The sequence below is a fragment of the Macrosteles quadrilineatus genome, unplaced genomic scaffold, assembly GCF_028750875.1.
Source record: "Macrosteles quadrilineatus isolate MER2022 unplaced genomic scaffold, UCM_ALF_1.0 Scaffold_1__1_contigs__length_201487025, whole genome shotgun sequence".
NCBI lineage: Eukaryota > Metazoa > Arthropoda > Insecta > Hemiptera > Cicadellidae > Macrosteles > Macrosteles quadrilineatus.
The window spans coordinates 188,996,146-189,140,324 of record NW_026542594.1 but is presented as its reverse complement, the minus strand read 5'-3'; the positions used below and the strand labels follow the sequence as shown (position 1 = coordinate 189,140,324).

Below are 144,179 nucleotides of genomic sequence, written 5' to 3'. Positions count from 1 at the left end.
ATTCTTTTAAGCTGTATGGTTTTCAATTGTAAGCAAAGGTATAAAAACTAACTCACCGTTTGCAAATTATGTACCAAATTGTTGTGAAACTTAAATTTTACTTCGGAAGACATACCTGTACTTAAAGCCTTCCTCAAAATGTGAACATCCAATTTAAAACTGAATTATCACTATTTAAATTTTCAATTCTTACAAACTAGGCTTACAAAAGGTAACTATGAAACCAAAGTGTCTTATAATAAAACATCAGACGAGAACATTAGTGCATTCATACAAAACAACACGGTTTCTTATTCTGTTAGGAATGCTAAGTGTTCGTTTGACTTCACATTACGTATTTTAAGAGGATCCGTTTCACATTCTGGTTGAGCTGTTTTAATGAATCGATTAAACTTTCCTTACGTTATGGCGTATCAGATTGCAAAATATTTCAAAAATAAAACCTGCACTTGGCACAATTTACGTACATTATTTATTATTGAATAGCAATTCAGAGCGTCTTTAATGATTAATAGTCAGACCTCGTTCATATAAGCATGCAGACTATCAATGTGAAATGTAATATATCACTTGGTATGGATAGAAATTTAATATGCGAAGTAGTGGGTTTCAAAAGTATAACTACCGACTGACGCACACTCCCCCCCCTCAGTATCCCCCCCAGTACCCCCCCCCCCTTCAGAACCCTCACCCCTCAATACCGTCACCCCTAAGTACCCTCACCCCCACGACTTTCAGTACCCTCCCCCCTTAGTACCCTCACCCCTCAGTACCCACTCCCTTCAGTTCCCTCACCCCTCAGTACCCACGCCCTTCAGAACCCTCACCCCTCAATACCGTCACCCCTAAGTACCCTCACCCCCACGACTTTCAGTACCCTCCCCCCTTAGTACCCTCACCCCTCAGTACCCACTCCCTTCAGTTCCCTCACCCCTCAGTACCCACGCCCTTCAGAACCCTCACCCCTCAATACCGTCACCCCTAAGTACCCTCACCCCCACGCCCTTCAGTACCCTTACCCCTTAGTACCCTCACCCCTCAGTACCCACGCCCTTCAGTACCCACGCCCTTCAGTACCCTCACCCCTCAGTACCCTCACCCCTCAGTACCCACGCCCTTCAGTACCCACGCCCTTCAGTACCCTTACCCCTTAGTACCCTCACCCCTCAGTACCCACGCCCTTCAGTACCCACGCCCTTCAGTACCCTCACCCCTCAGTACCCACGCCCTTCAGTACCTTCACGCCTCAGGGTAACTTTTATAAAACCCATTGATTTGTTTGTATATATAATTTTACTTATAGTACCTCTATTTGTATAGTAAAAAAACTTGTCACTTCCGTAACTTACAAAATATAAATGCCGTGCTCTATAATTAAACATATTAAATGTGAAGTATCAAAAAATATTTATTTATTTGGCATCTAAAGAATATGAGGATGTCAAGAACCATTCCGAATAGGCTGAGTTAAACAAATGCCTGTTTAACTTAGGATTTCATCTAGTTTAATATTCTGAACATTTCTGCCATGTGCGTCCTCCCTCAGTGCTTTAGAGTTCTCATGTTAACATACAAAGCATCGCCTACCATTGCTTTTACAAAATATTACACTAGTAATGTATGTTTTAGCATATTAAGTAAACATTTTACCTGCTTCAAAACGACTTACGAGCAGTTTACACAACATAGTATTATATTTACTTATATATTATTCTATCTTTGTGACTTTTACACAGTTATTTGGACAGTGTTGTTTTCGTGGCAAAAGCATTATGGTTTCGTAAAAATTTGATTATAAAATATATTATTACTTACGCCATACTAGTTGGTAAATATTGTACTGTAAACTCTTTTAAACCACTATGATACTATTTTCAACAAAATTAAAAGTCTAATGACGAGTTAAAGTAGTAAATGTTGTTTGTTATAAAACTGAAAAATTCCTAAACTAAACATTGAAAGGAGTCTTACTAAAAAAGGTTTATACTATATAATATATTATTTATTGGATATACAGAATTTATAAAGCTATACAGTATAAGTAATCGTTGATAAAATAGAAATTAATTGAACCTGAAAATTCACTTCAATAACATATCACAGATTTAATATAAACAGCTCTTTTTAAAACTTATTTTCCATTTAATCCTTATTGTGTCATTGTATTTCTCCCTAAATACCCAAGTTCTCAAAGCAGGCGGTTGTGGTCTGGGCCTTAACAAGGATTTCGCATTAGAAGGTGTCAAAAGGCTGAAAAGATATCTTTTACAAAGTCTTATAAGAATGCAATAATACAATTTTCCATAGAAATTCCGTAAAAAATGTCTTATAGTCTTATGTATTATATTGATCCTACAATATTTGTATAGCCTTTAACAATATACCCTTGAAACTTATTTTCAACAGTTAATTAGTTTTGAATATATTTTTTGGCACTCGAATTATTAGAACTGGCATTGGTTTGAGCAAAATTAATGAACTAAGATTTATCATCAGACCTGTCAACTAAAACAGAAAGTATAAAATAAATGATATACATTTTTTTATAAATATATGTTTCTGTTCAGTTGTACTTCTATTTTTGCTAAGACAATTCAAAGAACTAACCAGATTCCTTAGTAATATATTGACAGTACATAAAACATGTTCAAGAAGTGTAACTAAATTTATTTTATCCGTTAAAAACTCCCAAGTTGATTTGGTGATATCTTTAGGTTTCCCCTACTGAAATACAAACAGAAGGTGAATATATTCATAAGGAAACGTGGGGTGTTTTTTATTGGGAGGACTTGAATATTTGAATTTCCTTCGTAACAAAATTTATATTTCTTCTTGGCGTTATATTCTTAAAATATAAAGTCTAAATGAATAAGGCCGAAAATGTTTTTCAAGATGTACTACCCATTTTTATTCTAAACCTCAGAGTATTCAATTTCTAATAGGTTATGTAAAACTAGCATTTTATAATAATACCATAATGAAATGTATAGCACAATTTATAGATAAAAAGCATGAAGACATGAATATTCTTACAATATGAATCAAGATAAAAAATTGTCCACTTGTTGAAGAAATTTCATAGGGCAATTTCATTAGATTAAATACAAGTGATATTAAAATATAGATTGCATGGATTCAGTCATTTGTTTTTGAGACAATTAGTTTGAGGTGGAGGTTACAATATACATGTTAAGCATTGAGGAAAACTATAAGTAAAATAAATGTCTTCAACTTTATCAACACAAACACAGACGTAATTTCCAAATCCATCACAGCGTTCGCTGCTTAAATCTAATCTAGTTTCATCAACATCAACATTTACAACGCATTCTGTGACGTTGTCTCTCAGAAATTAGCTGAAATTATATCTCTCTCAGAAATAAGATAATGTATAGGAAATACTGATCGTAGTTCTATTTCATCATAATCACTATGTTTATTTACACTATATTGCATTATATTACATTTGACAGTATATTGTATAATGTGTCAATACATATGTCAGTACATGTTCAAGTCAATGTAGTATAGTTGAACGTGTCAATGTCAATGTATAATGTGTCAATTATAGTAGAGAGGGGGGGTGGATTAATCAGTTTCGTACTACTCAGATAGTATGTGTCATATTTTTTGTTTCATTCTTCGCTACGATTTCATACTATAATTATTCGTCGACCCCCATTGCAACATTGTCAACACAGTCTTGTAATATTTAAATGAAATAATGGCACTACTTGAAGAAATTATTACCGGTTCATGTATTACCTATTCAATATATTTATTGAGGATCCTAGCGGTAGAACCTTTGGCCATTCACAGAAATAGACGTTCCATTCCCATTTTATAATGTTGTGGGTTTTAAAATAAATTTGACGTAGTAAAAGGGAGATTACGCTGATGTGAATACTAATTTCCGCCATGGAAACTTGTTAACCAATACAATTATGAGATGACCTGTTGTTAGCTATAATATCTTTTATATAACATCAACTATCTCATTAACAAATATTGAGGTGGAAAGTATAATTTTGGACACTAGCTTAGTCTGTGACTGACTAAAACAAATATGTTCTTTTTTAATAAAACTTTTCAGTGTGGTACACAAAAGTTAATGGTATAAGCCATAGAAAAAGAAACCTCATAACAATATACTAACAACTGTTGCAAATAAATATTGAAATTAGACTAAAATTATTGCGATGACAAAGATATTAACTAGGTTTTAGTAAGTAGAATAACAGGAAGACTGATTTACAGAACTGTTTGTGGTTAAAGTTTTATTTATGATTCAGCAGCCCTTACTAATGTAAGTTTAAACTCGTGACTGGTTGTATTCGCACGTAAACAACTCAACTGACTTCTTAATTTGTATTGTTTTCGATATATAATGTCTGGAATTATTTCTATGCTGAATTAATCGTCTTAAAGTAATATTTACCGTCGAACTTAAAAATGTAAATCTACTTTTTTGTGTATAGTATTTTACTTAAATTTGTTCTCAATTTTTCAACATGTAACATTGTAACCTCCACCTCAAACTAATTGACTCAAAAACGAATTACTGAATCCATTCAATATATTTTAATATCAGTTATATTTAACTTAAAGAAATGGCCCTATGATGGCTATGAACGGTATGTGTTTGTTTTAAGATTCATTGTTTTACCTGACAAAATTCCTTCAACTTTATACAACCAAACTATTTATTAACTTGCAACTCATCGTCCTTATTTATAATTATTTTTTACAGCAAAAAATATTTTATTGTAAACATATTTTATTGTATCATTTTTTAAGGACTTGCCAATTAACGGGACCTTTTAGGTTTCAGGTATAAAATGAATGGAATATGTTTAATATTTTAGATATATTTTCTATTCAAATATAAAATAGAATTAATTTTCCACTTATTCAAAACTGCATTCATCTACATGATAAAACCTTGAAGTATAGCATGTTTTTTAAACAAATACACAACATAACAAGCCGTTAGTCTATATAACCCTTGATGTTAGGGAAAAGCGCAAGGTTAGAGGGACATTAATTACGTCCAATGAACTCTTCTCATGCGGGAAACTATCAAAATTAAATATTCATCGTGTTGCAGTAGAAAAAAATCTCCTTTCGTAACTCTCTTGTAGTTAACAATGTGAGGGATGTATGGCTTTTAATTCAATCTTTATTTCGCTTAATTATTGTAACCCTAAAAGCAATACAACTCAATATTTTGTTAAGTTTTATGGTATGTGGTATAATGAGGTATCTTTAATGTATCATACACTTTATGATGTGTTATGTTCAAAGTACGGTACTGTTTTCGTTTCACTCTATTGTATATTGGAATATATTTTATTTTACAATCTCATACGGAGGGTTGGAATGTAGTATGTATGAGAGGGTTAATTCGTATATTAAAATTGTAGTAGGTATTCGTATATTTGAGTTTAATCTGCTTATAAAATCGTAACCTGCTGATGTACTCTAGTATCAAGCGGAAAGCTAAAAACTGTACAATGTAATATAATGTATAATGTGTGATCGACGATTTTTAGGAATGAACCATAACTGGTGCAAGTGTTTAGATTTGATTCCGATTCCATCTGTTGTACCAATAAAAGAATTTCAGTACTAGAACATCCCTATTTTTTAATGTTTTACCCTGTTTTAATTTTCTCAACGTAACTACCCAAAAACTTTGAGAAAATCAAATAAATTTTACTTAAGTTAAAATTTACGAAAAAAGAATGAAATAGTAACAAAATAATAGGAAATGTTGATCAAATTAATGTGCCATTTAACGGTAGAGTAACTAAAAACCACCTAAAAAAGTGGTAAAGTCTTTTATGATCTTATGCTACAAGGATTGTGCTTATAAAATACCCAACCATCATCTAACCTAGTTTTTTGAGGAATAACACAACCTTTTTATTATTAATTTTAAAACTTTTATCGTTTAATCTTGTAATATAAAATAACTGAAATGTAATTTTGAGTAGTTAAAACGTAAAATAGGCATTTACTCAGCAAAACAATATTCATGTCTACATCACGGTTCATTTAAGGCAAGAGTATACTTGAGTATCAGTGATGTTTTCGAAGTTTTTTAATTAAATCTTAAGCCTACAGCGTTAACGGGTCAAGTGGATTTAGAATTTCTTTTGGGAAACTTCCATTTAGGAGTTTTCATTTTCCTCTATGAATTTGAGTCGGAACATGTAAGTGAATATCTCTTCTTTGAGTAACATAGTCAAATATTAATATCAAAAGTAGGTTATTTTTGTTTATTAGGTCATTTAACAACACGTTTAATTTGCTATGTTAAAGAGAGAGAATAACTTACAAGCAAGACAGGAAAGCAGCTGAAAATATTTAATTAGAATAACTCAACAAATATCTGGCTAAAGTGGAGAACACTTCGAAATATGAGAATCCTGTCTTTGTAGCCAACGACGAGCTACAAGCTTTGTACTACGACAAAATGACCCTATAAAATTGGGTTAAACAAATTTATTAGATAACAAAAAGTTATATATCATTATAATAATTATGTTTATGCAGTACAATTTTCATAAAATGTATCGACACCTAGGTAGTCATAGAAAACATCTAGCTAAAAGTGTTCGTCTTTAGTTGATTCTAGTCTATAATTAATAGTTAATTTGCCAAGCGTACATTCTGTATCCATTAATATTATTGGCGATAACTTTATTAATACAAATGTTTACTGTACTTTTGTTTTCTCATTATAACTGATCAATAAACGGTAATAGATTTAAATGTGAAGCAATTGGACGAACACAAAAGAGTGTCATGCTATACTTATTCTCGGTGTCAGATTTGTAAGAATTTCCTAGTATCAATGTGACTATTTATTTTTGTAGTGATCATTGTGTATAAATTGAAAACATGATCAGCTGACAATTTTCTTTAAATTGCTTTCCTTCTCCGGTTTCTAATTTCCCCCAGGACAGTATAAAGACTATCAAGGAAACTTGTGTATGTTTTAGGTCTTAGTGATGGAGGTTAGATTACTAATTTGATTTGTATTGTCACTTAAGCCTTTATATTTCCCACGGGTACTAAGAGACACAATTACTATGAGATGTTGGTGTACATTGGTAATGATATAGGTTACTATACTCAGTATACCAGAGAGAGGACCATTCGTTGTGATCAGACCTAATGTAGACAAATGACAAGGTCCATTGTTTAGCCTTTAGCCTTACGTTCCACTTACACTTAGTTACATTACTTAAACAGTAATGCAAACAATTTATAAATAACTGTTTCGTTCAAGTGTAGTTTTATGAATTACTTTTTTGTAAAGTAATGAAATTATATTTTTAATTTTACTTTAGGTGCAAGAAAATATTTCGTCTATCAAAAACTTGTTATGTTTTTCTGATTTACAAAATTGCACTAGTCACTTTCAATGTATTTACAGGGAACCTGTATCTACTCTTTATTCTAACTTCTTCTACAAACCTCCAATTAAAATTAAATAAGTTTATTTCGTAATTTTAACTGTCATATTCTGGTACTTATTTATGTAGCAGAAGAATTGGCATGTGTTTATTTTTTATTATATATACATGTATATTTTGTTTTAATGGATATGATTTTAAAATTGCTTTTATTGAGGTTTCTGACATTTTATACCACTGAAAACCTTATTATAATATAGTTTACGACGATTTTAAAACCGTAAGAAACAAGCAAACTTAACAGTTCGTTCCTAAAGCAAAATACTGGATTTTCATTACGTCATTATTATCAACTTATTCACAGAACAAAAAATACTTTTAGAGTCCTGATAGGGTTTTATGTGGATGAAAATTACAAACATACTTTTTCCGTGTTCTTTTCAGAAGTAAACAAAGATTTTAAAAGTTTTCTGTAGCAGACATTTCGTGTTGAATGAATCTCGCGTGATTATGAGCCGAATCAAAGCAGTCTCAACTCTGCTTTTTGTAGCTTTTCATTGCTTTTACGCTAATAACTCAGTAACTGTACTTTCTTAGTTTATGGCCTTTAGTTCTTTGAAACAATATTTGTATTGTATAGTTCCATTGACCTACATACTACTTTCGTTACTAATTGAGTGTATAGTGGATATGGAATACTGTAAATATATTTACATAATTAAACATAACATAGCTCACGTAAGTATTTCCTTGTGATTAGCAGGACCTTAGCTAAAATATTTCGCATAGTAGTGGGGCGTGTTATCTTATAAATAATAACTTGTCAAAAAGAATAGTATTAATTTTCCGTTTATATATTACATTTTTTTCCAAATAGCCTAATAAAAATATATTTGAATGTAAAAATCAAAATATTTCATACGTTGGGTGAAACATATTTTTATTTTATATAGGCCTGCATGAAGGTTTTAAGTAAAAAAGATATATATCAACATACTTATTTGTTACAATTTGCAGCGGTTGAAAAGATATTATCTCTGCGTCTAAACTTAAAAAAATTAAGACAAACCATTATATTTTCAACTTTTACCAACAGTATTTCCTAACGTGATGAAAAAATGGGTGATTCGTATTTGGATAAACACTACATTCATTCAAAGTTTTCTGAACTTTTTAATCATTCAAATCACAAATGCACACCCAGTAGCCCTAGCAGAACGAGTAGTTTTCCCCTCTTTATTTTCAGCGTTTAAAAGATATCTAGGGCGCATGCATTAAGATATGAATATTTATACAGAAAACTGTTTCTTATTCCCTCAGTTAAGTGACGCCATAAGTATTCCAAAATGACCCATTTCACGATCTGTTTGATACGTTGTTGCAGCCAGGAGATTAAGTGTTTTCTTTAAAACAAATATGCAGCATAGAAAAGCTATAATTACCATTGTAAGTCCTTTTGTGGTAGCAAACATATGCATTTTATTGGTTTATTCTGGTCATAAGACACATGAGTACTGTATCAATTCATCATAGTATTGCCTTGATTTTCTATTTAATATAGTCTTCTTAATTTAAATAATTTTTGAAAAATATTATTATTTTTATTCTTTTTTGTTTTTGGTGCTATAGTTGTGTTACGGTTATTGAGTTTGAGAACAGTAAGTACATTTCTGTTACGTTCTTTGATTCAAATGGGTTGAGTATATTTTTTATGCATTTCAATTACTAAATTTCTATAACCTAAGAATTTTGATATTAGACTAATAAAAATCCTAGTAGGCAAAATGACAGTCATGTTTCAAAACTAAACATAACAATGGAAGGGTTACACGAACAAACCTTTTATGAATGAACTTGGGGTACAGCTTTTTAATTTTTATAGACTTAAATGTGCATGTAAATTCCGTAGGAAAGGCCACACCAACGGATTATAACAGCTGTTTCTAGCACCTCGTAGATGACACATGTTGTACTAATTCTTGGACAACCTAATCACAGATGATCTGGACATCTGGTAACTACAGAGTTGTACAATTAACTACAAACTTGACTGGTGATCTGAAGTTAGCAAGTTTGTTGGCGACATCTGTACCATACTGAACTTTCAATGAATAATTGTTGACTTCTGCTTGGAACTAACTGCATAATGTAAATCTTTTATGTCTTGTATGAAAATGAAGACAAGTAATTAGCAAATTTAAAATCATTTTTTTCATTTTGAGAGTCGATCAGTGGTGTAAACTTGTTTTGATCAATAAGTATGAGTGTTTGGTCATTGTTACGTATATTGATTTGGTTTGAACTATGAATGATAAATTGTAAACGATTAAACAATTAAAAGTTTGCATAACTGTTCGGTAAAATGCCCTAGTAGGACGAAAATGTAACGTTAATTGTTTATTTTGTAAATTTGTATTATAGGTTTTTTTGTAAATTAATTACTTTGTTAATTTCTTGGACCAAATTTTATACATCCTACTTTTCACATTGCATTCCAATCTTTTCTTTAGTACATTTCATTATAATTTTGATGTTTACCAGGGTTATAAAGAGGTCAATAATACAGTCAAGTAGTGCTCTCTGATTTAGAGACCTGTTTGTAGCCAGGAGTTAATTTATAGCGTCTGCAGCCCTTAGTATTCGAACTTTAAAATCGTTACTATACGTCTTTGCACACTTACCACCTCAATAAGAATCCTTCCTGTAAATGATTTGAACGAGGTATGCTTACATAATGACTAATCATTATGTCAGTGGTCGAAAATCATTAACAATTTATTCACTTTAATTTCATGAAGAAATTGTTCGAACTTAAGTGATAACGATTGATAATATTGATTGTGTATTATATACATGATGATGACATTGGAAAAAGATGGATTCGTTCCTCTTAAATTCTAAGAAACTCCCTCCCTAATAAAGAGAAGTTTTATCTGAAAAAAGAACTGCTCTAGAGCCTCTTGCAACATGTTAGGATCAACGGTAGTAAATCAAATCAACTTCTAACTAAACTTCTTCGACCTGAACAAATTAAATTTGCTTTTAGAAGTGTACAGCTCTTACTTAGACTTTACTCCCATTAGGTCAGATCCATAATGGATGGATGATTTCAATTGGTATACAGACTGTCCCAAAAGTCCCGGACCGGTTTAATATTTTCTAAACGACAACATATAAATGAATAAGATTTTGCACATCAACACCACACCTAAAAATCTACTTTTTTAAGGAAATATCAATTGTCTGTCATATCATGGGGACGTCCCGCAATGAGTCAGAAGGAAATCTTAAATAGAAGCATATGTTGACATGTACATCAAATTAAAGGTCTTTACTAGCAGAATATAATGCCACAAATTTGAACTACAACGGATATTAGAGTAAAAAGTGGCAGCCGTTCAAAGATTACTTGAATCCGCCATTTTGAATCTTTAAACGACTGCCATTTTTTACTCAGGCATTCTTTTGAGCTTGAATTTACGGCATTGTAATCTACTATTGAAGACCTTTAATTTGATATGCATATCGACCTATGCTTACGTTAACAATTTTCTTCCGATTCCTAGGGCTGTGCCACCCGAGGAGTAAGCGTATAATAGCAATGTAAATAAAATGAATCTTTGAACCACTGTCATTCTTGACTCGATTGTCCGTTTGAGTTCAAACTTGCGGAATTATATTCTGCTAGTAAAGACCTTTAATTTGATGTACATTTAAACCTATGCTTCAATTTAAGATTTCCTTCTGACTCCTTGTGGGACGTCTCCATCATGTGACAGACAATTGATATTTCCTTAAAAAAGTAGATTTTTAGGTGTGGTGTTGATGTACCAAATCTTATTGATTTATCTGTTGTCGTTTAGAAAATATTAAACCTGTCCGGGACTTTTGGGACAGTCTGTATATGTAACAAAAAAATTCAAAAAATAGGTTTCAACATAAAATAAAATAATTTTCAAAATGCCTTTATTGTTTTATTCTCTTAACTATTGACACGATTTAATATTCTCTCAGATGCAATCAACTGCACTGCTGCACTCACTTTATGTCTCTTCATTTATAGTTTCTAAGTAATAAAACTTGTAATTGCTTAATACTACAAAACTTGCTTTATTACTCACTTACTTTGGACTTTGTAAACTAAATGTAACACAATCTTTGAAATTGTAAATATATCTTGCACAGTGGGGTTTTTATGAGTGTACATGTTTTATGCTTCCATTCGTAACTTTATGTGTGAATTCCGTATTTCTTTTAAAATCGACATACTATAAAACATGTCTTGCTGCTTTTTTTGCGTATAGTGCTGGACCACTAGTTAATGTTACAATTCTCTTTACAAAAATCCTCATTTTTATGAGTTTGTTTTTTTTTATTTTTTTAGAATGAACACGATACATTTTCATGAAGAAAGAACACTTACATTTTTACTTCAAGGATTAACCATTCCGGATGGAGTACTTAAAGGTATCCTAAATTTCAAAAACTATTACACCTTGTAAATTATAATTTTGAAAACTACACCGACTACAAAGCGACTAATTTAGTCTCATCATCTATGAGAATGGTAAATCACGTCCCGCCAAATGCAATCAGACAATCGTGTGGTATAAATGTATCAAAGCCAAATCAACTACATCGTGTTCAATGTTGATGATATTGTTACATTGTTACATTAGTTATGTATGATTCATGCATTGATCATGTATGTTGTCAGTGAAATGCATGGATTGGGATTTGAATGATTACGCAACGGTCGTTTTAATATCTTGTTAAAATATTTTACTTAAAATTGGTGTGTTTACATCTGTTTAAAGTCAATTTTTTTGATTATTGATCAAAGTTATTGATTAACAGGTTTATTTACAGGGTGTCTCGTAGGTCCCTGGACCTTTGTTGAATTCGTTTCTTGTGCAGTATACAGCTGTTTTCCCCTAGTTCCATCATACTAGTTAGTCATCTGATTGTTAAATTCAGTTTAAACAGAAGAGTAAATAATCAAATAAATTTTTCAAAATTTTAATGCAAAAATAAATGGGAATTTTGAGAACTTTTTGAATTTAAACTCAAATGTAATTAATCGCGAGTAAAATAGTCTGTAACTGTAAATTAAATCAAATGCGCCTTCGCAGATTCAAAACCTGAGATTCTGCTTGTTTCAAATTGTACTGTACATGAGTTTTAGTAACCGTAAAAAGGTCGTTATTCAGTTTTTAAGATCCCCATCCGTCGAAGGAACACACTGCACAAATAAATAAAATAACATTTCACATATTTAACGTGTTTCATTATTCCACTCACCCTACAAAATGTTCACCTGAATTAGAACTGTTAATCATATCAGAACGAATAGATTCAATTAAACACCCACTTCCCCGGGGAATTCGAGCAAACAAAGATGGTACATTTCACCGATAGTTGAAGAGATTCATCACCAATCAGACCCACATTAGTAACATGGACGAATTGAGTGTTAAATACTGGCGACCAATTTAACACATCGGGATTAATTAGGGAGAAATGTAATTATACTGTTACAACACTGCGTTTGAAATATTCTTGAACATACGTACCTAAATTAAATTGTAGCGTGGTCTCATTTGGACAAATTATAAAAGTTAATGGAATTGTTGTTAATCTAATTACAGTGGGAGGTTAATTGAATACCTAACATTACTCGGTTAATTTTGTAATAAAACTCCAAATAATATTACAGTACCTATATTAAACTAGCAGCTGCAACGGTGTCAGTATGCAAAAGAGACAATGTTGGCTCTTTGAAAATGCCTTAAAAATCAGCATTACATGTGAATGTTTGGTTAAAAGAGTTAAAATACATCTACCAGAGTACCTCACGTTTTTTTCACACTTCTTACAGGGTAGTTTACAAATTAAGAAAACTATAGTACAGTAATATATTAGAGAAACTTTTGTCACCATAAGTTGCGACCATGCGTTGTACATCATATGTCACATGTATATGACTAAATCATGTAAATGTTTACTCTATTGTAAAATATTCTAAGTGGACGTATTATTGAGTCGTGTTGACATATTTATGGCATATCTATGTTAAACATAATAAGAAGCACAAAGTTAATCAAATCTTTAATGCTACGCAGTTTGAGCTACATTCAGTTATACATTCTTTTGCAACAAACTGGAGTTGTAGCTAATTATTTAACTTGACTACCAATGGTAAATAGTAAAATTAATTTCACAGGTACAATCCCAAACAAATCCAGACTTGGAGGGATTAATATTACTGCTCTATTACTGCTATAAAACCATTATCACCGAAAGATATTTATAACCGGTTCACTCTAATTACAATTATAAGAGTTTTACTACTGAAGGTGGTGTCTTTTGATGTAATTTTTTATCTTTTCAAGCGGATTATGTAAATTTTTATTAAATGTTTTTAAAAAATACTGAAAAAAATCATTGCCGTTTTATAGATTTTATTGTTTAATTGGTTCAAAATACGGTACAAAAGTAGATGTACAATGTATGACATAGGGTGTACGATTTGTAGGCTTTTACCTATCAGTCATGTTTTCAGTTGCACCTGACACCGATGCCATCCGTTGTTCAAACAACTCTCGTTTCCGAACACCCCTAGTTATCACGAATGCAATCTAAACGTACTCATTAAATGTTAAGTAAAACTAAATAAATGTTTAACCTTTCCGAAGCTCTGTTCAAGCTACCCACCCTAAACCGATGTGAATTAGCAAACATTATCCCCCAGTTAAGAGCTACAAAGATATAAATATGGAATCCATAAATTTAAATCTAGACATAAAAAAGGGTTAATCTATGGAATAGTAAAAATAACTATGTACATTTTGTTGAAATAAGGATAATGTAAAAAGGGAACACGTGTCGATGCATCTCTTTGACGTTACTAACAATAACAGTTTTCGTCGAACTTTTATTCTAAAAATGTATTTTGTTCTTTTCACACACGAGCCCTCAAACAAAAGTAAAAAAATGTAATAACTAAGGAAAAGGGAAAAAGATTACAGTCAAATATCCTATATAAAAAATTTAAGTTACATAAATGATTTTTCCTAACACTAAGAACATTTTTATGAATCTTGTGTTGACCTAGAGGATTAAAAAAAACATTATTCACATTATTTCGCATGTGGGTCTCGCTCGCTACTCGAATACACTACGATAATACTCTAATACGCTACAGAATACACTATGATAGTTTGGTGGTAGGTTAGTTGCGACATTTATGACCCTAGGGCCATAAATAGGTTATAATGATCAGTACCATTTCTTGAGGTCTATTGATCAAGCAGTTTTGTCACAACTAAACTACTGGGTCATGGCCTAAAAACCACCCTAAGATAACCAACAGGTCAAAACGTAGCAACTAACCAACCCCGCTAGTTTTGGTCCACCCTGGGGGTCCATTCCCAGTACCCGCCATGTCTGACGAGCCTTCCCCTATCCGCCACCTGGGGAGGCGCCCGATAGGAGACTAGCAACTCCACACGGGAAAAATATGGTGAGACGGGCGGAGTCATTTTTACAACCAAGATCAATTGATATTTGAGTAAAATAATTCACAAAGCACAAGTAAACGGGATTATGATAAAAAATTAGATTCAATCGTTCCATTTGTGAAATTATTTGTCTTTTTTAATTTACAATTGGGTAACGGCACCGGTATTTAAAATAGCCAATTGCTCAACAAGTTGCGCGCTGTGTATTATTTAACATAAGACTATTGAAGGACTTACGAAAATTTCAGATATACTACATAAATAGGCCTATTATTACTTCTTTGACAGTTGAGAATAGAATTTACATTTACAGCCGAAATAGTTTGCTGCTGTAATAGTTTTGCTGCTTTCCAGGCAACTAGTATAGAAGTACTCCTAATGATGAAATGACTTTATAAATATAAACTCCGTATTGTTCAGTAAAATAAGAATAATATATTATTATTTATTATTTGTACTATAAACCTTTTCCGAACAATTGTCGTTATAAAAGCTTTTAACCCAAAGGAAACCCGTAATATGTTATACTACCAACCTGGTACTAGATGTACATCTTTTGACTCCGGCCGCCTCTACTACTTAAGCTATCATAACCTAATCCCTATGAAGGTGCAGCTATAGATTTGTTGTATTAAAACTATTAAAGTCCTCTCTTAGAAAATATTTACCCTGTAATTAAATATTCCCACAAATGCTAAGGTGAGTAATATCTCTATAGCCACGCCTGTATCTACATTTAGACTAAAGGTTTAATTGAAGGCCCAGTATTTAAACAATGCAATTATTTGAAATTCTGTAAAACTTTTGAAAAATTATAATTTTTAAAATATAGTCTTAAGAAGTACCTTACCAAAAAGTTATAAACTTTAAGCAATTGTATTCAAGTGGGAATCAAACGCATTGAGTTACCTAACATAAATCTAAAAACATAAATACTACTTATTGGGCCATTCAAATATTAAATGCTAGTATAATACAGCTATCACAATTACAAAGGCCATGCTACCAGCCTATACAAATAATGAGCTAAATATTAATGATAACTTAGAACTAAACTATCCGAATAACAATTCAAACAATACCTACCAATTTAGTAGTGATGCAGAAGTCACAGTAGGTTGATGGTTCAATATCAACTAAACTTTGCAACTATAAACTCTTTTCATGTCAAAAATCCCGGTTAAGAGGTTAAAAGGGTATAATTAAATTATATCTGCACAACATATATCATTTTTAAATTTATTCTAAGAAAAAATACGTCAATTTCAAAATATTATCTCAAGTGTTATGGAAATGTAATTAATAATTAAGCCCAATTCATAGACTTCTGTATGTTGGCAGATATATTTCCTTGTATCCAGGCTAAATTAAAACACATAGATCTAAGGTAAACAAAATTAATCGAGTGCTTCCTACCTTTGGTTGGCTTCAGCTGAAACTTGACCGACATGTTGTGAACAAACGATTTTAGATATAGATAATTGTTTAAGTTTGTTTTGCTAATAAATAATTAATTTGTGCGATTAAGCTTTTAATTTAAGTGATAACTAATCAGAAGTTGATTCCCTTGGGGCTTGATGGTGGTTGTTCTCAACACATTGTCAATAACAAATAAACAATACAATAACATAGAAACACATATCACAACAAAAATATACAGCATAAAATAGGTTCATAGATAAAAAGTACAAAAGTATTGCATAGAACTACATACTGACAAAAGAGAAGCAAAGTTCGACGAATAATATTTAAAATTAAACGTTATGACGTCAGCATTGATTTACAGAACGCCGATATATAAAACCCTCCGACGTTTTGTTGTAAAAGATACAGAATCGCGTTGTATATGGTCTTCTGCCACTTGATTATTTGGTTAACAGTCCAACAACTTTCCAACTTTCCAACGCGTCTACACGGGTGAAATAGTACCAACTTTCCTTTAACGAGTTAAATTAATAATCGAAATTTACGTTTGTATAAGGTGATTTAAGTCGTCACGACGTTTTCGTATATTAAACCTACCCGAAGCCTGGATACAAGAAATGTCTAAAACACCATTCACTAAACACTAAAGCATGCATCTTGAGGCGAGAAGATCCGTTGCGAGGCGAATTCTTGATTTTACAAGCCTAACTATTACTAACCTATGTATACTCTTGACTAAGTTAATAAGTTAGATAAATAATAAAGTATTATTATAACGTAAAGTAGATAACAAATTCTGAAACCTAAACTTTATTTCTGTCTAAACGTTAAGTCCTAATCAATAATCAGTTCTGAAAAACACCTTTCTCTAGCTAATAATATTAATTTACAAAACATATCGTCTGTGTTCTTTGAATATCAATTGGGGAACCTTATGTATTTGGTGTAAGAAGAATCGATAAATTTAATAAAAAAAATAAAAAATACCAAAGTAAAAGTTATTTGACAGACTCAATTTCTCATTTCAGTAATAAAGGAACTAAATACCCTTTTACAGCAGACCTGGAACAGTATGGTGATAAAAAAATCCACAGTTTCTTTTCCAGTTGATTAAACAATGTTATTTTGCTCGATTAGTTCTGTTAATTACAATACTTTATTATAAACTAAATTAAATCACCTCATAATCTTTTCTATGGGAACTTGACAACATATTTTATGAATCAATTATTTTTAACAAATAATTAGTTGCCTACGACACAACATACATACAGCCCGCCTAGTCTCAGGTATGACGTAACAATCAGCTGTGACAGTCCGGCCGCAACTGTCCCAGCATCTTGCTTCGTCAGCTGAGATGAGTGTTCGAACAAGAGCACGACAAAGTCAATATTTTACACTACCCAACTGTGTAAAATTAAAATGTTGGAATCAAGTTGCTAATTCATTACCGTATAACTGATATTGTAATTAATTTCAATCAAGTAAAACACAGATCTAGCTTTGATATTAAAATTATTTTAAATTTAGCATATAAGTACGAACGTTTTGCCAGCTAAGCTTACGTGACAAACATAATTGTGCAGATCTGCTGAAAATGGGTTTTAATATTTTTAAATATTGATTTGACTTTTGACGAAACAGTTTCTCTACACCTGACTCTGAATCCTGCTTGATTTATTTCTCTTAATTAACTTGAATTGTTTAAATACCCTACAAAACAATTTTATATTTTATGTCACCTATATGAATCCAGGCTAACAAAAATCTGTAATCTTACAATGTTGAGTTATCTTTGAACTAGCGAAATATAAATATGACAACATTTACGAAATAATACTTTTGCCCTATTTTCTGACACCTAGAAATAATTAAAAGTCCTGACTATACCCTTCTGTTTAGGTAGCCTATTGTTTATGCTCTAGCCCCCCTCTTTTTAAAGTCCAACGATGCGAAGGTCCAAATCTACAAGGCATGCACACACAAAGTCTTACCTTTGGTACGACTGCAACCACTAACCTGCAAACAATATTGTTTTTATTATAGATGCGTTAGGATAAGCTTTATACCTCTACAGTTGTCTATTAATAGAATTTAGTATACAATGATGCTCCATGTCATATTAAATTTTAAAACAAAACAGTATTTTTCAACATGTTGGCTGGGTTTTAAACAAAGAGTACTTTTATTTTTTTTTTATTTAATCTTGAATAAGCCTATTAATATTTAGGAAATATAGTGATCTGAGTTTACGTAAAAGTAGTTAATAGGATATTCATTATTTGCTTAGTAACATAATAAACAAGTATCTTTGTTTAAACAACAAACATATACCTGATTAGTCCACTATAGTGTAATTAAGTACTTCATTTGCCATTAAATAATAGTCAATCACAATAGATCCTGTAAAAAATGTTAATTGTGTTCTTCAATAATTCAATAAACCCTAAGGCTAAATCACAGTTTATAAGATCTATTAGAAGTTAATTGATAGTTACCTTTTTAAATGTGTATAAAATTTGGACTGTATTCACTTCAAAATTCCATAATCCTACTTATAAATTGGTTAATTGAAGGTTTAGTAACAATTTATTGTTAAACCTAATGTATTGTAAATAGGGAGTTAGGCGTTTACGGAAATATTTTAAGGGAAAAATCCCACCTGACGAATATGCTTAGTCTGCAGGTTAGCTGCAGCGGGGGTATTTTTCTGTTTTAGAAAACCCAGCCTGACAAGAGAAATTTGCTTAGATGGTAGGTTTGCTGCGGTGGGGTAATCTTTAATCGGTAGGTTACTAAACTCTAAATACAAACAAGTCAATAATGACGTTGAAAAGAGCGAACCTTTAAGCTAGGTTATTCCTTCATTTTTTCAACTTAAACCAATACTTTAAATTAATCCTTAAACTAAACTGATTTGACCAAATACGAAACTGGTTTTTGGTATGCATAATTAAGAATCAACTAGGATATTACCAGACAGTAACAATTAATTGGAAAATTGCACAACCAACTTAGATTTTTACTAAGTTTCTGTAAAAAGTAAGCTTTGTGAAAGTTGAAAATACTAACCAGAATTAATACTGCAATGAAACGTCAGAACAAAGATGCATGTCGTCACAGGTCACTTCAAGTTCACTTGACACTAACACTGAACACTAAATGTACTAAAACACACGCACGAACACTACGCGATGGATATACGTACACTCACTACAAGGACACGACCGAAACTACTCGAAGAAACATGAAAATACAGTAAATGATTCAACAACAATGGGCCAATAAGAAACTAGCATGCGAGTAGATCAGCTGATCAGCTGATCAGCTGTTCACTAAATTGGTTTTTGGTTAGTTTAATAGCCAGCTTTTAAATACACTACATCATGATGAATACAATTAGCTATTGTATTATAATTAAATAAAATATTATATTACGTGTTGTAATATTTAATACATAATTTAATATAGATATAGTGTATAATACTATATTAATCTATATAATATAATAACATATAAATAACGCACCAGAAAACCAATGTTTCAATTACTATTCAATTAATTGAGGAAATTATCTACAGTTTTAAGTAATATTATTTTAACTCATATTAACTATACCCTAAGTAATATTTTTATCATGTTACCCTGTTGTGTGCTTACTATAATTGCATTGTGAGTATTATTGAATTACTTTACTCGCATGGGCTTGAAGATATTTTAACTTTAATTATGTAGTTTTATGTATACGCAAAATTATATCAAAATACAATATATTATTATTTGTTTACCTTACCAATCTATACGAAATACGCCCGACCAATTACGTTCGACCTTGTCTATATCTACCTACCTTTGTCTATATTCATGACTGTTTACGTTTGACCTATCCGATCTTTTCCTATCTCCTTCAAGTGTTTACGTTCGACCTTGCCGATCTTTTCCGATCTCCCTCGACTGTTTACGTTTGACCTTACCGATAATTTCCTATCTCCCTCGACTGTTTACGTTTGACCTTACCGATCTTTTCCTATCTCCCTCGACTGTTTACGTTTGACCTTGCCGATCTTTTCCGATCTCCCTCGACTGTTTACGTTTGACCTTACCGATAATTTCCTATCTCCCTCGACTGTTTACGTTTAATATTACCGATCTTTTCCTATCTCGCTCGACTGTTTACGTTTAACCTTACCGATCTTTTCCTATCTCCCTCAACTGTTTAAGTTTGACCTTATCGATCTTTTCCTATCTCCCTCGACTGTTTAAGTTTGACCTTATCGATCTTTTCCTATCTCCCTCGACTGTTTACTTTAACCTTACCGATCTTTTCCTATCTCACTCGACTGTTTACGTTTAACCTTACCGATCTTTTCCTATCTCCATCGACTGTTTACGTTTAACCTTACCGATCTTTTCCTATCTCCCTCAACTGTTTAAGTTTGACCTTACCGATCTTTTCCTATCTCCCTCGACTGTTTAAGTTTGACCTTATCGATCTTTTCCTATCTCCCTCAACTGTTTAAGTTTGACCTTATCGATCTTTTCCGATCTCTCTCGACTGTTTACGTTTGACCTTACCGATCTTTTCCTATCTCACTCGACTGTTTACGTTTAACCTTACCGATCTTTTCCTATCTCCATCGACTGTTTACGTTTAACCTTACCGATCTTTTCCTATCTCCCTCAACTGTTTAAGTTTGACCTTACCGATCTTTTCCTATCTCCCTCGACTGTTTAAGTTTGACCTTATCGATCTTTTCCTATCTCCCTCAACTGTTTAAGTTTGACCTTATCGATCTTTTCCGATCTCTCTCGACTGTTTACGTTTAACCTTACCGATCTTTTCCTATCTCCCTCAACTGTTTAAGTTTGACCTTATCGATCTTTTCCTATCTCCCTCGACTGTTTAAGTTTGACCTTATCGATCTTTTCCTATCTCCCTCAACTGTTTAAGTTTGACCTTACCGATCTTTTCCGATCTCCCTTTACTGTTTACGTTTGACCTTGGCGATCTTTTCCGATCTCCCTTTACTGTTTACTTTTGACCTTACCGATCTTTTCCGATCTCTCTTGACTGTTTACGTTTGACCTTACCGATCTTTTCCGATCTCCCTTGACTGTTTACGTTTGACCTTACCGATCTTTTCCGATCTCCCTCTAGTGTTTACGTTCGACCTTGCCTATCTCTACCGATCATGCAAGACTGGTCACGTTTGACATCACCGATCTTTACCGATCTCCCTCGAGTGTTTAAGTTTGACCTTACCGATCTTTTCCTATCTCCCTCGACTGTTTACGTTCGACCTTGCCTATCTCTACCGATCATACAAGACTGGTTACGTTAGACTTTGCCGATCTTTTCCTATCTCCCTCGACTGTTTACGTTCGTTTGCCAATCTTTTCAGATCCCTCTACACTGCTTACGTTCAACATTTACGATCTGTTCCGATTTTTCTGGACTGTTTACACTCGACCTTACTGACATTTTCAGAGAACGCTCGACTGCTAACGTTCGACTTGCTGATTTCCGATCTCGCTCGGCTAGATTACGCTCAGACCTCTAAAAGAAGGACAAGGATTTCATTTATTTTTTTACGTTATCACTAGTTTTGTATTACAATTCCCTTGTCTTAAGTCGTACTATTCAGGTTTTCAGGAAATATTGTAGCTTAAAATTGCCAATTCTTTATTCTTTTACACACTTTGTAAGTTTATACTTCATGTTAAAATCTAAGGGCTGTTCATAAAGGTTTCACTAATCGAACTATTTACATTTTTGCCTCAGATCTCCAAATAATATAACCCTACTTTAGATACAACAGAAAAATTAATCTATAAGGAAAACTCTGTGCCCAGGCAGCCCTTTGACAGTTCTATTTAGATCTGAATGAAAGGATTCTGCAGAGTACGTTGCTATTGTTACTAATAAACTCTTATCGCAAGAACTTTACATTCTTCCTCTTTCTTAGCAAATTACCCTCCTAGTGGATAAGCAACAATAGGTCTTATAGTAAGACCTGGACCTGGAACTGATTCACATTTTTCGTTTTGGTTCGTATGGAAATTCATGTATATAAATGTTTACATATGTATCCATTAGCACAATAACTCGAGTTAAAAAACATGTAATTGTATTAGCTGCGGCGGGTATTTTTTTTTTTATCGTGTGATTAAAGATCAAGTGTCGTAATAGTTGTAAGCATATAAGTTATATATATTATATACAGTATTTCGTTGTATAACTACGTTATAAATTGACATAAAAAGGATTCATTTGAATAGTTTTCGAACTATGAGAGAACTTATCAACAAATGAAACAAAACTAAAGGCCAATGTTATTACTAGACACCAAAACATGATGAGTCTGGTTTGTATTCTGTGTCAAAGTTATAAACGACATTGTTGTCCACCGTTGGCACCACGATAAACTACAGTCAAATAATTAATTATCTTGTGTGGAATGTGTGGTCTCTTTCAGATTGTTACATTTTAGTTGACCTGCGGAGTGGATATAGTTGAAAGCTATTGCAAATTACGACAATTTCGATAGAAAAAGTTCTCTTTAGAATGCCGATTAGCCTTCTATATATCAATAATAAGCACAATATTAATTTTATATCGGAAAATGTAGAAAATGTTAATATAGAAAGGGATCACTACACAGTGTATGATGTGGCCTCATTTTGATAAGATACTATTTGTTAGGTTTAGCCACCATATTGATGGTGAATATCAATTTACAATGAAAGGAATCACCACCCAAAATCTGTTTTGGGAAATATTTTAGCTTATTCTTGACCCACAATGTATAAATAGTTTACTCAAGGCCTATAAATAAGTTTTTTACTCTTAAGGTTTGGCGTTGTATTTAGGCTAGTTAACAACAAATGACCTTAAAATCTGATGTATCCGAGAAAATGTACCTAACTAATTTAAGTAAGTTTTTTCTATTTATTATTTTAATTCGATAATAACTTTCAATTCCTACGAAAATCCTTCTTAACCTTGGCAAACCTAATCATCATACTATTATTATATTTCAAAGACAATATTTTAATACCTATGATCCAAAAACTGTTAAATATTTGGCTGAGATTTAAACTCAAAAAGATTTCTGTTCCTGTATTAAATATAATTATAAATATAGTTTTCAACACAATTTTGTAAACTCACAAACACGATTTCTTCTCTGATTTGTCCAACAATTAATTCCAAGAGTGTTAAAAGTGTAACACATTTAATGCACAATACCCAGCATGCATTGCGGCACAACGGTATTAGCGGATTTAGATACTGTAGTGACAATCGCAGCAATTCATCATTGTCTGTATTGTACTTGTATTGGGACAATATCAACGGTGTATTGGCAAATACGCAATTATAACCAGCCATCAGTGGGTTCAAAAACAAAATACACGAATGTTTATCAATCGTTTTATCTACACTAATATTATTTTTGTGTGTGAAACAGAAAGCCAAACACAAATTTGATCACGTTTATTATACGTTTTAATCAATCCCACTAGCCTTTATATGTCACCTGGAATTTTGTACACGGAAAACGGTTTATACATCATGTTAGATACAAAGCCAGATTATTTACTTTAAGCAATCAATTTTTACATAAAAAACATATTAGCGAATTTTCCTATAGGAAAGTAGCTATTACCGTAGGTCTCAAGGTAATACCTAAGCCCGGGACCGATTTACTTTTTCATTTTGATGTCCCCAGAGGCTAAAAACACCATTCGTTCAATTTTTTATATATCTATATATAGAGATATATATATATATATATGTGTGTGTCCATCCGCACGATAACTTGAGTAATTTTTGTCCGATTGTGATAAAATGTGGTTTGAAGGTGTATGGCGGGATAAACTTGAATGAGTTCGCGAACCAGCTTGATCGGACTATGAGAACGGGGGTTTGTGGGGGGTTTATACATTAATTTCTTACTAAACCACAGTACCTTTTAATATTTTACATTAAAAACACTTTTTTATCCTCCCTGTTGCAGCAAACCTAAGTACTCATTAAACTAATTCTGTTTAAATAGGGAATAAATGTGATATTTTTAAGGAGACATTTTAGTTTAAATCCAATCAGGCAGATGGAAATTCGCTAAGTCTGCAGGTTTGCTGCGGCGGGGGTATTTTTAACTTTCAGATAAATCTTCTTTTTTTACTTTAGCTATCGACTTTTTGTTAAATCAAAAGTATAAGGTTACATGCGTATAGATTTTAATAATATGTGTAAGTAATTCTTTGCACTAGATTTTTCTAACTAAAGTTGCTAGAGATATTACAAAACCTGAGGCAACTAATAAACAGCATGTAGCACTGTCTAAAGCAACGTTTAGTTTCCATTTGAACATTTGTTAAAAATAATAATTGTATGGCTTTTCATAAAGGCGCAGTAACTTCGTTCTATAGCTAAGAAATCTATCCGCTATTTAGTTGAAAGGTTGACTAAAGATATCAAGCTATTGTTGGCTCCGAACCAACGGGAATGGCTGGATTTGAACCTGTACCCCCCAGGAAAGAAAGCTAGGGCTCTAACGTTTAGACCAAGATCCGCAGCCAGTTGAGGTACGTTACGCTATTTTTGGCAAATTCAATATTCAACGCTCTAAAACTTTTATATCCATTAGTTGCGCTTCAGGGCACTGAACTTCCGATCTCTGTACTGACATTTGCTTTTAGAACTTATAAAATGTGAATATACCCCTTGAAGATTTAGTAAAAAGCTGTTCAATGTTCGTGTTAAAGTTTTTAAAAGCCTCGACTACACAACTTATTTTCTGCGAAAAAAACTAACTTAAATTTGGAAGTTTACTAGATATATTATAATAATCTCGTGTTTTAGGTGTTTTATTTTTTTTTTACTACAACAGATATTATGGTAACCAAACTACTATAGTATTTATTCTTTATCAGTAATGTATAAAATGTATAATTCATTTCAAAATCGTTGAGTCAAGTTTGGTCCTTAACGCTCTTTCATTAGCAATTAGTACAATTATTATGTTAAGTATTCCAATATACAATGCATATTATCAGTATCTCATTGACTTGGATCCAGCAATTTACACCCCAAGGTGTCGTTTAACAAGGCTTAAAAATCTTCCCAAATTCAGTTTGTGCCCTTTATTTTTTAGACTGATAACAGCCAGGCCTACGCACAGGCACCTGCCCATGTAGGTCTCATAAGTACGGCAAATTTCAACTTACAAATGTTGTACTGTATCGTTGTATAACTACTCTCTGTTTTAGTTTAAGTTTCTTTGGATGAATAAGCGTTTTTCATTTCATTTCATTTCCCTATTTGGACTAGGTGTCATCAGTTGTTTGAAAAACAATAGTTGTGTGAGTCACTGATTTCGTTAATGTTTAAAATTCTGTCCCCAACCTAATTTTTTGTTGCTGGTCAAGTTGTCGTTGATGGGCCATGACAGTTGCTATAGGTCATAATAAGCCATTCATTAGTTTGACTTGGTAAAAAGAGTGTGTATATTCGATTGAATTTAATAATTTATAATCAACACAATCTGTCGGTAGGTCACATTAACTACGACAATTTCGATATGAAAACTGGCAAATAACTTTAACATGGGGGTACAAAGTTTTATTATAGGCCTACTGTAGGCTAAATAAATGTTTATAACACATGCTGTATAATTGTAAATAAACTTAATGTACTCCATAATGGTTGATAATCCCGTTTGATTGTTTTGTTAAAGTAATAACATTCGTATTCATCAATAATTAACAAGTCCATCCAAAGTTGTAAATTATTCTCTTTGACTTTCAGTTATAAAAGTGTAATTATTACCACAGAGCCATGCAATATCGATTACTTATATTGCAAAATACTAAATTGATGTACAAGATAAAATTAATCTTATTATAATGGGAAAAAGATTTTTTTTAATAAAGCATTCTTTATCAAAGTGTTTACTATGCTTTGCAGGCCAAATGTGTACTTTTAAATGTTTTGCTTTGGTTTTTTTCAATAATCAATCTGATTGACTGAAATAGGTAATATAAGGGAGTATGTTTTATCCATGGTAATATCTATTAAGTTTCACAAAAGTGTTGATACATTTTTAAAATGTTGTAATATAACTTGTTCTGTGTTGTACTGAATCAAACAGTAAATAATATATTTTTCTTTATAACACTTCAGCGTACTACAATTGGTCAAGAGTACAAGTCATAATGCTGTGAAATGTGTTTGTGTGTGAATCTGGTATTAAAATAAAGTAAGTATATTAAAATTATTTATAAATGCACACCTCTGAACAATTGGTCCTTTTGGCTTTGTCTACTTACATGTATCATTTTAAAAGTCTTTTAAATGGATTTTGAATTTCTTTAATACCAATAAGAGTCTGTTATAATAGTTCAAAAGGCGTTTCAAATTCATTTAAAAGTTTTGAAAAGTATTTAAATGCCTTTTAAAAGTATTTTAATGTCTTTTAAACGCCTTTATAAATAAATGTCTTTGTATTAAATGTCTCTTTGTTCATTTTTTCAACTCTTAAACTTAGGTTATGTAGATGTTGATTAGATTCAACAGCATTTGTAGGATGTCAAATCAACAACTACAACGCTATCTTGCACATTGATTGAACATGCCTTGATTGAATTCAGAGTTTATCCGCGATTCCAAATAGATCCGTGATATTGTCGTTTAGTGATTAATCAACTAGGGAAATTGAGTTATATTCAATGTTTAACCTAACATAAAATAAGGAAATCTTTAACAGATAGCGTATTACGGTTGTCATTAGAATTAAATTTGGTGAAGGAGTTGTTATGTAATAAAACATTTGAACTATTGTGTCAGATAACAATTATATTGATATTGTACAGTAGTACTGGTGATACACACATCAACCAATAGCCATGTCTATTTGTTTTTCTGTCTCACTCTACAGTCATGGACACCTGCAAACTGTACTGTAACTATTCTTGGGATCTACAATAATAACAGTGAGCTCTGTAATAATAGTGAGCTACAATAATAAAGATGTATTTGTTTTAAGTGGTTGAGTTTTGACGGTTTTAGCGAATTTCCCATATAGGGAATAAGACCAATATTAGGTTTAATAGAAGACCTTACTCGTTAAAATTTAACTAAAACACACCTAATTCCCTGTCCTGAAGCAGCAAACCTAAGTACTATTTCAACCAAATGCTATCTGAATAGGGAAATTATCTGGCATATTTCATGAATTATTTCAGTTGAAATCCAATCAGGAAATTAGAAATTCGCTTAGTCTGCAGTTTTGCTATGGTGGGAATATTGCATTGCTTATATTTTAACTACAAATTTACGAATGTGAACCAGAGTTCCGGGACACCAAGTCTCAAGAGAATTTCGTCTATTCAAGCAGTTAGTAGACATGAGCTGGTGTTTAGACTAGTCATCAATATATAATTAATTACTTGAATGAGAAGATCTTACCAAGACGGATTACCTGGGACGGATTTATAATCCCTACCCTACTTAATATTTACTATTAGTAGTTAAATTAATCTAAGTAATATTGAAGTTACGTTTTAAATTTGAATTTTTACATTTTCTATAGATTGTCTATTCTATCTCTTCTCTGTGTCAGGGACGAGTAATACTAGATTTTTAGAGTGAGTAAAAGATTTTTAGAGTAGGTAAATTCAAATATCCACTAGCGTCTAGACTGCCAGTGCAAGTCCGAGGATCGGACTCAGATCAGGATCGTGGATCAGATCAGTGGATCACCCCCCACCACCGCACCATGTCGTACGCTTCCGAATCATACCGGCGCATCAGCATAGCTTATCTAACTGTTCGCGGAAAATTGTTATCTGTATCACTGTCGCTGTCAAAACGTATAATTTTTAGATTAAATTTGAATTAAATACTAGGTTTACTAATCGAAAAATAGCTCTGTTCTAAAAATAAAATTATAAATGTCTCAAATTCAATTTTACAATCTTTTAATTATAAAATTAAACTGTCATAACCTAACCAAACCAACCAAACTTGCTGATATGAAAAAAATTGTTGACAAAAAGTTAGTGCTCCCGGTGGGATTCGAACCCGGCACCTTCAGATTATCAGACCGACACGCTATCCACTTCACCACAAAGGCTCACGTCACGCCATCGGCACTGAGCGGTGGTGGGGGGTTTTTCGATCTGATCCACGATCCTACCGATCCTAGGAGTTGCACTGGCAGTCTAGATGCTTATCAAATATCCTAGCAACAGATCGATTGTTTAATTTACTGCTTGGTTAAGGATAATTCAGATACAAAGAGTTTATTGATATCGCAACCCTGCAGACCAAGCTAAATAAATTGCCACCCATTAAATAGAGCTTATGCAAACATGTTGCTTTACATTTGCGATTTGTTAGGAGATTCAAAACAAATGCGATACCGATAATTTTTTATTCATTAAGTATTGTGTGTTTAACCCCATGGAAATATTAACCCCATTGGGTCTGATCGTTTGTGACGAGGTTGTTAATTTATTACATTTGTATGAAACTATATTTAACCTAAATATAGTGAACTAAATTTATTTTATCGTATTAGTTTTAAATAAACCTGAAACGGTCTCAAAATCTATGGTAAAGCAAATATTTTCCCATTTGATGAAAGTGTTTAGTCATATGACACTGTGAAACAGATACATTAGTTAATGAGGTTTGATAAAAACATTTATGCTAACGTAAACTTGGGAAAATGCAAATATGCACTAAATAAAGTTCAAATGTAGTGTGATTTTCACTAATTAATTACAAACCTTTAACATTAGCTTTGATTAGATTGATAGCAAAGCAGAAACGTATACAAGTGAAAAGTGAATAAAATTATATGTATTTATATAATCGTACAAATGACAATGATCATTAACTTGGTATTAAAATGCATTGTTAAGTAAAAAATATTTAAAAAAGGGAACAAATAAAATAAATATAATTAATGTTAAAACTACTGGTATAAAAATTAAATATATCCTTTATGAAAACGACAAGAGTTTAAAGCCTTTTTAAATTTATTCTAAATGTCATTTAAAAGTGTTGAAAATGTATTTAAATGCCTTTTAAAAGTATTTTAATGTCTTTTAAACGCCTTTATAAATAAATGTATTTGTCTTTAATGTCTCTTTGTTTACTTTTTTCAACTCTTAAACTTAGGTTATGTAGATGTTGATTAGATTCAACGGCATTTGTAGGATGTCAAATCAACAACTACAACGCTATCTTGTACATTGATTGAACATGCCTTGATTGAATTCAGAGTTTATCTACGGTTCCCAATAGATCCGCGTGATATTTCCGTTTAGTGATTAATCAACTGGGGAAATTGAGTTATATTCAATGTTTAACCTAACATAAAATAATGAAATCTTTAATAGATAGCGTATTGCGGTTGTCTTTAGAATTAAATTTGGTGAAGGAGTTGTTAAGTGATAAAATATTTGAACTATTGTGTCAGACAACAATTATATTGCTATTGTACGCACATCAACCAATAACTATGCCTAAGAATATTTTATATTTTAGCGCAACAATAAACTAAGATCCAGACGGCAGTGAGCAAACAGCTGATCGTTGGAATTTTGTTTCTCTGTCTCATTCTACAGTCAAGAACACCTGCGAACTGTAACTGTTCTTGGGATGGCTTAGTGAGCTACAACATTTAAAACACTGTTTCAACAGTTATATTTTGACTGTTTTATCGTGTATATTTTTAGCGAATTTCCTATATAGATAGTAAGGCCAATATTAGGTCTCATTGTAAGACCTGTCTCATTTAAATTTAACTAAAACACACCTAACTTATTTTCCTGTAGCAACAAACCTAAGTATTTGTCTAACCTAAATATATTTAAATAGGGAATTTTTCTGGCATATTTAATTAATCATTTCAGTTGAAATCCAATCAGGAAATTAGAAATTCGCTTAGTCTGCAGTTTTACTTGTGGAACATTCAATTTCATATAATTATTTGAATTACAACTCTACAAATGTGAACCAGAGTTCCGGAACACCAAGTCTCAAGAGAATTTTGTCTATTCAAGCAGTTTGTAGTTAACCTGAGCTGGTGTTTAGACTAGTCATCAATATAATTAATTACTTGAATGAGAAGATCTTACCAAGACGGATTACCGGGGACGGATTTATAATCTCTACATAATATTTTTTTAATATTCGTAGTTAAACTATACTAAGTAATATTAAATTTACGTTTTAACTTTGAATTTTTACATTTTCTATAGATTGTCTATTCTATTTTTCCCCTGTGTTAAGGACGAGGAATACTTAAATGCTAGATTGCGTAAAGATGGTGTTTTTAAAATATTTTTAGAGTGGGTAAATTCAAATATCCTAGCAACAGATCGATTGTTTAGTTTACTGCTTAGTTAAGGATAATTCAGAAACAAAGAGTTTATTGATATCGCACCTCTGCATACCAAGCTAAATAAATTGTCACCCATTAAATAGAGCTTATGCAAACATGCTTTACATTTGTGATTTGTTGGGAGATTCAAAACAAATGCGATACCAATGTTTTTTGTATTAATTAAGTATTATGTGTTTAACCCCATGGAAATATTAACCCCATTGGGTCTGATCGTGTGTGATGAGGTTGTTAATTTATTCCATTTGTATGAAACTAAATTTATTAAACTAAATATAGTGTACTAAAATACAAGAATAGTTATTTGTGCAACTAGTGAGAAAAGTGAGCAATTGACTCACTCGAGAGAAATCCTTACTCACGAGCCGTAGGCGTGTGAGGAATGGTTTCTCGAGTGAGGCAATTGTACTTTGAACTCGAGTTGCACATTATACTTTTCCTACAGTTACCATAAAAAAAAAAATTGGTGAAGAAACATAACCTATTTTTACACAGAAGTGAACTTTTAATATAACATTTAATGTGAAGTGACAAATACAACAGGACAACAGCTGACCAGCTGATTTACAGCCAGTGCTGCCAACGTATTTCGCGCGCATACGACGTTGCCTGCATGTTACGCGCTCACTATTTCGTGCCTTCACGTTGCAAATCTGGAGTGAGACAAAGTAATTAGGCTGATGAGCGAATTGGCCACTTTGCTTTCTAAAATCAGTGAGAGAACATGTACATTGTTAGGTAACTGTAGGAAAAGTTATTTTATTTCAAGTTATTTTATCGTAATTAGTTTCAAATAAACCTGAAACGGTCTCAAAAACGATGGTAAAGCAAATATTATCCCATTTAATAAAAGTGTTTTTGTCAAACGACACTGTGGAACAGATAACATTAGTTAATGAGGTTTGATAAAAGTAAATGCTAACGTAAACTTTGGAAAATGCAAATATGCAAATGAAGTTCAAATGTGGTGTGATTTTCACTAATTAATTACAAACCAACATTAGCTTTGATTAGATTGATAGCATTTCAGAAACTTATACAGTAGAACCTTGATAACAAGACTCTCAAGGGGATTGTAAAATAAGACTTGTTATCAAGGTTGACTTCTTATCGAGGTTTGTAATAACATGTGATTAGGGGTAAAATAATTTTAAGGGTATTTGAAAATGACACTTAAGGGTGACCTAAGGGGGGTTTTTTTTAAGGGTGACTTGTTATTAAGGGTCTCCTTATCAAGGTTCCACTGTACTAATTAAAAGTGAATAAAATTATATGTATTTATATAATCGTATAAATTTCAATGATCATTACCTTGGTATCAAAATGCATTACTCAGTAAGACAAATTTCAAAAAGGGTACAAATAAAATAAATATAGTTAATGCTAAAAACTACTGATATAAAAATGAAAAACATTTATTAATCGATTTTTTTAAAGATTAATGGATTATCGAAACACAAAACCCACAATCTAAAATCCATTAGGCTTTTTTACGAAAATGTGAAAATACGAGTAACAGATGTTTCGGATAAAAAGTAATACATTCAATGACTTTGACTTTTAAATTACCCAGTAAGGTTTTACGGGACCCGGCCTCCCTAAATGCTGTGTGAATGAATAAAAAATATTATTCCATCTCCGGCGTTTTGCTTGAACAAATAAACGCTTTGTATTTTGCAACAGTACAAAAAAACCATCCTATCTCTGAAAAAATATTTACTAAAAAAATGTAGAAATTCTACAAGAAATACATGTGTTTTTCTACGACGGATTTTTGGTAATATATTTTAAGATGAAGCTACAGTTACTTCTGGGTAAAGTTTTCTGAAAGCATTTACAATGGTTAAATTTAAACAACTAAAGTTCAAAAATGACTTTGTAACTCACGATTAAATGACCAGTGAGAATAAGTCGGAAAGAAATTAAAATTACTAATAAACGGAAGTAATTTAAGTTTAAAATTATTTGTAAACTTAAAATACCTAATTTATATTTAAATTCCATGAATTCCTTTACAATTTGCCTTTGTACGTCAGTTATTTTTCTATACTAAAGTAGTTATGATAGAAACTACAAGTTTATTTTATAAAAATATTTATTGAGATTGCTAGACCTACACGTTTCGTAAAGTGTACAATTATTAGAAAATATATAGCTTATTTGAAATTTATTTGAAAGAAAACTGCATTTATGTATTAAACCTGATTTTATACCACAATAACCTACTTATAAGTGGCTCTGGGGGGGATTTAAAGCAATATTTTCTGGGTAGTACCCTGTATATCTGATGCAGGTGGAATATATGTTTTAATAAACAGTCCAAAGAAGCTAGAAACACTTGAAATTCTACGACCAAAGACTTGTGAGATGTTTAAAATGAACCCAAAGTGTATTTTTGTACCCAATCTTCTAATGATAAACTATATTTGGTACATAATTCACATGAAACTTATATCTTAAAAATATTTTTATAAAAAAGTAGTTCAACTTAACTGTAGAATATGATATAATTCAAACATTCAGAAATCTCCTTGCTATTTTAAGTAAATATTTTACGAACTTTTCTACCTAAGTTTTTTATATTAACCTTTTACGTCATTTTCCCATCCCAACACGATTAACAACTGAAGTTATTTCCATTTGAAATATAAAGTTTGTCATTGTTAAATAAGACAAGTTTCTCAAAGTTGTCAACGTTTTACATGTTGAAATGATCATGCAGTTTGACTGCATTTTTTCTTGTTATTTATGTAACCGTAATACAGTATATTGCAATAAGTTTGATTTAAAAACCAACAAACTAAACAAACCAAAGAAAGTCGGAATAAATCGATTTACTCCTAAAATATTACATTTTGAAACTTTCGAGTTGAAATCAATTTTCTTTACATTCATCTTTGAAACTAAGTTTATAGCTCTGTTTTGTAGTGTTAACATTGTTTCAATAGAGACAGTTGTAGATATTCCAAGAAAGAAATTATTGATATCCCAGTTAATTTTTGTCCGAGCCTAGATATAGAAATCTCCAAATAAAATTAACAAAAAATGTGATCATGCAACTTTTTGGTAAAATAACTGTTCTCGTGCAATTTACCATAAAATATTTTAAATAGAAGCCATTTTAAAATGGTTTAAGAGCTTTTTTTCCTTATTTTACACAAAGGTTGCGGTCAATAAGATGGACAATTTTGCAGAAGTTCAAAGCTGTATGTCAAACCATAAAAGGAGTGAGGGTTTTTGTCAAAAAACATATGCAAACGAACATACGCTAAACGAAACTAGATAGGATATATTTTTATACAAACTGTTTTCTTATTTTTTAATCACTGCGGGAACACCAGTATATGATATTACGTTGGCTGTTCACATCTATATATAAAGCCAAAAGTACCCATGAACTTTTGAGAAAACCACAAGTCACACCCCCCTAAACCATATACTTAAAATGTTCGTCATGACGAGAAACCTTGCGCAAAATTATCCATTATTTCATAAATTGTCCTTTAAGGTCGTAATTGCTTCCCAAAGGGAACTTACCATATACCTAATGTTACAAATATTTCAGCTGTTCTTATTTGTTTGTATTGCTGTATTCTGTTTTGTTCATTTCAGCTTAACTTGACCAATCAATTAATACCTAATTTATGAAGTCAAACTGGTTGAAGCACGTGGGTAACATCTAGTGTTTATTAAACGCAGAATCATATTTAGCTCCCTACAAGTATTAGTCTGTCCAAATCATTGGAGAGAAGTTTATAGACCAAGTGAATATTTGAATAGGATTTCCTTGCCACTAAGAACTAACCTTGCCTGAATGAGTGTGAAACCCCCTTACTCTGTCCTATGGGAAATTAGAAACCTGAAGCGAAACAGTCTATGTATAACATCAACAGCTATGGTTAATTATCTTCACCTTAAGACATTTCTGATTCTCACAGTAATAGTAAGTGTTTAATTGTGGTATTGTGTTGTATTGATGTTATTTCATCGTGAGTAATATCAACCGTGTAGTTTTACATTTGGGCGCATCGCTTGCTAAAATTATTTAAGTTGAGTTATAAAGCAACAAGGTTTGAGAGAGCTAACTGTTGATTGTTATAACAGTACCCAGGCTGTGGAGTAAAGTTCACTTATCTTATAATTCATTATTCACAAAGAGTAACTGTGCATTGAATGTTGTCCGTTAGAAACTGCTTTAAACGCCAAATCCTCTAGTGGTTGGATCAGTAAGGCATTATTCGGGCCTGTAAACGTATCATAAAATATTTCTCCTGGCGGACGATGTTTAATTTGTATTAACATCATTAACTGTGTATTTCCATATTCCCAAATAATAAGCGGTACATCTACATTGGTTACCAATAAGTTCAAATTAACAAGGATATGCCCTATTTTGTATTCAGAGCTATGGCCATTTGTTGCAATCAGTTCTAATACAACAGATTCCAAGGGTTGTTTCATTGACCTTATGTCTCCGTTAAGTCATTTGTACTTAGCGCCTAGCAATAATTCCATAAATCTTACTTTAGTTCATTTGTAAACTCTGTAAAACTATTTTAAGTTATTTTTTTCTTCTCGTATGCTTTTTGAAAATTTAAGCATAGTTTATGTATTTTAACGATTTAGTAGAGGCTGTTTAATGTTTAAAACCGTAAAACCCTCCTACTAACAAAGTTGAATATCGATGGAATTGCACAATAAATATCGTTCAGTAGGATCATTTAGACAAATATAAAATATTGCTTTGTTACCATGAAAGAGGTTGGCTTCCTCCTTTAACCTTGGATATTCATGTACACATGGATCTCAGTCATGTACGTAAAACTGCATTGATAGCCTATAATTTCAATAGCTTCACTAGGAGCGAACCCACGACCTCGTTGCTGTAGTTCCACAGATAGTCACTATATCGATGAGCCACCTAATCTCATATAAAACCTCCTAAAATCTGTTTTACTTTTTTTTCCTATACATAGTATAGTAGGAAATGTAGTTTTCGTCAAAATTTTCAAATTTTATTGGAAATATCCGTTTTGAGTGGCCGTGAACTCCAAAAAAAATCGTCGAAGTGGTGCCTGTGGATGTGTACATAATTACAGACTACACCTGTAGTCCGATTTTGGTGAAATTTGCTATGTGAGTATTAATCTGCTGTATCACTCCAGGTGTTTTTATTATCCATGAAAAATCTTTTAAGATTGTTTCCCATAAAAACTTAAAAAGTATTTTAAAAAAGCTGCTGCAACGGTTTTAGTTACAATTTAGTCATTTAGTTAATGGTATAGTCCTTTTATCTCTTGACCAAAGTGCACAACTACTATTGATTAAAAGTTACGGTTAAAAAGTTATTACAACTTTTGCGAGTTTTCCCATGAAATATCATAGTTATTCCTACCACTAACGAAAGGGTTCTTGACAAGCTAATTGGAGGAACAATGTTTCAGACTGTTGATATTGTTTAATCTGAAATTTACCTAAGTAGCTTGTAACTAGAACCAAGAGAAAGTATAACTTATTACAAACATAATGCATTGTATTAACCAATTTCTCCTACGTTATAAATCGTTTAATAACGCAAGATATTTGGAAATCACATAACTTGCAAACAATCAAACAGGCAGCCAGAGGAAAATAAATACAAACTGTGTTTATTTGTTTGAGTCTGGCGTAGTGGTTGGAATAATGTTGTTTCTGCATTCACACAAGCGTTAGGAAAGTCAGGCCTAAAACCCGCCCAAAGTGATGAAAAAATTTGAAATTATGAATGTATTTTTATGTCTTTAAAACTTTAGTTCAGTTTGCCAGGACTTTAATTTATTAACCCTCTTACGTTTTACAAGTATATAATTAACCGCTTCACTAATATTTAGTCAGTGAAAATATTAACTAACTGAGGAAATTATTGCAAGTTAATTGTTTGATGAAAGTACACAAACATGTAGACTTGTGGATCAAAATAGTCATTCGTTCTCCTTTCATAGCTTAGATACTTTGGATGTAAGTTTTTTTATTATTATATTAAACTAACTCTTGCACAAATTTGAATTTTAATTGTTTGAGCCATAGAAATTATGAAAACTAGCTGTAGGATAAAATAAATAATGAAAACTGTGCATGAATTTCACTAAATAACAACATTAATTTTTAATTAATTATATAATATTAATAAATTGAATTAACAGGTTGTAGCAAATTGTTTTACTCTATTACATATTGCAAATACTTAATCCATACATAATTAATTCGCTAGTTTACCCAGCAATGCTTCGCAACAGCATTATTTTGGTAAAATGAATTCCACAAACGGTGGTTTAATGAGTGGTTTATAATTGTATGAATCTTTATTTCTCAACATTTCACAGAACAACGAGGTTTTTAATTTATAAAATTCCAGAGATAAATCGTATTCAATAAATTATTTGTACACTAATTGATTCGTGGATTTTAATCTGTCAAATCATCAGCCTCTGCTTGTTATTTTGTCTGATGGTTGTTATTGATCTTTGAAATAAAACAGCACGATTTATAAAATCACTTACATTTCTGTTTAAATCATTTTGATTTGTATATTATGGTACATACTCGTAAAGATAAAATGTTAACACAGATTTACTATGTTATTTGACTTGCACCAAATGGATTAAGATAGTATTATTTAGGGTATCAACTTTTGATTAAACAATTGATAGGAAAACTCATATCTTTTAACTACTTAAAAACTATCACAACATAAGTTTTTTTTACTGAATAAAGTTTTAAAGGAAAGATTGTGTTCCAAAAAGCTAGTTAATGAAACAGCTGTTACGGAAGTAAAGTTTTCTTTTAGCCTCCTTTATTTTATTCACTCGAGTGAGTCTATATAAAATTACGTCAGGTTCCTAACAATCAAGCCATGGATTTTTGTTCACTAGAAAACACTTTTTGAATCGTAAGGTTTCTAGAGTCCAGGTCTAATCGCTAATTCTATAAATTACTACGTTGAGACGTTTGTCCAACTTATGTTTTGATCGAATTATGCAAGTTTATTTTTCATAATTTTATTTTAAGAGCATTTTTAACTGACAGAATATAGAAATATAGTCATATATTTTAAGGGAGTTGTATTTATGGTAATTGTAGTATCGTGATATTCAAATGCAAGGTGTGCAAATTGAAAAGAAACCTCCAAAGTTAGTCAATTATTTTCTACATTTGCAATTTTCAGTCCACAAATAAAACTGTCGACATCAATCGATTGTAACGGATTCAATGTTGTTTATATTGGAGACAATTTAAATCCTTTTGAGTTTTGAGTGGATATATTCGTTTTGGGTCCCCCTGGACCCAAAAAAATGGTTTTCGAAGTGATGTCTGTGTGTGTGTGTGTGTGTGTGTGTGTGAGTGGGTGTGTGTGTGTGTTTGTATTCACCGAATAGTGGCATCCTTCACAGGCACACGGCCGTACTGTGGCACCTTCAAAAATTGTGGCACCTTTTTCAGGGTGCCACAGCTAATTCGATCATTTTTGAGGTTTTCCAGCATTATTACGTCGTTTAAACATCACATGCCACAATTGAGTATTTTTGAACTCGTTGATGTGAGTTTAAGTAGCGCAGGTACACACCGAATTGTGGAACACGAAACCATACAGGTAGCTAGCGCGCCTCGCGCCGTCCGCCGGAACTATAACTTTCCTAATGCTACGTTGCCAATTCTCGCGCCAGCCTACACTCGAAATAGTGGCACCATGCCACAATTCAGTATATATCAACAGTGTGTGGACAGGATGCCACTTAATGAGCTGTAGAGCTTGAGCAGTGTGTAGAACAGTGCAACAAGCAACTAATAAACTAATAATACTATACTGCCACGTACTATAAAACAATTTAAGTACCATAAATAATATACTTTTGCTCCGAGTGGTGAACAATGTTTTACATTACAAATAATTTGTGTAGTAAATAATAATTTAAATTTATTTACGCAACCATTAAAAAATTGATTTTTGTTTACAAATTGGTACAATATAAATTGGTAACGTAGTTATTTTGTATCAATTGAATTTGTACACTGAAACGATAACAATGTTTGAGGTTAGAACGCTATATAAGTTGTCCTAGACTGCTTTTTTTATCTTACAAACTATTTCGTGCTGATACATCTATTTTTTTTAACATTTTAGTCATGTTGACAAAATATTTTGCAATTACATTTCTGAATCAGTCAGTAAAGGTAGATTTCAATGCATCACTGCTGAAAGTTATGTTTTGCTTCTCACTCTCAGAGTATTCCAAAGACATCTAATGTTTCAATCCATGTTCAAATGTTATATGAGGTAAACATATAACCGAATCAATTTAAAGTACTTAAATTAAAATACATATTATTATCAACACGCATAATCTAGTTCAGATTATAATATCATCTCACAATCATATTTGTAAAACCTACTGTGGTGTTTTAACCAGTCCCCACTAACAAAAGCATAAAATGAAAGGTCCTAAAGAGGTTAACATTGAGTCATAACAAAAGTAGTTTAAAAGTTGTAACCGTGATACTGTAAATAATTTGATATTGTTAGATATTATACGATCGTTTTACAATTTTGTCAATCTATCTGTTACTTTCATACAAATGTATTTTTATTATTCAATGTTTTGTTTTGTAGAACCTTTAGTATTCTCAACTTTATTAATAACTAGTAGAATACCCGACCTTCGTACGGGGTTGGCATATAAGTAGAACATGATCATTGCAGTGATGGGAGAGGAAACGGTCTAAGAAAATATGGTCTTTTAATTTATACGGTATCCTATAGTGTGGCACACATATACCTATAATAAAAGAATGTGTTTAATGGTATGCACTGTAAACGAAAACCTATCACAATAGTTCCAAACATGTTAATAGGGCAATTTTCTAACATATTTTAGTGAAATTATAATCAGGCAAACGGGAATTGGCTCAGTCTATAGGTTTGCTGGGGCAGGGGGATTAAATTACTGTTTACAAACAAATAAATCAAAAGAATATACCCCATAACTCAGGATAAGGGCCTAGGTTGATAGGGCAATATAGAATGTTGATTATTTCCTATATCCATTGAATGATTTATTTTAAAATGAATTATTATAAAAATAAATAAATAATATTACAACATTTCACAAATATTATAACAGACTCAGTATAGTTAGATCATAAACAAATGAAGTAATTGTAACTGAAACAATCCTATAATAATTAAATTACATTAACATATGGTTTGACAGCTCCTTTAGGTAATGTTAAATAAATTCAGGCTAGTGACATCATTATTTTAAATTTATAATCCTTACCCTCTCTGTTCTAATATTCGTGCAGTATTTAATAAGGTTTGAACCAGCTGTGTTGAATTGAGAAATCAAAATCAATTTGACAGTTAGTTCTGCTTGTTTACATTTTTAAACTTACTAGGTTTGTTCTTTGTTACCATGGATACCATCAATCAATATTTACTTTTAAATCTCTCATCTCAGATTTTTGAATGCCCACGGGGCAAAGCCCTAGGTGAATATCGAAGCGGTAATAGTTCTATATGTATCCTAGGAGCTGTAGCTTCATTTGTGTGCAATTTGAGCATAGTCGGATCAGTATTTTTTGAGATTAGCTCATACAAACACACACATAGACACCCCCTCTTCTTTATAATAGTATAGAATAGAATAGAATAGAATATAGAATAGAATAGATAGATAGATAAACCTATTTCAACGTACAATATCAGTTTTAGGAAATTCCTAGTAAGGTTGTTAGAAGTATATTGGCATCCGTGAAGTTTGTGTAATGTTTTTTAAAATCACTGTGGGATATATTTAACTTCACTTATTATTTATTTAATATGTTTCTACTTCTTGAAATTCTCAGTTAACTGGGAGGCGGAGCAAACAGTTTGTTCTAAAATGAACTTGAAAATTTTAAACAATCTTTTTCTGTTGGTTTATTTAAAGTATATAATGTTCTACTATGAATGCAAATTTTTAATATAGTCTAAATTTCCAGTCCCACCCTCAAAAACTATGATATTTAACAGTTGAATCTTTATAACGTATAAACACATTATTTTTAATCGGTCATCAAACTGATTCTTGAATTAGTAGTTGCAAGAGTACGCAAAACCGCAGAGAGTCCTTGAAAATGCTTGTGCAATGATATAGTTTTAAATTATAAAAGAAACCCTTCAAAAAATTGTATTAACAGGACCAGAGGACCAATATGCACATGGTATTTCATTAATTTTGTATAAGGCAAAAAGTTCAAATCATATTAACTTATGATTGCCAATAGATTTTGGGTTTCCTTAAAACAATTATATAAAACTGTCTGCAAATGTCAATAAAACTGATTTTATAAGAAATTGTAGATTCTTCTGTTGCTCTGTAGGCGACCATTTTGGTCACACAAGGAAGTCCAAACTTATATCTTAGTTTGAACAACGTCATCTTGATTTTACATTGCTCAAGATACATAATCGACACATAGGCTTTCAAAAAAAATAAGTAAAGAAAGTAACTAGTGATGGACCGCGCAGACATAGGAACAGTCTAGACTTGCCTCTTACTGACGTTTTCCAAACGAATATAGAAGTTAGATCTACATTCTTCATTTTAGGCTTGTTTGTGGGTAAGAGCGAATGAGTAAGCATGAACAATAACCCTTCTCCCCGACACGCTACCATACCACAGCATCTTACTAGCAGAGCTCAAGGTCATTGACGTAATTGTAATGAACTAAATTTAGACTTCCACCCCCCAATGTCACCAATGGGCCCTAAAGGTTGGTATGTAACAATTCATGACGGTTGAACAATGGCCTTTAAAATACGCTTTTAATTTGTTTCCTAGCGTTTACCGTATCTTAGAAAAAGTTAGTTAACAATAATTACAAAAACTTGTTGGGCGAAAGAAAAATTCTAAAAAGCTACAAATTAATTTATAACATATGTATCTATATCGTATTAAAGTGTGTTAAAGGTTTAGCGTTTGGTTTACAATGTAAAAATTTTCAAAGTCACAATGAGATGGTTTCTGAAACTCTTTATACAACTCTCCTTTATAAAAATTTAAAAAAATATTATCCAAGAAATTGAGCTCTTTAGCCACAAAATCCACCGTTTTTTACTTACCTGACGAAGAAATAAAAACAGTAGCAGCCGACGAACTTTGTTATGTCATTTTAAAAAACTCATTTAAAAGTACCGACTTTATTTCAAGATTTAAAATAGAAAATATAAACTTTTGAGCTTTTAATTAGAACCAATAGTGTCCTAGACTAATTGACATCTTTCACACGAAGTGTCAACGATTTACCTTTAGTCTAAATGTCAAGTTATTTTGAAGCTGGACATTGAGTTTTGGTGCCGTTTTCATTGGCATCTACCACTTCTAACCTGCACTAAGATGGCGGACCTGGCTTCAACTGCTTGTATGTTAGTTATATAGATGTGCTCCATCTATTGGTCTTATGTGATCGTTTTCTTTAAACTAACGGAATTCTGATGAAAATTTGATCATGAATTATTAGCAGTTTTGCAGGATGATTAACAATAGTTTTTTTTTTTTTTTTTTTATTTAAATTGCTTGTTAGTTGGCAACAAATCTTAGAGATGTGTATACATTTTTTAGGACAAAATTGAATTAGCAGATGCCATGGTAAAGAAGCGTACTAGAAAAAGTTACTGTCGCCTCATCCAATTTTTACAGCAGTCAGCTGTTAACATGCTAGGCGAGCAACCGCGACAGTGAGGACGGGGAACAGCTGATTTCATGTTCCTAGTTGGCAAATTGTCTGCTAGCTACTAACGTACACATGCATACGTACACATGCAGCGGTAGCACCAGTAGCCTCAATGAATATATAAACACTTGTGTTAAGGTTTAAATACAGTAGTCAATGTTATTACTGAATTGGATACTATACATATTGTTACTAATATATGAAATGGAGAAAAACGTTACCTTAAAAATACAAAATTTCCCAATTTATATCCAGACCTTTTTAAATAGCTTAGAAAACAAATAATTTAGTATATCAAAGTGTTTTTGTACGGTTATTGGTAACAGGACAAATTCAAAAATTGTAAATTTAAAATTCCCTTGTTATTCATATAAAGAATATTGTAAAATGTTGTAGTTTGCTTGTTTATGGATATATTTTGATCAAACTTGGCAAATTTATTCAAACAATTACAAAACTATTTGGATCATGAACGGTACTCTAGTTTTCCCAAGGTAGGACACGTGAATTGGAATTTTTGCGTTACAGGCACAATCACAGTAAGAATCAAACAAACGTACAGATATATACACAAGACTCGTTTCGGCTATCTTATTATATACAACGTAGAAATAACCAAACACTTCATGAGTCTACGCAATGTACAGACAAAACAGTAAAGACTTTATAATCTTATAACTAACTATCTGCCCATGCTTCGCAACGGGGTGAGAATCTTTGGGTCTCTAATTCCACCATAAAAAAATAGTATATTTCATACCTAGGGCCTAAAGTGAGGTTTTGCCGACTCGATATCGGGTTTTAAGTTCGGGACGAAGTCGAGAACGTGAAACGATCGAGAGCTGCAAACCCATTTTGGCTCGTGGTACGAGTGGTTTTTTTTACCCAAGTATGTTTTGCAATATAACGTCCCTCTTATTTATGTGAAATATTTTGAGGAATCAGCAAAATCAAAAATAACAATAAATAGTTGTCTAGGCAGCTGTGACAAAAAACAAGTCTATTGCAATGCCATGGATACAGCTTGTGCATTTAATATACATTAATGTTTTAAGTAAATAGGCGAACAAGTGATTTTGCGGCCCTAGGGATGTAAACCCCTGCTTGGTCCCCATATGACGATGACAGCTGGCATGGCCAGCAAAACGTAACTTTCAGCCACCAATATAAACCAGCTAAATGTATGTAAAACAGCTAAAAACATCATAGTGAGGTGAAAAATTCGTTACGCATACTTTTACATTACCATGAATTAACTATATGCATACGGAAAAAACGGAGTCATACTTATTGCGTATTTTAATGTAAACTAGTGGCTTGTAGGGACATAGTCCCTAAAAAGCTACGGAAAAGGAATTATTGTTGGAATATTTAAACAAACTCAGAATCAAATTATCTATATGTCAGGATAGTCCTAGATATCCCACTACAACATATCTTTTGTGCAAAAAAAAACAAAACAGTTTGTTGTTTGTCTTTGTTTGCTTTTGTTGATAACGTTATGTTCAATAAAGAATTTGAATGATTCCTGAGTTTAACTGCTAAAGGCAGCAAACATGTTTATGAATAAATATTGGTTTCTTAAGGTAGCTTTGGTTTTTTGGTTAATGCTGATAACAAGGCTTCCCCGATTGAAATACAGTATTGGAAATTGTCTTCGTCAAATAAGAAAAGGCAAAAAATGGTGTGTTGAGATACCCTACCCAGTTATTATTTTTAAGTCTATGCTCATTTTGTAAAGGTTTAACAAAATTATTCTTAAGTAAAGGCATCCCATTGACAGAACTTGGACCTAAATTTGTTTGTGATCAACATTAAAAAACCACTATTAGCCTAGTGTAAGTATGTGGTGTTAATCCTCCTAAAGGTGCGATTGATTTACATATTCTACCAAAAAAGGGCCTAGTCAACGTCTAATTACCAACTATTTTGCGGCTAGTTAGGGTTCCATTACCCAGTTATCGAAACTAATCACGACATAAATATTTTTGGTTCGTTTAAATACTTGTACGAACCTACTTCATCTCTATTCCCAAATTGTTTTCTAAGAGTAACCTATCCATGTTAATGTAATTAATAATGTTATTTTTGTCTTTCTTATATTATACCTAACCTGTATAGCAATGAAATGCTGATCGGTTAATAAAATCTTAAAAAAAAGAGTAACCGTTGAGGTTATTCCACTTCATACAAAATATTGATTAAACACTACAATAAATCTAAATATATAAAAGGCAAAGCCCTCACTGACACACTCACTCACTCACTCATCACTAATTCTCCCACTTCCCATTTACCTAGGAGGCTGAAATTTGGTACACTGATTCTTTAGGCATTAAATAGGAAAACTAAGCTATTTTTATTCTGATCCGACTCTCGGGCTCCGCCCCAGTGGCTCTGGAGTTTCCCATGTTAACCTTATGAGTACTCATATTTAAATGGAATTAATGAATATTAACAGCTGTTTCAATTAAACAAGTTGGTTCTGTTCTATGATGTGCAATAGCATTTAAGTTACAAGGATTACCAACAGGGTTCAGCACTATTTTATTTTAATTTATGACTACCGTACAGCTAATTTGCAACCAAAAAGGACGTGATTGAGCTATGCGAACGAGCTTACTTATGAAGTAAAACGGGGCAAAGCCCGTGGGTACAGCTAGTCTCAAATATAAATGTTAGTAAATAAAAAAAAATTGGAATAAATCTTTTACATATGTTTTGAAATAAAAACAAAGAAGATCTTCGTTTAATCTTGAATCGTTTCTTAAATCTTGAAAACAATTTATTTCAACTTTGACATAACTAAAAAGTCTTGATTATTAAAGGCAACGTTATCCCTTTATAAAGTTGGTTTTATATAGTATACATTACATTGCAGAATTGACTGGCAAATGAGTAATCCAAATGTAAGCTTACTTGCTAATGATAAAATCACGATCAGCTGGATTGAAGTAAACAAAAATCAGCAGTAAATGCCTTCTAATGCTATTCTTGTGGAGAACATTGTACGTTATATCTAATTTTGTGTTAAGATTTTGGGAATTTCACTATTTTTCCCGCCGTCACGGGATAAAGACCTTTAATTTGAGCCCTCTCACGTCGTTCTACGACTTCCCAGTCGCCCACAATTTTGACGCAAAGAATCGGCTTACGTAATTAATTTATAGATTCCCATGAAACTGATAATTTACCCAGCACATTAAGGCCTTTATTCCAAGTATCTCAGTTCGTAAACCATACATATAATGTGACGATAAAATATCAACAAAATAGCATGTAGTTTTATGTAATCCTCACGACATTTCATTTGGTCCATTGACTTTAAATCCAATAATTGTAAAAATTATTGGAGCTTTGAAAAAAACTTCATATAAAATCCTTACACTAATAAAAGACGACGTCATGAGCGCGGGAAATGCGCTACAGCGGCTAGGGCATAGCCACATGAATACAGAACGGAATGAAGGAACTAGAACGGAGAACTGGCAACAGCGCACGCGAGAAGTAGGGGGGGCGCACACACCGCTCAAGCACTACAACGCATTAGTGGCATCCTGTCCACACACTGTTGATACATACCGATTTGTGGCATGGTGCCACAATCTAAAAACTGGAATGTTAGATGTTAAAATGGAGTGTTCATTAAAAATATCGATGCAGACATGTTTCTACCACCTTCCTTCATCCACTGGTGGCCGCAGGTTGAAAGATGCCACAATTAGGTGTTTGCGAGTATTCGGTAAAACCCCGTATGTGTGTGTGTGTGTGTGTGTGTGTCTGTGTGTCTGGATGTGTACAGAGCTAGAGACTACACCTGTGGTCCGATTTCGATGAAATTTGGTATGTAGGTTCTAATCCATGGTATCTCCAGGCGTTTTTTTCATTTTTTTGAAATTTTGATATTTAATGGGGATTTTCCCATAAAAACCCATAAAAAACCGGAAAAATCGGATTTTCTCAAAAATGGCCCGAACGATTTTGATTAAAATTTAGTATGTTGTAGCCCTTTAAATTCTGAACAAAATGGTGTAAATCCCATTTCTGTAAAAATTACGGTTCAAAAGTTATGGTAAATTATGTTATTTTCCCATAAAAACCACATAAAATAACGAAAAATAGGATTTTAGACAAAAATCCAGTTTTGATTTAACATAGTAGGTTATGGTCCTTACAATTTTGATAGTTTTTTTCATTTTTTAGAAATTTTGATTTTAGATGGAGCTATGTGGGTATGGAGCTTTCCCATAAAACCTCATAAAATAACGGAAAAATAGAATTTTCCCAAAAATGGCCCGAACGATTTTGATAAAAATTTAGTATGTTATAGTCCTTTATATTCTAAACAAAATGGTACAAATCCCTTTTCTGTAAAAATTACGGTTCAAAGGTTATTGTAAATTATGTTATTTCCCCATAAAAACCCCATAAAAAACGGAAAAATTGGATTTCCCAAAATTGGCTCGAACAATTTTGATAAAAATTTAGTATGTTATAGTCCTTTAAATTCTGAACAAAATTGTACAAATCCCATTTCCGTATATTTACTCTCACCATTTACACATGATAAAGGTTGTTGACAAACTTATGGGAGAAAGTATGTGTCAGAATGCTGATACCGTTTATTTAGGTTTATAAATGGATTCAATCTGAAATTATTGATTATGAAGTACAATTTATGGTATAATTATGCCATCTCCGATGGTTTAGAGAGTAAAAATTCCACATAATCAAATGATACTGAACAAAGATAGTTTTACTGAAAAATATAACATGTTTTATTAATGATTGTGTCCAACATCTTACGCATTAGGAATAGAAGGGTATGAATTTCCCTAAGAACTAAAAGTTAAAAACGTACCTTATTTATTTGTTAAGTGCTGTACAATTATTTCTTCTTAATGGTGCAAAAATTATTTATCATATTTACTCTATAGCTTTACTAACAAAGATATTGTTGAAGATAAATAGAAAATTAGTTAAAAATCTAAGATTGACTATATACTCAAAACTGATTTAAACATGAAAGGCTGTGAATAACTATTTTGAACACGTTAATTATACTAAACGCCTATTACCAACAAAACAAAACAAAAATCACCGCCGACCCACTTTGTAACAAAACATTCAACACCAATTAAAACAATCAATATCCAGTTACATCATTCCAATTAAACAGTTTTACACAATTCGGGTTAAAAACATAGAGTAGGAAATGAGGTTTGTTTATTTACAAAATTATATAGTGGAACATGACAGTTTTATCTAACAAATTGCTGAGTATCGTCAAATATACAACATTCAGGATTGTAGCTGTTTCATCGTCATCTCGTGTAAGTCAGCAGCAGCATTGCTGATATCAGCTGAGCTGTAACGTCACTTACGCTGCTAGCAGCGCCATGCTGCATGGCGGCCGGTGTCTCCCCTAGAAAAAAGTTGTTGGTTAATTTTTTATTTAAAATATACATTGTTTTACACAATACTCATCACTCATCACTAGTGTAATATACCTTTAGGTATTTATTTGTAAGTTATTAGCTATAAATGTTTGTGAATGCATAAGTTATAGTTTGTATCAAAAGCATATTCAATAAGCCCATACTACCCAAAAAAAGGAAAACACTAAATCAATGTCAGTATACTCAAGGATAACTTGACTTACAAAAAGTAAATCATACGATTATAATTTTGTTAAAATTCGATCGTTTATTTAGTTACATTACATAATTGAGACATTTGTGTTCTTACTGGTTGAATAATACCATTAATACTGACTATTATTTTTTCACTTCACAAAAAAACTAAAAAAATGAATCCGTTCATTAACAATAATATAAATACATACAATAAAATTTATTAAAAAATATTAACTAAAAGCTACTAGAATAAACATTAACAAAACCATCAGAACAAACGGGCTACATGGAATACACAAAGCCTACCTTTGATGACGTGTACAAATACCGTGGTAGCACCGACTCCCGCCAAAGCACAAGTATAGTTCCCTGAGTCCTCAACTTTGGCGTTCGCTACGAACAAACTGCTTTTCACTCCATCAGCTAACACTTCCGACTTGACACTGCAAATTAACAAAACTGTCAAAAATATGGTTCAAATGCCAATATAGAGAATACAAATTCATATAAGGATGTTGTTGTATCTGTATTCTTTAAGTTTATTCTGATAGCCCTTTTGAAATTTTACATTCGTCTTCGAGCAACCACTGTCTGAATATTGCAGTTTACAGGCTAAGGCTACTTCAAATAAACTGCACGGTTTCACAAAAAAGGAGAGATTATAGGAGGGGTCAGATGTTTCTAAAACAATAAAATTGTTTAAGTTTTAGTGAAATGGAGAGGCATCTATTATTAAAACTTAAAATTTAAAGTTAAAACTTAAAGCTTACTCAAAATAAAATTTAAAACTTAAAACTTACGCAAAACACAAAACTCAGAGCTTAAAACTGTAACATAAAACTTAAAATTACTAACTAAAAACTAAAAAAATTTAACTTAAAAAATTAAGATTTAAACTTAAAACATAATGATCAAAATTTAAAACAATTTGAACAATGAACAATGAACAATGAACAATGAACATCAATTTTATAAAGCATTAATATTATTGGTAAAAGTACATACTATACTATTTTTTTATTCCATATGAAATCTTTTAAAATTTAATGTCGTGCTATTAACCTAAACAGCAGAAACATTGGTTGGTGCATGACCCATCGTCTAGGGAACCCAGGTACTAATCCCACAGATTACAACAGTTTTTTTTTAGCTATTGACGATTCCTTGATCCAGTGCTAAGAGTGCATTTTAAGTTTTAAAAAACTTTATCGAAATGAAATTTCAGGGAAACACATTTTGCATTAGAAAATTGTCCTCATTAAAAACATAGGATAGTTATAAACTTCAACAGAAATTTTATCATTAAAAAAATCACTAACACAAATTTAAAGCTTTAAAGGAATAATGGCTTATCAGTTTATCAAAATCAAACTACAAGATACATTATTATTTAAAATGTTTCACATTTAAAAACGAGAATTCAAAAGGTTCACACAAATTAAAGAGCAAGGCGACAAACTAATTAATTTAAAAGCCGAACTCGTTCAGTAGTTTTCCTAATTACTTAAACAAAAGACAGAACAACTAAATACTCGGTTCATTCTCAACACAAACAATGGACGTGTGGAAGATCTTGATATTGTTGCCTTGGCAACCATTGTTCATTGTTGTCTGCCTTTTGTAGTTGATTATTCTCTGTTGTCTGAGTCTCTGTGCGATTCAGAGTCTTTGTAGCGTGAACGAGTTGGAATGAAAGGCGGGCCTGTTGTTGATAGATAGTTTAGTGGTCTTTGACATAGATGTATCTTGGATGTGTATGGTTTGATTGTCTGTATGTGCGTTTGTATGTGCCATCAATTGGTGGAATTATTTCCTGAATGTATGAGGCGAGAAAGTGGTGTGACGTTTGTGAACTTTGGGTTCGCAAAAGAAATAATGTTTATTAATTTATGTTACTGGTGTACCTGTTGCTTGAATTCAAGCAATTTCTAAGTATTACAGGCGTTATTTTAAAACTAATAAGTCATAATTTCTGATGAGTTTAAAAGAGTCGACTCAAAGATTATGGAAATACTCACGATGTACATAACAGTTCGATATAATCAACATTTCTTGTAAATATCTTATTATTTTTCAAAAGCTTATCTTGTTTTTTAGAGTTTTCTACAACTGTTTCCCACTCATAGAGGCATAAAAAAAATTAAAAACACATGATTTCTAATTCTTCTACTTGGTGTTTTATGACTTTCCTATGTTTCCATAGTTTGCAAATTGGCTCTTTCAATAATTGCTAAAGAAATATAGCACAGTTTTTAAATCAGTTTTCTTTTTACTACAGTATATCAAATGGCCCAGGCTTGCTCGCTTTTTTCCATTGTAATATTTACGCCAACCCAAATTCAAATAGTACGTAATATTTCATTTCAACCAGGTCAGTAAATGTTTGTAGCACACGTTTCCTTAAATTCCAACTAAAATATTAACAGCAATTAAATTATCCAGCTGATCACAATATAAACAAATGTGTTCTTCTTCCTTAAGAAGAAGTTATCCTTATAACATGTTATCATGTTATCCTTATAACATGAGAACTTTAAAAGACACTGGGACAGAGCCCAAGGGATCTTTTTCCAAAATGTAAGGTCAGTTTGAAAATCTACGCACCTAGATGAACATTTTGGTATATAATATGTTGGATTAAATCTTAAAACAAAAAAGCCTTATTCACAAAGTATGTATATGATCAAACATTTGTTTACTAAAATGAAAACATTTACGAAATTGGTACATTTAGTATAAAAGGAAAAGATGAAGTTATATAAAAGTCTATATAAGTCTAGTTTATATAAAGTCTATATAAAAAAACCAAGCACAATGTTTGTTCGAATTATAATCTCTTTGTAAACAGATTTTAGGATTCAAAAAGTAAACTTTTTGAACTTTTTGAGGAAACCCAAATAAAATTAAAATTATTGGAAACGTAAAGATTTAAGAACTGTTTAACGAAATAGTTTTAGAACATTCGCCAAATAATGTTTCAATAAATATCGAAACCAGTTTAACAAGTATGCTCAGTGCTAAGCAATTTAGATAATTAGTTTTAGTTGGTATTTTGAATGGATTAGGTGTAATATGAAATTATAATAACCGTTATAAGATTATAGAACAACATTCTAGAATACTCTGTAATGAATCAACTAGGCTACTTGATATTTTGATGCTGGAATGGTGGTTATCAAAATTATCAAAACCCAGTGTCAAATTTAATAACTTGCATGTTTAATATACAATTGCTTTTGAACAACTTGAATGCAATTTAAGCCTTTTAGTTACACAGTAAGCTTAGCTTAGCATCTAAAATGTCACGGATTAATTTAAAACGACAATATCACGTTCTTTTGATATCAAACGCTTTGTCTTATAGCATTTCGGTCTCTTGCTAGGATATTACATTTAGTACTTATATGTGTATTGCACCATACTGTCTTAATGTTAAACCAGTGTTATTATTTTCACTGTTATAGACGACCATAAGACGTTAGCATTTTAGGTGAACGATTATTTCTGTTCTCTATTTTTATGTCATGCCTATTATTATGGCACAAGTGATTGTTTTTAATGTGAAAAGCATAATTTTTTTGTACTATTCTTGCCAATAGAGAAACAACACAGCTGGGTGTATTTGAACCCAAATAAGCTAAACAATGATTGTTGAATCGACTGAGATGTCTTGTGTAGATATGTCACTTACAAGACAAGCGGTTTCCTCAGTTGAATTGATAAACATAACAAATATTATTGTTTTCTATTGAGTCATAGTTCATAGAATATCAAATTTCCTTCATTAGAACAAGTTTTTTTATATACAACAATATTTTAGCTCACTACTTTGCTATATTATTAATGGACAGCTTTTAATTTGATTTGTACTGTTATTTCATTAATTCTGTAGAATTGCTTAAATTAATTAGCTATAGTTTATCTCGTGCTATAACAGTAACTGTGGTAATGTTAACTGACATGAGAATTTTTTTTTCCTACAGTCACCCGACAAAGTTGGCTTCCTTGTACTGTTTATAGTACAGAAAGCTTCTAATTGCTGCATATTTATACTTTGCCGTACGGTTTATACTTTGCCGTACGGTTTATACTTTGCCGTACGGTTTATACTTTGCCGTACGGTTTATACTTTGCCGTACGGTTTATACTTTGCCGTACGGTTTATACTTTGCCGCACATCAGGATTCCAACGAAACAACACAAAACAGCGTGGTTCTATTATACACGTAATCCGTGTACGCTTGGAAATAGGTTGGCAACACTTTAAGATAAAAATACTATGAGCAGCTGATTGACTATTATAACTACGATTTAACTGTCATTTCGTGTTTATAGTTTCGGTATTTCTGAACTTTCTGGACTTTTCTTTTAAACGTTTTTAAAACATTCCTACTATCTTAATAAACAAGAAAATACCTTTAAAGCATTTTTTTAGGCACGGAAACCACTTCAAATTACAAAATCATACGGAACTATATTCTCAAAACGCGGAGCACAATTCTTGCCGAGGAAAAATAGCGGAGTGATACGGACCGTGGGTACTACTTTCTCTAGGGCACCATTTGTTTTGCCAGCTGAACCTCAAAACGTGTTGTATAGTGTTTGAAAGACTAATTAACTAATTATTTATATGCTTTATAGGGACTGTAGGAAAAATATAATGTGTAACACGAGTGAAAAAGGCCTTTGCTGCACTCGAGATCATTCCACACTCGCCTGCGGCTCGTGCGTAAACATTGCTCTCGTGTGCAGCAAAGTGCCACTTTCACCACTAGTTACACAAATAACTATTTCTATAAACTAATTTTCTGCAACTAACCAAGTTTACTATTTGTATCAAAAACCCTTATTCAAACTGTTGAACAGTCTTTTTATAACCCTGTAAGGATAAAATCGTGATTGCATTAACACTTCAAATTAAAAGTTGGCTGGCATTCTAGTAGAGCGCAGTCTAATCACCAATGACATTTAGCTATACTATAGATAAGTCTGCACTCTCTTTTCCTAGGTTAAACAATTTGCTAAATAGAAAAGTTACAGAATAGAAACTACCACGTAAGGCAAGACATGAAAATACTAAATCTCCATAATCAATTCAAAAACCTCAGTTAAAATACCCGCCAGTTCGTCTGTTCCCTCCAAATACACCGTCTCACCTGATGCCGCCTCGGACGATGTCAAAGTTGAGCACGTGGTCTCCGTGCACCCAGGACACAAAGTGCTGAGGCCGAGGTACCCTAGTGATACGGCACTTAAGTTCCAAAGTGCTACCGGCGTCGTAGAACTTGCTGAGGATACGCAAGCCTCGCTCATCCAGAATCTCGAGGTTCGGTACTAGCCAGAGAGAAAGAAATCAGTGTGCTGTTGGATAGTAAATTCATACATAATTTAATACTGCAATGCATTATTCATGTACTACGACTCTATAAATTTCACGTCAATTCTACTAAACAATTTTGAGCTAATCAAGAACACAGTTTTAAGTAAAAAAAATGTACTAGACACAAAGGTTTGAACTACACAAAACCAGTGAGGTTTTTTTCTTGAGGGTGTAGCAAGGATATGGTCATTCTAAACTTGGGCCCAAGAACCCTGTCATAACATCGTCAACCCAATATGGGAGAGATCATCTCCACACTGCTACTTTACCTCTGCTATTCCTATTGTATGTTTTCACCTTAAATTTGTGTAGTTGCCCAAATCATCGTTCAATGTATTTTATACTACTAATAAATGTACTGAGACCAAACAAAATGTTCAAGAAATGAGAAATTCAGAACGTCTACACCATCTCGCTGCGTCTTTACCCAGGGTTTATCTTAAAAGGAGAATTTGAGAACAGCAGTCATCGGCTAAGCCAGGTGGAGAAGACGGGGGTTTAAACATGTTAGCATTCAATGATATCAAAACGATATACGGTTAGTAAGCAAATACGATACATACAATATATATCAAGTTATTTTTGATCTTCTGGACTCTTACCTGTGACCTGTAGATATCTGTAGTACGTCACCGGAGGATGTGAAGTGACTTGACACTCGTAAAGACCTCGGTCGTCTTCCACCACTCCAGCGATGGTCAACTGCCACTCGTTGTTTTCTGATCTACACGAACAAGTAGAGCAAACAGTGATTAACTTTGTGTCTTAAAGTTGTAGTTTAGATTCGGCCCTATTTCAAATTTACTTGTAAATAGATAAATATATATAGATAATAAGTTCAATAAACAAAGATAACTGTAAACTTTTAGGGAGCCCTGTTGGTTGAACTTAGAGGTGATCCAAACATACAGTCTCACTTCTATGATTATTTGATCTGATGATGATTTCTATGATGAACTGATGATTTGATCATTCGTTTCAATTCACCTCAAGTCATTTCTAACAGTTTTAATTCACATAAGTCCCTAAATGCTCCTAATAGTTTGATCACTTGTATGTTTAATGCATACACATACACAGTTTTAATTCAGTCGGTTCCCAGTAAATTAATACATTCAAGTCAGTGAAGGTTCCTGACAGTGATTTTCAATTACTAAATTCCTTTTAATACTAATTATTTTTCTCTTTCATTTAGTCTTATGTTTAAAATCTATTGATAAAGTACTATTTCCATAGACCACCAAAGATCTATCCAATTCACCTTAAAGGCCAATGGCAGAATTCAAGCTCACTACTTAAATGTTTATTCCTCTTCATGATGAATCTATCTTGGATAGAATTTCAATCAGAACATAATGTATACAATAATGCTATTAAGTATGTGTACAACCAAAAATATGACTCAAAACGTATTGCGTACGTTATTAAATTGACATTGTAGACGAAACATGCTTACCTCTGAAACGTATATCTGGGATCTCTTGAGTATATCTCCAGCCCGACAGACAACAACCGCAGCTGACCGTCATGACGTCTCAGCCAGGAAACCTGAACAAGATTGCCATTGTTTATCAATTAAAACCAATCAAAAAGCAATATCTTACTATGATAAAACATACTCATCCATGCAGACTCATCATATAAATAGATCAAACAAATTTTAATGTTACCTAGAGGAAGTTTTGTTGTTAAATTAAATTGGACGCTATTCTTACGAAATATTAATATAAATTATGTTTTTATTAATTGCATTAATTTACCCCTAATGTCTACTAGTGTGACTCTCGGTGTTGGGGGTGAGGAGAGGGGGGGAGGGTATTCCTCAAAATTCCAACCCACGATACTAATTGCCACTACTGACCGTGTTCCTCTCAGTAAGATCGTCGAAGGCGCACTGGAGGATGGCGGTCGCTCCCGCCTGGACCGTCAGGTTCAAGAATGGGGCGGAGTCCTTGGTCGGAGGATCCTCTCCCAGACTGAGGTCCTCGTCGTCCCAGAGCGGGTAGAGAGAGTCATTGTCACTCAGGTCTGGAAAATATATTAGTGGTTGGAATAACAAAATTGAACTTTTACAAAAGTTAATTCTTTAGAGGTTATGAGGTTTATTGTATTGTTTAAATGTTTTAAGTTCTCCACTAAGCAGATAAATAGACATGCATTATCGATTCAAATTCATCGTGAATCACTTGTGTATATGGTGTGAATGTTTTCAGTTGGTTAATTTATGTTTAAATGGGTTTTATCAATGATTAATTATTAACAATCAGTTAATGAGATGGGACGACGCCACCTAGTTGACTTCATCATAAATGTACGCATTCAGTATTTATTTATCGTTTTTCATGTAATGCGTATACAGGGTTAGTAAAAAGTGTGGGGACCCCCTGTTATTTTTTTAACGGCCCATACTAGAAAAACTAAACTCAGCACACCATTATGGCATGTTATGAAGTACTTTTTGGGCATAACCGCCACTTGGCGTTCATCCCCAAAATGGAGGATTTTGGGGGAAACTCAAAAATTTCAAACACAAAGACCCATCGAGTGACCCCTCATTTTGAAGGTCCCGTTAAAAGAAAACCAACAACGCAAACTAGAGGTCTCTATCTCAGTTCAGTAAAAAATGGCAGCCAATTGAAATTCTCATAAGTTCTCAAACCCAAAATGGGGGATTTGGGGGGAAACTCAAAAATTTTAAATGATAAGCCCCATCGAGTGACCCCTCATTTTGAAGGTCATAATAAAAGAAAAGTAACAATGCAAACTATAGGTATTTATTTTAACACAGTAAAATATGGCAGCTAATTGAATATAAAATTGCAAGTTATTTCCGATTTCTAAAGATTTCAATCAGCTTCCATTTTTTACTGGATTGAGGTAGAAACCTCTAGTTTGCGTTGTTAGTTTTCGTTTACCAGGACCTTCAAAATGAGGGGTCACTCGATGGGGCTTATCGTTTAAAACTTTGAGTTTCTCCCAAAATCCCCATTTTGGGTTTGGTAAGCAAGTGGCTATTACCTAGGCTTAAAAAGTACTTCATAACATGCCAAAAAGGTGTGTAGAGTTTAGTTTTCCTAGTGTAAGCCGCTACAAAATTTACAACAGGTCTCCAGACTTGGAAAGCTGTAAGTTAATTGGAACTTCTGAGAATTTCAATTGGCTGCCATTTTTTACTGGATTGAGATAAATACCTCTAGTTTGCGTTGTTGGCTTTCTTTTACCAGGACCTTCAAAATGAGGGGTCACTCAATGGGTGTTTGAAATTTTTGAGTTTCACCCAAAATCCCCCATTTTGGGGATGTACACCAAGTGACAAAGGTTTGCCGAGTTTAATAACCACACTTTTTACTAACCCTGTATATAAACACACCATTAAGGCAGTGTGAATTCAAGCTGTTTATACTCCAGTTTAGTTAGGCTAGGGTGGATGGGTTTTAAGTAGGAGTACTATATTTTAATTATGTTAACGACAAATATTATTTGTTTAGGTTGACCAAATCCAGATGGTAGAAAATATAAGCAGTCAAAACAGTGTTTTTTCTCCATCCAAAGGTAGCTTAGTATTCCTCCATTATACTTAGTGCTGAATTTAAAATACATTACTTTTACTGTTAAATTTCGTGGTTTTATTCCTTATTGCTCCACCATCCAAACTCGATTGCTGCATAACCCATAAAATATTTGTTTGAATATCAACATTTATACGATATTCAATTATCGATACAAGAAAGAAAAATCAATGGTTATCAAGACAATTCACTATTTTTTTTATGAATATCTCATGATTGGGAAATTGTTTGGGTCTATTGGAAATTAATTTCAATGGTTCATAGATAAATCTACAGTTATGTATGAATTTATGAACTAACTAATTATGAAAAAGTAGTCCATAGTTTGCAATGAGAGGACAGCTGCTCTATTGCAGCTGTTTTACCCTTTAATGCACTCAACACTGACCTTTGCTAGGATTAAACAACTGGTGTAATTTATCACCTGCATGGAAATACTGCATTTGTACTTTTGTAGAAAAGTAACAAAAATAGAAAAAGTCAAACACTATTTTGCTACTTATAACATGACATATTGGTGGGAAATACTTAAAAATGGTGTACTTTCACAGTCATTTCCATGCTAGAGTGTTCTGATAATTTTCCCTTTGATAATCCAATAAATATTTCAGCAAAGTGTTCCTGTCTTGTCGGATTATTTATTTATTCAAGTATTTTCCATCAGCACCTCTCTAGCACTGCCAGTCCATCCAGGTGTGAATTACAGTATTTGGATTTAAAGAATGAGAATTAATTCTGTGCAAACAATAAATTTAAAGCTGCAACTGCGATATCAATCATTATATAAGAAAGTAAATTTTACATAAATTTAAAAAGTATAAAACTAGTGTAATATTTTTTTTAAGCTATAGTTGAATGACAACTAAACTATTAGTGTTACTACACTTATTTTAAATAATTATTTGAATTATTCTGCTATCCATAATTTTCCTATTAAATACAGATAAAAAAGGGAAAACTTTGAAAATAAGATTTGATCCCATTAGGATTCAGAGGATAATTGGCTTAATAACTGGCTGGGTAGCTGAGTGGCTATAGTGCTCGCCTAGTAATCAAAAGGTCGCCGGTTTGATCCTGAGAAAAGTCAGTAGCTTTTTGATGGTTCGAAACTGGACCCAGCTGTTCCTGATCATTGGGCTTTAAATACATGATCCTGACTAATGAAACCGCTGATCTTAGTCAGTAACAAAGCTACACAGATCATCACACACCATTCTACACTCATCCTTCACTCATATTTGGGTTAAAATTCACACCTAGATGGCGTCCCCATCTCAATGATTGATTATTGATAATTGATAATAATTGAAAATGCTAAATGAGAGCATAAATCAAAATACAGGGTTAGTAAAAAGTGTGGAGACCCCCTGTTATTTTTTTAACGGCCAATATTAGAAAAGCTAAACTCGGCACACCATTATGGCATGTTATGAAGTACTTTTTGGGCATATCGGCCACTTGGTGTTCATCCCCAAAATGGGGGATTTTGGGGGAAACTAAAAAATTTCAAATACAAAGACCCATCGAGTGACCCCTCATTTTGAAGGTCCTGGTAAAAGAAAACCAACAACGCAAACTAGAGGTCTCTATCTCAGTTCAGTACAAAATGGCAGCCAATTGAAATTCTCATAAGTCCCCAAACCCAAAATGGGGGATTTTGGGGGAAACTCAAAGATTTTGAATGATAAGCCCCATCAAGTGACCCCTCATTTTGAAGGTAATAATAAAAGAAAACTAACAACGCAAACTATAGGTCTCTATCTTAACACAGTAAAATATGGCAGCCAATTGAATATAAAATTGCAAGTTATTTCCGATTTCTAAAGATTTCAATCAGCTTCCATTTTTTACTGGATAGAGATAGAAACCTCTAGTTTGCGTTGTTAGTTTTGTTTTACCAGGACCTTCAAAATGAGGGGTCACTTTATGGGGCTTATCGTTTAAAACTTTTGAGTTTCCCCCAAAATCCCCCATTTTGGGTTTGGTAAGCAAGTGGCTATTAGGCTTAAAAAGTACTTCCTAACATGCCGAAAAGGTGTGTAGAGTTTAGTTTTCCTAGTGTGAGCCGCTACAAAATTTACAGGGGGTCTCCAGACTTGGAAAGCTGCAAGTTAAATTCAACTTCTGAGAATTTCAATTGGCTGCCATTTCTTACTGGATTGAGATAAATACCTCTAGTTTGCGTTTTTTGTTTTCTTTTACCAGGACCTTCAAAATGATGGGTCACTCGATAGGTCTTTGTATTTGAAATATTTTAGTTCCCCCCAAAATCCCCCATTTTGGGGATGTACACCAAGTGACGATTATGCCCAAAAAGTACTTCATAACATGTCATAAAGGTGTGCCGAGTTTAGTTTTTCTAGTATGGGCCGTTAAAAAAATAACAGGGGGTCTCCACACTTTTTACTAACCCTGTATATTCATTCATAAAGGTTTGCCGAGCTGATGAGATCTGTTACACAACTGCACTGAAATAAATTGGTCCAGTATAAAATGTTTTACATCCTAAGGTTATTGAGAAAGACTAAAATATCTAATACAAATTGACATCGATCAATAGTGTAATCTAGATCATCGTTTAGGTTTACTTTTCTTTTGATCAAATAGTTTGACAGTGTTAATGCATACACATAATAACTCACACGAACAAAACGTGTAGGCTAAGTACTTAAAGATTAGTTAGTCATTTTTAGATTTAAATAACAAATCTTACCGTTTTGAGCTGAAGGACAGTGGATCCACAAACTGATTAAAACAAGCTCCAAGATCATCTTGAGATCATCTCATAATGGATTCTGAAACAATTATAAAATCCTAGATCAGAAGATGTTTGGCCATAACGTCACAAAACATTTAACGATTTTCATCAACCGTTTAGAACAAAATAACATTCTGACTTCTAATTTTGATTTCTTAGGATAAAATTTTTGTTTACAAGCAAATATGTCAGTACTTCGATTACCTAATCAAGAACTGACTTGCGGTCAACATATTATGATATGTAACTCCATTATGATCCATGATTTAATAGACATAAACAGCAATAATACTATCCTAATAATAAAGGAAGTATAAAATACAGATTCATATTTACTTGCAAACCAAAATTTGATCCAAAGAAAAATCAAAATATGAAATCAAGTATTTTGAAAATAGTTAAATGAATCTACATAATTAATCTAAAGTGGTATTGCATGTTTAAAAATATAACGTATAAAAAAATATAACATATAATGATGAAAAATTTAACTATTGTAATTAACCGTTATGTTTAAACAATTTTATAGTAAAAGGTAAAAAGGGGGTTCGCAGATATTCAAAAAGGGTGTTGCGTATGAAATTTCAGCACTTACTTCAAGTTGGTGAAACAAATAACCGTTGCCTTCCTCTAACATTATAAAGGACATACTAGTATTCAACCTCACTGTGGTGCTTGGGCACATGGGGTGGCAAATCACAATATCAATACAACACGCTTATATGCTATGACACCATGCAACTCTAAAGGGGAATGTGGAGATCAACCCATTATAATCTCACCACACTTAACCGACGTGATCCTGAACCTCTCAAGAGAGTATTAGTCGGGTTATATTGGGTTTGTGTGGATTAGTAATCGAACAGCTGATATCATCCCATCTATATAGATCAGCTGTCGCAAATCTTTTACTAAAAAAGAATGTAGTGTGAGCCAGTCACAGATTGTGCTAGTGTCTAAAACTCTATTTTGTACCTTATTTTTCGTTCTTGACATAGTTGCTGGGTCACAACATTTGCTATAGCTCATAATAAGTCATTCTATCAGTTTAACTTGGTAAAAACCATCATGTAATCGGCAGAAATCAGTAATTTAGATCAGCGCAATCTGTAGGTGGCTCACATCAACTAAGACAAATTGTATTAAAAACACCTTAGGTGTCAAGGTAAGACATAAAACAGGACAGATTTCTTTTCGTTTTGTACACTTTATTTCCTTACCCGTATCAGCAAACCTAGGTACTCACCTAGTGTTCTTTCAAAGAGAAATACATCTTCTAGGAATTTTTTTGTGAAAATCCAATCGAGCAAAGTCTGCAGGTTTGATGCTATGTGGGAGATTTAATATTGACAACGTTTAGGGACGTATTTTCCATTAATAAACTTCGTATTTTAGGGTGAAACAGGTTTTCATTGAGCAAAATGTTGCTAATAATGCTAAAATGTTGTTAAAATAAACTTTTTTTTTAAATGTGGATACAACATTTTTTTCGTACACATGAGTCAATATCACACAATAAGTTGGAACTTTTCAAGTTGTGAAGTTCTCCAACAGAGATTAAGTTCTCCTCACATTTGAGACCCTTGGTTTTTGTCTTTCTACAATAGAAATATCGACCCACAGTTTAAAGTAACCTTTGGACAAACAGGTAATGACAAAACGACATGGCTTGGTAATGGTGACTAGGAATTTGATCCTAGGTTTCCTAAACAGAAGGCGTGCGTTCTAGCTTTGACTACAATAGTCAATGGTTCTAGCCTGGACAACTACCAAGAAAATTTCGCATGAAACATAAAAGGTTTACAACACTGATTTGTTTTTAACGTAAGGTAAAAATGGTATAAATCTGCTGTTCTTTAGGTTTTTTAGTGAAGCTTCTTGTTAGAGTAAAATACAAAACCGTTTTGCACAACGTCACCAGGACATCAATAAATCAGCAACCCATAACGCCATTTCAATCCAAGTTTACTTGTGGATATTGAAAAACATTCCACGGTCAATTATCTCCTTAAAATGTTTCTGTTCTTCTTGTAAAATAATTTTAGATCTTTTGCAGACCACTTATTGAAAAAGGTATTTTCGATCAACTTTCTGTATCCAATAAGTGTATTATATTGCAAATATAAAGCTGTAATTTATAGACACAAATTAGACACTTAAATAGATTTGGCTGTTAAACTGCATTTAAATTGGTCATTTGTTTGTTTACGATAATTATTGAGTACACAAGTTAGTAGTTGTTAATGTTCATTGAACTAATAAAACATAGGAAATTCAGTCAACTTACATTTTTACAATTCAGTAGGAGATTTTATTTCCAGACCATTTTTTACTAAGTTGCCAAAACACAATGATTTCTAAATTAAAGTGAATATGATTGAAAAGGAATGTATACTTCATGAATTAAATAAATAAATTCGTTTTGTCGACTATTGTCTGTGAAAAGAAATGCTGTGTCAGCTATTTGTCTGTGTGTTGTTTGTTGTGTATACTTATAAGCAACGATTATTTCTAAGGGTCTAAGTGGTTAACTATTATTTTGTTTTTGTTGGACCTTCAAAAAAAATGTTTACATATTATTTTTAATCTTGACTTTAGAAATGGTCGTTTGATGCTGTTTCAATTACAACTAACCATCATGGTTTGTTTGTTTCGATAAAAAAACAGCATCACCTCAACAATTTCGTAATTAAAATTAATTTTCATTGTTTACAAGACAGTGATAACTTACAACGTCTGAATAAACAATTCTGGGCGAGGTTTAGAAAAAGATAAGTCAAAGCACGTTCCAAGTAAATTATTACTGCTGGTGAACCCGAGACATAGAGCTTTCCTCTTATAGGGACAGTTTTTTGGTGGTATATTTTAGGCTACTCTAAAAAAATTGTTAATTCAAGTTATTAGATAGCGTATTTTAATATTCGATAAACTAAACAATACATATTCGGGCTCGTTTTTTAGAATAGTCTGTATTAAAAAAATAAATTGACTTGCCTTAAGAAATATCCACGCAAAAGTTATAATGAATATGTAACATTACAACGTTCGTCTATATTTTTAATATGGCTATACAATTTACGAAATAAAACTATATACAAAAACAATCCTTACCTTTGACTGTCCCAACATTGCGTTATTTGAAATAATTAACATAGATTTCAAATAATTTATAGACGAAATTATTTAACAAAACTATTGCTACTACACTTATTCGTCTACAGTTATTGTATTATTCTACTAATACATTATTCGTATACAATTATTAGTAGGCGAAACAATTCTAATGTTTAAGATGTTTATTTGACTATTTAAATCAAATTTACTTGTGTGTAGTTTCGATATGGATACAGATAAAGGTTAGATTGTCAAACTAGTATGTCATTGAAATATGTAATATCTCGACAATTTTAAATATTCTCAATCATAGACTTCCAAAATGTGACGATCACGAAATCGACACAGATGTTTTACAATTCAAGACTACTTATCTTATAAATTCCTAATCGTTTTTGATTGTATATATATATATATATATAGTAGGAAATGTAGTTTTAAAGATTGACTATACTCATTCAAAATAATACAGCAAATATATAAATTTAAAATATGAGTTTACTTGGTTTACATATCTCAAAAATAAACACTAATATGTCCATCTGATGTAGGGTTAAATAATAACAGAAACTAAGATAAAATCGGATTTTTAGTGTCGAAATACTTGCAAAATTGCAATAATTATCTTTGGAATTCCTGTTATTGTACATCCTTACATATAAATACGTGAAGGCGATTTCTACGAAACACTACTCCTCCGTTAATAATGGACGAATTTTTACAAACGATGTGTCAAAATTAATTATTTTTTGTGTAGACACCCCTTTCACCAATTCCTGTAATAAAAGTTCTCGGGATTTGCCCCACAGGCCATACAAATCCCAATGTATTTCGTACGAAGAAAATATTTTGTCTTTTTAACAGAGGAATTATTTGTATTAATTACAGCTGTTCATAGTAAACACATGTGATACACACAAAAGCGTTCGTTTTCAGAGTAAGTTCGTTTTCAGTTTTGTAGTGGAGTGATTGATTACATTATTTTTGAGTTGACTCTTTTAAGTAATCGGAAATTATGACTTTCGAGCAACTGGTACACTGGTATATATTATTATTAGTTGAGGAACATAAATGTGCTAAGTAAGAATCTAGAGATCTAAAATAGCTCGTCCAATTTTTTACCGGTCATGTTTAAGATACAGAAAATATGTATTAGAAGTTAAAAATTAACAGCCTACAGTAGTAAACTTGAACTCAAAACCAACAGATCAACAACATTAATCTTTTGTGTCACAGAAAGAAGACAAAAACTATAAAACGCCACTGCCAAAGTTGTCGACACCTCGGAAAAGGTTTTTTGTTCCTCTCAACCCAAAGCTGTTCTTCATTCTGTTTGTTTCAAGTTGTAAATAAAGGTAAAAAGAAAAGTTTAAGTTTTCAATGTGTATTAAAAAACACATTACTTTAATGATATCTTAGACGCTGTAATCTTTTTGGTCCTAACAATTAATTGTTCGGTTGGAATTTTATTTAAAATCCCGTTTGTGAGTAAATAAAATTTAACGAGTTTGTAACTAGCATTACTAAAATTGTGGCACCGAAAATATAGTCGACTGTGAATGAAACCATAGAAAATAAAAACTATTCTCTATTAACATAAAATGGTAAAATGCTAATATTTTTTATGATTGATTTACAATAGGATGTTTCGACAAATCTTCAATAATTTTATGATTTTAACTAGTATTACAACTTAAAATAGCTTCTTAGCTTCATTTTATCATTCTAAAAAGAATTGAAACTTAGAAATCCGAACGGAGCGTTCATTTCGAACAACTGTTTGGTTTGGTTTCAAATCCCGCTTGTGAATTTATAAAATTTAAATGTTTTTTTATTATTATAGTTCAAAATGTGGCCCTTAAAAAATATAGTCGAATTTTAGAAAGTAACAATCCAGTAATTGATAAATATCTTATATTGACATAAAATTGAAGTAGCTATTACCGTAGGTGGCACGGTAAGACCACCCAACAACGATAGACCCGGTACCGATTTACTTTTTCATTTTGATGTCCCCAGAGGCCAAAAACGCTATTCGTTGAAATGTATACATATATATAGGGTTTTATAGGGTTATATGTGTGTGGCCATGAACTCGAGAATTGTTGTCTGATTTTGATGAAATTTGATTCAAAGGCTAAGGTGGGATAAACTTGAATGAGTTCGCGAACAAGCATGATCGGACCATGAGAACGAGGATTTTTGGAGAGTTTTATGGGGTAGAAATTGGTTTTTGTCATTTTTAGTCCTCAAAACACAATATTTTCCAATTGTTTTCTAGACCATTTTAAAAAATTAAAAAAGCAAACCATTTAGTATATCAATGTGTTTTTGTACAATTATTGGTAACGGAGAAAATTTTAAATAATTGTAAATTAAAAATTCCCGTGTTGTTCTTACGGAGAATATTGTAAAATTTTGTAGTTTGCTTGTTTATGGATATATTTATATCAAACTTAGCAAATGTCTTTCTTTATACCAAGCTATTAATATTTTACTTTAAACCACACTATATTAGTTTTCTAGGACAGCAAACCTAGGTACTCGTTAAAGCTTATGTCACTTAAATAAATTTAATGGAAAATCAATTAAGATTCGCTTAGTGGCAGGTTTGCTGTGGCGGGAGTATCATGATTTTAACTAGTATTTCGACTTAAAATGGCTTCAAAGTTTCAATTTCTCTCCAAACAGTCGAAACTTTTGAATGCCAAACGAAGCGTTCAATTTGAAAGTCTCTTTCGTTTCAAGTTACAGACAATCCATTGTTTGTGCCGCTGCCGGAATCCTGAATATATTGTATTGATTGGGTTTCTCGAATTTCAAACTGCTTTCCACATTCATTGTGTTAATATTAGAGAACGAGACTTTACGAGTTAAATTATTATGATTCTATACCAATAAGGTTTAATCGTTTGTATCTCTATGTTGATTTTAACAATATGAAATGGGTAAGCTCTGGAATTGAAAGGTAGTATTTAAGTGATTTAAATATATTCGTTGAATTCTGTTTTAAGACTTTTGGATTTTCGATCTTTATTCAGAAATTGTATTTTTTTTTTACTCGAACGTACTAAAAGCATATTCCAATAACACATGCTGTGTGTACAATGTAGTTGTTAATGTAGGAATATAATTATGTACAGTAATTTATACAAATATATGTTCAAGTAAGCCTCAAATTAAATACGCCGTCATGAAATTGGGTCGTGTGCTTCGAAAATGTGTGTGTTAGAATGAGTTAATAATTATATTACATATAATGATATTTGCCAATAACTTAGTTAGCTTCAACCGTATTTTAACAATACCAAATAGGGAGGCATTGTTGAGAAATTTGTTTTTTATTGTACTAAATACATATAACTAGTATTACAATACACTCTAATAAATTAATTATTAATATATAGCAAGTTTTAATATTTTATAATATCATTATACAGTTAAATATTTTTTACAATTCATAAGTAAAACTATTTGATTAATTAGGTAATTAGGGATTTAGTTTATAGTCAGACATGAATAATCTCTGTCATTGGAATTTAAATCAATTTATAAGACGATTTTTAGTAATTAAATACTATTTAGCTACACTTTTGGCTATTGAAAAAGGAATACATTATTTATTATGTTTACCAGTTTTTTCCTCATAAATCTAAATTAAATACTATGTGGGCACAATTAAATAATGCAGCTAGTTCCAACAAAAGACATGCAGTAAAATTATTTTAATGTATTATTTATGATTTAGCAACCTGGTCCTGTATATTCCTTATGCAAGAATCACTGCACCCAACATCAGCTCCCAACAACAGTCTACGCGCTACTGACGCTCTTACAACTATGAAACCGCACCAAGTTAGTTCGGGTGGTTCCGACACAGTTCGGGAATCATCGGCTTGGTTCGTGAATGTTCGATAACAATCATTTACTTGAAGGATCCTTTTTTCAACTGTCCTACTAAACCAATTTTTACGATTAAGGTGTCATTGTAAAGCTTATGATCTAGCTACCCCTTTAGCGTTTGATTCTTTTAGATTTTGCTTTCTAAGATTTTGTGTTCACTGACTAAGTTTCTTAAAACGGTTTGAATGTGAATTTTAATGGGAATAGTTAACCTTTTTATTGATTTTTTTAACCAGTCAGATTGTAAACAAGAGACAAAACAGTAAATGAAAATGGTTTTTACATAGTCTACTTTTTAATCTGTAACCTGATTGAGGTTCGAAAACTACTTTTTCATTACACTGTCTCAAAAACAGCTGTCTTACGGATCGTTTTGAGTCCCCACTCCGGATTCGAATCATGTGTTTATGTCAAAGCTTATCTCATAAACAAATCAGCTGTTTTGATCCTTCAAAATGCTTTAACAATATAGAGCATTTTGTACACATAACCTTACATAACCTAATTCATTCAGTGTTACTGTATTTTGGAGTAGTGACAGTGAAAATGGACCAAATAAGTAATCGATTTGTTTGGTAAAGTAAACGTTCCTTTTTAATCAAACGGTTTTGGCTATATTTTGTATTTTCTGCTATAATATATGACAATGCAATGAAAAATATTGTTCGTAACTCATCCTAAAATGCTTTATTGTGACTTAATCGAATTTCCGGACTATCATCACAAAAAAGCCTACTTTAGATTGGCCTTTGAAAAAAGTTTAACTCTGATAAAATACGTAATTTGCACACGGATCCTCTCATTAGGTTCATAATTCCACACCAAGAAACAAGCTCAAAACGTTAAAATCATTCTAAACGTAGTAAATAGCCTTTAATAAAACTCAATTAATGTGGTAGTTACATTTTCTTCGAATTATCAATAAAATTAATTTTCTTTCACTAAATAACATTGCAATTCTTTATTATGGGCGAGGTTTGAAAAGGTAAACACAATTTAAATCGAATTCATACAACAATCTGTATACCATACTTTATAACTTTGATACATATATTCACACTATAAAACTATAATCTAACATTGCTTTTCCTCGTTGTTTTCTACAAAAGAATATATTTGACAATCACACACCACGCCGACTACAGGAAAGGTTTATAAATCACTATTGTCAACATTTTGCCGTTATCTCAACTCCACAACGCATCAACGGAGCTTCGATTAATATTACAGTTTTCGATGGCTTTTATCCTGTTTATAAATACCGCGTTAAACTGAAAAGTGACAGCAGTAGGTTGAATGACTGGTTTGATAATTAATTGAAGAAATAATTAATGGGATTAAACTGTTACCAATTGTGAAAACAATTACTAGAGCAATTTTGTATTTTTTGTTATTTGTAGTTATTTTTTAGCGAATTTCCCTATAGGGAAGTAGCTATTACCGTAGGTCTCATGGTAAGACCTAAGCCCGGGACCGATTTACTTTTTCATTTTGATGTCCCCAGAGGCCAAAAACACCATTCGTTCAAATTTTTATATATCTATATATAGATATATATATATATATGTGTCCATCCGCACGATAACTTGAGTAATTTTTGTCCGATTTTGATAAAATTTGGTTTGAAGGTGTAAGGCGGGATAAACTTGAATGAGTTCGCGAACCAGCATGATCGGACTATGGGAACGGGGGTTTATGGGGGGTTTTATGGGATAAAAATAGGTTTTTCCCATTTTTGCCCCTAAAAACACAAAATTTCACAATTTCTTTTTAAACCATTTTGTAGAGCTTAAAAAACAAATAATTTAGTATATTGAAGCGTTATTATGCGCCTAATTGTTACGGAGAAAATTCAAAAAAATTGTAATTTTAAAATTCCCATGTTATTTTTATGGAGAATAATTCGACTGTTGCAGTTTGCTTGTTTATGAACATATTTTGATCGATTTTGGAAAATACTTTTATTTCTTACTAAACTATTATCATTTTATAAAAAAATCTTTTTTACCCTCCCTGTTGCAGCAAACCTAAGGTACTTGTTAAACTAATTCTATTTAAATAGGAAATAAATGTGCTATTTTTATGGAGGCATTTTAGTGTAAATCCAATCAGGTCAATGGAAATTCGCTTAGTCTGCAGGTTTGCTGCGGCGGGGGTATTTGTTATTTGCAAGGTAATTTTACAAATTCAAGTTCACAGGAAATTTCTGAGTTGTAAGTTTAACTATCGACGTTTTTATCAAAACTCGTACATAATTAAAAGGAAAATTAACACAAGAAGAAGTGTTTATATTAAATGGATAAGACATGTAGTTAAAACCTTCACTTTTGAATAACTTAAATATTTTATATATATCTTGTCACGGATTTATAAAAACCAACTCTAAAAAATTGGAACTTTTATTATTCACGAGATAAAAGCTAAGTGTTGTTAAGTTGTTATTTACTAAATACTAGCTGTTACCCACGCGGTGGGGCACACGGGAGGGACTAAGGCTAACATATCTTGTAGTTTCAGCGTTCGCCGCTAGAACTGCTAAGTTGAAAAAATTTAAATTATTTATTTATTTTTAGTTATAAAATTAACTTTTTAATTATAAAATATTGTTTTAAAATTATAAAATAAATTTTTAATTTTAAAATTAAACTGTCATAACATAACCTAACCAACCAGACGCGATTTTTACGTGCGATTTTTTCCGCTGCGGAATTAAAACGACACTGGTTTAATGGAGTTCCCATGTGTGCGGTTCCACTGACTTGCGATTCCGCATCCCGAAATTTCCGTTCCGCATGGCGGAGAAATCATACTGGTCTGAGAGCAGTAGCAGTGCGGATTCCGCCAGCGGAGAAGAGCCATCAAATATTGTGACCGTCAGTTTCATTATGTCTTGTGCTGTAAAAAGAGTTATGGATGAACGTTTTTCTTCGACCAAAGAGGAAGAACTTGTCGAGTTGGTGTCTCAACATGATGTGGAAATCGCATGTCAGTGGATTTCTGAGAAATTAGCGAAGACGTATGCACACAATCACACCAGAATACATTCAATGATAAAATTAATGGTTTTTTTAGGTCACGTTTACCTATACACAACATTTGAGCCAATTATAAAGTAATACCTATAATCGCAACACCGACTTTCAACAAACTAACTGCTTAAATAAATCATTATGATACATTTAACATAAACTGTCGAAAATGGTAGACCTGACGAACAATTATCCTGAGACGTTTGGGTATCAAGTGTTGAACGGGATCTGATCGTGATTGGAACCCCTTAAGTTTCGTTGAATAAATAGCAAAAATATTAAGTATTGGTACATACCCTAGTGTAACCGCTAGTTTCATCTCGGCATTCAATGGTTGTTTGTCTCGATTAGTAGCGTTGGTGGGTAAGTAATCTTTGATGAGATCAACCAAAAAGAAAAATTGGTCTTTTGACACGCGGAAGTACTGTACAGTACTTAGTTTCGTTGTAAACTAAATGATTACGAACCAGAATGTTATACGCCCCTTCACTGTCCCGATTCTTAAATATGTCACTTCGGTCACTGCGACTTGACACTAACAAAGATAAAAGATCGACAACATCATCATCAATGTCATCATATAGCATCAAAGCCAAAAGGGCTTTCCTCTTTCTATTCATACTCGTCGCTAGTTTGGACAGAACTGAATCTACGCAACGCTATTTTCGCAGTCTGTAGAACCACCCCTCTGATTTTTCGCTGCGTAATTTTCCGCTGCGAAAAATTACGCACCGCATGGCGGAGATTCCGCATCCTGTGGAACCAGGCCTTTAGGATTTTCCACTGATTTGGTAATAGAACATTATATTGCAAAACATGACACGATGCAGAATAAAATCGATTTTAAAATCAGAAAAAACCATTGCAAATACTGTACTTCATTTTGAAAAATTCAATAAATCACAATTTAAATATTAACAGCTGTTTCATTCAAAAGTAGTGTAAATGTATGCATATGGTCGTAATGTAAACACATCTGAAGAGGAAACTTTAAAGGCCTCTGGGGGAGAGCCCCAAGGGAATTTACCTTGTTTCTCTTTTGATGGCTCATCTACAGACTAAGACCCCTCTTTAGAGACCCCTACCAAGTTTCTACGCCCAGCCTTTCTCTATAATTAGCTGTAACAAAACCCGGTTTTTCCTTTATAAGAATAACATGGGATGGGAATTTAAAGGCCAGTGGGGCAGAGCCCCAAAGGAATTTACCACGTTTCTCTTTTGATGGCTCATCTACAGACCAAGACCTTACATTAGAGACCCCTACCGAGTTTCTACACCCAACCGTTCTCTCAAATTAGCTGTCACAAAGAAAAACAGTTTCAAATTAATATATAGATAATATGAGAGTTTGGAATCATCTTAAAAGTTAAGTCGTTGGATAAATGCACGTATTTTAAAATTTCGTCTCATATAAGTACGATTATTTCAAGGTAAGCCAGTTAATCGTATACGTTACGTATAAGGTTCCCCCTAGGTTCTCCTACAAGTAGTCTGCTTTTTCTTAGCTCGTCCACATAAAAGAAATTAAAAACTCTTTACCTAATGATACCAATATAGTATTTGTATTGATAAAATATGAAAACACAAGGAATCAAATCATCTTACTCTGACTTACAAAACACAAGGAATCAAATCATCTTACTCTGACTTACAAAACACAAGGAATCAAATCATCTTACTCTAACTCACAGCTTTTATATAAGAACAAGATGCGGAAAACGAGTACAAAACATAGGAGCTGAACCATCATTAAGAGGGTAATGCAGACATAATTACTGGCCTCTCTTGCTGTTCTTTACTTAGCAGCGTCTTTTGATCATGAAACACTGCAATTAGTGATGCATTGCTGTGCTTATTATAGTCTAATTCATTTTATTGAGTTTGCTTAGACGAAAAGCTATAATTTTATGCGACAAATAATAATGTTTGTTCTATTGCTTATAAAAGGCCATATCTTCACCATTTTCATTAAATAAATCAAGAGTAAAAATATGCCTTGCTAAATTATATTTGTTTGAGTAGGTACCACTTTTGAAAGTATGTTTTATACATGCTCCAATCCTAAGTAAAAGCTTTCAACTTCTAAACTTTAGAAGTAGGTAGGTATTAAAAAACTAAAACAAATTAAAAAGGATTTCAGCTGTTTCTACGCGATCTTTATGCAAGTATTTTTGTTATTTTATATTCATCTATATATAAAGCCAAAAGTACCCAAGAACTTTTGAGAAAACTACAAGTCACACCCCCACAAACCATATACTTAAAATGTTCGTCATGACGAGAAACCTTGCGCAAAATTATCCATTATTTCATAAATTGCCCTTTAAGGTCGTAATTCCTTTCTAAAGGAAACTTTTCATGTACCTAATGTTAAAATACCTCAGCTGTACTTATTTGTTTGTTATTCTTTCAATTTGTCACCTTATTAAAATCAGGTGTGATTATTTGTTTCTTCTACTGTATTTTGTTTATTTCAGGTTAACTTAACCAATCAATAGTTTAATTAATACTTATGATGTCAAACGGGGTGAAGCCCGTGGGTAACGGAATGGGCACACGGAAGGGACTAAGGCTAAATGTGTAGTGACGTCATATCTCTAAACTCTAGTGGCTAATGTCTTCTCTTCAGGCAACACGATTACCGTAACGAAACGACGTGATTTCAGCGGCGTTCGTGGCATAGTTGGTAGCGATTCGGGTTGGTGTTCAGGAGGTCCCGGGTTCAAATCCCGCTGGCAGCACTAACATTTTGTCAAAATTTTGGTACTTACGTATTTAACGGGGGCCACATTTTGTCAGCGCGCTGCGGCGGTTATGTTAGGTTGGGTTATCATATGACAGTTTAATTTTATAATACTAAATTTTAAAATTATTTATAAGTAATCATTAATTAGAATTTTATCTTATATAGTTTTATTTAATATCAGCAAGTCTGGTTGGTTAGGTTATGTTATGACAGTTTAATTTTAAAATTAAAAATTTATTTTATAATTATAAAATATTGTTTTAAAATTATAAAATAAATTTTTAATTTTAAAATTAAACTGTCATAACATAACCTAACCAACCAGACTTGCTGATATTAAATAAAACTATATAAGATAAAATTCTAATTAATGATTACTTATAAATAATTTTAAAATTTAGTATTATAAAATTAAACTGTCATATGATAACCCAACCTAACATAACCGCCGCAGCGCGCTGACAAAATGTGGCCCCCGTTAAATACGTAAGTACCAAAATTTTGACAAAATGTTAGTGCTGCCAGCGGGATTTGAACCCGGGACCTCCTGAACACCAACCCGAATCGCTACCAACTATGCCACGAACGCCGCTGAAATCACGTCGTTTCGTTACGGTAATCGTGTTGCCTGAAGAGAAGACATTAGCCACTAGAGTTTAGAGATATGACGTCACTACACATTTAGCCTTAGTCCCTTCCGTGTGCCCATTCCGTTACCCACGGGCTTCACCCCGTTTGACATCATAAGTATTAATTAAACTATTGATTGGTTAAGTTAACCTGAAATAAACAAAATACAGTAGAAGAAACAAATAATCACACCTGATTTTAATAAGGTGACAAATTGAAAGAATAACAAACAAATAAGTACAGCTGAGGTATTTTAACATTAGGTACATGAAAAGTTTCCTTTAGAAAGGAATTACGACCTTAAAGGGCAATTTATGAAATAATGGATAATTTTGCGCAAGGTTTCTCGTCATGACGAACATTTTAAGTATATGGTTTGTGGGGGTGTGACTTGTAGTTTTCTCAAAAGTTCTTGGGTACTTTTGGCTTTATATATAGATGAATATAAAATAACAAAAATACTTGCATAAAGATCGCGTAGAAACAGCTGAAATCCTTTTTAATTTGTTTTAGTTTTTTAATACCTACCTACTTCTAAAGTTTAGAAGTTGAAAGCTTTTACTTAGGATTGGAGCATGTATAAAACATACTTTCAAAAGTGGTACCTACTCAAACAAATATAATTTAGCAAGGCATATTTTTACTCTTGATTTATTTAATGAAAATGGTGAAGATATGGCCTTTTATAAGCAATAGAACAAACATTATTATTTGTCGCATAAAATTATAGCTTTTCGTCTAAGCAAACTCAATAAAATGAATTAGACTATAATAAGCACAGCAATGCATCACTAATTGCAGTGTTTCATGATCAAAAGACGCTGCTAAGTAAAGAACAGCAAGAGAGGCCAGTAATTATGTCTGCATTACCCTCTTAATGATGGTTCAGCTCCTATGTTTTGTACTCGTTTTCCGCATCTTGTTCTTATATAAAAGCTGTGAGTTAGAGTAAGATGATTTGATTCCTTGTGTTTTGTAAGTCAGAGTAAGATGATTTGATTCCTTGTGTTTTGTAAGTCAGAGTAAGATGATTTGATTCCTTGTGTTTTCATATTTTATCAATACAAATACTATATTGGTATCATTAGGTAAAGAGTTTTTAATTTCTTTTATGTGGACGAGCTAAGAAAAAGCAGACTACTTGTAGGAGAACCTAGGGGGAACCTTATACGTAACGTATACGATTAACTGGCTTACCTTGAAATAATCGTACTTATATGAGACGAAATTTTAAAATACGTGCATTTATCCAACGACTTAACTTTTAAGATGATTCCAAACTCTCATATTATCTATATATTAATTTGAAACTGTTTTTCTTTGTGACAGCTAATTTGAGAGAACGGTTGGGTGTAGAAACTCGGTAGGGGTCTCTAATGTAAGGTCTTGGTCTGTAGATGAGCCATCAAAAGAGAAACGTGGTAAATTCCTTTGGGGCTCTGCCCCACTGGCCTTTAAATTCCCATCCCATGTTATTCTTATAAAGGAAAAACCGGGTTTTGTTACAGCTAATTATAGAGAAAGGCTGGGCGTAGAAACTTGGTAGGGGTCTCTAAAGAGGGGTCTTAGTCTGTAGATGAGCCATCAAAAGAGAAACAAGGTAAATTCCCTTGGGGCTCTCCCCCAGAGGCCTTTAAAGTTTCCTCTTCAGATGTGTTTACATTACGACCATATGCATACATTTACACTACTTTTGAATGAAACAGCTGTTAATATTTAAATTGTGATTTATTGAATTTTTCAAAATGAAGTACAGTATTTGCAATGGTTTTTTCTGATTTTAAAATCGATTTTATTCTGCATCGTGTCATGTTTTGCAATATAATGTTCTATTACCAAATCAGTGGAAAATCCTAAAGGCCTGGTTCCACAGGATGCGGAATCTCCGCCATGCGGTGCGTAATTTTTCGCAGCGGAAAATTACGCAGCGAAAAATCAGAGGGGTGGTTCTACAGACTGCGAAAATAGCGTTGCGTAGATTCAGTTCTGTCCAAACTAGCGACGAGTATGAATAGAAAGAGGAAAGCCCTTTTGGCTTTGATGCTATATGATGACATTGATGATGATGTTGTCGATCTTTTATCTTTGTTAGTGTCAAGTCGCAGTGACCGAAGTGACATATTTAAGAATCGGGACAGTGAAGGGGCGTATAACATTCTGGTTCGTAATCATTTAGTTTACAACGAAACTAAGTACTGTACAGTACTTCCGCGTGTCAAAAGACCAATTTTTCTTTTTGGTTGATCTCATCAAAGATTACTTACCCACCAACGCTACTAATCGAGACAAACAACCATTGAATGCCGAGATGAAACTAGCGGTTACACTAGGGTATGTACCAATACTTAATATTTTTGCTATTTATTCAACGAAACTTAAGGGGTTCCAATCACGATCAGATCCCGTTCAACACTTGATACCCAAACGTCTCAGGATAATTGTTCGTCAGGTCTACCATTTTCGACAGTTTATGTTAAATGTATCATAATGATTTATTTAAGCAGTTAGTTTGTTGAAAGTCGGTGTTGCGATTATAGGTATTACTTTATAATTGGCTCAAATGTTGTGTATAGGTAAACGTGACCTAAAAAAACCATTAATTTTATCATTGAATGTATTCTGGTGTGATTGTGTGCATACGTCTTCGCTAATTTCTCAGAAATCCACTGACATGCGATTTCCACATCATGTTGAGACACCAACTCGACAAGTTCTTCCTCTTTGGTCGAAGAAAAACGTTCATCCATAACTCTTTTTACAGCACAAGACATAATGAAACTGACGGTCACAATATTTGATGGCTCTTCTCCGCTGGCGGAATCCGCAATGCTACTGCTCTCAGACCAGTATGATTTCTCCGCCATGCGGAACGGAAATTTCGGGATGCGGAATCGCAAGTCAGTGGAACCGCACACATGGGAACTCCATTAAACCAGTGTCGTTTTAATTCCGCAGCGGAAAAAATCGCACCGCACGGCGGAGATTCCGCATCCTGTGGAACCAGGCCTTTATGGAGTTAACTTATATCTATTGTATTGCTTGGTTTCTGACTTTTTTACCACTTCGTGGAGATTTTACGTAGGTGATATTCTTGAAAAGGTGAAAAAGTCATAGAACACAACCAAGTAGAAGAAAAGAAATAATGTTTTTTTTTTTTTATAATCGTTATTTTATACAACCGAATGCAGCTATGAGAGGGAAAAACACTAAAAAACAAGATCAGCTTTTTGAGAAAAGATAAGATATTTACAAAAGATTTCGATTATATCTAACTGTTGTGTAGATCGTGAGTATTTCCATAATCTTCGTGAGTCGCCTGTAATGCTTCGCAATTGCTCGAATTCGAGCAACAGGTACACTAGTTTATTTTATCTTAAGGATTTTAATTCATAATATGCACTGAGTAAAGCACGTTTAATTCCCCTCCCCCCCACACGTAATAAATTACAATAATCCTTACTTAAAAACCGTAATCTCGTTGGTTATATTTATAATTTTACCGAAAACATTCCTAACGAGTAATAAATCAAATGCTCGAGTAACTTCGTAATAATCTCTTGACTTTGTATTAGGTTGCTGGAGCCTCATTAATTCCTGAAGTAAATTTCTTTTCAAGTGGTGAGTAACTTGTTCGTTTATCAATACAAAAATCTCTTTTAGCGAATTTCCCCTATAGGGAATAAGCTATTACCGTAGTACTCATGGTAAGACCTGGACCCGGGACCGATTTACTTTTTCGTTTTGAGGTCCCTAGAGACCAAAAGCACCATCCGTTCAAATTCATATATATATATATATATTTATATATGTGTCCGTTAGCGCGATAACTCAAGCAAAAATCATCCGATTTTGATTAAATTTGGTACAAACGTGTAAACCTACGTTTATTCGAACGAGTTCGCGAACCAGCATGATCGGAATATGGAACCAGGGGTTTATGGGGGGTTTTTTATGGGGCAAAATTTGGTTTTTCCCATTTTTTTACCCTAAAAACTTAAAATTTAGCATTTTCTCTTTAAACCATTTTGTAGAGCTTAGAAAAACAAATAATTTAGTATATTGAAGCGTTATTATGCGCCTAATGGTTACGGAGAAAATTCCAAAAAACTGTAAATTTAAAATTCCCATGTTATTCTTATGGAGAATAAGTAAACTGTTGTAGTTTGCTTGTTTATGATCTTATTTTGATCAAATTTGGGAAATGCATTCATTTCATACTAAACTATTAACATTTTACAACAACAAACAAAAAAACACCTTGTTTACCCTCCCTTTTGCAGCAAACCTAAGTTTGATGGTAGTTGTTGATGGTTAAACTAATGTTATTTAAATAGGGAGTGATATTTTTAAGGAGACATTTTAGTGTAAATCCAATCAGGCAAATGGAAATTCGCTTAGTCTGCAGGTTTTCTGCGGCGAGGGTATTTATACATTAAACAATTATTAAAAGTCATTAACCTTATTTCCAATCACTAGAAACCATGGGTTCACAAAGTTTCTACTTAAAACTGTATGTGACATAGATTTAACTTTTCAGAGTTTTAGTTTTTGTTTATAATTAATTTTGTAGCTTAATGATGTTTTGATTTCCTGGAATTATTGGTAGCCATTTCCATCTATTATAATGAAAATACCTTAAGAAGGTAGGTAATATCCTAGAATCGGGATTGAACTGGTATAAAAAAGACCACTCACTATTGAGACCTGGATGGTTGTATTTCACTGTTTACTACCCCCCCCCCCCCTACATTCAACAATCCCCCCCCACCCCCCACCATTTAAGGTCAAACAAACGGGAGAATGTGGCATTTTTAGGTAGAGAGAAGGTTATATTTTTATTTTAAGTTTTTCGACGTTAGGTTTATAAAAATTGTTACGTAAAAGGTTTATTTTACTTGATCTGGAAATTCTGTTCAACGTTAAGTGTACTAAGCACATAATACATTTGCAAATAAAGTCAGGTGAACTTTGGCTTTGGATTTAAAAGGAAATGCAAAGCGTGAATGTACTTCTCTAGGGAACAAGGCAGGTGAAATAATGCAATGAGGTCAGAACAATAAAGAGCTGCGGTGCTTGGTTAAGAGCAATGTAAATAACACGATTGTGAAGCCAATGGAGCTGTTTATAAGGCCCAGAGGCCTATAACTATAAACTTTTGTTTACACCTGGAGTAAATTCATTATAATATAAATAGTTTAAAGTCTGTACATCTATTAACTAACAATTCCATATCCTTACTTCTTACTAAACACTTGTATTAAAATCTACTAGTGTCCCTGTTGCTCTAATTCGAGCAATTTCTAAGTAAGCTATTACAGGCGTTATTTTAAAACGAATTTCAACCAAGTCAGCAAATGTTTGTAGCAAACTGTTAAATTAGCAAACTTATTGATTGTTTGCAATTAATATGCTCTGCTTCTCACTTTTAATTTCTGACAACAGCTGGAGTTTCATAACAATTTTTGTTTCCCACGTTAATCTTATGGAGAAATACGAAACTTTAAAGGGCCCCAGGGCCTCAGTCTATAATTATTTCCCAAAAAAGAAAGTTTCCTGCACAACTTCACGTTAAGCTCTTTCCAATGACACCAAAAACATGTCAATCGGTTCAGTAGTTTCGGAGGAGTAATTGTCACAAAAAACCTGCTTGCGTATTAAATAAGTAGGCCTATATAGATATATTTTATAATTAACATAAAAGGATGAGGTTAGTTATATAGATGAGAATTAGAATGTTTTAGAGTCAAATAACGTCCTTAGTATTGGTTCAATTTTTAATAGCTTCTTTAATCAATTTTGTTATTATTTCGATTACATTATTTTCTGTTTGGATTCTATTCCGCTTATAAAATTTAAAATGATGTGGGGAAATGTTGCTAAAGGGCAGTTATACGTCATATAAATAAGATAACCTGTGATATGTACTAAAAAAGGTCACCTTTGGAATTTACAAATACATTTTGGACTCTGTTATATCAAATAAACTTTCTGGAAATATCTCAAAGGAGTTAACTCTTATTTTTATAAACAAAATTATGAAATATTTTTGATGGATAATTCTGTAGTTAATAGAGTTGATTACGGACAATTTAAATAATAAAAAAATTAGGCCTATTTGTTAAATTATGAATGTAACATGCCTACAGAAATTCAATTTGTCATTACTCTCATTATTATAGCATGTAAATTATTAAGTGCCACACTACAAAACTCCAATGCTTTGGATTGCTGAACTTCTAACTGGTAGATAAATTTACGAAAATGAGAAGTGGAACACATTACTAAACACAATTGAACCAATTTAAAAGTATCAAAATCAAAAGAAACCGAATATATTTGAATCTAGGAAATATTCTTGTATGTTTTATACACAACAGTTCTTCCTTATACAACTCACAGTCTGCAGTGTTACTTTAACTATGAACATATCTCATACACGATCTCACATGGGAAGGTTGTAACTCTTGTTTTGTTTTGAAAACTCGACTTTTACATTACTAAACTTGGTGTTTCCTGAAATATACCGTTGCAATACACCTTCTTTTGTCAAAAATATGTTTTTGTCTTAGGTCTATTTATTCGATTTTTTATTTATTTATACACGCAAAACTGATTTGTTGTGGTTAAATTATGTGTGTATTTAGACAAACAACTACTGTATTTATCAACCTTTTTCCTTTGTTTTAAGAATATTTTACCGCCTTGAATCATTGACTTTGGATACTGTGGTCTTCCACTAAAAATCAACTGAAACCAATTTTTATTCAAATATACAGTTGAATGAGCCACAGTCAAAAATTGTATTTTCTGCCTTAGATTGTGTTACCAAAATGGTTATCATACTAATATTAATAAATGTTAAAGTTTGTGTGTTTGTTTTTTTTTATGTGAAAGTTTGTGTGTTTGTTTATTTGTTTGTTTGTTTGTTTGAAGTTCAATAACGCATTAACTACTGGTCGGATTGTGTTGAAATTTGGTATGATGATAGCTCACATTCCCGATTAACATATAGACATATTCTTACTTCAAAAATCCTTTCGGGCTCCACCCCAGCGGCTCTAGAGTTTCCCATGTTAACTTTATGAGTATTCATATTTAAAAGGAATTATTACATAATTTTGCCAGCGGTTTCAACTACACAATTTGTTTCTATGATATTCAATAGCATTAAAAGGTTATACGGTTTACCTACAGGGTGCTGCACCATTAGTTCTTTATACATTTATGACAACAGCTAATTTGGACCAAGCAGCAACAAAAACCTGAGAGTGAGAACTTTACTTCTTTCTATTGTTTAGGGGAAGTGGTAGAACATATTGGTCATGGTAGACGTTCTATATACTATAGTATACTGTAGATTATAGTAAACCAAACTTTCTCAAAACATGTCCTCTCTCATTGCAAATGCAAAGCACGAGTATTTAACCACAATAAGCAATGTATACCAACCCCGTACGAAGGACGGGTACTCAGCTAGTGCGAGATAAAAATAAATGAATTAAATCGATTGAAATTGCAATTATTTACTTAATTTATTGTTCTGTTTCAATTGATGAATTAATGTGTGTTGAAGAAATTTACCGCGGTGCTTATTCAGCATAATGCTTGTTTAGGTAGCAATATACATGTTGTTAAACATATTTTGGCATTTAGCTAGCGATACAGTTTAGTTCAGGGTTAGGGTGGACAAAATCAGGAGTTCCGAGGTTAGGTTCGGTATGAAAATTAACATACTAGTATTTATTTACAAAACTCATAAGATCCAATAACATTCTAAACCCGGTTGACTCTTAGGTTCCCCACGCGAAAGTAAATTTAATCTCCCGTTCGAAGTAACACAATTTTAAGTTTGAATTTTTGGAAAAACTAAAACATGAAGAGAACTCTGCATCAACAGTTTGTCTTGTCAACAATCAACAATCAACAATTAACAGTTTGGATCAATCAACATCAACATTCAACTCTGCATTCATCAGCAACTGTCAATTATAACGTAACATCTGTCAGCGACTGTCAACTGTCAACTCTTGTAGAACAATATATTATTTTGGTTGAATAAAGTTTTAACTTCATTCCTACTGGACCTGCTTGATTATACTGGAATGAGGTTAAAAAATACTGTTATTCTAAGAACGTTTTTATGGGATCATACGATGAATATAACATCTACACACACTCGAGTGTGTTTTTAAAACAGCTGAATGATGCAGTGTGAGTGTAGAAATGGTAGAATGTAGCGAGATTACATAAGTTTGTTACTGGGCTGGGTCCATTTTGGGACAACAAAAACGCAACGGTGTTTTCTGTAAGATAAACCCAATTTTGTATAATTTCGACTTAAGCCTTTTAACATGGCTTTTATAACCAACCAAGTGACAGTTTTTTAGAACAGTTTTAAATGTTGATATAGCCTTTGTGGGAGTAGCCCGATTGCCCCGATGGTCAGGGATTAGACCCACCCAACACTATACGATTGCGCCGACAGCTCTTTCTGCCCTTTTTTTGGATCGCCCGATTGCACCGATGGTCAGTTTCATTTGTTAAACGCGAATTGGCTTTTTCGTAGGTAACGAGCATTAATAAGCTACAAATTTAACTAGTATAGTTTGATTTATTTATTACTCGCATACAGTAGTAAAACATTATAACTATTACTATGGAGTAAAAAAAAAACTATAGTTCCATTAATTTTATATAGTTTAGATTTACTCTAATCGTTCAACGTTTGATGTGATATTTATTTTGTTAGTATACTGTAGATACATTTACGTTATTGTATCTATAGATACCCGCAAGATCATTTAACGGACTACTTTGGTATGTTACTCAACTGCCATTATTAACATTACCAAATTGAATTTCAATGAGAAAACTCCTGGTCTAATGTGAACTCTGTAACTTTCTTTAAACTAAATTTTGTACCTTTACACATAAATTACATAATATTTATAGTTAGTTATGAAATAACAACAAACATATTATTGTCATCCATAAAAAAATAGAATTAGCACACCTGTGAGACAGAGTGTAGTGGCCTGCGACAGGATTTTTTAAACACTTAACACATTCACTTCATACGTGCGTAAAAATACATTGGTATTCGACTACGGTGATGTACAAGATGTCTCGCTTATTTCTATATCAAATGCTTATTTGCCTGTTTTTATAGAAATATGTTCTCTACGGCTACAGAACTACAGTATGTACACACAGTATGTAACTAGGCTACAGAAATATTTTGAAGTAGTTACTAACGAAAGTTAGCCATTAAGTGTCTCGTATATGTGTCTAGGAAGTTTAAACATTGTAGTTTACTTAAGTGAGCGTTTTATTAAAGAAATATCACAAACAACTTTAACTTTAAAACATTAGGCTGATTTGAGAGTTTCGACCTTAGCTTGATACGAAATGTGAAAGTAAATGTTGAAATAATACATTATTTATTATTGTAGACTATTAGATGGCTCTATACAATATTCTTACACTATATTGTAAATATGAATCTATTATTTGCTTAATATTTCTTCAATACAATCTGCATTGGTGTGATAATTTTTTTTTTATCAATCATGTCCTCAACAAGATAGCTGAACACTAGCCTACTTACTTGTGTATTTTTTAGGGAAAAACAAGACGCTGGCACGTAAACTCAAATGGAAAGTGGGCAAAGGGTCTTATTTGGTAGCGCGGGGAAGGCATATTTTGACCTTCGGGGCAATCGGGTAGTAAATGGTGGTCGAGGGATTAGGACCCTTGTACATTTCTTCGACCATCGGCGCAATCGGGCGTCAGCCCCTTTTGTAGATTTGTTCATTTTAGGCCTAAACATTCAATAAGATTCTTCAGATAAAAACAAATCTATTATTTTCTCGGCGTTTAAAATCTAGACAATAGGATTGAGATGTTTAAATATTCGACAACCCAAGGATGCAAATGATAGATTGTAAAAGTTGAGAAGTGGAATAACCTCAGGGGACACCTTCGCGTCGTCTACCTTTATCAAGATAAATCTTAATGTAAAAGTTTAATACTTCAATAGCGGAGTAAGCTAAGGTCAAATTATTTATTCGAAATAATAACCTAAAATAAATAACAACTACATTCACTATTGTACTTATTAGTTGCTCAATTTTAAACTTAAGAATGTTATTTAACAAATATTTAATAGGAAATGTAATGAAAATCCTTATACAAATATATGTAAGTATATGTAAATCATTAAAGGTTCTTATACGGTTAATAGTTTAAGGCCAGGAGAGTAAAATTGATCTTTTGTATTGTCTAGCAATATTTCCTTAATTTGTATTTAATTGTAGTGAAAAAAAATTAACTAAGAACGTACAAAGATTTAGCTCATTCTGTTAAGGTATGAAGTACAACTGCGTTATCCTTTATTTCATCAAACGATAATGCAATTATCTGAGTTCTATTAAAGAAATGGTGTTATGAATTTTACATGAGTATCTCTGAGATGCTTTTAATTTCAGCTTCTGAGAGAAATATTTTCTTAATTCCTCAATCGGTGGGCTAGAAAACTGTGCAATTTCGACTTTATTTTATTGTAATTTGTATATAGATTCCTAGAAAAAGTATTTTATACGTTTTATAGTTTTATTCTAAATACCATGCAGCATTTATCATGAATGTATTTTTACTGGGGGAGAGAGCTGGTCTAGTGGTTATAACGCGGGACTTCGGTGCCTGAGGTCCCGGGTTCAAATCCTGCCAAATCACCAATGGATTTTATCCAAGTGATAATGCCGCAACCCCTATGTCTAGCCTGAAGTTAATGTGAAAAACAATCCCGGGCTCGTGCCTAGCGTCCTAGAACAAAAAACTGTATTTTTACTAGTGTCAACCATATTTCGTTACAAAAGCTTAAAATCTCTGTTGCTAGTCTATTTAATAAATAACATTAGGTTTAAAGAAACGAGTACCTAGGTTTGCTGCTACAAGGAAACTAATTAAGTGTGTTTTTAGTAAAATATCAATTAATTATTTAGTATAAAATAAATAAATCCGCAAAATTTTATCAAAATATATCCATAAACAAGCAAACTACAACAATTAATAGACACTATTTACTTAAATTTAACCAGCTATGTTGTCTAAGATGGTTCCATAACTTGTACCAGTTAACTATATCAAAGACCATTCTTAAATACTTTGGTATATGTCTAAAATGGTAAGTGTGTAAAATTTAGGTCACTATTTAGCTATTTCATCTTTCCAAAATACGAAGATTTTAATTGTATTGTTATAAACTACTATCAAAATTTCAACATCCATGGTGCATTAATTTTCTCTATACAATTAAAAGAATTATTTGTTCAATTTTAAAACGAAATCTTCCTAGGCAGTCTTTACTGTTTGTGTTGATAACGTGTTATCAGTGATTACTTAACTGTGCTTCTTTTAAAACTGGCTTTAAAGTTGTGTTGAAAGTTAAAGTACCACAGTTTGACCATGTTATATAGCTACAACAATAGCTACGCCCCTGTTTTTAGCAGTAAACGGGAATTTACAACCTAGAAAGCCCAACAACATTTACTTTCAACTAAAAATGTACGAATTCCAATACTGATTCACTCTAAACGTTTTGCATATATTTACAAATACGTAAACAGCAACTTTGGCATAACAGAACGATTTAAATGGTAAAACAATAATTTACGTAAGTAATATAAACATGAATGGAGCTCATTATATACACTTAGGGATACGAAATTTTTAATTGTTGAGTAAGCTAATAAATAAGTTGTCTGAAGAATGTTTTAACATTATTAAACCTAAAATAGGTGACTCAAAAGAGGAAAACTATCTTTAAGATTACATTGATTCTCAACTTGTGTTATTAAAACATCAATTCATTCTATGACTGTATATTAAAGGCTACTTTTAGTAAAAACATTGCAGAAACCCTAAAGCAATAGTAATTAAGAAAAGCTAGGATGTTAAAAAATTTTAAGGATATTATCATATTCTTTCCAAAAACATAAATTGTTAAATTATTGAAGTACTATTTAAATTTGGTCACAACAAAAAGGTGTATGAAACAACGGGATATGAATTTAAGTTTAAAGGGTCTGGAAAACTAGTTGAGAAAATCGATATGTATAAATTAAGAAAGTAAAATACTTTTTCCAGGTAGTAACTCCTACTTATTGAGCTGGATAGATACTACCGGCTATTTAAAAATGTTTCATCAACTTTTTGACACAAAACAAAATAAATTTGTGAGCATTAACACAGTAAAAACAGCCCAAACTATCTTTTCCAATTATAAATACTGTAGCCTGTAGTACTGTATAAATATAAAGGTGTAAACAGCTCCAAATTTTAAATCTGCATGAATAGATAATCACATAATCTTGCAATAGTAAAATCAATTGAAATCTAAACACAATTGCCATCAAGCTCGTTATAAAGATCAACAACAGCGGATGTCACAATAACAATAACTGTTATGAAAACTCGAGTAATCCAGGGGCTTAGCATCTATATAAATAAAATTAGAGTTTTGTCTGTACATTGCTTAGAATAATAAACTTTTTGGTTATTTTTACATTTCATAGGTCAGAGAAACCGAATCAAACCTTATCTCAATTTCTGTCTGTCTGTCTGTCTGTCTGTCTGTCTGTCTATCTGTCATTCTCTTGGTAACGCTAAAATACGCACTTTATTACAACTACTCCTCAATAACTATAGCACTGTCCCGCCTGAAACTTATTTTCCAAATACTATACATATATGAGATGGTTTTAGACGTATTTCATCGAATATGAGACAGTTAGATATTTAACAGTAAACCCTTGAAAATCAAGTTTTTGTCGATTTTTGACGTTGAATTTCTGGAAGCCCATGTTAACCTTATGAGAAATGAAATTATTGAATCTTAACAGCTGTTTCAATTAAACAAGTTGGTTCTGTTCTGTGATGTTCAATAGCATTAAAGTTACAAGGATTACCAACAGGGTGCAGCACTAGCACTATTATTTCTTTTACATTTATGACAACAGCTAATTTGCAACCTGGAGGCGAGTGAGCGTAGCGAACGAGCTAACCTGAAGGCAAGTGAGCGTAGCGAACGAGCTAACCTGAAGGAAAGTGAGCGCAGCGAACGAGCTCCAACATACAGGTGAGTGAGCGTAGCGAACGAACTTCAACCAGGACGTGATTGAGCCATGCAAACGAGATCAGATAGTAAAAATAAAAGTAAGCCTACCGTTATAGGATCGACCGGCAGACACAGAGGTAATTTAACCTTTTATTGATTGTCATACCGATCCGGAACAACAAAAAACAACATAAAATGAAGCTATGTATAATAGTTTGGCCAGCATATCTTAAAATATGCAAACCAACTGCTGTTCTTTATATAAGAAGGTTTCAACTGAATATTATAAGATCCCCGTGCGTAGAACGGGTACACAGCTAGTTTAGATTAAAATCAGGAAAACACTGAATTATCATTTCAACGTCTCTTGATTGTTATATGAATGTATAATAACTTAAAATTATATCCTATCTGTAACAGTTATACATATACAATTCGTCACTAGCCGCTGTTAGTATAAACTATAAACAAATAGTATACTGTATAGTCAATAATATATAAATCTAAAATAAATTAGTCAACTACTAGAATTTGAAAAGTGATGATGCTAACTGTTTAATCAATAACGTGTTATCATACAGACTATTATTCCATACCACTGTACCACTATTTAGATACTGAAGAAAAATATGCAATAATTAGAAAACTAGTATAGAGTACACATTATACATCGTACAATTACTCCCTACAGTATTAATGTGTTAAAAATAAATTTGTGCAATAATCCATATATAAAGCCCAAAGTACCCATGTTTGAGAAAACTACAAGCCTTATGAATAATACTTACAATGTTCGTCATGACGAGAAACCTTGCGCAAAACTATCCATTATTTCATAAATTACCCTTTAAAGTCGTAATTCCTTTCTAAAGGGAACTGTCCATATACCTAATGTCCATAAGCTAATTTAAAATCAGGTGTGATTATTTGTTTGTATTACTGTATTCTGTTTGGTTTATTTCAGCTTAACTTAACAAATTAATACAGACGGGGTGAAACAAGGCCCCACTGGTGAAGCCCGTGGGTAACCGCTAATTAATTATATGTACTGTTTTAACGCATTAAATTAAACGACAATCCTGCCCTAGCCTGTAAATGCTGTTTTCCCCATTTATTACTTTTTCACCGATTTAGCGTGGAGTTATGTGGGGAACGCCGTGACATCTGTGTATATGCAATACCCGCACGACAGTGAAGTAGCTAAATTGCATCACTGCGCCGTTGATTGTCTAAATGCTGCATTTCCCATTTATTACTTTTTCACCAATTTAGCGTGGAGTTATGTAATGAACGCCGTGACATCTGTGTATATGCAATACCCGCATGACAGTGAAGTAGCTAAATTGCATCATTGCGCCGTTGATTGTCTAAATAACGAATTTCCTCATTTTTTACTATTTTCACCGATTTCGCAGAGTTTTGTAGTGAACGCCGTGACATCTGTGTATATGCAATACCCGCACGACAGTGAAGTAGCTAAATTGCATCATTGCGCCGTTGATTGTCTAAATGCTGCATTTCCCCATTTATTACTTTTTCACCAATTTAGCGTGGAGTTTTGTAGTGAACACCGTGACATCTGTGTATATGCAATACCCGCACGACAGTGAAGTAGCTAAATTGCATCATTGCGCCGTTGATTGTCTAAATGCCGAATTTCCTCATTTATTACTATTTTCACCGATTTCGCAGAGTTTTGTAGTGAACGCCGTGACATCTGTGTATATGCAATACCCGCATGACAGTGAAGTAGCTAAATTGCATCATTACGCCGTTGATTGTCTAAATGCCGAATTTCCTCATTTATTACTATTTTCACCGATTTCGCAGAGTTTTGTAGTGAACGCCGTGACATCTGTGTATATGCAATACCCGCATGACAGTGAAGTAGCTAAATTGCATCATTGCGCCGTTGATTGTCTAAATGCCGAATTTCCTCATTTATTACTGTTTTCACCGATTTCGCAGAGTTTTGTAGTGAACGCCGTGACATCTGTGTATATGCAATACCCGCATGACAGTGAAGTAGCTAAATTGCATCACTGCGCCGTTGATTGTCTAAATGCTGCATTTCCCATTTATTACTTTTTCACCAATTTAGCGTGGAGTTATGTAATGAACGCCGTGACATCTGTGTATATGCAATACCCGCATGACAGTGAAGTAGCTAAATTGCATCATTGCGCCGTTGATTGTCTAAATGCCGAATTTCCTCATTTATTACTATTTTCACCGATTTCGCAGAGTTTTGTAATGAACGCCGTGACATCTGTGTATATGCAATACCCGCACGACAGTGAAGTAGCTAAATTGCATCATTGCGCCGTTGATTGTCTAAATGCTGCATTTCCTCATTTATTACTATTTTCACCGATTTCGCAGAGTTTTGTAGTGAACGCCGTGACATCTGTGTATATGCAATACCCGCACGACAGTGAAGTAGCTAAATTGCATCATGGCGCCGTTGATTGTCTAAATGCCGAATTTCCTCATTTATTACTATTTTCACCGATTTCGCAGAGTTTTGTAGTGAACGCCGTGACATCTGTGTATATGCAATACCCGCACGACAGTGAAGTAGCTAAATTGCATCATGGCGCCGTTGATTGTCTAAATGCCGAATTTCCTCATTTATTACTATTTTCACCGATTTCGCAGAGTTTTGTAGTGAACGCCGTGACATCTGTGTATATGCAATACCCGCACGACAGTGAAGTAGCTAAATTGCATCATGGCGCCGTTGATTGTCTAAATGCCGAATTTCCTCATTTATTACTATTTTCACCGATTTCGCAGAGTTTTGTAGTGAACGCCGTGACATCTGTGTATATGCAATACCCGCACGACAGTGAAGTAGCTAAATTGCATCATGGCGCCGTTGATTGTCTAAATGCCGAATTTCCTCATTTATTACTATTTTCACCGATTTCGCAGAGTTTTGTAGTGAACGCCGTGACATCTGTGTATATGCAATACCCGCACGACAGTGAAGTAGCTAAATTGCATCATTGCGCCGTTGATTGTCTAAATGCTGCATTTCCCCATTTATTACTTTTTCACCAATTTAGCGTGGAGTTATGTAGTGAACGCCGTGACATCTGTGTATATGCAATACCCGCACGACAGTGAAGTAGCTAAATTGCATCACTGCGCCGTTGATTGTCTAAATGCTGCATTTCCCATTTATTACTGTTTTCACCGATTTCGCAGAGTTTTGTAGTGAACGCCGTGACATCTGTGTGTATGCAATACCCGCATGACAGTGAAGTAGCTAAATTGCATCATTGCGCCGTTGATTGTCTAAATGCTGCATTTCCTCATTTATTACTGTTTTCACCGATTTCGCAGGGTTTTGTAGTGAACGCCGTGACATCTGTGTATATGCAATACCCGCATGACAGTGAAGTAGCTAAATTGCATTCTGGCGCCGTTGATTGTCTAAATGCCGAATTTCCTCATTTATTACTGTTTTCACCGATTTCGCAGAGTTTTGTAGTGAACGCCGTGACATCTGTGTATATGCAATACCCGCATGACAGTGAAGTAGCTAAATTGCATCATTGCGCCGTTGATTGTCTAAATGCTGCATTTCCCCATTTATTACTTTTTCACCAATTTAGCGTGGAGTTATGTAGTGAACGCCGTGACATCTGTGTATATGCAATACCCGCACGACAGTGAAGTAGCTAAATTGCATCACTGCGCCGTTGATTGTCTAAATGCTGCATTTCCCATTTATTACTGTTTTCACCGATTTCGCAGAGTTTTGTAGTGAACGCCGTGACATCTGTGTGTATGCAATACCCGCATGACAGTGAAGTAGCTAAATTGCATCATTGCGCCGTTGATTGTCTAAATGCCGAATTTCCTCATTTATTACTGTTTTCACCAATTTAGCGTGGAGTTATGTAGTGAACGCCGTGATTTCGCAGAGTTTTGTAGTGAACGCCGTGACATCTGTGTATATGCAATACCCGCATGACAGTGAAGTAGCTAAATTGCATCATTGCGCCGTTGATTGTCTGAATGCTGCATTTCCCCATTTATTTACCCTTGGAGGGGGTGGAGTGCTGGATGTAAGGGTGGGAGACGGAGAGAGGGTAGTAAACCGTTAAAATACGACCAACCGCGGACTTAACTCTGAGTGTTTGGTCTTTTATACCAGATCAATTCCGATTCCTGCATAAATTCAACCGTTACTCCGAATAAACTAGTTGAATACGAAATTTTATTTTACTAGGAGATTAAAAGTATTACCATCGTTACCAGCGTTTGGTTGGGTAAAAATGTGTTGAAAAATGAAAATGAAATATTTGATCATTTAACCAGTTAATAAAAAAATAATATGTCTTAAAACAATCAAAAAACTATTTGTCTTTCTGGAAATGTGAGTTTAAACAAGTGTGTCTTATGCAAAGTTATCTTTAGTAGGACGCTAGGCACGAGCCGGGAATTGTTTTTCACATTACTTCAGGCTAGACCTAGGGGTTGAGGCATTATCACATGGATAAAATTCATTGGTGATTTATCGGGATTTGAACCAGGGACCTCTGGAACCGAAGTCCCGCGCTCCAACCACTAGACCAACTCGCTCCCCATCTTCCTCGTTTACTTACTACGGTTTATTAATATCAAGTAATCGTTACTTGGCAATAATCCTTTTAGTCTGGTTACACTGTTTCATGGTGACTGCCACATTTTAGCGAATTTCCCATATAGGGAATAAGCTATTACCGTAGTACTCATGGTAAGACCTGGACGCGGGACCGATTTTTTTTTTCGTTTTGAGGTCCCTAGAGGCCAAAAACACCATCCGTTCAAATTCATATATATATATATATATATATATTTATATATTTATATATATATGTGTCCGTCAGCACGATAACTCAAGCAAAAATGATCCGATTTTGATGAAATTTGGTACAAACGTGTAAACCTACGTTTATTTGAACGAGTTCGCGATCCAGCATGATCGGACCATGGGAACGGTGTTTACGGGGGGTTTTATGGGGTAAAAATAGGGTTTTCCCATTTTTGATCCAAAAAACTTAAAATTTTGCAATTTATTTCCAAACTATTTTGTAGAGCTTAAAAAAACAAATAATTTAGTATATTGAAGCGTTATTATGCGCTTAACGGTTACGGAGAAAATTCCAAAAAATTGTAAATTTAAAATTCCTATGTTATTCTTATGGAGAATAAGTAAACTGTTGTAGTTTGCTTGTTTATGAACGTATTTTGATCAAATTTGGAAAATTATTTTATTTCTTACTAACTATTAACATTTTACAAAAAAAAACACAATTTTACCCTCCCTGATGCAGCAAACCTAAGTACTTGTTAAACTAATTCTATTTAAATTGGGAATAAATGTTATATTTTTAAGTAGACATTTCAGTGTAAATCCAATCAGTCAAATGGAAATTCGCTTAGTCTGCAGGTTTGCTGCGGCGGGGGTATTAGAGTATATCCTCTTCTAATATTCATTACGAATACTATTTAACACTAATACGGGATAAGCGTTGACGATACAGTATATATGTTACACTCAATCTCCGAATTCGGACAATGTCCGAAATTTCTACCCACTCCGCGATGTGGACAGTGTGAAATACCCACGTCGCGGAGTGAGCATTTTATTTCGGACATTGGCCGAAACGAAATGCCCAGACCGCGTTGTGGGTAAACTCATTTACTCAAACGCCGAAGTCAAAACCTTCTTCGGCGATTGAGCAAATTCAAAATACCCACAACGCGATGTGAGCAAAAGTGATTGCCCACGTCGGTTAGTGGGTATTTCTAGTTTGCGCAAACGCCGACTAGTATTCTATAAACCACCGTATACCCATAAATCTACATGAAATCCACAATCACTAGGTAAAATAAATAAAATTTATGTTTGTGTTTATAATTATTTAATGTATAAATAGCATTTTATAAAATACCAGAAAACAGCAAAATACCGAATAGGAACAAATATAAAAAGGTCCATTACACATACATTGAAATTATGTTTTTCCACTTTACAAAATTTGGAGTAGCCTTAAAACGCCGATTATCACACAGTTCTTGTTAAATCTTTCTTTTAGTTATTGGCACAAGATGGTGCTGCCATGGAATTTAGAATTGCATTTTACGTTTTACTTACGGTAATACATTGACATGATTTACTCAAAAAGTTCTTCTTACAAACACATCTAATAAAACTTTGTTTTTTTTAAGAGGTTGTCGACCTCTTTTAACCTCTTTTTTGCCCGTCCACATTGGCCTCTGTCGTCTTTATTGGCTCGTTCGACAGGCCAAAATAATATCTAAAGAGGTAATCACTGAACGTATATTAACTTGATCACGTGCGTATCACTACAGGACAACCTAAACAAAAAACATAAACGGTAATGAAAACACAATGCAGGTGCAGATCCGTCCATCCTAATCGCAGATAGTGCAAATGATGGGGGTGCCATGTCTAAACGTAAATTCGGCGTTTGCACAAACTAGAAAAACCCACAACCCGACGTGGGCAATCCCTCTTGCACACATCGCGTTGTGGGTATTTAAGATTTGCTCAATCGCCGAAGAACGTAATGACTTCGGCATTTGAGTAAATCAATTTACCCACAACGCGGTCTGGGCATTTTACTTCGGCCAATGTCCGAATAAAATGCTCACTCCGCGACGTGGGTATTTCACACTATCCACATCGCGGAGTGGGTAGAAATTTCGGACATTGTCCGAATTCGGAGATTGAGTGTAACATATACATTTACACACAAAATACCATACATTACTGGATCAGCGTCTCGATTAGTCGGGCGGTGACGACTTCATTGTTGTGTCTAGCTCAAGGTCACGTGACATTTCGATCAGCTGTTACTTGTCTTGTTTTTCTAATTATTGTATCAACCAATGCATTGATTGGCTATTTATTTTGTCATTCAAAATGTTGTTACTGTCGGATTTTACTGCTTTATGGTTTTAAAATTTGCTACATTTTATTACAAGGAATATTTTGGATTAGGATCTCAAAATACAATTTAAAATCTTCCCAAATATATCCCATTTTAATTAAAAATGAACAACATTCAAACAGTCTAGTATTTTTGATAGGGGTATTTGATTACACCTTAAGCTAGAGTAAAATTGATTTTACTTATGATTAAATGAGATCTTGCTAAAATTTAAGGCTACTTAACAGAATAAGAGAATGAAATCGTCAACCTTCTAAACATGGCACCAATGGCACATAACCAACTATACATATTGTTTAGAATGTTGTAGTAGTTAAAACCATCATTGAGAGGGTAATGCAGACATAATTACTAGCCTTTCTTACTGTTGTTCACTTAGGAGCTTCTTTTGATCATGAAAAACTGCAATTAGGGAGGCATTGCAGCGCTAATAATCTTCCACTGCCATTCTAATTATTAAGTTTCCTAATGTGTTTGCTGCAAGGAGCCAGAGAATACAGTTTACTATTTTGCTCAGAAATAAATGTTCATTTTCTTATGCGGAAACCTATATACATTTTCAGTTGCCTATTCAATCGTAAGTAACTTAATGTTTGATTTTAATTCAAAATTAGTTTGAACTATTAATTATGTTAGGTTAAATTGTTCACGTACCTAAATTTGAACGCTTTTGGACGTATTCCATTGTGCGTCTCAATAATATAAATATTGTATAGTAACTTAAATTGGACTTTTGAAATTATTCAGCCAAAACGTAACTAAAATTTAATCCCCAAATGTAATGAGCGTTGTAATTTCAGGAGCTATTATAAATGCATAGCGTCATTTGTGTATTTTAATGAGAAAACAATTTTTAAAGCACCGGCACCGGTAAGAAGTAAATCTCTTGATGCCCGCTGTGTTTTAATTACAATATAAAACCGCTCCTGCTCATTTTTGCTTTCCCCAAATTATTTCATCAAAAATTTCTACTTTGAGTGTTGCATGAAAATATCCGTTCTGGTCCCCTTAAATCGCAAAAGGTGGTTTACACAGTGATGCCTGTATGTGTTGATGTGTACAGAGCTACAGACTACACTTTTGTGGTATGATTTTGATGAAATTTGATATGTGGGTTGTGGGACTAATCTATAGTGTCTCTTCATTTTTCAAAATTTTTATCTTTTAATGGTGATTTCCCTCCATTGACAACTCATTCATCACAAAGAGTTCCGGAACGATTTTTTAAACATTTATTATATTATAGTACTTTTAACTCTAAACAAAATGGTACGCCATTTCTCTAAGTTCAAAAGTGATTACAGCTAGTGATTTTCCTTGCCAAATATTATAATTACTCCCACCTTCCACCCATTATAATGGTTATTCACAAACTAATGGGATAAAGTATGTGTCAGATTGTTAATATCGTTGATATTTTTCGGCAAAAAATAATTCTATAATTTGAATTATTTTAAATTATTTTTAAGTTACCGGTACATCGTAATAACTGAGACTGATATTTCCTCTGTGAGCTACAACTGTACAACTTTCATACATCATTAATTAACTGTTTCAACACAAATTGTTTATTCCGTTTTCCCCCAATTTCAGGAATCTCCCGAATAATATACAGTCAGTGTTTATTGTTGGGGGAACTTGCCTATAACTCACAGTATACAGCTCCCAACCCGGAGTGTTGTAAAATGCCCAAACTGGGGTGCTTAAACTGTCAGCATTGCTTTATGTCTTTTTACACCCCTAGTTTGGGTTATACGAGAAGAATAGTCAACGCATTGGGTTGTGCAAATTACAACATAGATTTAAAATTAAATATATTGCAATACTCTGAGGTATTTTAAAATTTGGACTTATTTTTTTATGTTTTACTTTCAATTTTTTTTTTTACATCCACAAAATTCTGAATAAACTTTATATACGAGACAAAGTTTAAAGATTTTTTTGCTTGACCAATCGAAAATACAGAAGGATACCGCTACCAAACACCACAAGACCAAAAAATATATTTGCCAATAATTAATCTAGAAGTGAACTATATATCCATATAGCTTGTGGTCAGGGAAGATTTTGTTAAGTAAAACCTTTGCTCCCCAAACACTCCAACTTGTAGTCAGGTTATTTTTTTCTTAAGATATTTAAACAAACATAGTATGATAGAAATAGAAATGTTACCATCCGATAAATAATTATGAGGAATATAGGTTTTTTATGAACAAATATCAAAAAAGAAAATACATTTACAGACCGATTGATTTACTTCTAGTACAAACAAGAAATTTATAGGTATGGGCCTTATAACCCAGCTTCATTGACTTCACAATCGTTGTATTTACATTGCTCTTAACCAAGCACCGCAGCTCTTTATTGTTTTGACCTCCTTGCATTATTTTACCTGCCTTGTTCCCTTGGGAAAAACATTCACGCTTTGCATTTCCTGCTACTTGAAATACGAAATACACCTATATCACTTTACAATCTAATATATTATACTGTATAAAGACCCACTACTGTACTATATGTCTGAGAAATCATTTTTAGTCTAACCTGATAATCAAATTTCTAGAAAAATGTGTGACTGCCTGAAGAGTTAATCAGGATCTACTAAATGTGTATTGTAACCTAGTATGTCTTAAATTTGATTGTGAAATAATTTACTAACATGAGACAAATTAAATTACTTCATTTAAACGCACTGTGTTTCGTTTAAAAAATTATAATTGCGAACAAAATATAAAGATTTTCGAATCATGGACAAACATACTATTTTCTGGAGTACGCTTTTCTTTAATTTAGTTGGTTGAAAAACAAATTGTTTGAACGAGTGAAAACTGCATCAACAATTTGTCTTGTCACCAAATGTTCACCAATCAACAATTAACAGTTTGGATCAATCAACATCGACATTCAACTCTGCATTCATCAGCAACTGTCAATTATGACGTAACATCTGTCAGCGACTGTCAACTGTCAAGACAAATTGATAACTTTTTATTGTTGACTGTTTTAATTAGTTACACAAACAACACTCTACAACAGTTTGTATATTAAATTAAATCAGTCAAAATAATTAGAAGCAACTCATGCATTTTGCATTACGTTTCATTAAAGTATAAATGATCTGATGAATAAAACATGAAATTTCAGGCGAAGATTCTTTTCATTCTAGCCGCCAAGATTAACAAATTCCTAATAATCCATCTAGTATAAGTTGTAACATTATGCAATAAATAAATTGATTTTCTACCTAAAGTCAAAATGTGAACAGGTTTAAGTTACACAATTGCTTGATAAATAAGGTAAAATTGGTAATGTGAAAATAACCTTAAAATTCTCCTTAATTATTAATAACTTATCTATTTAACAGTCAAATAAAGTATTCCAAAATAAATATCTTGATAGTAAAATTTCTTAAATCAAATTTTTATTTATTCAATGTTTTTCAATTTTTACTGGGTTTTCATGGTTTTAAACTTACAGGGACCATAAAATAACAAATAAAGATTGTTCCATAATATCATAGTGAAACAGCAAATATCAATATTAACTACATAACATAACAAATCAAATTCCAAATAACAATTTTACAACCCAGGAGTGTTTAGTGATATCACGATTTATGTAGCAAAGCAAAACCGGAACCTCGACAACAAAACCATTCATCTTGGGTTGAGGGAGAAGATAAATCGTAGACAAAGTTTAAAAACAGCAACAAACTGTTCACATAAAAGGATTGAAGATAATTAAATTCAAACAAATTAATCGTACAATAGTGATATATCATGTGTTTAATTAATGTTTTGTGAGTTCTCCTACCTAAAGGTTTTAAAATAAAATACATCGTTATATAAGTCTTATTATGGCTTTTATAGTTTTATAGCAAACAAAATTGAATGTTTCATTATAGGACGGAATAGAATTAGTTTACTTTAGTAGGTAGTTTTATTTGTTGTAACAATCTAGACTTAGTTTTTTATTATGACTAAAAATAATTTAGGGAGTATAACCAATAATTTTTATTTTTTATGTTGATTTGTCAGTTTTATCATAGTCAAATAAATAAAATATAGACCAACATCAGTCCTGCGGTTAGCATAAGTTCTGGCGTCCACCGCTATGAGCGCCGTGTAATTACGTAGCATGTGCGCCTTAACTACACAGCGCTCCCAGTAGTGGACACCAGAACTTATGCTAACCGCAGCACTGATGTCGGTCTATATTTAATTCTATTTGTCTATGGTTTTATGTTCACAAGTTTGACTATGTTTACGGAAATAAATAACACATTCAGTAAGCCTAGAACAATCAGTTATTTACATCAACGCAGAAGTATTGGGGATTTTGGATTTCTGATACATAAAATATTCAGCGATTCAAGGATGCAAATGATAGATTGTAAAAGTTGAGAAGTAGAATAACCTCAGGGGATACCTTCGCGTCTGTCTTCATCAAAGTATAAATCTTAATATCAAAGTTTAATCCTTTTTAAACAGCTTCTAACGTAAAACTTCAGGGACAATTAATCTTAAAATAATAATAAAACTGCAATAGGTAGGTAGTCCTATATATTTTACACATTAATAAAAATATAGTCCGATCACCTTTCTTTGCAAAAACGCCATCAACAAAATATTAATTATATGCGCTAAATTCCAATATTACTATAAAATACTAATTTTAAATTCAAAAAGGGTGGATTAGGTTTTTGTTGACTCGCAGGATTCCCAATTATTTATTTATTTATTGTAAATATATGCTGTTATTAGATACTGTAATTTATGTCTGATACAATTTATTTTCAAAATTAGAAAGCAAAAAAAATCAATAAAACTTTGTTGTGTTTAATAAAGGATAGTCTGTCCAATGTCTGTTTCAATTTATCTTTCATTTTTAAGGTCCAGAGTAGAGCTTTTTTAAACAAAAGAATATTGATGTATCTACACTTACTGTCTAGTTGTACAAATCTGTTGTTCCTATTGAAAAATAAATGTACAATTCTTTAATGAAATTAGAAAAAAAATTATAAATTTACGTACAATGTGGTTAATACCAACAGGTATTACTACTCCAAATAGCAAACATACATCCTTTTCTACATTTCAATTTATTTTTAATTTAAAAGACATTCAATTCTCCTTAAAAAACAGACACTTCACTTTTAAATCATTGTTGTTTTATTAAAAGAAACTATAGATTTACAAAATAATCAACAATTTTAAAATTGAGTTCCACCTTTTAAGTGGTTTGGATTAATTAATCGTGGAAATGAAACTACAGCCCTCCCGTGAGCTTAAATTGCCTCATTTCCACCCTTCTATTAACCCAAGTTTAGGGGAGTAAATGTACAGCTAGGAGGCGGTTAACAGTGAAATATAACCAACCAGGACTCAACAGTGACTGTTGGGTCTTTTATATGTTGATTCAGAATCCCGCATGACTCAACTGTTACTGCTAACATAAGAGACTCTAAAGAAAACTCTGGATTTAGATTTGGATTTTATGTGATTTAATTTACCAGCATTGCAGGTAGTAGGGGGTCAATTTGATGAGTGTTAAGTGAAACATAATTTTACTTAACCCAAAGTATTTTTAAATGTGATCATTCAATAACACACCAGGTCTAAAAGAGGTTTATCTTTTACCAGTTTTTTTTGTACGCAAGGCATATTGTACTGGTTGAGGCAGTGAATCGGCACGATTCCGATACCAGCTGACAAGGAATTGGGGGCTCAATTCAAAATCGTGCCGTTTTACTGCCTCACCCAGTATAAAACGAGACGGGGAAAATGTAGGCCTCATTGAAACCCATGTTTGGCCTCAGGAAACCGACCAGCATCCTTATCAAATGAGGTTTTATGTCTGGACTGTTTCCTTATGGATCACGGTAGTTACTGCAAAATACTTAGGACTAACGAACGATCAAAGCAACACCTCCTAAACAGAATCTGCAGTGTTAAGGTCAAACTATTAAAGCAGTCTTGAATGTCGCAAAGCAGTTGTACGACCTTTAGAACCTAAGTCATAATGCCATTCGGACCTGGAGTATTTTGGCGTATAGTGGACACTGCTGCGGCACCATTGTCCCATCCCAGGCCCCTAAAGGATCCTTTAGGCAGTGCCAGGAATTAACACTCGACCAAAAAGGACACACCCAGGAAACTCCAGTAAGCACCGGTCACCCATTTATTACCTCTTACAACAAGCGGGAAACACTGTGGGGGAAACTTTCTGAGAACTGTTTATTTTAAGAAAGCCTATCTCCCACATAATTTCTGACACATGCAAGATTTGAACCCTTAATCTACAGTGCTTTCTTCTGGCCGGGTAGAGAGCACTCCAGACCAACCAATAACCCGACTTAACAATCCACAAAACTATCTTTACTAGTAAACAAAATGCCAAAAGGAAATAGATTTAATATTGTTTTTAAGATTGTGGTTCATGTTGGCAGTGTTCTTAGCCAGTTTTGTTGAGTTTTTCATGCAAAAATACTAAATAGTATACGCTACATAAAAGTGTATCAAGATTTTATTTATCGAACACAATACAGCCGATATATATTTTTTTGGTCATGAGGGATTCAAACCATCTCACCTTCACTACTTTTAAGTGAGAATATTGTGAATAAAACGAGAACAGAATGCTGCAAGAGTTAAACCATCATTAAGAGGGTAATGCACTGCCGTACTAAGCACAAAGGGGGTATCTGCACCTGAGCTGATTTTGAGAAAAAGAGGTTCCAAGTCTAAACCTCTTAATTTCGGTAACTATGGGCCTAGGATCAATATTGCCATATTTACTGAATTTGTAATTTTTTCCTTTGTCTAAAAATACTACATTTATTTCAAAATGAATATTTAACACATTTTTATGGCAGATACGGCTAATTGGAACAACTAACTAATCCTAAAATACTAAGTTATATAGCCGTATGTATAACTTACTAAGCTGATTAAGTAGTATCTGCGGCAGTTACGGCTAAATTACATTAGTAGCACACACTTACAACTAGGAATGCTTAGTAATGTATGTAGAACTATCTACTCATCTATATATAAAGCCAAAAGTACCCATGAACTTTTGAGAAAACTACAAGTCACACCCCCATAAACCATATACTTAAAATGTTCGTCATGACGAGAAACCTTGCGCAAAATTATCCATTATTTCATAAATTTCGTAATTGCTTTCCAAAGGGAACTTTCCATTTACCTAATGTTAAAAATACCTCAGCTGTTATTATTTGTTTGTATTAACATTACTGTATTCTGTTATGTTTATTTCAGCTTAAAACTTAACCAATCAATAGTTTTATTAATACTTCTACAGTAAAACCGGGGAGCCCGTGGGTAACAGCTAGTAAAATTATAATTTGCCAAGTCCTGATCATAATACTAAAATTAAAAGTGTCTAGATAATTTGACCTGATCATTAGAATTATTTCAGGAACAATTAATAGCCTAGGAATAGTAAAACAGCTGATAAAAACCAGAATTTATTTACAGATAATAGTAAACATTTTTCTTTTTTTGCACACAAAACTTCTATTAGGCTAAATTATTCTGCAAACAAGGAAAGTTCCCTCTTAAAAACACTTATTATAAAGCTTAGAAGTAAAAAACAGTCATAAATCAAATCAACTTATTAATTAACAAATTGATGACCGGCTTAAAAATGAAACAAATGTAATTAATACCGGTAATTGTCATGGTTTTTCATTGCACTAAAAAAACCTCAAAAGCAAATATTGTCTGTATTAATTATCAGATTTATCTGAGATCACTGGGATATTTTCCCAAAATGAGAAACGGCTTTGCGGAACAATACCCTTTTTGGAATGTAATAGATTCTTCAATATTGCATTTTTTCTTGATGTCGATATTCCGACAGGAGTTTTATAGTTAGAGGGTAGTTTTAGTCCAGTTTTCAAACTCAGTGGGGTGAGAAAATTAATTTAAATAGCGTAATGATTTTTTTTATATTTTATTTAAATTACAAATGAATTTTGTTGATTGCAATTGGTTCAATTAAAGGTGCTTCTTATACTTAAGTGTTTAGATAATCTTGTTGCCTGTCTCGTCTTTCTTTTCCTTTTCGTTTTCTGCATGATCATCTAATTTTGTTAGTTACTAGAACAAACAATTCTTGCAAACATGTGAGAATGTTGCCAACATACTAAAGCAAAAAGGTGGCAACTGCTACTTTACTAAGATATAAAAGTGGTATGTATATATTAATAAGGGAATAAAGTCGTATCTACAGCAGATGCGACTTTTATTGCTTAGTGAATGTCACTTACAGCTAAAATCCCCTAGTAAAACATGTCATTTGTGCAGATACGACTAACTAAAAAATACCTTTTTAAAGGAAATTATTTGTTGTTACGGCTAAAATACCTTAGTAACTGATAGGTAAAATCAAGCTGTTTTAGTAGGTATCAATATCTCAATATAGCCAAAAATTGCAGATACCCCCTTTGTGCTTAGCACGGCAGTGCAGGCATAATTACTGGCCTCTCTTACTGTTAAACTACTTAGAAGCTTCTTTTAATCATGAAACAATGCAATTACAAAGACATGCTGCTCTAGAGTGTTGAACCATTATTTTAGTTGAGTTTGGTAAATTTAAAAACTAAAAATCTATTTTTTTTTTTTTTTGTCCTAGGACGCTAGGCACGAGCCTGGGATTGTTTTTCACATTACTTCAGGCTAGACCTAGGGGTTGCGGCATTATCACTTAGATAAAATCCATTGGTGACTTTGCGGGGTCGAACCCGGGACCTCAGGGACTGAAGTCCCGCGCTCTAACCACTACGCCAGCTCGCTCCCCCGATTACTGCTGATGGGAGTTATAAAATATTCCAAGATCATTGAGATTTTTACATTTTAATTAAGCAACAAACTAAAATCAAGGTTTGCAAAATATCATGTGCAGGCCTCCATATATTCTTATTGATTAAATTGATGACAGCAGGTTAACTGATTAAAGTGGAGATTTTTACTCATTTTTTAATACGTTATGTTGATTGTCATGGACAAAAATACTGTAATAACTGAACTAAAAACTAAAATCCAATGTAATCCTTAGGTTAAACAAAAGCCACAATTTCAGGAGCGGGTTATAATATTATAGATTCATGACATCATTTACATTTTAATGAAAGAGGAATTTTAAAAGCACAGGCATAAGCTAATTACCTAAATGCCAGCTATGTTTTTAGATCCAAACAATATATTATAACAATGGTCTACAATAAAAAAAAAAAGTTTTTATATAAACAATACATTAATTAAGGACTACATTAAATCATTCTGTGTCAAAAACTGTCATTATCTTCGTATCTATTCTTATTGAAAATATTTAATTACTAGTGTACCTGTTGCTCGAATTCGAGCAATTGCTAAGTATTACAGGCGTTATTTTAAAACGAATAACAGTCATAATTTCTAATGACTTAAAAAGATTCAACTCAAATATTATGGAAATAATCAAGATGTACATAACAGATCGATATAATGAACATTTCTTGATAATATCTTATCATTTTTCAAAAGCTGATCTTGTTTTTAGTGTTTTCTACAAATAGCCCTACTCATAGCCGCATTAGATTGTTCATAATAAAAAAAAACATTATTTCTATTTCTTCTCCTTGGTGGTGTTTTATGACTTTCCTATGTTTCCATAGTTTGCAAATCGGTTCTTTCAATGATTACTAAGAAATGCAGCTTAGTGTTAATTCAGTTTTATTTTTAGTATATAAATTTATCCAGGCTCTCTTGCTTTTTTTCCTTGTAATATTCAAGCCAACCCAAATTCAAATAGTAAATACAGTATTTCATTTCAGCTAAGTAAGTAAATGTTTGTAGCAAACTGTTAAATTAGCAAACTTATTGACGGTTTACAATTAACATATGTTCTTCTTCTCACTTTTAATTTCTGACAACATCTGGAGTTTCATAACAATGTTTATTTCCCATGTCAATCTTATGGAGAAATACGAAACTTTAAAGGGCCCTAGGGTCTCACTCTCTAATTATTTCCCTAAAAAGAAAGTTTCCTGCACAACTTCATGTTACGATCTTTCCAATGACACCAAAAACATGTCAATCGGTTCAGTAGTTTCGGAGGAGTAATTGTCACAAAAAACCTGCTTGCGAATTAAATAAGTATATAGATTTAAATTATCATTCAGAATTTAGAATTGGTGATTCCAATTAGTTTTTATTAGTAAAGGCCATTTCACACCGATGGCATCGCATTTCGTCGCTGAAGCTACATAATAAGCATCGCCCGTGCAACGTCCTACATTTGTAAGACGAGCATTTGCACATTAGACGGTTCAGTGTTTCGTGTCTGATTCAATTTTTGGATTAATTAGATGAAAACAAAATGGGTAACGGTACTTTGTTCGCTTCAATGAATAAAGTAACGAAAGTTTATCGTCACTGTCACTGTTTTCACTTCAGTTCATCCAAGGCATACTTAAGCTTAAGTCTGGCTCATACCAATTAACACTAAACACCATCTCTAGCCCAGTCTACAAAGAACATAAATTGATCAACAATAAACTTTAAACAACCAGTAATACACTCGACCACAGCTCAAACTGTGAACAAATTCAAACGAATACAACATAGCTTTCGGTGTAAACTGTTCATAGCTTACGTATTAATACTCTACATTGCCCGAAGACGTCACTTAAGCAACGCTACGCCAATGTGGAAAGGCATTAACCTTAATTATGTTTGTGAATTAGTTCGCCTAACCGCGGCTGTCTTACATTCCCAGGACATTCTACATTCTGAGGATATGATCCTAAGAGGTATTACAATCGTACAGTTTTATATGCCATATGTTATTATTGGTTCTCTATTTATAAACCACAAAACACATAATATTAACAAACACAGGAACAAAATCAACAAACACCTTGAATGTAAAACAAGTTTATAACCAAATGTGTACAAAAGAAACTGTACACTTTATATACATGTCATAACAAGTAAAAAATCTATCACAATCGTTTGATCAAACAAAATAAGAGAAAAGGTTCCCAACTCTTTCAGATGAATTAATAAATTTTCCGTCTATGAATTTTAACACATTTTCTTTGTAATAACGCAATGCTGCAACTGAACATTACTTATTTTACTCACACAGTCTAGCAATTCTAAAGATATGACTGCCAGTTAAAATAATTAATAGTTTATAGCACCTTCACGGAGCAAACACAAGACTAGCACAGTTGCTGAGAAGCTAAGGATTATTGAAGTGTAATTAGAAATGTCAAACACAGAAGAGTCAGAAATCTGGACTAATTGGCGTTGTACCTTATCTCAATTAAGATTCTAATTGCCTGGATTTACACTAAATATATTATTGATTTACGTAACGTATGAAGGTGATTTTTTATTAAAACAGTACTTGTCAATGTTTGTTTTAGAACATATACTGTGCAGTTTTATTTGAAAAAATAAAAAATCAAATTGTAATTTTATTTAAATACAAGATTCAATTGTCGTTAAGTACTAGGCTTAAAATTACAAGAAATTTCGGAATTTTGACAGTATAAAATTACAAAGAATGGCAACTTAACTTTGCTCAAAATTTAAGTTTGTTGTTTTAAACAACTGCTTATACCAATACTGTTTATATTTATTTTAAAGCCTGTATATTGGTTCAAACTTTGAATGGGGATGTTTTGTGCTGTCAATAAAGATTTAGAATTAAATCCAGATCAGTCCAATAAAATCAATCAACTGAGTTAACATGTAAATTTATGTCAAGGTTTTTAAAATATAACGTAGAAAGGATATGGTTTTACGTATTGAAAGTTCATAACACCTTGAAGATAAGAGTTTTCTGACAGATTGCACTTACAAGGTAGAATTAACATGAAACTTCTACTATTGATACAACTAGAAATTACATACCCACGTACTTTTTAGTACAAAAATTGGTGACATATCGTCCATGTAGATAGGATGTCTAATTCAGTATCGAAACGTCAATGCTAAAGGCAACTTGAGCTTAACAATGACATCTCAATTATGAAAATTGGTTAGGTAGTAATTTAAAGTAAACGTTATACATATATAGTAATAAATAAATATAACAGCTTAGTAAAGTTGGGCACCTTAACTCAGTAAATATCACATTACATCAGTCGTAGACGAGTCTTCCGACGGAGAGCCGGGTGAACTCTTTGTCAGACAACATGTGCCACGAGTGTCCAAACCTCTGGGACACTTCACGTTCTGTGTCCTCGTATGAGCGTGAAGACATACGCAGCCACTCGTAGAACCTACAACAGTTTAGTGCAAAATATGTAGCCAAGTGAAGATTCTGAACTACTCTTTTGATTGCTTGGTTCCTAAGTAAAAGGGCACTTAATACTTTAAAATTATATATCAAAGTGTAATGTACAAATCACTGTGTTTTACCTATAAGCTATTCAAATTAATTGTGATTTATTTTGTAAACAAACCTTATAGTATTTCCGACAATACTTCAGCAGATCAATTCTCAACTAACGATACATTTGAGCTTACCCAGGTGACCACTCAGGGTTGCGAGGCCAATCACAACGCAGTATGACTGCGTTGCGTCTGATATACAGATGACGCAGGTTCTTGCCTACGTCAGCTAACAGCAGTACTGTACTGGTTGAGATCCTCTCTCTTACTACCTAAAAAATAATACAAAATCAACATATCTTTAGATGTAAGGCCTTATAATATTTATACTTGTTAGGTTGCAGGTTCAATGGATGCACAATTTGAGCTGGCAAGTAATCCTACTTTCAACCTTTGGAAACCTTTCGATGCTATCGGTCCTTTGAAACGAGACAACTTGAATAGATCACTTACCAGAGTGTGAAGTTTGGGGCAGGCTCGACAAAGCATCAGTAAAAACGGGTCAATGCGGTCATTGAAGCTCTTAGGCTGATGGAATCGAGGTAGGCCAATGTGACCAAAGACACATAACTTCTCTTGGTAAAGGTCTATGGCTCGCGTAACCACGTCAGTCTGCAACTGCAACAACAAGGAAATATCATTCATGGAAGTGTGAGATTTCAGTAGACTTCCTTGAGCGCAGTAGATATGTAAGGACTGGATCCTTGTCCAAACTAAAAAGGATGAACCTTCACAAGTGCATAAGAACATGAAAGGATATGTATCTTAAAACCATGCATTGTAATATTTTGAAAACAGTACCAGTAAAGAATTTGATCGAATTTCAACTTCCATGTTCAATTTAAATACTAAAACATTTGGTCAATGTACTTGCATTAGTTGAATTTATACAATTCAGTATATATATTTATACTGTATAAATATATTTTCCTATATATTTATACAACTCTTATGAATGCAAAGCAGAGTGTGAAGAATAGAAGAATTTCCACTGCTTCAGCAAAAAATTATCACACGCTATCTTATAAGTAAGTTACACCTGACAACTCTGAACCTTCTTGAATCCACCACGGGAATTGGGAGTGGAAGTTTTTTATTTTGCTGCGCCGTGCCTCCATTAGGTTGCAAGGTGTGCGCGAATAAGAAGCAGCAAAAACAGCTATGACGTGTAAAAACTGGTATATCTAGTATTTTCTTCTGGGTTTTCCCTTATTCCGCAAATGAAGGAACATAAAAGTAAACCCACAAGCTCCTTCCAGTTCCATCACGATCAATATAAAACAATGAACTGAGCAAGTGTGGTGGCTAATGAAGTGGTTCACCACTCAAGGTTACGCCACCAAACACGCCACCAAAGTACCATGGTGGCCTAGTGTGCAAAAGCCCTTAAGGAACATTGGAACGTTGTTTCGAAAAGCACTAGTCTTACCGGTTACGACTACAGTAACCCTTTTTAACCACGACCCTATTGGTTTGGACTTTGCTTATTTTTAACAGCTGTTGCACAATATATCATAAACGTGTCGTACCACTAAGCTAGGAATGTGACTGAGAGGCTATTGTACAGTATCCTATTGTGTATTGGCTATTGTACCTTACACTGCGGACTGGAGTACAACACTGTGTGTACAGGAGCTCCTTCTTGCCACAGCAAATGTCGCTCTCTAGTGCTTTCCACCCTTAGATGTACCTTCAGCCCCGGGTTGCGCTTGGCACAATCCCTGCACAAACAATAAGGGTATCAGCAGACTTACTTACTTTCTCCCATAAGCTTGGCATTAATACCCCCGCCGCAGCAAATCTGCTAATCTGACTAAGCGAAATTCCATTTAAGGATTTCTACTAAAATATTCCCTAAAAATTGTCAGATTTATTTCCTACTAGCTGGCCCGACAGATGTCGTCCTGTCCTAATGTGATTTTATGTCAAATGCTTGTTCATTTTCAAGATGAGCTCGTTCCCATGATGATAACGTCCTGGTTGAAGTTCGTTCCCTACGCTCACTCACCTTTAGGTTGGAGCTCGTTCGCTGCGCTCACTTGCCTTCAGGTGAGCTCGTTCGCTACGCTAACTCGCATCTAGGTTGAAGTTAGTTCGCTACGCTCACTCACCTTTTGGTTGCAAATTAGCTGTTGTCATAAATTTAAAAAGAATAATAGTGCTGCACCCTGTTGGTAAACCTATTAACTTTTTAATGCTATTGAACATCAAAGAATCAAACCCAGCTGTTAAGATTCTTTAATCTATATATATAAAATCCAATGTAGCCTATGTTTGTATGTTTGTATATTTGTATGTTTGTCCTTTATGGACTCCAAAACCGCTCGACAGATTGTAATGAAACTTTTAGGCATTATTAAGCATTATTCAAGGATGGTTTGTGTGAAGTTTTGTGCAGATCTGTCAATAGGGCTCCGCCCCAGTGGCTCTGGAGTTTCCCATGTTAACCTTATGAATACTCATATTTAAATGGAATTAAATAATCTTAACAGCTGGTGCAGCTAAACAATTTGATTCTGTGATGTTCAATATCATTAAAAAGTTAATAGGTTTACCAACAGGGTGCAGCACTATATTTTTTTTAAATTTATGAGAACAGCTAATTTGCAACCAAAAGGTGAGTGAGCGTAGCGAACGAACTTCAACCTGGAGGCGAGTTAGCGTAGCGAACGAGCTAACCTGAAGGCAAGTGAGCGCAGCGAACGAGCTCCAACCTAAAGGTGAGTGAGCGTAGCAAACGAACTTCAACCAGGGCGTGATTGAGCCATGCGAACGAGCTCATCTTGAAAATGAACGAGCATGTGACATAAAACCACAATAGGACAGGAGGACGTCTGTCGGGCCAGCTAGTTCAATTTAAATATGAGTACTCAAATGGTTAACATGGGAAACTCCAGAGCCACTAGGGCGGAGCCCTTTTGGTGGATCTGCACCAAACTTCACACAAACCATCGTTGAATAATGCTTAATAATGCCTGAAAGTTTCATTACAATCTGTCGAGCGGTTTCAGAGTCCATGAAGGACAAACAAACAAACATACATTGGATTTTATATATATAAGAAGATTTAAATAACATTAATTTTAGTGAGTACTTAGGTTTGCAGCTACAGGGAAGATATCGTGGCGTGTTTTATATTGCAATGTTGATAGCTTAGTATGAAATAAAGAAAATTTCCAAATTTGGTTAAAATATATCAATAAACAAGCAAACTACAACAGTTTATTTATTCTCCATAAGAATAACATGGGAATTTTAAATTTAGAATTTTTTAACTATCTCCGTAACCGTTGGGCAAACGATGTTTCAATATACAAAAATTATTTATTTTTTTAAGCTCTACAAAATGGTTTGGAGAGAAATTATGAATGTTTGTGTTTTTAGAGTCAAAAATGGGAAAGATCAATTTTAACCCCATAATACCCCTCATAGACCCGTTCCCATCGTCCATTATGCTGGTTCGCGAACTCGTTCGAATAAACAATATAGGTTTACACGTTTGTACTAAATTTTTTCAAAATCGGATAATTTTTACTTGAGTTGTCACGCTAACGAACACAGACAAATACGCACACACAAGCACACACATTTATATATATATATTTACTAGCAGAGTACCCGTCCTTCGTACGGGGTTGGAATATAAGTATAAAATGCTTATTGCAGTTATACTTAAGCTTTGCGTTTGCAATAAGGCAGGACACAGTTTGATAAAATTTGCTTTTTTAATTTACAGTATTCTATAGTACTAGTGGAACCCCGTCGAAATCGACGGTTAATCTTGAGGTTTTATGTAAATTCAGCTAACTGCAATAGATAGAGTGAAGTCATTAAAATCTTAGTTAAATGAAGGGAGGATAAGCATAATAATATAAGGATATATATACGAATGGTGTTTTTGCCCTCTGAGGACCTCAAAACGAAAAAGTAAATCAGTCCCAGGTCTAGGTCTTACCATGAGACCTACGGTAATAGCTTATTCCCTACATTTTAAATTCGCTGAAAGCATAAAAAACATCATGTTGTTGAAAACTGATCACAATTCTGTTTAGCACTGTGTCAATGCCAATCAAACCAAAAATTGGCATGGTACTTGCTTGTTAAAGTTTAACAACAAGCTTTCTATTCTCTTTGGTTTTGTGCAACTGATAATTTTCATTGGTTATTTAATGGCATGTGTCTTCCTTATTAAGAAATGATGAACTGAGTATTGACTGATCCAAAGTCCCACGGAGGAGTCTACATATCGTTACGTTGTCGTGTTCATCACTATCAGCCTGGGTTTGTGATTTGCATCTTAAATAGCCTGTTTATGCTTAGAAAAATTCCATTATACATAGCTTAGAATCTTGGCACGGCTCTCTCTAAACATTTTGATCTCATAGAACCAGGAATCTGTCAATCGAAACCAAGTAGTTTGTTTTGCCAGTCCAAAAGAACTCCAAGGGTTTTCACATTAGTAGAATTTGAAATATTTTGAGGTAAGAATGGATTCAATCTAGTACTCTTTTTTTAGAGCAATTATTGAGTTGGAAAAAAATTTAGATTTTAATATTAGATCTTAAGTAAGTATCAGCAATATGTAAATGTTAGTTACATACTTTCTCCCACTAGCTTTTCAACAATCGTTATCTGGGACATGGATAAGTGGTTAGAGAGGAAATTTAATAAATTATTTTAAAAATCAATAGAGTTGCAACTATTTTTAAATCGTAATTTTTACAGCAATAGGGGTTGTACCATTTCGTTTAGAGTTAAAAACATTAAACTAATACAACATATACACAATTTGAATTAAAGTTGGTCAAGTCGTTTCATGAAAATCCGATTTTCCGTGACATTAATAAGTTTTTATAGGGAAAATGACAAAAGTTGCAATAACATTTTAACCGTAATTTTACAGCAATAGGGGTTATACCATCTTGTTCAGAATCAAAATAAGTATAACATCGTCAATTTTGAGAAAATTATTTTTTATATTTTGTAGAGTTTAACAGGATAATCACCATTAAAAATTTAAATTTAAAAAAATATTATAAATATTTCTTTGAATATGTTGCAATTTTGCATGGAGAGTTTATATTAAGTTTTTTTTCAGGTTACCAATATGGAACAATCCCCAGACTTCAAAAACCTCCCTTTTATCTTCAAAGTCATCTTTTCTTTGGACATAAAAAAACGTAGCCTCAACAAGTATATAGTTTCGTTGAGATTTTTCTTCTACATCCTCTTCTTTTACACCACGTTATCTTGCATAACCAACAATGAAAATGAAGGAAATGATTTCTCTAAATATCACGATTTAATTGTTATCTTTGTAGTGATTTCTATTGAACTATTCGTAATTATAAACAAGTCGCAGTTGTGTTCTTTGGTAGAGATTCTGCTAGAACCAATCGTTGAAATAGAGAGGAACACTGTTCAATGGAAATTGGTTGAGGATTTCAACAGACAAATTACATTGTATGGGAAAGTTAGTTTGGTTTTATACGTTTCTTTCGTCCCTTTATTCTGTTTGCTTCCACTACTTCTGTCGTTGCAAACAGAAATGGGAATCAACGATGAAATTTGTGCAGATCTTACCATGGGGTGGATATGGAAGTCTGAATCGTCTTTGCTCCTACTCTTGTATCCCATATCAGGTTTTCTGATGATGTTACAAATTGCGGGGATGTATCTGCTCTCTCTGGTTTTGATTTACATGGTCGCAAAGACCAAGTTTACCACAAAACTGCTTCTCGTTGACTTGGACGATGTGAACAAAATAATGGATAAAACGAATGAACAATCATATTACTATTACTTGTCTACCTTGAGGAGAAACCATGAGGAGAGTGTACAGAAACAAAACTGTGCAGAACAAAAAGTAATCAATGCAGTCAATTTCAGCAGCTTAAAACTACTGAAACCTCTTAACAAAACTTTCCATGAGAAAGGAATACAAATCTATTTGGAAAAACTTGTGAAACGTCACATCAATATCATAAAGTAAGTAGGTATGATATTTACTTGTGTTTTCCTTCAGCAATCCTATTTAATATTTTAGTTAGTTTGTAAAGTAGAAATAAATAAATATAAATCAAAATTATATTACTAATAGCGAGTTAGATAATTGATGTTGATATCAGCCAAATTGCTTTTAATTAGGACCATACTATCTCTTATCTATTAATTAAATTCAATGTCTTTTAAATTATTACAGTACAGGTTAAGATAAATGGCAACATGTAGGAAGTGTTGTCTAACTTTCATAAAATAGATTAAATACGTTGAAGGCTAATCAATTGACCTTAAGTAAGATGTTATCTTAGCAAATTTTTCTATTAGTACAATAAAAATATGTTTTGACCCAAAAAAAATTAGCAAAACCAGGGAATTTGGTACAGATGTTGGGTGTACCTTCCTTTTGAACATACTAAAAGTCCCCTAAAATTGAAGCTGTGTTACGGCCGCCATGTTGGAAAATGGCGGCATATTTCTGTATTTTTCGCTATGGTGACTTTATTATTAGAGATACAGGAAAAAGCTAAGTATACAAAATGTATGTCATCGAAAGATACACATTTTTTGTATTTACCATCTTTCTCTAAACCCAACGGTTTTTGAGTTATTTGTTATTAAGTATATTTAGTTTTTTTATATTTATCAAAAACTAGCTGTAACCCGCGGGCTTTGCCCCGTTTAACTTCTTAATTTTCAAGATGATCTCGTTCGCATGGCTCAATCACGTCCTGGTTGAAGTTCGTTCGCTACGCTCACTCACCTTTAGGTTGGAGCTCGTTCGCTACGCTCACTCACCTTTAGGTTGGAGCTCGTTCGCTGCGCTCACTTGCCTTCAGGTTGGCTCGTTCGCTACGCTCACTTGCCTTCAGGTTAGCTCGTTCGCTACGCTAACTCGCCTCCAGGTTGAAGTTCGTTCGCTACGCTCACTCACCTTTTGGTTGCAAATTAGCTGTTGTCATAAATGTAAAAGAAATATTAGTGCTGCACCCTGTTGGTAATCCTTGTAACTTTAATGCTATTGAACATCATAGAACAGAACCAACTTGTTTAATTGAAACAGCTGTTAAGATTCATTTATTCCATTTCTCATAAGGTTAACATGAGAAACTCCAGAGCCACTGGGGCGGAGCCCGAGAGTCCGATCTGAATAAAAACAACTTAGTTTTCCTATTTAATGCCTAAAGAATCAGTGTACCAAATTTCAGCTTCCTAGGTAAATGGGAAGTGGGAGAATTAGTGATGAGTGAGTCAGTCAGTCAGTGAGGGCTTTGCCTTTTATATATGTAGATAGGTGAAATACATGGAAATTGACCGTTACTTTCAAGGATTATGATAATTTATCTCATTAGTTAAATAGTGTGATACTATAAAATCTTAAAATTTAAGCTTATTTTATGAGTAAAACAACTCCGCCACAGCAAACCTGCAGACTCAGCAAATTTCCATTTGATTGGATGTTTTATTAAATGTATATAAATAAAATTAGGTTCAACAGGTACCTAGGTTTGCTGTTACAGGTAGGTTATTATAGTGTGTTTTTTTTTAAGTAAAATATCAATAGCTTAGTATAAAATAACATATTTTCCAAGTTTGATCATAATATATCTGTTGTATTAAGTCTGTTCTTTTTATCATATGATTTATTTGTGTTTGAATATGTTTTGTTGTCAGATGATTTTTGTAAACATGTTTTGGTAAACATTGGTTGAGTTTTGAAATAGAGTTTGTTGAAGCAAGATGTGTGATTAATATTCTTGAATTAGAAATAGAACATGGTGGCAGCTAAGTGGTTTTTTTATTGAACAAAGTCTAAAAACAGCCATAATGTCAAGTAAGGGCAGAAAAAAACTAAATACTCGTAGGCAAAGGTATGAGGATAACGGGGAGGACGACGCTCAAAGTGAATTCAACTACATGTCAGAAAGGTATTCTAGAAAGACTGAAGAAGAGTCATTAGGTTTTGCATTGGGACAGACAACCCGAGAAAATAATGCAGTTTTGTGTACTCCTACTCCGATGATAAATCTAACGTTACCAACTCCAGAAACCTTCTCTTTTACTCCGAATGAGTGGCATTCCTGGAGGAATCGCTTTCAAAGGTACAGACAGGGTTGCGGTCTGGATAGCACTTCCAACGCTCGGAAAATCGATATACTTTTGTTTACAATGAGGAGTGAAGATATTTTCTATTCGTTTTCACCAAAATATGACGAGGCTCTTCGGGCCTTTGATGAATACTTTGTGCCAAGACGAAATATAATTTATGAGAGAACAAAATTTCTGAGACACAAGCAAGGGAGTGATCCATCTGAAAAATTCATAAGAGATTTGCATGGCCTTGCAAAAACGAGTGCATGGGGTGAACTGAACGATGAGATGATGCTTCTGGTCCTCATTATTGGTATGAAAGATGACGCTCTAAGTGATGGACTCCAGCTGGACCCTCAATTGACTCTGGGGAAAGTAATTAATGCCTTGCGCCAACACGAGGAGCTAGAACGCCAAAAACATGAACTCGCCAATACTAATGTTTTTATGGTGAATAAAACGTCAGTACAAGTCGGTAAAACAAATTTGTCTGAAGGAGCTGGTGACCAGAAATTCATCGAGGTTGCTATAAGAAAAAAGTGCAGGAAATGTTGTTATAACTGGCACGGATCACTGGCCGAATGCCCTGCTAGGAAAGCAATAGGCCTACGTGACAAATGTTCCGAGATTGGACATTTTTTTCGATGCTGTCCCTCCCGCAAAAAGTGGATGAGAAGAAACAAAAACGTTGTTAAGGAAATCGGACAGCAAGATTCAGACAGAGGATATCAAAAGGTTCCTGAGATTTTCATAGGAAATATAGACAACAGTGACAAAGCCTGGGTTTAGGAGGTAAAAGCAAGCTGTGGAAACCAAGATTTAGGTCTTATAAAATTTAAACTTGACACAGCAGCTGATGTAACCATGATTCCAGTAAGAGTTGTCGGTGATTTTATTAAGACTCTGCCTCTAGGAAAGTGCAAATCCCCTGTGTTTAGCGCAAAGAAGAAAGAACGAATCAATATTTTGGGAACTTTAAGGCTAAGGCTTGAGCATAAGGGTGTATCGGTTTATGATCTTGCATATATTTCTGAGGAGATCACTGTTCCACTTCTTAGCAGACGTTCCTGTGAAGAACTGAACCTGGTGAGGAGGATTTTTTCTGTAGATTCACCTGATATTGACTGGGCTACTAAATATTCTAATTTATTTCAAGAATTGGGAAATATGAAAGGAGAGTACAAGATTGAAATGAAGGAGAATGCAGTTCCTTACACTATATCCACCCCCAGGGTTGTACCAATACCTTTAAAAACCAAGGTGAAAGAGCAGTTAGACGATATGCTTGAGAAAGGAGTGATTGTCCCAGTTGAACACGCGACTGATTGGTGTGCACCAATGGTAGTTTGCGCAAAAAAGGGAGGTGGGGTTAGGATCTGCGTAGACCTATCCAAACTCAACAACAGTGTGAAACGAAGGTTTTATCCTATTCCAAAGATTGAACTTTCATTGGCCGAGATTGCGGAAGCCAAATACTTCAGCAAGATCGATGCGAATTCCGGGTTCTGGCAACTGAACCTTGCAGAGGAGTAACAAGATTATACAACATTTATCACCCCTTTTGGGAGGTATAAATTCCACAAGTTACCTTTTGGAATTACTTCCCCTCCTGAAGAGTTTCAGCGCCGCATGTCAAAAGCTTTAGAAGGGGCAAAGAACTGTTTAGTGCACATTGATGACTGTCTGATATGGGGAAGAACGAAAGAAGAACACGACGAGTGTCTTAGAGCCGTTCTAGAGAGAGTGCAAACTAATGGAATCACCTTACAATTTTTTTAAATTTAATTGCAACTATTTTCAATAAACTTCCTTTGTAAGAATGTTCGAGTAAATGGTGCAACATTTTGCAGGTACGTTCAACTAACTGACCAATGCTATCGATTTCAACTGATGGCGTTTATTCAAATCGGAACATTATGTGTGGCAATGTCAGCTCCAAAGCTTAGTTTGGTGAGTTTAGAGAAAAAAATTTGTTTTTTGAAAACCGTAATCATAAATCAATAGTCTATCTGAAATAGTGTATTTGACTTTGGATGGTGAAGGATGAGGGTTCTTCACCAGATATGCCCAAAACGCTGATAGTTTTATGCTATATTTTGAACTGACTGTAAGGAAATTTGTTTTTACATACCACATTTAATCAAAACCGTGCCACAGGCTTCGTCTGTAGTGGCAAATAATTATCACAGATAACATTGTCTGATGTACATTTTTATTTTACTTCTTGAACTTTAAACACTGACAAACCAAATGAAAAGTGATTTACAGCACATTAACTAAAAACCGCCATAAAAGGAAAGCCACAATATAATACAAAAGTACACTCTTTTTTGGACATCTCAAGTTCAACTACATTTACTTCACCCACAAAATCACTGAATACATTGTTTATTTGAATGCAGTATAAATTGCTAGTGTTTACCAAGTTAATGTTAAGTTTTCACTAATTTATATAATTTAGTCAAATTTGTTATTAGGGTAAAGAACTGCTAAAGCCTGAATACATCATTAGCATAGAGGAGGTGACTGGATACCTGATAATAATCGGCGTACTCAATCATATAGGACAAACCCTTCTTGACAAGGTAAAAGTGTGTTTTTCTTTTAAAATATTTCTTTATTCAAGATGGCCATTGGCTTTTGATACTATTAGAATTCTAATCATATTGTTTAATCAGTTGTTAAAAATAAAATTAATTGGTTTAATGATGAACTTAAAAAGGCTAAGGATTTAATGTTAGGCCTAACACTACTAATATTATTGCTGTTGTTTTACAATGTTTACAGGAGCATGGAAAGGGACAAATCGGGCCAGGCTGAGGCAGCACATAATTCTTATTTGTTTTTTAAAGACAGTACAAAGCTAAGATAAAGAAAGCAAAAAGACGAGCATATTCTTATTTTATTGAAAATTCAAAGAACAAATGTACGGCTGCTTGGGAGGTAATATCTAAAGAAACTCAACCCACCACATCTACAAGAAAAATTACACTCAATCCAAATCAGTTCAATCACTTTGTTGTTGAGTCAGTCTCTGAAATAAAAAAGAACATACCTGATACTGACACCTTGGCACAAAATCTAGTTAAGTCATCACAACACAATGCACTGTGTTTCATTGGGCAGTAATAACAGCGGAGGACGTCATTGAAACTGTTTCTACAATTTTTAATTCCAGGAGTATTGATTTTTTTTGGATTTCTAATTACTTGCTCGAAGCATCGTTAATCATATTTACGAACCATTGATATTTGTCTTAAATCAATGTTTAGTTCATGGGTATTTTCCTGATTTATTGAAAATATCAAAAGTAGTACCTGTGTACAAAAAAAGTGAAAGATCTCTACCTCAGAATTATTGTCCAGTATCCATTGTATCGATATTTTCGAAAGTCTTTGAATCCCTTATTCATTCTCAACTTGTCAAACGTTTTGAATTTAATGGTCTTCTATGTGATTGTCAACATGGTTTTAGGGCAAAAAAAATCTACAACGTCTGCTGTTTCTAGTCTGGTTAATAAAGTGCTAGAGTCTTTTGAAAATAGAGAAACAGTCTCTCTTAACCCTTTCCACTCGGATTAGTTGACCCCTTGTTGTCCCATACGCTTGCATTTATTGCCATGCAAAAAAACATGTTTTAAGTTTTGTGTACATATACTGACTAAAATAAATTATTTGTTGTACTTGAGGGCTTGATTCTTATTCAGCATAAAATTGTACACAAGTAAAACAAAATATCAAAATAAATATACCCATAAAATATTTTTTGTGTGGTCATAATATAAAAAAAGCAAAATAAAATGTACAAAATATTTTTTAGGAGGCTTTTTAAAAAACGTTAACACATTTTCAGGATTTGTAAAACACTTTATCAACATTAGTTATCTAGTTGCCAATTCAAATCAGCTATTACAAGAAGGATTAGGTGTATTTTTAATGAAAAAATGCATTTTCAAACTTAGATTTTTTGGTGATTTTGGTCGTCATGGTTACTATTTACACTTCTCTATTCTTTAATCCACAGCTGACTAAATAAACTTACAATTATTTTTCAAGCTACCAAAGACATGTAAAATGAATAAGGAAATCATTAAGTTTGTATTCAACACAAATTCAAAACATGCAAACACTATATAAAAGGGATTTATTAATAAAAAGCCGATGCTGAAAATGTCGCGGCGGCCGCGACATACGAGTGGAACGGTCAGACGTGAATGTCGCGGTAGCGGCGACATACGAGTGGAAAGGGTTAAGCTTTGTGATTTAAGCAAGGCTTTTGATTGCGTCCATCATAAAAACATTTTTAACAAACTTCGATACTATAATATCTCAGAGAGCTCTCTTCAGTTGCTGCAATCTTAAATCTTATCTTTCAAATCGAACCCAATATGTTTCAGCGAATGGATGTCAGTCTTCAATACTAACCAACAATACCGGTGTTCCGCAAGGTTCTGTTCTTGGGCCATTTTTATTCACTGTTTTCATTAATGACTTTCCATCTAACGTTGCCTCTAAGGTATATATGCAGATGACACAACCTTACTATCTTCACACAGGAACTTAATGTGTCTTGAGGAACAAATAATAAGTAGTGTCTTCAACACGCACAAAATTGGTTCTCTTAACAGGGAGAAAACTCAAAGCATGTTGCTTGGTTTGGCTCATGTTGAAGATTATCAAACTGTTAAATTACTGGGATTTTTTATTGACAACAAATTGAATTGGAAGTCTCATGTTGAGTATGTGTGGAGAACAATTTAAAGAGTTTCTTATCTCATGTGAAAGCTTCGGGATTTTGTGAGTTTTGAATATCTAAGGGTGGCTTACTATGATTTTTGTCAGTCCCATGTTTCGTAAGGCATTACTCTTTGGGGTTTTTTGTGTAGGACATACTTACAATACAGAAAAACATCATTAGGACAATTTTTAGGACAAGTGACACTGAACATTGCAAACCACTTTTTATAAAACTCAAAGTAATGACTGTTATTAATCTTTACATTCACCACATTCTCATTTATACCAAACTACATATTACAGATTTCAATAATAGAAAAAATTCCATAGTCACAACACAAGAAGAAAAAACAAAATTGACCTTCCCCAGCACCGATTAGCAAAAACAGGAAACTGCTTCAAAATTAACTACGTGAGATTTTTCAATAAACTGCCTGACACTGCCCGATTTGTGACTATGAAACAATTTAAAATTAAATTATCTGAGTGGCTTATTGCCAATCCTTTTTATAAAATAGAAGATTTTTTATCATATCCTGTTATTATTAACTTTAAGATTTAATTCATGATATTGACTGTTATTGTTATTATTGTTCACCTCTATGTATCGTTACGTTACTGTTAAACTAGTAGTACGCTTATTCTGCGCGTAACGGGATGAGTGAACATGAGCGCAGTAGTGAAAGAGTCCACCCACGCCAAGCCTACTTACCGGTGTCACTGGTGAACACAATGTTATTTGTATGAGCAAATCAACCAAATCTTAGTCAACAACAATCCTAAATTCTCATCCATTAATTAACCAAAGTCATTGGTAATATACGTAATGGATTTCCAACAGTTATCGATTGGAGGTAAATCCATCGTTCCTGTACAACATGTCTTTTGATTAAATGAAGCCTATTTCCATATTTGAGGCCTATCATAAAAAACTAAGCCAAACTGAACTAATCTAACTTAACCTAATTGCCAAAGCACGATGTAAGGAATCTCCTAAAAAATATCGTATGCCTTACAATGATGATTTAAAACGATACATAATTATATCATCTAAAAATGATTAAAAATCCAATATATGTTTATCTAACTAATGAAGGGTTCCCACACTCCGGACTGCTCGCCTCAACTACTTCCACCACCACGTCCTACGTCGTAAACATGTTTCCCTCCCTTCCTATGGCATTTTAGTATTGCAGGTACATTAACCTAACTGTCACAAAGGGTCCCCACACTCCGGACTGCTGGCCTCAACTACTTCCATCACCACTTCCTACGTCGTAAACATGTTTCCCTCGCTTCCTATGGCATTTTAGTATTTCAGGTACATTAACCTAACTGTCACAAAGGGTCCCCACACTCCGGACTGCTCGCATTGACTACTTCCTTCACCATTTCCTACGTCGTGGACCTGTTTCCCTCCCTTCCTTTAGCATTTTATTATTGCAGATAAATTAATCTAACTGTCACAAAGGGTTCCCACACTCCGGATTGCTCGCCTTGACTACTTCCTTCACCACTTCCTACGTCGTGGACCTGTTTCCCTCCCTTCCTTTAGCATTTTTTATTACAGATCCATTAATCTAACTGTCACAACGGGTTTCACCCTCCAGACTGCTCGCCTTGACTACTTCCTTCACCACTTCCTACGTCGTGGACCTGTTTCCCTCCCTTCCTTTAGCATTTTATTATTGCAGATACATTAATCTATAGTCACAAAGGGTTCCCACATTCCGGACTGCTCGCCTCGACTACTTCCTTCACCACTACCTACGTCGTGGACCTGTTTCCCTCTCTTCCTTTAGCATTTTATTATTGCAGATAAATTGATCTAACTGTCACAAAGGGTTCCCACACTCCGGACTGCTCGCCTTGACTACTTCCTTCACCACTTTCTACGTCGTGAACCTGTTTCCCTCCCTTCCTTTAGCATTTTTTTATTACAGATCCATTAATCTAACTGTCACAACGGGTTCCCACACTCCGGACTGCTCGCCTTGACTACTTCCTTCCCCACTTCCTACGTCGTGGACCTGTTTCCCTCCCTTCCTTTAGCATTTTATTATTGCAGATCCATTAATCTAACTGTCACAAAGGGTTCCCACACTCCGGACTGCTCGCCTTGACTACTTCCTTCACCACTTCCTACGTCGTGGACCTGTTTCTCTCCCTTCCCATAGCATTTTTAGAATTGCAGATACATTATTCTAACTGTCACAAAGGGTTCCCACGCTCCGGAATGGTCGCCTCGACTACTTCCTTCACCACTTCCTACGTCGTGGACCTGTTTCTCTCCCTTCCCAAAGGTTTTAAGAATTGTAGATATACATTATTATAACTGTCACAAAGGCTTTCCACACTCCGAAGCGTTCGCCTTGACTACTTCCTTCACTACTACTTCCTACATCGTAGACCTGTTTCCCTCTCTTTCCATAGCATTTAAGTATTATAGATATATTAATTTAACAGTCACAAAGTATATCCAAACTCCGCACTGCTCACCTTTCCGCTTCCTTTACCACTCTCTACGTCGTGGACCTGTTTCCCCCCCCCCTTCGCATAGCGTTTTAGTATTACTAACATCTTTGAATATTTAATATTCAATGCCAACATTAAATTGAATAATGTAAAAAGCTGTTTTGTTCTAAATATATACATATATATTTTTAGTTTAAAGGTGAATTTTAATACTGAACATAAACGGTATATGGGTATATAACTGCCGATTAATATTGTAAAGTTCAATTTATTATTCAGAAAGTTGTGAAATTTAATTAACTTAAAAAACATTATTCTGAAACCTGTGAAATTATAATGATATATATTCATAGACGCCAAACTGTTTACTCCATGAATGAAAGAGCTTAGAGTATTTCTCTCTGTCTTAGGTAGACAACAAATTTGTTGGTCGCAAAACGTAAACAAATAAAAAGAAGAAGAAGGTAGCTCCTAATGTTATTCTTATGGGACGAATTTAAAAATGTTTTTAAGGCTTTTATAATTACTACTGAGCGGAATCGTCTAGAATTTTAATGAGGTCTTCCCACTGGTGTCATAATTACTTGTGCAAAATTTGAACGCTATAAGTGCGACGGTTCTTGAGTTTTTGGTGCGAACACACAGACACACTCACAGACAAGCGGACAACTTTTCTCCGACTCCGCTATACACGATACATAGATTCGTTCACTTCGTTCACTCATCTATTAGCATTTGTAGGCTAAGTATGAGTAATTATTGCTAGAATGTAATGTATTTATTTAATTTATTGACTATGCCAATGTCTGTAAGTATGGATCAAAGGCAATAAAGATTCTTGATTCTTTAAGTTTTAAAAGGTTCTGTTCAAAGGTTCTGCTTGAGTAAGCTCATGTTGACTTAGCTTCCTCTGAATTGTTTCAGATAAGAATTAAACATTTAGTTAACAGCCCCGCACACACATAAACGACATAAAAATGGGATCTGATTTCTCAATAAAAAATTAAATGTACTTCCAATATACAAAGTCATTGACAATTTTTCACAAAAGATGATCAATTCAAAATGTTTCTTTACCAACTATGATTTCTTATTGTGACGCATAGCGGCACGCTATATTTTTTATAGTGTGTGCAGTTCGCGAAGCCGGGCTGCATGTTCATCTCGTTGCCTGCCGCGACTGCATCAATGCTCTATCCCCACCTTCCTACTCTTGTCCTCCTTCTTCGTCAACCGTCATCCGTACAGAAAACAAGTCCGTAGAACCCCGGGCCTTCTCTTCGATGTTATGGATAAGTGACCATAGTTTAATATGTAGGAATTAAGTAGGAATAATGGCTGGCTAAGTCAGGAAACAAGCGGGGAGCCTTTCTGGCTCACCCGACCATTGAAATGTAGGAAATAAGCTCTTAGCTGGGTTCGCTGCCCTTAAGGCAGCGAACCTTCTCAAACCTGTTAATTCAACCACATGTCTCCAGAATGTAGCTTAGCAATTATCAGTCAAATTCATACATATTAGCCATTCAGTATTCAATTTACAAATTATTTCCCTCACTCATCAATATTAGTAAGAAATTATCCAAGTTCAGTTCATAGTCGGAAGGATAGGTTAATTTTTAAATAGTTAGTTCAATTAGTGCAAATCAAAGCTGGCTAGGCAAGTGTTCTGATCTGGGTAAAAGGTCTCCGTCCCTCTGGTCCCCAGCAATCTTCCTAATTTTATTGGTAGCAGATTCAGCACGCTTACGTTAAGTTTGGTCCAGACACACCAACTCCTAACCTATTGCATTACCCTGTTTATTCCCTCCTGATTACCCGAATTCCCTCCTCAATACCATACCATTACCCCCCATCAGCACCCCCACCAACGGCCCCCGGCTACATAGAGCTAGTTAGAGCTTCTACACGATTTGAATCTGCCTGAACCCTTTTAAGACACAAAGAGTGTAAAAAAGTTGAAGATGCAAGTAGGTGTAGATTTAAGTTTAAATAACCAAACATATTCATACTACGTTTTGAAATAAATGTAGCGTATATTAAAAAACGTTTCATGGAGCAGGCTAAACTTATAATTTCATTTTTGCAGTCTGAGTCGCTCAGGCAAGCGCTGTTCAACTGCGACTGGACCGACAAGCCTCACAGTTTGAGGCGAGGACTTCTCATCATGCAGATCATGGCGTCCAGACCTCTCAAACTGACCATTGGTGGCATCTACAACCTCGGTATGGAGACATACGGCAATGTGAGTTAATTTGTAGTCTTCTTGAAAATAAAACAGTTGTTTTGAAAATAGTCGCCCGAGACTATACTAGGATTGACAATATAAGTGTAAGGTATATAAACCTATTTTATATTGTGATCAATTAATCCTGGAGGCAATGCTGGATAAACAAATATCTGGTAACTAAATAGTTGCCAATTGTTTACAGTTATGTTCATGTTATTAATTTAATAAATTATTTGTGATAGCCTATAGTACGAATGTTTGATAATTTACTTTTTTCATATTGTTTAGGTGCAGTGGTAGAGCATTATGACAATGGTAGATGTGTTATATACTATAGAACTAGAATACCGTAAATTTAAAGAACCAAATTTTCTCAAACCGTGTCCTCCCCCATTGAAAACGCAGAGCACGAGTAACTGAAATAAGAATTTTATAGACCTATTGTATGAAGGACAGGTAGGTACCTACTCTGCTAATAATCTTAAAGATTTAAAAATACCCCCGCCGCAGCAAACCTGCCGACTAAGCGAATTTCCATTTCTCTGAATGATTTTCAATTAAATCTATTTAAATAACATTGGGTTTAACGAGTACCTAGGTTTGCTGCCACAAAGAAACTAAAACTAATTTTTATAAAATAGTTACTTGTTTTGACTTTTTATAGTAACAAAACATTCCTCACTTTGCTTACACTTAACAAAACTTCTCAAATGTTATTAAAGTAATATTATTAAAATAATTAAAGTAATATTTACATTTAAAGAATTAATTAAATAAGAACGCCTTCGCAAAGAAAACGCAACTACAACACGCTTCTGTATTGCGGGTATTGCATTGACTTTCTGCAGGCGTTTTAATCCGTAGGCAGCGCCACCAGCGTTGCCATGCAATAGCATAGCAACGCTGGTGGCGCTGCCTACCGATTGACAGGCAAAGCTCTCTCAAAACACTTAATGCTTTTTACCATGCGGTTGGCATTCTGGGTTATAGTAGTACGTTTTCTGTGGTAATAGCTACTTCCCTATAGGGAAATTCGCTAAAATTCAAGCACAGATTTCACATCAAGCATCGGCATATATTTATCTACAGTCCCACTCGACTTAAACGTAAACAAAAAATGCTCCCCATGCATTTCTTATGGGAGTTAAATTTGGTTTTTCTTTTCCGAGTTCCTTTATGGCTCTTCTACCCGACCTATTTTTATGATTGAGGTCTCAAATTGAAGGTATGCACGCACAGATTTGCCATCAAGCATCGGCATAAAATTATCTATAGTCTGACTCGGTTTATACGTAAACAAAATTTGCTCTCCATGTATTTCTTATGGGAGTTAAATTTGGTTTCTCTTTTCCGAGTTCGTTTGGCTCTTCTATTTCACCAGTATTTCACTGTATTTCACCAGTTATAATTATATAGGCTAATCCTATATATTTTGGTCTAAGACACTTCAGTGAAATCCCGGCTTACATTTGAGCTATTAGTGATTCAAATCGGACGAGTTTCAAGCAAATGCAAGGTGAACAACCAACATATAAATTATTATTCATAAGGTATTTCTATGATTAAAAATCAATAGCTCCAGTATTATTTACTTTTCATTATACGTTTTAGATTCAAAATAATCAGGAAATTATAGGCTTTAATTAGAATTATTGATCGTTTGCTCAATAGCTTGATAGCTCAAGATACTGTATTCAGTGGCAGATCTAGAACAGTCACAAGGGGGGGGGCGAACCAGGGGGTCTGGGGGGTTCGGGGGTACCCTCCCAAAAAAATTGGTGTAAACTATAAGTCTCCAAAATGGCTGTTTTATACAATTTCTTTGTCCAATGTTAGCATGACAAATTATTATTTGCCATGTGTATGCACTACTGTATTACATGAAGTAAAAAATATATGCATATGTATGCCCGAGGGGGGGGGACGGTCGCCCCCTTTGCCCCCACCCCTCTGGATCCGCCACTGACTGTATTACTCAATCAAATATTTGATTATTTCTTGGATATGATATTTATTTCAACGCTGAGGAGCAGCATGGGTCCTCTATATTTTAATATACTAAACATATGTATTTTTTCAGGTTATTTCAGCCCTATATTCATACATCAGTTTGATGCAATCTCTTCACTAATTATATCAACATCTACTTCATTTTGAGAACGAAGATGATTGCTGCTTGGTTTAATAAATAAATATATAAAATATTTTATCTCATATTGCACTTTAGATTGTTGAAAATAAACAAATGTTTGCTTGCTGTACTAAGGAAATCTTGAAGTTTTCCTCTATATTGTGGTTGACCCTACTCTGTGTCTGAAATACCCCTTCCGCAACAAACCTGCAGACCAAGTGAATTTCAATTTGTCTGATTGGGTTGTTAATAAAACATTTCCGATTTCCATAATCAAGACATCTTTGCTCCTCATTGAAATAACATTAGATTAAACTATTACAAGATCTGCTGCCAAAAACGTTTTTCCACCAAATTTTAATACTGTAGTATAGAATGAAATAAAAATTTGCCAAATTTGATCAACATGCATCTATAAACAAGCGAACTATAGCAGCAGTGTCAGTTCCAGGGGGGGGGTACAGGAGCTAAAGCCCCCCCCCCCCCCATTGGACCCTACAAGAATTAATTTAAACATACATTTCGTCCTTATAACACGCAATATTATAAAACAGACAGCAATGTAGTTTTTACCAAATTAAATAAGCAATAGTAGGATTAGTATAAAGCCCCACACAGATAAGCTTTGTGGGACAATAGCACGACAAATAAAACAATATTAGGCCTACGCTATGCAAAGTTGTAGTTTATATAGTCAATGGTTGTACGCATCATCCGATTTTTCCAGCAGTCAGCGTGACAGCGAGGACGGGTAAACAGCTGATTTTATGTTCCAAGTTGTCTGCTAGCTACTATAACTAACACAGTCATCAGCGGTAGCGCCAGTAGCCTATAATTTGACACTATATCGTGGGTTGTCTACTGTGACTAGTTTATAGCTGCTATTGACTAGTTTAAAAACATTTCATGTAGTAAGGAAACTGTGACAGATCTATGCAATGGAGAGAAATATAAGGTACTTGCTTGAATGACATATAACAGGTGAAATGGGACATAAAACCCCTCGATAAACCCAGTTCCCATGGTCCGATCATGCTGGTTTGCAAACTCATTCAAGTTTCACCTTCAAACCACATTTTATCAAAATCGGGCAGTTATTGTCTGATGTATAGATAGATATATATAGTATATGTATACCTATATATAAATTTGAACAAATGGTGTTTTTGGCCTCTGGGGACATCAAAATTAAAAAGAAATTGTGAAAATCTGATTATTATGGGTGAAATTAATAATAAAATTTCAAAACTCATTAAAGAACCATGGATTAGTACCTTTTTTGTTCTTTTCTGCGCCATTGGTATTTTTTATTTTTTAGAGGTGATGAGCAATATTCAAAAGCATTAAGGGAAAGCGGTCCAAACCCAAATGCTTTGTGGGCGTGCCAAGAATGAAGCCCGTCCCTCCCACACCTAACCAGAGTGCAAGCGGATTCAGATCAAGATTTTCGGCGCTTGGATAATCTGAGTCAGATATTTTGTTGGTGGCCACAGTGGAAGCAGGAAACACGCCGCCAGTACTGACTCGGTTAGCAAGGAAACAAGTCAGTCGTTGTTATGGAATCGTCGAATGAGGAATCAACGTGTAAAATTATAGCGTCTGAAACTGTTGTGAAGTTACAGCCAGTGAAGTTACAGCAAATCCCCCCCCCCCCCCCCTCTGAATTGGTATTCTTGTACCAAATTTAATCTAAATCGAACCACAACTGTAGTCTGTTGCTACAAATACACACAACATAACACACAAACATAACTTTGAAAACCACTTTTTTAGTTCAAGGTCTTTTTTTAACCAAACAGTCTCAGAGTATTACCTCCAACACTTGCTCCCCACAGCTGTCACGTCCAGCGGAGTGTAACGGTTTTGCAGGATGTGAAGATGCCTCAGTCGAATCTCTCCTAGCAAGTAGATCACTTCTGCTCCCAAGTTCTGCGGACTAATCTCTAGCACCTGTAAGAAATAAATAATGTCTATAACAGGATGATATACCCCATAACATTTTGTCACTTTTAAAAGTGTCACATCTTTCACTCTCAAAAAGGCTATGCTTTAATTTTATCATATGGTAGGAAAACTGCTACACTTTACGATAATTACTTGTTTTTAGAAAACTAGTAAATCTAAGTGTTTGTCAGATCAGTGGTTGAGCAGTTGAAAAGACGTTCCGCTAAAGCATGGTATTGCATTTGGAATGTCGGATTGTATCTTGAGAATAAAATTATACAGTCTAACCTTGATATAACGAACCTCGATACAACGAATTCCTTGATATAACAAATTTTTTTAAATCCCCTAGAACTCTCCATAAGACACAATGTATATTTTACCTCTACATAACGAACAAACAATAACAACGACCTTGATTTAACGAATTTTTCATGATTTCTGCTAAAATAAGACACCTCAATATAGCGAATTTATCATTGTCAGAACCTCTACATTGCGAATTTAACCTCTGCATAACGAATTGTCTACGTCTTTCCCTCAATATAACAAATCCCCCACCCCATTATTGTTTTTGAAAAATCTGTTTCTTTATCAAATGAAATCGAAAGGCGACGTCATCGCTTGCGCTAACATTCGTCTGCTCCGTTTTACACAGCTTTGTCTGCTGTCGCTGCGTGCGCTATGTTGCAACTGAGAACTGATTTCATTCACGAGGACTGAGATGACGACGTAATGTTTAGTAAGCTTTGATTGGGCGATAAGTAACTATGGTGAATCGTACAATTTTTGGATAAAGAGAAACCTAAGAAAGGATATAAAAACAAAACCAAAGAGAAAGAATAGCAACATTGTTATTTTAACATTCCTTTTTCGAGTGTTTTTATTATCTTTAAGTTGGCTATGATTATACACTTTTATAATTACTTATCTAATAATTGGGAGCGTTTCATAAACTCCAAATTTCACAAACTCCACGCTTAAAATATTAAATAAACAGAGCGGTTCATAACCTCCAAATTTCATAAGCTCCAAATCTATAATATTCAAATAATCACTGTTTCACAATGTCCAAGTTTCACAAACTCCAACGTTTAAATATTAAATAAACAGAGCGGTTCATAATGTCCAAATTTCATAACCTCCAACGGTACAGTCTGGGCCAGAAGCTTCTCTAGTGGTTGCCACAGTCAGATAGCAGGCACCGTTCGCCAGGGCGCTCAACTACTGATTATACGTACATTTTAATGATTGAAGAACACTCAGATGTGTGACTCAAATATGTGTTAGCACACAATGTGCAAATCAAATTTACATTTTAGCGAATTTCCCCTATAGGGAATAAGCTATTACCGTAGTACTCATGGTAAGACCTCGTCCCGGGACCGATTTACTTTTTCATTTTGAGGTCCCTAGAGACCAAAAACACCATCAGTTATACATATATTTATATGTGTGTCCGTTAGCGCGATAATTCGAGCAAAAATCATCCGATTTTGATGAAATTTGGTACAAACTTGTAAACCTACGTTTATTCGAACGAGTTCGCGAACCAGCATGATCGGACTATGGGAACTCTTAAGAATATATACTTATACTCTTAAGAAAGCAATTACGGAGCAACAATGATACTTCATGTTGCGCCGCTACAACAGTAGAACGTGTAGCGCCTACATACCTAACCACGGCAACCTCTGCAGCGACTTCTGGCAGAGACTGTACCGTTGGAGCTTATGAAACTTGGGGGTTATGAACCGCTCTGTTTATTTGATATTTAAACGTTGGAGTTTGTGAAATTTGGACATTGTGAATCGGTAATTATTTGAAAGTTATAGTTTTGGAGTTTATGAAATTTGGAGGTTATGAAACGCACTGTTTATTTAATATTTTAGACGTTGGAGTTTGTGAAATTTGGACATTATGAACCTCACCCTAATAATTTATTGTTTTCAATACGATTTGTTTCAACTAGCAACACCAATGCTATATATAGTTAATGATTATTATTGACATTCCTCTGTTGTGATAAATCAGTACCTTACTGTAAGTAGCCTACCGACCTATCACGAGCAGTAGCTTACAAAACTTTCTACTACTGTTTTGTTTTGTTCTTTACATGGTTTGTGACTACGCAATAGTGTTTGGCTAGGTTTTAGGAGGGTTAGAACAAGCTGTGATTTTAAACTTACAGTTTTTTAACCTGTACCAAGGTCAATGCCATTGTCATGATTGCGCAATATTCAAGATCCCTCCCCTTTATTATGCAGGATAATTTAGGTTCTACTGTACAATGTAAACACTGTACTGTAAAGTATTGTAGCCTATGCTACTTTAATTGTGTTTTAATGATGTCTAATCCCGACCTATATTAACCGACGCTGGTTCTGAACCTCAACTTAGCGAAATTCCTGCAAACATAACCTCTATATAACGAACCTCGTTTTAACGAAATCCTTGATATAACGAATATTCAGTTCGGTCCCTTCAGATTCGTTATACTGAGGTTGGACTGTAATTGTATTTCACCATCCAAAAATATGTTGGTCTAAAATAGGGTAAATCATACAGTGAAAAACACAGAAATGTATTACCTTTAAGCATTTGGCGAACACCCTACCATCGAACCAACTCTGCTGCTCCTTCAAACTCAACATTTTACGTTTCTCATTTTTCAAGTGCTACCGTTTTTTATGAATTTGACAACCAACAATTAAATTGTGTTTGCACTAGGAATAGTGCCAATGCGCAGAATAAAAAACCACTGGTAAAAATCCCCTTGCATAGCAGCTACTAAATTGTTGTTTTAAACATTCTATGAGAACTAAAATCGTATGACTGATCGATGACAAAAAGGCCAGACGTGTATGCCTATTACCTACACAGCCGAAGTATACATAATTGAAACTGCTCAGTCAGTTATCCCTTCTCTGTGTTAAGCATAGATGTAGAGTTGAAGATATTGGATATCCTACTAACTCACTTGTGATATTTTTCAAAAGGACTGTAATCCATCCTCTTGACTTTGACATGATACCCTCGCTGACGTACTGTGTGCGTGTAAAGCGCCGCTACTACTGGGGACAGATTTTTGAGTCAGTCATGAATCAGACATGTGCTGCACAAGACCTGTTGGTTGGTGTGAGACATACCATGTAATTGAACAGGCTATGTGCACTGATACTAATCCCTAAGCGAAGAGGTTATTATTATTAAACATTCTACAAAACACGAGTGAGTAACGGAGGTGGTTTCTTTAATTCATTTTGAGATATTTTCAAAATGTTAGTGGTTATTGGCGTACGGGATCGTTGGGTCGTTCATACTGTATTGATATCTCCCTTTTGTATTCCAGCACGGGCCAACCCTACTTAAAACTATGTGACATCAAATTTGACCTCAGAGCCACTAACATCAATTTGTTTTCTTCTGAAGACATTATAATTTTATACTAAACTTGCCACAGTACATCAGGAAAAATATATAAATCATGCAAAAGACATTAAATTTATCTTCAACTCCATATTCAACTCAGTATTATGAGACATCAGTGTGTAACCTGCCTAAGCCTCACAAAAGAGGAGTGTTTGACTGACCTGTAGGTTCAAGAACACCCCCACATGCAGCAGTTGACAAGCAGTCTTGGTAGGGTTGATCAGTTTCAGTCTTTTGAGAGTCTCAGTCTGGTTGCAACACACTTGGTCCAGCAGATACAACGCCTCGTGATGGTCCAACATCAGGTCGATTAGTTCTAGGTTACGCAGCGACAACAGATTTCCCATCAGCCGCTTCAAAGCCTCTAGTAGTTTGCCTAAAAAAAAACCAATCCTATATATAATACGAGTAAAGTTTGAATACTTGTCAACTCGATCTGGGAATCGGCTCTAACAAAAACGTTTATATTTACGGAATAACTAAGTTCTGTGTCAAAAATAAGTTCTAGACCAGTGGTATAGCCAGGAAAAATCTATTTTCGCCATAATATGAGTACAAACTTTTGAAAATTTAACATTGGCCTTATGAGAAAACATTCTGCCATTATTGTCATTTTGTTTACATTTTAAGACATAACGTGACGTTCTGTACCCACGGGCACCTCAGCTTGCGCATGCACATATGGCCTATTTACAAAAGACAGTACAAAAGAAAAGGAGTCCGATGAATATCATTAAGCGTTGATTAACAATACAGTAGAGTCCCGCAAACTCGGCACTCGATAACCCGGCAGTCTGGATAACTCGGCCATCACCTGGCTCAGAAAATTAGTGATTTTTTGAGTCCGAGTTAAACATGGGCTCAAGTCAAGGCATTTGCAACTCGTACCAAGGATTTGTTGTACTATATCTGATGACTTAATACCTACTTGTAAAATAAATATAAATAAATAAGGCAGCTAAAAGGAATAAAAGTTGTATTGTTCTTATTTTTAACCCTAGTTCCCGATAACCCGGCATTTCACAAACTCGGCACCTTTCCAGTCCACATTACGCCGAGTTTGCGGGACTCTGATGTACTCCGATTCGCATAATTTCTGGTGGCCTTACTGAATTATTCCAAGCAGATTATTTCGTTTAATTATTGTTATTAGTTTTGTGGTAAATATTAGTCCGGAGTGTGGTAACTGTTTATGACGATTAGATTAAGGTATCTACAATCCTAAAATGCTATGGGAAGGGAGGAAAACAGGTCCGCGGCTTAGGAAGTGGTGAAGGAAGTAGTAAAGGCGAGTAGTCCGGAGTGTGGGAACTATTAATGACGATTAGATTAAGGTATCTGTTATCCTAAAATGCTATGGGAAGGGAGGGAAACATGGTCCGTGACGAAGGAAGCGGTGAAGGAAGTAGTAAAAGTGAGTAGTCCGGAGTGTGGGAACTGTTAATGACGATTAGATTAAGGTATCTGTTATCTTAAAATGCTATGGGCTGGGAGGGAAACATGGTCCGTGACGAAGGAAGCGGTAAAGGAAGTAGTAAAGGTGAGTAGTCTGGAGTGTGGGAACTGTTTATGACGATTAGATTAAGGTATCTGTTATCCTAAAATGCTATGGGAAGGGAGGGGAACAGGTCCGTGTCATAGGAAGTCGTGATGGAAGCAGTAAAGGTGAGCGGTCCGGAGTGTGGGAACTGTTTATGACGATTAGATTAAGGTATCCACAATCTTAAAATGCTATAGGAAGGGAGGGAAATAGGTCCGCGGCGTAGGAAGTGGCGAAGGAAGTAGTAAAGGCGAGTAGTCCGGAGTGTGGGAACTGTTAACGACGATTAGATTAAGGTATTTACAATCTTAAAATGCTATGGGAAGGTAGGAAAACAGGTCCGAAACGTAGGAAGTGGTAAAGGAAGTAGTCAAGGCAAGCAGTCCGGAGTGTGGGGACTGTTTATAAGGATTAGATTAAGGTATCTGCAATCTTAAAATGCAATGGGAAGGGAGGGAAACAGGTCCGCGACATAGGAAGAGGTGAATGAAGTAGTAAAGGCGAGCACTGTGGAGTCTGGGAACTGGAAACCAATTGTAACAGTTCGATTTCTGTATCTGAAAGTGAAATACTGAAATGCTATGAGATGGGATGGAAAGATGTCCAAGACATAGGAATTAGTAAATGCTAGCAGTGCGGAGTGTGGGAAATGTTGTTGGCAATTAGATTAATGTATTTAAAATACTAAAATGTAATGGAAAGAGATGACAACATGTCCACGACGTAGGAAGTAGTAAAGTTTAGCATCGCAGAGTGTAGGAACCGTTTGTGGCAGTTAGATTAATGCATCTCTAATACTTAAATGCTATGAGAAGGGAGGGAAACAATGACGTAGGAAATGGTGAAGGAAGTAGTAAAGGCTGGCATCGCAGAGTGGGGGAATGATTTTCCCCGAGCAAAGCTCGGTCTCCAGGTACTGAAACTATTAATTACAGAAGGATTTTTGGTATCCAACCCAGAGAAAGAGAAGAGCACTTTTAAAAGAAATTAGTACACGAGTACTGTGAAGCTAGTCATTATACTCTATGTTCACTGTGCAGTACATCAAGTGTTATGCTAACAACTAACAAGATTACTGGGAACATAATTCCTATTGGTTGCGTAAACTAACCTCGTGACCCTTCTAAAGGTGCTAAAATACATTTTACTCTCTTTTGTACTTTAAGCTAGATTGGTATTTTGGCTCAGTAAAGACAGAGTTTGAATAGTAATGAAAAAGCGTACGAAAAAGTTAAAAATAAAGCTTTTCTCGAGTTATGATGTTTTTAGGTTTGCTGATTGGCCTACTTCCGTTTGAAATACAAGGTGAGCCTTTGAATTACTGCATGACGAACAGATAATTGAGTATAGGCTAGCAACATATCAAAACTAGTGAGGCAAAAAACTGTTTTTTAATACAAACCATGGTATCAGCTCACCATTTCTAGAATTCCGTCCTGTCTATCATGGGATTTTTCCTGTAAAATACTTTCATGAATAGAGATGATTTGTATTGTATTGTATTGTATTGTATTGTATTGTATTATATTGTATTGTAATCTTGGCTTAAATTGGCTAAGGCTACTATCTTTTCTAATTAGATTTGAAAAATAACAAAATGGGCTATCAGTATTCCAAACATCACCATCATCATGTTCATCATGTTTATCAGTATTCCAAAATTTCTATCGAGAAGAAGTTGACTAGATTTGTTGCAATCACAACATTGTCAAAAGGTGTGCAACAGGACAAATCATCAGAATAAATACCATGACATGTTTTATGTCATGTTTGAACATAACAGAAAACAAAGACATAACAAAAAACCAACAACAATAGCTATCATAATTTATCGGTCCCGGCGACAGCACTATTTATTTATTTTGATGTTTTGTATTGCTGGCTCAGTTGACAAAATTGTGCAATGAAACTGTTCAGTGTCTTTGTGATGTCAATTTTGGACCAAGGATGGAGGTGGGATAACATTTTGTGTCACAAAAGGAGTCCAAAGGCTATGGATTTTTAACACGTTCCCTGCTGATCGCTAGATGCCGGGACGGCGCCAGGAGCTGAACTAACGCTCGGCCGCTGCGTGACATTGCCGCCGATACACTGGATTACAGTAAAAACAACAGTAATTATACTGGATTGGATGGCAATGTTCTGCAATAAAACTAGCTTTGGACATAGTACTAAGTGATTCTGATAGATAGCAGCACTACCCAGGTTACAGTCGGTAAAGTAGTGTCGCTAGTGTGCTGGCAGGAAAGAGGTGAAACAAAGCCCTGTTCCAAACGACCCTGGTGGGGATTTTGGGAAACTATATTTTTTATTGTCAGAAAAGTACGTCCCCACGAGCTGCAAAGAAATATAGGACGCTTGTGATGAGCTGGCTTATCCATAGCAACGTTAAACAACAATGAATGGTGACGTTCCGGAACGTTCCTAGCTCCTGGCGCCGTGGCCCGGCTGACGTTCCGGAACGTCTGTAGCAGCGAACGTGTTAAAAGGAAAAAAGTAAACTGTGTGCAGTGATGTAGTGGGAGTGAACGCATGGACAAACTGTAGGCCTACCCACTTTGCTTTTTTTCCAAAAATCCTATCTAGACAATGGTGATCATTACTACATTAGAAAATTCACCACTACACTACTTACCATGTAAAATACTATTACACAAACACTCTGTTCATGGCTATTAATAATGAAAAACTCACCTCCGGTCCCGTAAAGTCTTCTGTTTCTCTGGTGATCTTCCTCTCTTGGGTTCATGTTGCAGGGAAAAGTGTACTTCAGAGTATGGATCAGGGACCCTACGCCCTAGAAACAATAAAAAAAATTATGTAAATCAAAATAGTGGAGTAAAATTACAGTGAGTGGTTCGAATTAATTGCATTTTTGACCCACAATGGAATACATGCCCTTGTAAATTTCTTTAAATGTGACTTGGTCTAGTTAGGATACTGATATAGATTTGCTTGGCTTTTTGCTATTGAAACCAATAAACTTTGGAGCACTAAAGAGAAAATAACACTGTTAACTAAGTCAATAAAACTGTCTGTTGCTTGCAAGAAAAATTATACCTCATCACCTATCTGCACTATAACCACAGCATGCAAAAAAAAATGTAGGCTTTGTTTTAGTAATAAGTTTTTTCCCAATGCCTGGGAATATCTCTTGCAATCACACTCTTCTTTATACACAATAACCTTAAAAGAAAACCAACAAAACGGTGTTATTAAATGGAAGCTAGGCCATAGTTGGAGGCCATTAGTTTTTTTTTCAAATTTCCCGCTTCTCTACAAAGTTTATGTTAAATCTACAGTCTTCTCTCAGTCATCGAAAAATCACGTACAATTTTCAGTTTTCTCGGTTCTTCTGACTTTAATCTTATTTAGAACAAATAGCTTTTTTAAAATTTAAATACTTATTAATTTTTTTTCCACAACAGATGGTCTGGTTTAGGTGGAACTCAGGTGTGGTTGGATTAAGCCAGTCAGCGTCCGTCACTAGTGTGTGAGCACGTGGTTTGCCGAAAGTTTAAAAACTTAAGGGTGGGGTAGGTTGGCAGCAATGACAGTATTGCTGTTCTGCAGAGTTGCCAAAGCGATGGTGATTACCTTTAATAAAATTCTCTTATCAACCCCAGATACCTTTGATTCGAAAATTGAAAAATTCTCATATCAGTCTCGGGAATAAAAAAGTCCTCTTATTCCTACAAAACAGTACGGTTGTATTATTCCGAGGATTTAAACAACAATGTAATTATGCTCGCCCTGTTAGTTTTTTCCCTATTAGAACTCTTTACTTGTACCCTTCAATCCATTACAATGATAATGTATTTACAGAGCGTAGGGTAGGTTGGCAGCGCTACATTCAGTCAGACAGAAAACGCCGTTGCATAAAGGGTTCCATTAGATCCTATGTAAAAAAAAAAAACTCCCCGACAGAAAGTTTGTCTGGTAATTCAGAAAAATCCCTGGACTGTGCCTCACTTATCAACACTTAAGAATCACTTAACTTCACCTCTGTATTCTTGAATTTGGCTGGAGGCTCGCACGCTTGCTGCTGTTCCTCTGACATTTGCGGCTGAACTAAAGCATGACTCACCTGAGCGGCGTTTTTGCGAAAATCTGTTTTAACTTGGAACCATGACTTGTGACGACAATCATACTGTGGCCACCCTCAACAAATCTACACGCAACCAATTGAGACAAGATGACAGAGGAGCCCGCTCACCGCTCGTATCGTACTCGGAGCCTATAACCGCCATACCTTGACAGTACGACGATCCCTCCCCTGATGTTCTGCGTAGTACGACAACATGTTCATGAACTCATACAGGTTGTAGAAGTTGATCATCGGAGAGAAGACCAACACTCGTATGTGCATTCCGATGCTGCTGAGACACTGTTGGGTCCGTATGTGATCCAAGATGTACTGAAACATGTCACAAAGTTAACTGGGTTGAAAATTGGGATTTCTGTTTGTTTTGGAACTGCTATTGTATTGTTTTTAAATCCTTAATTTACACAATTCTATTCTAGATGAGTTTTGTACAACGCCTTCACACTCGGGAGCGTTATTCAACCCTTCAACTTCCAGTCTTCCTCGTCACACGTAGAGAGACATTGCTACGGTTTGACGAGACTTGTCACTACACAGCCCGGTAGGATGTGGCTGGCATCTGACAACAAATCAATGAATAATGGTGTACTGTACAGCTCACATTGACCTTATTTTTACTGTAGCTATAGCCCTATATTTTACAGCTGTTCCCAATCCTAGTGAGGTTAACAAAGAATATTTGTTTTCAAATATGAAAACGAAAACCATGTAAGTTGATAGTACTATGTTTAAGGCTGTAAATATGGACATAAAGGTTCAGTTGGTAGTTCACGAGGTATTTTAAAATTCTATATTAAAAATGAATTCATGAATTTACTTGTGACTAGCACCAACACTTATGTCGAAGAGTAAATAGCAAAGAGGGATGGTTTGGCTGCATTTGGAAGAAAACTGCCATAGCAGGGTCGAGGGAAAGTTTAAAAACCTCAATTGGAAGGGCAAAATGGTGAATAAGTCTAACAAAAAATCTTTTAGATAGTAGAGGGAAATATGAAATATTTAATCTAGAACACATCTGGAAAGAATGTGGAAAAATAATGATAATGTATAAAAACTAACACAAAATAACTATTTAAACGAGTAAATTATGTGTAGCTTCTTAGTTTATGGTGGCCAAGAGGCTGTTTGTTTCGTATCTGAACCGTGTGCATAACCCAAACAATAAACAAGTGTCTGATTGTCAGCCAAAAATGTCACCAGAAGCTGAGCTATTTTAGCCTTTAATCCAAAAGACAATGGTTTCCTCATTTAAAAATTGGTCCGATGCCAGTTCTCACAGTTAAAATACCATCTGATCCTTTGGGTATTGCTAAAATTACTGTGAGAGAGCTCGGTTTTCCTTAAATGCCTAGAATATGAAACTGAAAGACCAAAGGTAAACTAAGTGTGTTTAAATTTTAGTAAAATACCCCCGCCGCAGCAAACCTGCAGACTAAGCGAATTTCCATTTGCCTCATTGTATTTACACTAAAATGCCTCCATAAAAATAACACATGTATTTCCTATTTAAATAGAATAAGTTTAATAAGTAATTAGGTTTGCTGCAACAGGGAGGGTAAAAAAGATTTTTTTTAATAAAATGATAATAGTTTAGTAAGAAATAAAAGTATTTTCCAAAATCAATCAAAATATGTTCATAAACAAGCAAACTACAACAGTTGAATTATTCTCCATAAGAATAACATGGGAATTTTAAAATTTCAATTTTTTTGAATTTTCTCCGTAACAATTAGGCGCATAATAACGCTTCAATATACTAAATTATTTGTTTTTTTTAAGCTCTAAAAAATGGTTTAAAAAGAAATTGTGAAATTTTGTGTTTTTAGGGTCAAAAATGCGAAAAACCTATTTTTACCCCATAAAACCCCCCATAAACCCCCGTTCCCATAGTCCGATCATGCTGGTTCGCGAACTCATTCAAGTTTATCCCGCCTTACACCTTCAAACCAAATGTTATCAAAATCAGACAAAAATTACTCAAGTTATCGTGCGGATGGACACATATATATATATATATATATATATATATCTCTATATATAGATATATAAAAATTTGAACGAATGGTGTTTTTTGGCTTCTGGGGACATCAAAATGAAAAAGTAAATCGGTCCCGGGCTTAGGTCTTACCATGAGACCTACGGTAATAGCTACTTCCCTATAGGGAAATTCGCTAAAAATAAAAAGGTACGCACCTTTAAGGTAGGGCTACTGGTAAACCTTAGAATACCTTTTTTTGGAGTTAAAATTGGTCTCTGATCTAATTTTTCATAGATTTTTATAGATTTAAAATAAATTTTGCATAATTTGTGACTAACCTGCCAGCCTGAGTAATAGTTGAACTTGCGGCGAGTAAGGGTTGTGTCTCGGAACACAAATGTGGCCCATGCTGGTGACAGGTAGAACCCCCTGTTCCACGAGGAGCATGTCAGCGAAGCGTAATACTTCTGTTCAGCGTTGAGATACGAGAATATCCTTTCCAACACCAGGTCGGGCAACTCACACCAACGATCTTCCTCGATCCGAGGGAACTTTGGTTTCTCTGTAACATTAAACTCTTGTTAGTTTGTGACTTTAGTCATAATACCAGCAACATTATTTGAGAAGTAAGTGACACAACCCATACACTCGTACGTGGCCTATTGAATGAAAATAGGCTAACTTAAGTTTACCAGAATGTATGTTATAGGCTAAGTCTAAGATGAGACTGTTGGATGAATTACACAAGATGGCAGCTTGGTTTTTTGGCTAAGAACATTCTGATTTGACTGTAATAAGTTACAATTTTATTTTATTAGGTATCAATTTATATTCATACAGAGGTGTCCGTAGTAAGCTAATAGGCCGATAGGCCTATAAGTTATAGCTGGGTACCTGAGTGGTTGGCTAGTGCTCGCCTAACTTATTCTTCTGATGTTCAGTGGTTCGATACTGAGATGATCATTCAACTTTTAAACTGTTTGAAACTAAACATAGGCCTAGCCATGGCAACTTGGGCTTCTAATAACTTAGATAGTCCTAACAAATGAAACAGCTGATCTTAAGTCAGGAACAATGCTACTTAAGGCATCTAACTATCCCAAACACATCTTTATTCATAGCCTTTATAGTATGGCGGTATGGATTATTTAGGGCTACTTTGAAAATCATCAGGATGGAAAAAGTGGCTCTTCAAGCTCGGCCAACGAGTACAACGGCCTTTTAACCCAGTGCTTTAAGGAAGGTCTTTTCTGAAAGGCTTAATCTTCAAATCTCTTACAGTTTTGGGAAGCGAGTTAAACATCTTAATAGCATAAGTTACCGTGGGTATTATTTCAGGGATCTGCTTAGACGACATCAGGGCATATAAAAGTCTACTACGTTTCGTGTCTCATAACTTAAGTATGCTGGTCTCTCCTGTCAAAGTCAGTTTTCCTTTTCCTTCAGGAGACCAAGGATGTTGTACACATACTAGCTGAACAGTTTTAGTAATTGCAGTTCTTCAAATGTAATCACCTGAAGTGCCATCTTTTGCATTAGTAGAACCTGATGCACAGCTGAACAGTGACCCCACAGGACAATACCGTATGTTATATGAAATTGAGGAAGAGGGCGTGTTAAACAGTCATCAGATAAGGCGAGTGACTCTGATTTGATTTCAGATGTGCCATTGGTGCATCTCCATTCTCATAATAATGGTAGTAATACAAAGCCACATACCCTAACCTAAGAACTACCATTTGTTACTTGTCATCTATCATCTAGTCCTAAAGGTGGATTGTACTTACAAATTAAATAATTGTATAGACCTAGTAAGTTATCAATGTTATTTGAGGGCAGTTTTACATCCAAACACACTATTGTTCTACAACATCTAACCATTTTGAATAAAAAGGCAGCATTTTTATTTATTTAGATGAGGAAGCCTTTTACCTTTGGCTAGATAGGCCTACCAGGAACTTTATTTGTAACACGTACTGTTTTGGATGCCTAATGAATGACAAAGTTTAACGGAGGTTTTCAATAATTGACATTAACTTATTACCTTTCACTCTAATCGTTGAATTAACCACTTGATTGTTACATCTTAATCAATCTAGGCTATATAAATAATATTTAACTATTCTTCAATGCACTCGGACTTGATGCAACTGTAATGTTCATGTTTATGTTTACAACTTGAACTTTTGTTTACGTTTTTTGTTACGCAGAGGATACGCGACCGGTAACCGGACGTGGATTAGGCGTCCGGCAGTTACTGTCATAACCTAACCTAACCAACCAAACTTGCTGATAGTGAAAAAAATCAAATGAAGGTTCAATTCTCTTCATAACATAAAATTATAAATGCCGAAAATTCTAACAAAAGATGTACAGTTAAGAAGAAATTACATTCAAAGCAAAATCTGTGACAAAAAGTTCAAGTCACCGATGGGTTTCGAACCGGGGACATCTCGCACATCAGCCGAGCACTCTACCCACTACACCACGAACACTAATGGTTAAATATCGTATCATTGTGGTAATGGCGTTCCGGGACCCCCTACCGGACGCCTAATCCACGTCTGGTTACCGGACGCCTAATCCACGTCTGGTTACCGGACGCGTATCCTCTGTGTTTTTGTTATGATTTGAAACGAAGTTTCGATTCCGATAATCCACTAATCCACGTTCCGACAGTCCATGGCTTGGAATTATTTTTTCTCAGATGGTATAGACGAGAGAAAATGGCAAAACTGAAAGCAGTCAATGATTATGGATGCTTAACATTGACTAGATTCTGCTATTTGGCTTATTTTTCGATTGAAGAAATTTATTTTGATGTATGAATTTCCAGTGAACTTAGTAGAGTGCGTTGAAGGATAAATTGTATCTTTCTTTCATTAAGAGGAAAATTTTGCAACGTGTATGACAATTTATTACAACCGTTATTATTGTAAGATAATTAAAATAAAGACTTAGTGAAATTTCACTAAGTTCTTGCAATTGCAAGAGGTTCATTAAGTATTGGACGGAAACATATACCTTCAAATGTTCTTTAGCTGATCCCTGATGTAAATGCCTATGACACATAAAGTATGCATGTTTAAATTTGTAAAAATGTATAGTACTATGCAAGAACTAATATAGTTAGTAGGTTGGCCAATTGCAGAATTTATGTTACTAATACAATGCAATATTATGTCAACAGTAAAAAAAAACAAAAAAAAAACAAAAAAAAAACTACAGTATTTGCATGCAACATTGGAGTGCATTTTAAACAACGTGTTTACTCATTTATATTGTTGATTTTTGTCAACTGGAGAGCTAAAACTATTTCTTCTGCTTTACAGTATCCATGAACTAAAATACTAAAATTTAGACTATTACAAAAAACTCAAAGGTTATGCAACCAAATTTTTAATAAAAATTGTATGTCCCTTTTGCAAACAATGATACAAACTTAGAGTTAAGAAGTACTTTTATTCTAAAAATACCTAAGATAAATAATAATACGATTAAATACAATTACTGAATTTGCGCACTGGCGTCGTCTTCTGTGTATCCATCGCTGAGGCACAGCACCAACTGATTCCCCGATCTGCGGCCGGGCCATGCTGCAATTTGGAACTTTGCCCAATTACTTAAACTACGAGTGCAGCTATAAGAATGCGATTTTAATTAGACTAAACCACTTAAATAGTTTACACTATGTCCATTTTAAGAACTCCCAACTCTAGTGTTTGTAAAGCAGTGATCTCGTGACAAATTTTGGAGCCACCCCAGCGGTTCGTCGGTTTTAGCTTTCCAGGAAGTGGTTTACCTGGTTTATTTAATTACACACACGTGTATCAGGAGTATTAGTATAAGTTGTTGGGAGTGTCGTACCGTAATTCTCTTGCTTGATCAGTACTGCCAACCTAGATGCTGAGTTGGCTTCATTTCAGGTCTTAAATACCTCATCTTGGCCAACACCCACTACGCTTTAAGGTCACGTGAATATCTGTAATCAACAATTACGATTTCAAGACTTCCGATCACATCAACTCTCTATACTGAAGAAAATAGATTGAGAGTGTCTGAGTCCAGTTGCTTTTTAGGCTATAAAATTAAAAATAAGATAATACGAATTTTGTTCTTGTGTTTGAGTAGGAACATGGTTAGTGGTGTCCTATCTAATTCGTGAAGGAATAGCTGATTATCAATGTTGTTTACATTTTTTAGTCACAGCATTGTCAATCAATCAATCGAATCGGATCAATGTAATTGTATCAATACTTAAGTGGACAGGTCACAAATAAGTGACCCAGCTTGAATTTGCGAATTTCAAACTGAAATACTTTGATTGGGGTTGTAAAGAGATTATGGTCATGGCCCTAGAGATTCATTCACAAGCTAAAATCAATGTTTCATAAACGCCGTATCAAGCTATAATTTATTTATTTGACTTAGGTCCTAAGAACCCGGGTTTAAATCCCAACTATCACCAATGGATTATAGCAATGCATTGCTTCGGCACTTTATAGACAGTCTAGACCTAGTCTGAAATAATGGGTTAAACGGGTTCGGGATAGATCCTAGCGTTCTAAGATGTAGATAGGACAAAAATATACATAACGAAACTCCTGCGACCTCTTCTGCTAATCTTCAGCGATGCATAGCGTAGAAAAACTTACCCAACTGCTCAGAAAGATATGAAGAACAGCTGATTTAGACAGTTTTGCTACAACAATGACATTTGTGTACATGACTGGTCCATATGTGTTATATTTGGACCAGACAACATCGGTGCCCGGCAAGGTTTAAAATTAGCTGACCAAAAGAGATTTCTAGCTATTCTTATCGTATTTCCCACTGACTTGTTGACATTTTGTAGCTTATTGTTCTTATGATTAATTGTTGGCGTTGGTTAGCACTGCGTCTTTCTAAAGATAAAATAAGCAACAGCTGTTTCTAGGATCAAAAAGTGCCGCATACGTGTGCGCTTTTAGAAAACACTGGGCATAAAAATGTCTTGATAAAAAATACCTCAATAGTTCAACACTTAAAATGTTTGCGTAGGCTATTTTTTTAAATCTAAAACGAATCTCAAACTGTTGTTAACAACAAATAAAAAATGGTTTAACCAAGGCAATTTGGTTCAATAATGAATTAATTGTTCAAACTTTAGATAGAATCTTCAGCATCCAATAGTCAATGATAGAATATACTTATACAGAAACTATACTTATTGACTGAAGTACACGATTTCATAAGTTATTGTTGTGTTTATTATTATTTTTACTATAATATAAATTAATTTAAAAAATAGTTCAAATTAAGTAGCCTAAGTGTTAGCATTCTTGGATTTAGAGAATCATGGATTTTCAAATGAAAAATAATAGCTATACAAATTTGATTTGAGATTAACTGATATATTTTCGGTAGTTTTGTTTATGAGGAAGCTAGTATTCATAAAGTTAAACTAACTCATTAAAACTGTCGCCTTTTACAGAACTTGAAGTTCAATTTTTAACAATAACAAAATCACACACCAGATTAATTTGATTTAGTTTTTAAATATTTTTACTCTTGACATGGTTTGTTTATAATTCATGGAACCAACGATGGATAAGTAGTTATTAACATCAACGAAGATTTATTTTCCGCCAGATATTTGTAGAGACATCAGCTGTTTGGAGTCACGTGACATGCTAAGAACACATGTCACCAATAACAGCTGGACATATCAAGAGTGA

General features: G+C 33.8%; 2 protein-coding genes across 2 annotated transcripts; both read right to left on the bottom strand.

Annotated features, from left to right (window-relative positions):
• Window positions 1-47,788: 47,788 nt before the first annotated feature.
• On the bottom strand, window positions 47,789-66,813 carry LOC128984330 (zwei Ig domain protein zig-8-like). Its single transcript, XM_054403924.1, has 8 exons — window positions 66,747-66,813; window positions 59,836-59,917; window positions 55,415-55,581; window positions 55,010-55,101; window positions 54,156-54,277; window positions 53,330-53,507; window positions 48,480-48,616; window positions 47,789-47,962 (listed from the first exon to the last, which is right to left on the bottom strand). Exons 2-8 carry the CDS (start codon window positions 59,891-59,893, stop codon window positions 47,862-47,864), a joined length of 855 nt encoding a protein of 284 aa, XP_054259899.1. The 5' UTR covers window positions 59,894-59,917; window positions 66,747-66,813; the 3' UTR covers window positions 47,789-47,861.
• Window positions 66,814-104,317: 37,504 nt separating this feature from the next.
• Window positions 104,318-142,054, bottom strand: LOC128992449 (uncharacterized). Its single transcript, XM_054416029.1, has 10 exons — window positions 141,974-142,054; window positions 138,801-139,024; window positions 136,632-136,796; window positions 135,074-135,176; window positions 131,001-131,215; window positions 127,277-127,413; window positions 107,398-107,524; window positions 106,257-106,421; window positions 105,939-106,075; window positions 104,318-105,691 (listed from the first exon to the last, which is right to left on the bottom strand). The coding sequence occupies exons 1-10, from the start codon at window positions 142,008-142,010 to the stop codon at window positions 105,550-105,552; spliced, it is 1,452 nt and encodes a 483-aa protein (XP_054272004.1). The 5' UTR covers window positions 142,011-142,054; the 3' UTR covers window positions 104,318-105,549.
• Window positions 142,055-144,179: the final 2,125 nt, after the last annotated feature.

What these genes read in the sequence shown, in the direction of transcription:
- LOC128984330 (XM_054403924.1), bottom strand. Translation starts at nt 59,893, where the DNA reads ATGATCTTGGAGCTTGTTTTAATCAGTTTGTGGATCCACTGTCCTTCA. An exon ending in CCCAGATATACGTTTCAGAG is followed by an intron (nt 54,278 to 55,009) that starts GTAAGCATGTTT and finishes TTGTTCGTGTAG; the next exon opens with ATCAGAAAACAACGAGTGGC. An exon ending in CAGATATCTACAGGTCACAG is followed by an intron (nt 53,508 to 54,155) that starts GTAAGAGTCCAG and finishes CTCTCTGGCTAG; the next exon opens with TACCGAACCTCGAGATTCTG.
- LOC128992449 (XM_054416029.1), bottom strand. Translation starts at nt 142,010, where the DNA reads ATGGATACACAGAAGACGACGCCAGTGCGCAAATTCA. An exon ending in GGGATCGTCGTACTGTCAAG is followed by an intron (nt 135,177 to 136,631) that starts GTATGGCGGTTA and finishes TATTGTTTCTAG; the next exon opens with GGCGTAGGGTCCCTGATCCA. An exon ending in GTGGGGAGCAAGTGTTGGAG is followed by an intron (nt 107,525 to 127,276) that starts GTAATACTCTGA and finishes TTGTTTGTGCAG; the next exon opens with GGATTGTGCCAAGCGCAACC.